At 39.5% G+C, this 139,421-nt stretch overlaps 3 protein-coding genes and 1 long non-coding RNA gene across 6 annotated transcripts; 2 read left to right on the forward strand and 2 right to left on the reverse strand.

The window, feature by feature from the left end:
* Window positions 1-22,137: 22,137 nt before the first annotated feature.
* errfi1a (ERBB receptor feedback inhibitor 1a) lies at window positions 22,138-28,986 on the forward strand. Its single transcript, XM_044123343.1, has 4 exons — window positions 22,138-22,331; window positions 25,361-25,571; window positions 25,733-25,809; window positions 25,924-28,986. Exons 2-4 carry the CDS (start codon window positions 25,417-25,419, stop codon window positions 26,943-26,945), a joined length of 1,254 nt encoding a protein of 417 aa, XP_043979278.1. The 5' UTR covers window positions 22,138-22,331; window positions 25,361-25,416; the 3' UTR covers window positions 26,946-28,986.
* A 7,393-nt stretch (window positions 28,987-36,379) lies between these two features.
* On the reverse strand, window positions 36,380-38,709 carry mrps16 (mitochondrial ribosomal protein S16). The gene is made up of 4 exons (XM_044121705.1): window positions 38,501-38,709; window positions 38,311-38,334; window positions 37,484-37,750; window positions 36,380-36,746 (listed from the first exon to the last, which is right to left on the reverse strand). Exons 2-4 carry the CDS (start codon window positions 38,321-38,323, stop codon window positions 36,613-36,615), a joined length of 414 nt encoding a protein of 137 aa, XP_043977640.1. The 5' UTR covers window positions 38,324-38,334; window positions 38,501-38,709; the 3' UTR covers window positions 36,380-36,612.
* A 19,733-nt stretch (window positions 38,710-58,442) lies between these two features.
* On the forward strand, window positions 58,443-116,500 carry pax7a (paired box 7a). Of its 3 annotated transcripts, none has more exons than XM_044122055.1 (9): window positions 58,443-59,007; window positions 60,098-60,333; window positions 61,429-61,573; window positions 61,960-62,088; window positions 84,505-84,704; window positions 94,574-94,739; window positions 96,278-96,474; window positions 111,627-111,876; window positions 113,834-116,500. In XM_044122055.1, the coding sequence occupies exons 1-9, from the start codon at window positions 58,923-58,925 to the stop codon at window positions 113,947-113,949; spliced, it is 1,524 nt and encodes a 507-aa protein (XP_043977990.1). In that variant the 5' UTR covers window positions 58,443-58,922; the 3' UTR covers window positions 113,950-116,500. The 3 variants fall into 3 exon arrangements, with proteins under 3 accessions (XP_043977990.1, XP_043977991.1, XP_043977992.1); XM_044122056.1 differs by having other exon boundaries at window positions 61,429-61,558; XM_044122057.1 differs by lacking the exon at window positions 61,960-62,088 and having other exon boundaries at window positions 58,444-59,007; window positions 61,429-61,558.
* Window positions 61,584-68,241, reverse strand: LOC122834011. Its single transcript, XR_006371106.1, has 3 exons — window positions 67,971-68,241; window positions 61,943-62,017; window positions 61,584-61,841 (listed from the first exon to the last, which is right to left on the reverse strand). It is a non-coding gene; the product is annotated as an uncharacterized LOC122834011 (long non-coding RNA).
* Window positions 116,501-139,421: the final 22,921 nt, after the last annotated feature.

A 139,421-nucleotide genomic window follows, 5' to 3' on the forward strand; every position in this document is an offset into this window, starting at 1 on the left:
CAAAAGATTCTTGAAAAGCAGCAAAGGTTCCTTAATGTGCTGCTTTCACAGAGGGCAAATTGTATTGTATTTTATTTGGATAGATGAGTCAGTTTGTACTCTTGAGACGCTGGGTTTGCGTCACTCTGGTGACCTTACAGGAAAGTCTGCATTGTATTACTCCAGGCAAGTGACAATACCAGTCATCACCATTATCAAGCATTTGCAACAACTGTGCCGATGACAAGCTGGTGCTCAGATTCAGAGGTGGGCTCTGGGTGGTCTCTGGTCAAAATGGGGAAAATATCAAGTATACCTTCAGGAAAAATGTTACTGTCTTCTGTGGTTGCATATCTTATCTAAAGACCCAGGTTTAGCTCCTTGTCTCTAAGTTATGGACCTTAATTTCACTTTTATCAGTAACTCTTATCCATAATTTAGAGTAAGTGCAAACTCTACCTGTGCTGGCAGCTAGTTTAGTCAGATCCGGTCTAAATCTGTCTGGATGTGAACGCCAGGAGGTCCAGCCGCAGACCCTCTGACTCGCTGAGGTGTGATGACTGACACCCTGTGTGACTGACAGCAAGCTTGCGTGTAAAGAGCTTGCTGAAGGGGGTGGTGGTGTTCTTTAGGCTGCTCTTCAATTGCAAAACACCTGAATCTGACTCACGCAGAGGTAATTACACACATTTACTGCTCAGCAGCCCTGCACTGCTTGTTGGATGCTGAAAGACGACAAAGAAAGAAGTGGGAGATTGACAGCAACTTATGTTATTTATTTACTTTCACCACAGATTTATTTACATACGTTCAGGTAATTGCTTTATTTATTATACAAATAAATGTTTCCTCTGCCATTTGAAGGATATAAAAACAAACTACTCAAGTTATATCTGTACTGGTGTTACAGTACTACCACTGACATAAAGAAAAATCAAGTTTCAACACATTATAGAACAGTTCACAATCATCTCATATCTTCGGTAATTTCTACTGATCCCTCAAATTTTTTGCGGTATTTTCCTTCCACTTAACTTCCCATTGATATTCTAGGGTTCAGTACTATGACCTTTGACCTTCTGTAGCAGTGATCTACAAGGCTGAAGTCTTGGAGGCTGGAAGTTGTGAAAACACTACCTTGGTTTAGTCTTGAAGAGAGCTTAAGAGATTTACTACAATTTATGCCTTATTGTCTTCTAAACTCTTAATTTGAATATATGTCATCCACATAGGATGGGATGCCATGCTTTGTGAACAAACCCACATCCAGGAATGAATCTCTGGGGGATACCACAAAAGAGATGACCCATTCTAACTGTACAAGTTTTGTCACTCAAATATGATTTGCAAAAAAAGCAGCACTGCGGTCTAGAAGCACCAATATATCATAATTCTCTGTGTGGATAAGAGATAAAAAGACATGTAAAACCTTCTTTTATAGAAACTGTTCATTTAGATCATTCTGAACCAATAAGTGACTTGATCTCAACCATTCATTTGGAATTAAAAGCTTTTAGTTTGATTTTATTTTCTAATTAATTACGCCCAGTCGGTCCTGGTAGATGCCAGCTCACACTAACTCTGGTTCTGCTAGAAATTTCTTCTTGTGAAAAGGGAGATTTTTCTTTCCAGTGTTGCCACATGCATGTTCAGAATGAGGGACGAATTTAAAGTTATTGACTAGATGGAATCAGCTTTCCATTTTCACATGGATTCATATACATTCAATCTTTTTCTGTTTTGAAACAATATTTGTTAAATACTAAATTGAATAGACAAAAAATTAAAGATCTTCTGTGGTTGAGATGAAATATGAGTGCACTTCTAGAAAAGAAGTGCACAACTTGATAATCTAAACTAATGAGATACTTTGATAGCAGATATCACTGTAATGGGAAACATTTCCATCAAAAACAAAGGATACATCTTTTGCATTTTCTTCCAGCTGCTGATTGTTTGCGATGTGAGGGCACATGGAGACATAAACTCTACCTGCCTGTGGGAACTTTCCCGTATTTTTTGCTCTCCATTAGGTGAAGAAGCAGGAGAGTGAACTGACTTTATTCAAAAGGACACACAGCTTACGTATTAGCATTAAGCTGTTGTGAAACTACACGAGTCATACAGCCATGTTGTTCAGAGGAGATATTATGTCAGGGTGAACTGGTTAATCTAAAACTGATGTACCTGTGCAGTTTCTGAGTATCTGTTTGATTAGGAGATAAAGAGACTATTGAGGTGATGTGTGCGTGTATTGTGGGGTGCGTGTGTTGAGGGTGAAGTGGTTGGTTGACTCCATTGGAATGTGGCGCTGGCTCAGTCTGTCTGTCAGCCGTGGCCTTGTTCCCTCTGTGAACTTATTCACACACTGCGACCGTGTCCGGGCTGCAGAGGGGGGCTCGGCCTGTTGCCTCATGCTGGATTTCCGGCAGGACTCTTGGAATATCAGGAAACAGAACTCCAGGAACTCCAGGGAAAATACTGGCTCTGGGTGTGAGTTTCTTCATGCAATTTTCAGTAAAATGTATACGGCTCCCTTTTAATGTTCAGTAAATGTGCAAAGAAAAGGAGCAAAAAGCATATTTTTAACTTTAGACTTATATTTTATCAATACCTCTTGAGAATCAAGATGTTTTTACATTTGGCTACAAAACAACCAAACTGTGTTTTATTGAAATATTTTTATGATAATTCATCACATTACAAAATCAAAGAAATAACTGGTGAACAACTCTCACATAGTAGAGTAGAAGTACTTTATTCATCCCAGCAGGGAAATTACTTTGCAGTTGCAGACAAGACACAGTAACAACTAGTTGTAGATAAAATAAAATAAAATATAAAATATAAAATGCTCTAAATTGTGAAATTGTAAAGTGCTGTAAAAAATAAAATGCAACTTAAGAGCAGTCCTTGCAGAGATAAAAAAAAAAATGCAGATATGTATATGTAAATATATGTACAGCAAGTGTGCCACAGTGCACATGTCTCCTTCTGACATTTTTCTACGTGCAAGTGCAACAAATTGAATACATCACTCAAGAGATATCAGGCATTCAAGGTCCAGATGCAGCAAAACAAGCCAAGACCATAATAGCAGCTTCCCTGGTTTTCTCAGATGAGTGACATTTGATGTGTTTCTTTCTTCGTTGAACAATTTGCTTTGTCATTCTGCCAACAGGAAACCAACAATGTTCCTTTTAGAGAAAATAATGTTTCTCTCCCCAGATTATGACATTGCTTGTTTAATATGTCAAGTCTGTTTTGCAAGCGTTCTTCCATTAAAACATATTTTTTACACGTAGCCACTAATGCCCAGGAATGTTGTCCATCCATTTTCTTTACTCACTCATCCTTGCAGGGTCATAAGAGACTGGTAGTGAGATGACTGGTTGTCATTCAATCACAGACAAGAAATGGTTTGTTAGACATTTTTATTACAATTTAGTTGTGTAAAAATATTATGTTTGTAGCTAACTTTTGCTTTCACAAGTAGTTGAGCCATTTGCAGTTTTTCCTGATTTTAAAATAACTAACCAAGCATCCAACAAGAACATCTTCACAAAAGCGAAAGTGAAAACGATAAATTTTTTTAAAGTGACCTTGAAATGGGATCTTTTACTTTGTTGTTGTCATCGTTGTAAGAGAAGAGGGAACATAAATGTTTTTTTGTTACATGTTTCCAATAGATTTCACCGACAACCAGCAGCTGAGAAAATGCACTGTTACTTTAAGATGTTACTTTAAGTCATCCTGTGACTAATCTGAGATGCTGATCATGAGATTAGACAAAAATCTATTTGTCAGCTGACCCAGATGACACTTTGGTGGGGCAGAATTTTTTAAGGTGAGTAGTAAAGCATGAGCAGATGTCAAAGGCAACCAGTTGAAGTCTTGATGGTTTATTTGAGCTTGCCAAGAACGAGTAGGGATTTTCAAGCAGTTTATTTCCTGCTACAAATCTACACGGACAGACTTCAGGATGGACAGATTGTTGCAGTCACTCAGTTTTCTGTTTTGGTCATCAATTTTATTTTTCTCTTTGTGACTCAATGAACTCAATGATTTAAAGAAAAGCAGCAAATTTGAAAAGCAGAGAGATACTTAACAAATCCTCTAAGATGATTAGGAAAACCTGATTCAAATACGTTGGTTGTTAGTTACAGCATTTCTAACTAAAAACATTGAACTTATTGTTTATTTTTTGTTTATTTAAATATCTCCATTAGTCCCTAGCACAATAGAGACTATTCTTCCTGGAGTGCACATCACAAAAAGGCATGATGAATTGTTATTTGTAGGCCAGGCTTTTTGAAACACGGCTGCATGGCGCTACCAACTGTGCGTGGCACCGCCACGCCCTCACTTGTGCTTTTCCACTAAAAGCAGTGAGTTTTCCAACCAGAAGCCGAATCTGTGAGCAGCAATCAGGCTGATGTTATAGACTGACAATGTGCTTGTACAACCATCCCTGATTACAGAGAAAAGATTAGACTCCCTTTTTTCTGAAATCTGTTGTATGTTTCTTCCTTTGTAGCCCTGAGATTTATCTGTCCTCTTTAGATGTTGCAGATGCTGACATAACAAGAAGATAAGAGCAGGAAACAGTTTTATGTCAAGATCACTTGAGCTTTTTTTCCCCCTCAGTTTTAAGATTAGAGCAAGTAAGTGATGTTCAAAAGGATTGAGGACAGGAGTGAAAAAATAGGGCAAGTTTTGCTCTGCAATATGCTTTAAAAGCACTTGTTAAAGACGAGTTTCTCGTTGCAGATACTGACTGCCTCTTCCTCTAACGGTGTCTTCAGGTATCAAACACATAGGGACTAAGTCAACCAGATTGAAAATGCGTCTATCTGCAACTGATCCTTCAGAATCACAGTGCACCCCAAGGCAAATAGCAGATTCTCATTGCAGCTGCAGTCAAGCACGGCTTTTAATTGCTTGCATTGATCACATTCCTGTATAGCACATCCTATTGCATCTCTTGTGTATTTTATTTCTACAGACAGTGGAGCTCTTCTTTATCCTTCCCTGTTCAGCCTGACCTGCAACCTGCTTCCAGTTGGTGCAAAGCTAAGCAACTATAGTTCCAATAGATGAATGCAGTTTGTGGCATGAAAAGCAAACAGCTCATTGCACACACTAACTCCACACAAACATACCCCCTTCCACAGCACTTGAACCCTGAGGCAGGATGCCAAAGAGCTGGAGGAATGTGACCTGTTGACCTTGGCTTGCAGACTTCCACAATGAGACCGGACACCCGGATGGCGTGCAACAGAAGAGGAGGCCAGAATAGCTCCGGTGTCCGGTAACGGGAGACAGACTGTTTGTAAACTGCTGCCAAATGACACACGCACTCAGTCTGCAGGATTTGCACAGGTAATGGAAACACATGCACTCGGGTCCAGAGGTTAGACGAAAGATCATGATGGATGAAATGGTGGAGGAGACTTTTTGGGTGGTGTTGGTTCAGGACCAGTTTATGTGTTTCCTTCTGTGTAACACCAAGTTAACCTCGCAGCAACAGTTTTTTTTTTTTTTTTTTTTTTGCTGTCATAAATCCTGACTTTCCTGTTTGACGTTTTGAGTTGGCCTATAAATCCGTTTGCAGAAAAAGCCAAGTTCAATTTGTCAAACATGCTGATACTTCTAAAACGCTTTAAACTGAAACACGTTACATATAGCTCTACATGCTTGTGAGCTTGCATGTCTAATAAAGTAAAACATAACTGTTTTGGCATTGAGGAAACCTTTTGCAAACACTTGCTTACATGATTTGGCACACGCTGCAAACTTAGTGCCAAGTCTCTTTCTGCAGAAAGTGCATGCAGGATCCAAGTGAAGCCTTGAAGGTGGTGAGGATAAGGTTTACCACAACGCAACAAATTGCACTTTTTATAAACCGTTCTTTAAGCCTTTATTATCTGAGAATGAAAACACTACCATTTCCAGAGAAACCTAACCAACACACAATAAGAGGCAGTACGTAATATGATTGTGAGATTCTTTAAGGTGTCATTATGGAATTAGAAGTAAGATAAATTACCTCTTTTAATTTTGACGTTTGGACAAAAATAAAAGGGAGATGTTCAATCCTTTTTTTAAACTCCTTCTGTTTCGACAGGCCAGGGGTAAACCCCACCCTCTGTGCTCAACAAGAGGACAGAGATACATCTGACAGATCAGGTCTAACCAGTCCCAGATGACAAACCCTCAGCGTTTCTTCACGATTATCTGACAGGTGGTTGACTCCTCTGCAGGAGCTGCTCTTTCAAACATTTTAATTTCTTAAATGTTTAGATATATCCTTGTTTGAAGGCCTTCCATTGAGCAGTGTTTTTATTGCAACAGTCACATGTAATTTTATGCTTTATGCCCGTTCCACATTTACTCAGAAAGCACCTGGCTGTCTCTTCAGACCACTGTAGTTTGTCTTTGAGCCATTTAAAACGTGCTAAGCGCACACACAGAGGTCATACCTGAGGCAGACCGTCTGGTGCCAACGAGTTGTAAAACAATCAAAAGGCAGTAACATGTCCCTCTGCCTATCGTATAGTTAACAGAGTTGGAAAGAAACACCCTGCTGATCCAGGAACAAACAGCATTCAGCTCTGGGGCCTTTACCGTCCGACTCGGGATGATCCGTTTTGGTAGCGTTCCCTCTCCGACCTTCACCCTAATTTTGACCCTAATTATGGGAGTAACGCGGCCGACGGCTCGTCTTTGCACAGCTGGCACAGTAGATCAAAAACACCCCATATACTTTATTTGCCAGAGCAAATTTCCACTCTACAAGACAGCGATATTTCTAATCCCTTCTAATCTCCAGAGGTAAGGCACATTAAGCTTTGCCCGGCACTGCCCCCATAGCATCTATTCAGGTCAAGCTTTGAGAGATGCCACGATCACCCGGGCAACCAGTAAAACAAACAATGTGTGGGTTTTGTATGTGCATGAAACGCTAGACTGGAACCAGTCAGCCACATGGAATGGAGCTGGTGGGAAGAGAAGAAGGACCTGCAACCCGCTTCCAGTTGTGTTTTTCAACCGCATCCTGCCTTTGTGAGACAGTGTGGGTGGTGGGAGTTTAAACGTTGTCAGACTTTTTTTTTTACTTGATCCATGTTTACCACAATGGGCAAGTTATGTAAACACACAGACTTGCCACAGTGTTATCCCAACAAGCCCCATATTTAAAAAAAAGAATAAAAAAAAAACTATAGCTGAGTGTGATGTTTTTCCATCTAAGAGGTGATTTATCTGGAGTGAGCTGGCACTGAGATGTTTAACTTTTCCCAGGCTTTTTGGTGACTGTGGCACGGCACAGTGATGATGCATGATGGTTTAACGATGATAGTGCTGCAATATTTTTATTTTATGTGCACCATGGCCTTAGCCTATTTGTTTCATTAGTTTCCTAGTTGCTATTTGATGCAGTGATGACACACAGTATTCCCCTGGCAGTTGAGTAACCAGCTTATGTGGTGCACTCCAGGAACATTTTTATATTTTGTCACTGTTTAACCGTTTCGCTGTGAAAAATAAAGGAATCTACCAAACGCCTTCAGAGCTTAATTCATTTTAGATATAAGACTTTTCTTTGCAAAGCTGGATGTGCATTTAAAGCGTGAGTGTCAGGAAGAGGAAAGTTGTGTGTGCACACCACCTGGGCTCTGAGCCGGTTTTAGTGTGCACACACTCTTTTCTACCCGTCGTAATCAGCAGTTCTTATCTGAGCTTCCATGGGAGGGTTTTATCAGCTTGGAAATACAACCCACAGAGAGACAGAACGTACGCTGACTGATCTGACAGGCATACTGAGAGAGGAAAACAGGAAAAGAAATCCAGGTGTTTCAAAAACAACATCACATGTAACATATGAGCACACCAGCCTGAGTTACTGTAAAGAAACTGTAAAGTCTCTAAGAAACTGACTTTTCCTCCACAAAGACAATGCTTCTTCTTTTAGCTTGTGAGAAGAAATTTTTTAACAATCTTTGTTGTTTTATCCAATCCCTAACTTCAGTTAGAGATTGGAAGATTAAGAGAAGAAAAGAAGATTAACGAGGACATGCCATGCAAAACTGACGCAATAACAAGACTCATGTTACTATCTCAGTTAAGTAACTGTAATGATGAAACTTTTTAAATGAGATTATATAATTTTTGTTTTCTTAAACAGAAAGAGTAAAAACATGCTTTTAGGTGCTTTTGGTGGATCAACAATTCTTGTTTTTCATCCAGTGAGACTTCACTATTAGTGAACATGTAATCTAAATTAAATCATTTACATTGATATGTGAGACTAATAAATTAACGTGCGTCATATTTTTGAGAGTCTGAGAACACGCATGAAAACATGCAGAGAGGGCTTGGTCAGGGTGTCTGGAAATAAAAACACTCAGTCAAAGTTCAGACCTTAATCTGATTTAAATTATTCTTGCAAACCTCAAAAACCAACGCTTCAACGCTTTTAACCAGCTTAGTCCAAATGTGGAAAATCTGACAGAGGCAACAAGAAATGACAACTTCAAGTTCTGCAGGTGGTTCTACAAAGCTTTGTTTTCTTCCCGTGACTGTAACTGATGTAAGAGTCACATTCACAATAACCTACTTGACGTTTGTCTTACAGCTGAGATTTCACAGTGTTCTCTCTGTAGGCTTGTACAGTATGTTATGATTGAGACTGTTGTTTTATGAGCTTACAGTCACTGTAACTACATTCGTGAGATCTGCTGTCAAAACTTTGGGCGCTCCCAGCTCAATGACTCCGGCCAAATTCAGGGTCAGCCAGCAGATTGTGGAGGAGTCCCAGAGTGATGTCCTCGACTCCCCACCATGTGCCAACCAAACCGCATGACTCAGGCTGCGGCTAGAGTGGGTGGCTTCCCTCCTGTGACTACTCCCTGACCCATCCAGCTCCAAATCCCTCGAACTTGCTTCCTGTCTCACTCCCTCCTGTGAATCAGCCATAATATTTGGGATGAAAATGAATGTGAAGTCCCTGAAAGATTCAATTCAAATCCTGGCCATAATTTTAACTGCAAGCATAAATGTTACTAATACATCGCCAGCCTTGGAACAACATGACAGTCTCTGTTTGCTTAACTGAGGCTGTGTCACATGAGACGTGTGCATTACGTCAGATGGAGCCGTGCAAACTGAAAGGCCGCTGGGCAGCATGGTGCGCTCATGTTTTTGCAAGTTCTGCTCTTTGCAAAAGTGTTTGCACCCCTTGAATGTTTCCACATGTTGTCAGGCTGAAACCACAAACATCAAGCAACAGAGCAGGATTTCCTGAGTAATACAAACACAATTTAACAAATAATAAAGAGGAAAAAAGTGACAGTTTTAATTTCTTCTTTTCTTTTTTGTAACAAAACAAAATCTGAAAAGTGTGGCGTGTAAAAGTGCTCGGCTGCTTTTTGCTTCTCTCCAAGATATCTTGACAAACTAATTGCAAGTCAAATTGGATTTAGAGAGTCTGTGAACAGAAATTTTCAAGAGATGCCAAAACTTCTCGATTGCTTTCAGGTCTGAACTTTGACTGGGCCGATCCCACACATGAATCTGCTTTGACATTAACCCTCGATTGCAGCTCTGGCTGCATAATCTGGGCTCTTGCACTCCATCCTAGTCTCAAGTGTTTCCCACTTTCTCACATTTGTTCCAGTATTAAATTCATATGTTTTACCTTCAACCCTTAAATCCTCTTTTTCCCTGCTGAAGAAAAACATCCCAAAAGCATGATGATGTTCCTGGGGGAGTTAATTTAGGATGATGCACATTGTTAGTTTCTCTATCACAGCAACCATTTTGCATTGATTCCAAAATATTCAGATTTGGTCTCATTTGCCCAGACCTTCTTACACTATGTCCTGTGGCAAGCTGCATACCACTCTTCCACAAAAGGACATATTTATGGAGTGCATGACTAATTAATGTTCTGTTGGGAAGTTGCCACATTTCCTGTGCCCCCTCCTCTAGTGGTGGGAAATTTTAGGATGTGGTTTTCTTTGCCACTGGACTTTACCAAAGTCCAGATTTGGGACTGGTAACTGGTTTTCCTGTGGAGCTGCAGACATCATCCATCTGATCTCTGCAGCCCCTATAGAGTTACTGTGGGCCCGTTTAGGTGGAGTTTGCTGTTGTGTTACTTTTTGCTGTTTTATTTTGGTTATCGATTGAACAGAGCTCTGTTAAATGTCTAAAACTTGGAATATAGTTTTATATTATCTCCTATAATATCCCTGTTTAGTGGTCTTAATGATGACTGGTTCGTTAATGTTCTCTAAAAATCCTCTGAAACTTCTGGAGTATGAGATTTAACAAAGTTGAATGCTTGCAATACTTTTGAGATTTATAGTCATAAAAGCTTAAACGTATAATTTTTCCTCCACTTCACAACTTATTACTATTTTGTGTTTTAAGATGACAAATTGTGACAGAGAATGTATTAATACTGTTGCAAGATACTATAGGGTGTCCATTTTAAGTTTTCGCTGTTACTAAAACCATTTTTGCTCTTTGTGGATCTGAGGAACATGCAGCAGAGACTGGGAAAACACATCTAGTGTCACATCTGCTTCTTCTCACCACGGGTGCCAACGACATGCTGACACTCCCCCATGAAGTCCTCCCACTGCTTGGAGCTCTGCTTTTTGTCCGCAGACATTATTTACCTGCTCCTCTGCATCCAGTGACTGTATCACATAAGTGCACACACACATACTGAGCCTTCGTGTGAACGCTCAGTCTCACAAACTTAACATATTTCCATTTCCAAGATGCGTAATCCACTTCCTATTTGGTGATTTTCCCACCGCAGGGAGAAGCTGGTGGAAGCGGCGCTGTTCTTGTCTCTCTTTGCTGGGTGCTTCCTGTGTTGATAGGAGGCCAACTAGAGATATCCCTGAAAGGAGCTATTGGTGCAGGCGAGGAAGAGCCGGGTGTTTTGGACCTCTTTCAATGACTCACAATCTTATCTGGCCTGAGTTTGGTATGCATCCACTACAGTAGCTCTGTGCTGGGAAGAGTTTAGCTTCCTTCTCTGGTGCAAACAGTAAATACTTTGCACAGCTGCAGATAGCTGAAAATCACTGCAGCGCCTTTCATGCAAAAACATCCTGAGATATCGAATTAATCCAGCAATCTCTGTGCATTGTAGGTCCTCATTAGTTGCTCAGTTCTTAACCTGAAAAGACTCGGATTGAAAAGACTTATTGAGGATTTGTTTGGGGTTGTTTTTGTTGTTGTTGCATTTCAGACGGTCTTGAATTTAGCATTTTAATGAGCATAAACCTAATTAGTGGGTTTTTATGGTGGGAACACTTTGTGAGCTCCAAAAGCTGCAGCTATGCGGGATAAATACAAACAGTCGCCATACAACAGCACATTGTTTAACAGGAACAATACGAGTCTGTGATATTGCACAATCATCACAAATGCAAAATCTGCTTCAATGGCTTACAGAAAAATACAATCATTCATCAATCCTTATGGTGTCAGGAACCTTTCCACCCCCAACTTTGCATAAGATTTAATTAGATGGAGAAAATCATAAGACTATCCAGATTTGCGAAATGAACAAAAACTATATTTTCCCAGTAAAAATAATTAAGCTTATCCTTGTAAAAGAAAATACAATCGACAATTAGATGACCAGCTGTTGTTGCCCACAAATGCAAGGCAGAAATGTTTATGTTAGATGCATGAGCTCAAGCTTCTGTTTTTGCACTTTAAATCTTTGTGTTCAGGTAAATAAGGTGTATTATTTTGGCTCCCCACTGTATGTTTATTAACTAAAAAGCAGACTTTTAAACCCCATGATAGAGTTGCTTTAAAATCCATCCTTATGGAAAATGACATTTTAGACTTTAATTCAGGCCAATTAGTTCAAGTCTCTTCAACTCATACAAAGGTATTTGCAACTTTGAGCACTTTTTCACATTTTGTCCTCCTGTCATAGCATTAAACTTTATTCAATAAACTGCCACAGTCTCTTTGTCATTGCTGAAAGGAAAGTGTGCCCATAGCATGATGTTGCCACCACTTTACTGTGGAGATAGTTTATTCAGAACCAGGTTCAGTATACGTCCCAAAACTGTGGATGAATATAAAAATTAGTTTAATCTGACCAGAGCACCTTCTTCCATGTGCTTACTCTGTCCTCTACACTACTTATGGAAAACTTTAAATTTGATTTCTTCAATTTCTCCTTCCTTTGGAGTTATGGGTTCATTTCTGTTATTCTGCCATGTTAAATCTCAATAAAATATGCATAAATCTGTGGCTGTGACATGAAAACGTGAAAAGTTCAAGAAGTATAAAAATCTATGCAAGATTTCTGCTTGTGTCATAGAAGTTCTTCAACAAAGTCAGTTTAAGGTGGAAAACCCCCACATGTAAGTGTGATATATGGTAAATATGTGCAAAATGAGACATTTTTGGCTTTGAAAAGGCTCCAAATGACAGAATAATTTTGCAAGCTTGAGTAAATAAATATCCGTGACAACTTATATGGTAACTTAAGCTCAGACCTGTGAAAGCTTGTTTATTAAAATATGAAAATGCTTCAGTTAAATCACCAAATAACTATGCATGAGTGAGTGTGAGTTAGGGCGCACATCTGTTTGTTGAGCAAAGTGTCTGCTTTCTTACTTGACCAGGAAGTAACAAGCAGACTGTGGCCCGTGAGTTTAGCGTACACCTCCCACACGCCTTCAGGCTCCAGAGGTCCGCGCTGTGTTTGGTCTCAGGCGGCTCCTTGGCTGATTTACTTCCTGCCAGGGACCACAGCGCTGCACGAAGGACATTGTCTCTTGAGTTTACAGAAGACAGACAGATGGAGGATTCACAAAGTTTATTTTACAAGGAATAAGTGTTTACGTCCTTATGATTCCTCTTTTCAACATATTCGTTATTTCAAAGAGTTTAGCTTCACATGTTACATGATTTAAAAATAGAGTGCAGAGGAGGGACGGCTCATTATTTTCCTTGAGTTAAGAATAATCTGCTGGCTCCTAGATAATTACAGTTCTTATATTCAAGATGATGTTTAATGTTCTTTCCACTCTGTGCTAAATATACATGACAGAATCTGGTGCCTCGAATGCGTCCTTACTTTCTACATCTTAGCTATAATCTGAAAATACATCATTGTAAGTATTTTTTAAAATATTACAGGAGACAAACAGTTTTTATTCAATTAGGAAATCTTATGACATTTCCTTACAGACCATGATTGAACTTAATTACATTAACCTGGGAGAAATCATCTCCTTGTTCTATGCTTTGGATCCTTGTCTGTTGAGAAGTGATTGCTTGCTCAACCTGATTTTATCCATCCATGCATCCATCCATGCATCCATCCATCCATCCATCCATCCATCCATCCATCCATCCATGCATCCATCTTCTTCCACTTTACTGGGGTCAGGTCGCGGGGGTAGCAGCTTCAGAAGGGAGGCCCAGACTTCCCTCTCCCCAGCCACTTCTTCCAGTGGCTCTCGGATTCCCAAGGCATTCCCAGGCCAGCCGAGAGACATAGTCCCTCCAGCGTGTCCTGGGTCTTCCCCGGGGTCTCCTCCCGGTGGGACGTGTCTGGAACACCTCACCAGGGAGGCGTCCAGGAGGCATCCTGACCAGATGCCCGAGCCACCTCAACTGGCTCCTCTCGACGTGAAGGAGCAGTGGCTCTAATCTGAGACTCTCCTGGATGACTGAGCTTCTCACTCTATCTCCAGGGGAGAGCCCAGACACCCTATGGAGAAAACCCATTTCGGCTGCTTATATCCGCGATCTCGTTCTTTCGGTCATGACCCAAAGCTCATGTCCATAGATGAGGACATGAGCTCCTTTCTTCCCTCATTCATGAATAAGATCCCAAGATACTTGAACTCCTCCAATTGGAGCAGGAGGTGAGTTTATGAATAACCAGAAAGATTTTAGTTTACAAAGGGAGGCTAAGCAGTCCTTAGAGGTTAACAGTAAAGATTCGAAGAATCACATCTTGGTGATACAAAATTTACGCAACTTTAATTACTTGTTTTGTTTGTTTGTTTTTTTTTATCTTTAGCAAAAGTTTCTGTAGTATTTAAAATCATGTATACAATATCTTTTACTTTAATTAGGACAGTTCTCATTAATCAACATTACCATAATTCATGGCAGTGTAAATATGCAGGAATTAGCACAACAGCTAAATATCATCCTTATGCTGATGAGCAGAGTCAAACTATAAATGTATTTAAATCTATTTTTGAGAATTCCTGGATTGTATGTAAAGACAAAGCATCAGTAGCCTCATTCCCTGGAAGAGTGAGAATGGAAACTGTAACCTACACAGCTGAGAAACAGCATCAGGTAGAAAAATACTAATAAGGATGATAAAAAGCCTCTCAAACTGTGTAGGTTGCTGGTGTCAGGCCATGCTGTGACTTTGCATTTTAAAGGAACAAACGGTATTAAACCACAGTGCAGATGGAAGTTTAGTTATTCATCCTGCTCGCTTTTCAACATGCAGCCTCTAGGCCATTATTACACCCTTCCAATTGGATGAACCTGTGCATTCCAACCCACGCGAGGTTCTCCCCCTGGAGCAGCACATTTTACCCCTTACATATGCATCTGCACAGCCAACCTGTTTGCAGGAGATGGAAAACAGGCGCTGGACCTCAGCTCCAGTCTCCTGAAGCAGCTGATTAAGAAGTTTGTGCGAGCAGTCACCCAGAGAGCTGGTACTGTGAGGAATTAATGAGCCTGCAGCTCAGCGGCGGATCAACCCGGCTGCTTGATTTAATCAGGCACCCTAAAATCCATCCATGAATGGAACAAAAAGAAGCCCTGACAAAGCTCATGCTCTGCCCCAAAGTGAGTCAGTGTCTGTTATCAGGCACACTCAGAGACTCACAAAAATGGGAAAACAGGACCTGTTCAGCTCTCTGGCTTTCCCTCATCTGTGGATTGCATCTGTCCTTGCGCATGTGTTTTCTGTCCTCTCAGTGTGCCAAGAGAGCAATCCCTTCTTGACCCTGCAGCTTTTGATTTATATCTCCTCCATCATCAACTCCCTCTTTTCCTTTTGATGGCAAACATAATGATCTCCTTGGTGGAGAACATCTGAAATCTTTATCACAGGAGCTGTGGGCTCTGGGTTGCACCACAGGCTAAATGCCTCCCAGGAGTGAAGCCTAACCAGGAAATCTGGGAAAAAGAAACGTCTCCCACTGATCAGATGTTACCTAAGATTAATAGATTGCTACTTTCAGAGGAGCCTGGTTCCTCGTCTCCACAGACTAACACCAGCAACACCGGAAACCTTGAATGCCTGACAGCTTAATGCCAGAAACACCTGTGTGCTGTTTGAAAGACAATACTTACGTTACATTGAAGGATATATGTAATGTATTGTTTTACTAAGACCATCTATGACCATCAAACAAGAGCAGAAAACTGATATGAAAACTGCTGAGCCAAAGTATTGAGTCATCCCTCATTTACCATTATTTTCCAATCGGAGCAAAACGTGCGATTTTTTAAAGTCGTCTTGGTTAATAGGTCTTCAGTTTCAGAAGGTCGATCAAAGTTTTGGTGAGTAACAGCTTTCACTTGAATCCTTGGGGAGCCCCTTTTTCTGGTTTCCCACCAACAAATATTAAAATCATCCTTTCTCTCCCATTCAAAGCATTTAAGCTAGTTCTCTTCTCGCCTGCAAGACTCCTTATTAACATCTAATACATAAAAGATAAACAATAGAAATCTTTTTCAGAGCGCCACATCAAACACAGTCACTGACAAATATTTTTCTGACACAAAGAACCACTAAGTTCAGTGGCGAAACCAGTTTTAAGTCAAAACCGAACAGGTAAAATAGAAAATAACCAAATCAAATACTTTGTTACAGTAGTAATTTCATAATAATAATTTAAAAAAACTAAACTTTTAGATCAAGTTACACTTGTTTATACTTGAAGTGAGTTTTGGCCTCACTTCAAGTGCAGAGCAGGTCACATGACACAGGAAGCTGCAGCAGCTTCACATGTTTTTCAGACCTCCATCATCTGAAAGGCCCTGACAATGAATGGGGGCCTGAAATAAAAAAATGATACCTTTAACTCCCTAATGGGAGGCAGTTACCTCCCCCATAACCACTGTCAACTTTGAAGGGTAATACGTGAATGTGGAACAACTTTAAAGTTTGAAAGGTTGTAAAAAAACAAAAACAACTGCAAATCAGGAAATGACCTCAATTCCAGCAGTTTTGGTCAGCTAGTTACTAAATGAGGAAACAGCGAGACATAAAAATTGTTAAAAGTATAACAAATATCTTGGAATTTAGTCAGGAACTCTTGACATCAGGCGTCTAAAAACCCCGTGATGGGACATCTACAAATTAAAAATGATAAAAACACTCAAGAATTATTGACCTAGGCCACTGTTAATCAAGACTTCTTATAGCTAAAATATGATGAAATTTGGGTTGGTTTAGACAATTTTAAACCCTGACTTAAACTTTAAAAAACTGTTGTGAGAACATATTTGGAAACGTTTATCATCTCCTTTTGCAGCTGGAAAGAAAACCCAAGCTGCATGACGCCCTCGGCAGCTGTCGTTTTCACAGCTTCACCCAAAAAGGCAGGCACAAATACAATGTTTATGAGCGTGTCTGCGTGAGGAATTATGCATGACGGTATAAGTAATCAAAGAAGTATGTTCCTTCTCTTTTTTTAATGGGAGTCTTTTAGAAGCCATGCTTATAATTATTAGAGCCAGTTCTTCTGAATCTGACTCAGGATCAGACGTGCGATGAGCTCAGCAATGACTCCCCCACTCTCCGTCTGAAGTGATCCTCCGGTCCTGGAGACTAAACAAACCCTGTCATCAGAAGGGGGTGGATGGGTTAGCTCCTCCCATTACTGACAGCAAACTCCTGGCTGCACTTGAACTGCTCAACGTAACAATGCTGAGGAGTGATGCAATAATGACTCCGTGTTGCTGCTATTGATCACACAGCTCTCCAAAAGAAAAACAGTAAAAGGAAATACCTGCGCATGATCAGGTTTTCTCTAAAATCCCTCGACTTCCCAGAAGTCGAACAGGAAGTGATTAATGACTCAAGCAGCCAGTAGGACTTTAGCAGTCAGGCATTGTTATGATGTGGAAGTGCTTTAATACGGCCTTATTTACATATGGTGGTGAGAAATGACACACTGTTGCCTAGGGTTTTATATTTTGTTTCCATGACTGGAACCAAGAGTGTGTCTACCAGAATAAGACAGGCTGAAAAAAAAATCCGGGGCTGTGGAGCGCAATGTGTGTCATTTTGAAATTTAGTGCTCACAGCTGCACAAACTGGATTCCCAGCTCATTCCCACCAGTAAGGAATTAGGACTTCTTGGGCCACTCTTTTAGGGAAAAGTGTAGATAAACCTTTAAATCCAAAATTAAAATATACACATTTTAAATGAGGCTGCATGGATTAAGTCTTACTGAAAAGAACAAGATAGAAGATAACTGGTCCGTTTTAGGCTCTTAAAAACTTGGAACAAAATTCTATTTAGTTTCTAATTGGATGTTGCAAGTTCAGAAACACCAGCAAGGATCATCAGGACGTGACGTGTTTGTCACTTGTATACCAGCCAATAGCATGGGCTGCTTTGGTTGTGTCAAGTGGATTGTTTACCTTCTGACATGTGAGGTGTTTTGATCACATGTTTCAAAAGGTGAATGGTTGTGAAATTCTTCATGGCAGACTCCATGCACATTGTAGGTAGTAAAGAGATGAAACCTGAGGCCACTTCTTCTTTTGAGAGGTGGTTTTTCATGTTTTACATAGATGCCTTCTGTAGTTACCTGGTTAGATAATCTCTGCCCAGGATGTGTAAATCCTGAAAAAAGTGACTAGTACCTTTGCAATGCTGTAAGTCAGACAACTGAGTCTAGAGCTTTTTATCGCTTGTAATGTCTTGGGTTCTTTCATGCCTTTCTCAAGGGCCTGTTCGGTTTTTCTAAAATGTCTGAGCGCTCCTTATTACACAAGGCTGCATATATCAAAATATGTTATGTCAGCTTTAAGGTGCAACACTTATGCCACAGAATATTTTGAAGTGCACGTAAAAATCTCTAAGCCTGATTTAACAATTAATGCTAGAGGTTTGGGAGCTAAACTGCCAAAAGATTATTTACTTACAGTTGCAAATACTATTCTGTTTATTAGTGAAGCTGGTAAAACACATAAAAAGTTATGCAACAGTTTGTTTGCAGTATATGTGTGACATGTAATTGTGACATGTTCATTTACTTTTGAACATGTCAAATGTAAATGTTGTTTCTCAGCACATCTAGTGAAGCAAACAAAACCTGTGGTGATCATAGATTTGATATAATTTTATGGCTAGCAGCTGGTTAGCCAGACATAACATTTACTTTTGAACATGGAACAAATAACAGGGCCTTATATTTACCTTGGAAGTTGTATCTCTGAATTATGTCCTGCAAATTGATCTACAGGTAGGAAAAACAGCAAACTTGTTTTTAGGCAGTCAAACACCAAAACAATGTATTTCCAATATTTACAAACTATTTGTGGGACACAAAATGCAAGGTAAATGTTTTAATTTCTCAAACTTTTATACATCGTGGCCATATTGGATCATGATGACAAAGAACCTTCCAGCTTTAATCTCCAGGAGTTGTTCTTGCTTTTCAGAAGAAATGGAGAACATCTCAACTGATTTTGTGAATATCTTTACAACAAGAAGACATTAATGACCAAAACTTATGACTTCAGGCTTTTAAAACCAAAATATTAGTTAAAGTTAACCATTTTGAACTCCCTCCAGGCTATTTCTCTACTTAATTGTGGTAAAACTTTTTTGTGCCACACATCTTAAATATTCAAATGAAAACACAACGTGCAAAGCTAAAATACTGAGGCACCAATACTGTTATTGTCTGCTGTTGCAAGGCAACCAATCCAGGAGCATCATTCACTTTCCTTCGCGCTGATTGGCTGAACCCCCAAGAGCAGCGATAAGGAAGACTGTGGAGGTTTTTATGAGGTCTTGACGCTCTGAAGGACCAGATACATAAAACTTTCAAGACAACAGTTGTGTGCTTGAAATTTATTTTATCAATAAAATCAAAGCCGTTTTTTACATTTGCAAATTACATTGTTATGAAAAGGTAGTCAGTGTTGTTTAATTTCAAGGAGCAGTCATTGAATCCAGTGTTTGACACCCCTGCTGTAGAGACCCGACAAGCATTTTGTGCAAAGATTCAAATGACAGATAGGCAGACAAAAGGGGAAACAAAATGTACTTTTTCACTCAAGCTTACCTGGAAAAACTCTTCACCACCATAATTGTTGTTATGTAACTGTAAGGCAGCTTCATTGATAAGTGTGCAAATAAATACAAACTGTACAAAACCCGGCAGCACAATTTGCTTAAAAACATGGCGCGAGTGTTCTGATTTAATCTGCATACACAGAACCTGGGAAAAGCTTTTTGCCCTCACTTGTGCTCCATCAAGTGAACTTTAGCAGGATTTACAGTCTAGTGCGTCATCTCACTGTAACACCAAACGTTTTGCTGCTGTGTGAATATCAGGGTGAACTTTGGAAGCAGACTGAATATACACGTAATCTGATTACCTCAGCAAGCAGAGAAGATCAATGGTCTGATCTCCACCGAGCATAAATCATTTACAAAAATACTATGCTTTTTTTGTGCCCTAAGTATGACTGACCTCCGCTCTTTTGTTGCTGGTGAAGGACTGAGAGTGATCAGCATAAAGACAGGAATACAGTTTCATAGCCTTGCATATACTGGAATGCGACCCATGAAGGGCACTTTCTTTGTATTTTCACACCAGCTGACAGGAAATGAGCCAAAGGTGTTACTTCTTTGAGAAGAGCTCGTCTGACAAAGCCCAAGTATGAGTCATGAAGCAAAGAAACCAAAGAAAAGACAGAATTTTTTTTTTCATGAGAAGGGTATATCCTCTCTGACACAAGATCTGCCATCTCAACCTCTCATCGGGACTGCCTCTGGCTGCGCTGGCTTACCTTACACCCTGACTTAGTTTTTTTCCTCTAATGACTACCTTTAAAAGGCACTTCCTGTGAGCAGTGACATCACAGTGTGGTTCACAGGCAGGGAGGGGAGCGGGGAAGTGAAGGGAGGAGAGATCACTTGGACATGAAGCCTATTTATGTTTTTAGCGGCACATGGAAACCAGCTCACTTGGAGATTCACTGAGTAATTCAAAATAAAAAACAGTCTCAGTTTTATTACACTAACCATCCACTTTTTTAAAACTTTCTCCTACCCAACCAGGCAACCTGAATCCTGTCATTGGTGCTCAAATACGCTGCAGGTTCCACCTCTTTTCACTTCGTTGGTCACAACTTGTCCGGAGGAATTTGAAAAATGTGGCTGAAATTATAAAAGGGGATTAGTGAGCGTCTGGTCCGTGCGAGGGCCAAACACGCAATGATAAACAGTTTTGGGTTTGGAAGCAGGAGAAGCAAGCTGCAAAGGATTCCCAAACTCAGGAAGAGGAACAGTCTGTTCTTTCTCTTTCTGCACAAACACACCTCTGCTTTTCTGCCTTTATTGATTCCACTTGTTTGTAGCCATTGTGTCACTGTGTTTGCTTAGTGTGCATGTCACTGTTGGGTTTGTTTAGCCCAGTTAGATTACAGAGTTAATACAACACCACTTATGGCCTAGCAGGGCCAAGTGGCAGGAAATGCTAGGTGGGACAGACAGGGCATTTAAAATTGAGCATATTATAATTAATGAGACTAAACTCTCTGTGCTGCTGTGTTCAGGGGTCATCATGTCTGGCGAATGGAAAACAGGTCTGGCTGAAAGAAAATACAGAGGGAGAAGGAGAAAAAGAACTGCTTAGCTCTGTTAAGCTGTCAGAAATGTTCTGTGCAGATGAAGGTGTTTCTTTCTGCCTGCAGTCTGCGCTATCTTGCCTGGAGCCATCGCCATTATCACATCTGTCTGCCTGCGGACCTGTGCTCCTGCCTCTGCAACCTCTTGCTCATGATTTTTTTTATTTAGGTAAAACAGAGCTTGTATACAAGAAGGTTCGAGAGGTCTAGCCCAGCACTGCCCAAACGTTGCATGAGGATTTTAGGGGCACAATTGCATTAGGGACTTCTTGCAATCACACCTTGTTGCTATCATTTGTCACAAACTCAGATCTGGGAGCACTTGACTCAAAAGTATTCTAGTTGCAAGCTTGCAATGGTTTAATGTGACCAGAGCAGAAGGAAATATTAAAATATGGCTCATTTGGTTCATCTCTAAAGTTGGAACTGTGACCCAGGAAGAAGACCCACCCAAAGTAATCGAGTTCTGTTTGCAGGTCAGAAAATTTGCGGGATTTGCTAATTTTTTCTGTGCTAACTACTAATAGCAATTCAAGTAGATAATGTATATCTTTTCCTTTTAAAATTCCAACACTAACATGCCTATAAGGTACTATGTGCACCTCTTATTTAATAAGAAATCTATTAGAAGTGCCAACTTTCACTATGTTTCACACACATGAATACTGAACTGCTTTAGTTTTCTCAGTAGTAAGTCCTACTTCAAGGAGTGTTTTTATTGTAATTCCTGCTTAAATCAAAATCAGACTTGCAGATACAAAGTGAATGCATCATTTGTAGTAAAATGAGACTCTGTTTCCAAGTTAGATGTTTTTTTTTCTGATGTGTTTTTAAACCTACCATATTTAAGCGCTCTTCCGGTGAGCAGGAGGCCCTCACCAGCCACAAAGTTTGCATATTCAACAGGCTGGTTCCGATCTAATCAGTTTGAGCATGAAACAGCCAGATTCTTCACAATGGCTATTGTTCTGAGATATAGCCTCTCAGTTTATTGCATGCAGGTAAAATGCACTTCTAAAGAATTACCTTCTAACTAACTAGGCTATGCCTCATTTATTGTGCGCTAACTAAATATCTAAGTGCACACCAAAATGTTGCCCCATGCGTGGGTTCAAGGACGATTCTTCAATCAATATGCAAGTGACGTGTGGTCAGATAATTCTGGTTAAAAAGAGGGACTGCGCCTTTAAGAGAGGGGAGAGGCGGAGCCTGCGTGTCTCTATGGTGTGGAGCTTATAAAACATTTCTCAATACAACACTGGAGAGGTCTAGAAGTGTCACAGTGTAGTCGTAGCTCCGCCAACTTGCAGGCGTCTTGTTCTTAATCTGAAGACTTTACACATTCAAGCTAAAACAAGAGAAAAGCAGCGGATCGTTATTTATAAGGACAAAAGGACTGTTTGTGAGCCAGTCAGCGAGGGAGATCAGAGGAGTTATTTAGGTGAGTGCATAATGAGATATTAAAATGTTTTTGCTTAGGGCAGACTTGATGCAACTTCAGATCACACTTCTTTTATTATTACTATTGTTTGCTTTATTTTTCTTGCCCATCTATTTTATTTATTTATTTTTACATTTTTAATAAAATAAATAATCTAATCCAAATTGGAGTTTCTGATTCTGACGGATAAGCTAGAAATTCTAAGCAGATTCATAATCATGTACAACAATTAAACAGTGAATAATCATATTAATGTTGCTTAAATTGCGCGTTTAATTGAGGGGCTGCAATATCAATTCTTGACATATATCCCACCTACACATGAAAAGGAAATCATTCATTGTGTATCATCACTGTGCTTGCCAAATATCTGTCCTCTGTGTTGTGGCGTGAGTCACTTGGCTGCTACAGGGCTTTTAACCATTATTATCTCAATCCGGTAAAGTGAGGGGGTGTGCGCGCTGTTTGCTTGCCGCACAGGTAGAGCGGGTATGGTTGCTCGGAAACCGCTGCAGGGGTGTCATGAGCGGGGTGTGAACCGCTGCTTTCAAGCTCTGACTCCGACTTCTAGTACCAACTTTTAAAACCAAAGGGAAATGCCCTAATGCACCACAGTGTCAATTAATCATTATTATTATTATTACTACCCTTTTAAGCAAGAGTTTGTCCAACTGTACCACCATGAAAAGTCCACACTGTCTGGCCAGAAGGTCAGAATTAATTGACTGAAAGAATTTCTCTTGAGGAGACGGGGTACATCATTTGTTTAATCCTGTTGCCTGTAAATGCGCCTGTGGTTAGCTGCCAGAATGGACTGCCTTTGCACCTGTTGCAAGAGGAAGCGCAAGCCTCAGGGGCTTCATTAACGAGGATCATGTTGCTTCCCGTCTCCGCCGAACCGAATCGGCAGCCCAGGACATGAGGAGGTGGGAGAAGTGGAGCGGTGGGGGGGCAGGCTGGGGCTCCTGCATGCCTTGTTGGGCAGTTTGGCTGGTCTCGATGGTCCTCGTGCTTCCTGTTGTTTTAGAGCTTTGTTTCTCAGCAGCTGTCAGGTCAGCACATAAATACATGGCTCAGGAGACCAGAGGCCATCACAGCAAGCCTGCAGCCCAGGCAAACCTTGCAACTGCTTTGCACCCAAACGAGCACTTCCGGAAGGACAAGCCTTCAAAATGCAGCAGTTGAAAACAAACTACTAGAAAATTTTTTACAACTTGAAACTATGCTAACAGAGCCATAAACGGTGCAAATTAAATCGCTTTTTGCTGCGTGTTTGTGTGCTGGCGTCACTTGCATACAGAAACGAACAGGTTTTTCTGGCAGACACCCAGTTCTGGTTTTGTTTGAGTTTGGCCAATTTCAGTTTGTTTTACATGATCAAAACAAATACAAATAAGTACAACCATGAATTCGATGAACTAGGAAATTAAATAAGTTATAATTTACCATTGATCAGAGCTAATCAAATCAAAACTGACGATTCAGATCTCCAGTCGATTTAATGTTGCCTCTCTGTTCCTTAAACAGATAAAGAGTCAACTTCCATATCTACAGTTTACATTTTATTAAAGTCGCGGCTATAAACTTTTTAGTAGCCCTTTAGACAATGCTAACAGTAATTAGCACAGCTATAACTGACAAATTTGACTGATTCTCCAACTTGAGTCAACCTGCTCAAGTCATTTTCATATCTGAGTTTTAATGCACCATAACTATATAGGCACTATATCTGCTTCTTTGGTCCAGGCTGAGGTTGCATGCTCATTGTAGCTGTTAGGAGGGACATAAACAAAAATTAGGACATTTTTTTTAATGATTATTTGTGGACAAAACTTTAACCTATTTGCGATTCCTGTGGAAAATTCAACAAGAATCCTCCTTAAAGTCAGAATTGTAACAATCCAATATGGCTGTCAGGCATCAAAAACTCTACAAGTTGTAGGTGTAAACTATTTGTTTGGTTTTCTTGTGGTTATTTTCCCATTAAGCAGGTGACAAAATAGTTGAGCTCTTTCTGCATTAATTAATACGCATGAAATCAGATAAAATGAAGAGAAATGCAACATTATTGTCTTGCATCGCTGCTGGTAGGCAGATCTAAAATGATTTAAACAGGAACCCATTCAAGCTTCAACATCCAAAGCAAATTTAAACTCTGCTTGGTTCTGATAGTCCCAAGTCAGATTCTGCTCAGGACGTCATACAACCTGAGAGTGTTTCTCCAGAGCACAGGAGGTTCTGCTGTTCCTGTGAAAAATGGAAAAAAACTGGATTTATCTATGATGACTTGCCAGATTTTTACAACAAACTATAAACTCTCCGCAGCAGTCTCCAAGCACAGCTCTGCTTAGACAGCAACACATGTAAATGTAAATTCAGTGTCACACAAAAGCCAGATCAGATTTTGCTCCCAGCGCTCACAGCTGACCCCAGAAATATCAATACGCTGCGAGGTTTCCACCCCTCTGAATATTGTATTCATTGTTTACTCAGGCCTGACACGTACTTGTCGTGACACAAGCATTCAGGTCACTTGACATTCGGAGTTCTTGCAACATCCAGTCTATCTGCGGTAACAGGAGGAGCCCCTTATAGTTTCCTATTCAGGAGGAGCAAGATTGCGGCACTGGAGCGTGGCACAGTCGAGTTTTAAATAAACTCGAACCATTGTGAAGTGCAGAAAAGAAAATTGAAAATTGGCTCTGGCTCTCTGGCTTGTGTATGCACCAACAGTCTGTAAAACATACAGATCGGACTTAAAAACTGTTTCATTTGTATCTTAGTTTCTTTCGGAGTAAAGCTACAATACCTGAGATAAGTAGTTCCATGTTTATTCTTTTAAAAAACAGAACAATATTAAAATTGTGCCACTTAAGCAACAAAGAGGAGAATATTTCCTAGAGAAGGATCTTGTCAGTCACGAACTGCTTGATGTTTTGTGTTGGGGTTTCCTCTCTGTCTTCTTTTGCTTTCAGTCTTCATTTCACCATCATCCTCCTCAATCCTGCCTTTTGTGTGTTTTTTTTTAGACAGAGGAGAGAAGCAGGGGGAGTCGGCCGGGTGATCTGAGTGTTTCCTTGCTTTGATGCGATCCGACTGTGCCTGGAGCATGTCCACAGTGGGCCTGACTGCCCAGGAGATCTCTCTTCCCATAGAAAACCCCTTCCTCCGGGGCAGCTACTGTCACAGCATGGCTGGATCCAAACCGATCTGGAGCTACCGCCAGGAAGACATACACAAGTAAGTGTTTGGGTCTCGAAGTTCATCAGGGCTCAGGCACATGTGACATGTTGAGGAGAAGCAGTTCAGATTCGTCTTGGAAGTGTTGCAAACGGAAAGAAAATATGCTTATGTGTGATTTGACATTCTGAAAATCTAAAATATATTGTTTTAATTTACAGTTTCTACTTTACAATGGACAGCCACAGAGAATCGAGCCACCGAACGCAGCAGAAAGTGCTGCCCCAAAACCATGAGAGTAAGTCTGAGTTGGATTATGTTTTTTTTTTTTTTTGAAAGATGGAGTTGTAACCTATCTTAAAGCCTTGTTTCACTGATTCAGTGATTGTTGTACTGTGTTTTTCATCAACAGAGCTGAAATACAGTCCCAAGTCTCAGAGGTTAGCTCAGAAGAAATCCCTACCCTCCCATCTGTCCCTGACCCACGCCATGGAACCAGCAACCCCGAGTCCTGCAGATGACATGCAGAGGCTTTCTGTCAACGAGAACAGTCCACCTGTAACGCCAGTTAGATGTTCAAAGCCCCTGCCACCCATCCCACCACAAACGGACATCTCCACTGAGCAGGCTATGGATGATGAGGTGGAATTTTTCACCGGTTCAGATGAAAGCCGCCGCCTTGTCTCCACTGATGACCAGTCTTCCAAATCATCTCCTTTTCGACGTGGACTCTCCCACAGGAGGAGCTTAAGAAATGATGGGAAGATAAACCCTGCTTATTACGATGGCCCTTTAAGGCCGCATACCCAGCACCAATCCCAACCCCAACACCAACACCAACACCATAACCATCATGCGTGTCATCAGCAGGAAGTGCGACAACAGCATGAACAGCAGCGACAGGAACCACCAGAGCATGCGGCCTGTCCGCGACCACAGGACAAAGCTCAAAGGAAGCTACGACGTTCTCACTCTGGCCCTGCGGGCAAACCTTCATTCATGCGTCTCTGTCCAAAACGTTACACCAATGGTTCAGACAAACCAGAGGTGCCACCCCCAATCCCTCCTCGCATGGTCAAGACTACAGAATCGTTCCGCTGGTCAGCAGAGGTCTCCTCAGGGGCTTATAGCGACGATGATAAACCACCCAAGTTGCCCCCAAGGGACCATTTTCCCAGAAGCATCTCCCGCACCCCAAGTCCAAAGAGCCTCCCCACATATGAAAACGGAGTCATGCCCCCAACCCAGAGTTTTGCACCGGACCCCAAGTACTGTCGGTCTTTTCATAGACAGTACAGTGAGGGCTCTACATGCACTGTTCCTATCATCGTGAAAGGCGACAGCAACACACATTACTACATTGTGTCTCAGGGGGCTCCGTTTGCAGATTCGTCCTGTGAATGCCACACCAAGAGGAAAGTAGATCTAGTTTAGTTTGAGAGGTTCTAGTGGAAGGAGAAGGACTGTACATGAGCAAAAAAATACAAAATGATAAAAAAAAAAAACACTTGACAAAATAGTGAAACCAGACGCTAACAACTGTCAAACTGCTGCTTTTTACAGTTTTTTTTCTTAATACCCCACGTATTTTTAACTCACAGGGTATGTGTGCACTGTATACAGTTACTGGTAATGTTGAACAGCTATCGCAACTAAGATACTTCGTCAGACTAAAGATTGTGATCAACATTCAACTTTGTAGAGCTTATTTTTGATATGATTTTATTTCATGACATTCATTACTGTATTGTTTTTTTATTTTATTTTAGTTGTCATTGATGATGTGGTACAAGAAAGGGCAAGCGGGCCTTGCACCCTATGTGCTCAGTGTTTTGTGTCTGGAATGGTGGGGATGTTTTCTTTTGTAATGCACATGGGGTTTTCTGTGATGCTGCTTTTGTATCTTACAAGGGACAAAAGGTCAGTAAATGTAAACCATGTAACACTTAATATATGAAGTCTAAAACCCATCCCAGTGAACCTTTTGATGAAATGAAGGATCCTAGATATCAGTGTGATGTTTTATGCCAACATTGACATGATGTAGTTCAAGTTCTACTCGTTCTGTGTTTTCCCCACATGGCACGTTGTTTCTGGTAGCTATGCTTGTTTCCAAAGAAATCTTTGGTGCAGCTTATATGGAGAAGTTGTCTGTTGATGAGAGTATTTGTGTTTGTGCATGTGATTCACGATTGTTTAGTGGTGGACTTTCTGCAATATGTAGAGAATTGTCAACACAACCTGTTACTGTGTGCTGTTTCTTTTTTTTATGCACACATTCATTTATTTCCAGTCGGTGTCCAGGTTGCAAAGTAATGGTGTTCATGCATCCTTGTTGAAGTTTCCTCAAACTGTTAGAGGAAGCAATAGTTATTCTTGTTTGTGCTCAAAAGTTGGACTATCCGAGATCTCAATCAGAAAGGGAACAGAAATGCCTCAAACCTATATCCAATATGGCTGTCGCACATGTAACACATAGTGGAAAGTGTGGTTATAAGCTATTTATTAGCACTTCTGATAGTGTGTGTTGTATTAAACCACTGACATACATGCTTATTTTTATGAACATGTTAATTTTAGAGTTTACTTAAAAAGGAAAGGAATATATTATTAGTTGTACTGTTCAATCCCGCAAGCTTTTCCGACCTTTTGAATCCGCTCAACACGTCATTCTCCAAATCTGAATTCCAAGTCAAACTTACTTTTGCTCACATTCTGAAAAAAGTATTATGACATTTTTCAACTCATTCAATATTTCCTTTAAATTGTCCAAAACGGTTTTAAAATATTAAAAGATTAGGCCCTAACCTCAATATGTGACCTAACTTTTGACCTAATATTCATAAATAGATTTGAAATCAGGCAGATCTGCAATAAGGGATGTCAGTCCAACCAGTTAATACAGCGACGGTGCAGGATTCAACCTCCCGCCTGCCTGAGACCGACTTTCCTGTTCTGCACACGCATTCCTTGCTTTACGTGATTGCAGTGGGTGTGGCCTGAAAGACTTTGGCTGCTGGCAGCCAGGAAGAACGTATGAGTTTTATTGTTGTAGATTATTCACCAAGCACGGATGTTGTGAAAATTGTAGCACATGTATTGAAGTAACCCCTTCGGTATCAAACACGGTGTTCAGTTTTTGGGAAACATAACCTTTGAGGTCAGTCGGTCATTGAAGAGTACTCCCTCTATCCTCCTCTTCCTCACCATCTACAATGTTGCTTTTTGACCTAAATGTTTGAAATGTTTACATCACACACTATTTAATCTTAAGGTATTCGTATGTCTTATGAAAAATAATGAAACTAAATGAAGACTAGTGTATCAAGAAATAACTTCTCTGCTGTGGTTGAAACAAAATGCACTGAGAGAGTTCAGTATACTTTGTACAGTATTTAACAATTCCATTTGTTATTATGAATAGCTGAGACTTTTGAAAGAAAGGCAAAAATAAAATGACTTATTTATGAGCTTGCTTCAGTCTTGTTTCTTGAATCCGTCATTGTGAACTCAGTTCCTTTCAGCTGTTTGGCCTGTTTTATCACCCACACGCCCTCATGCTGTGCTTTATTGTGACTGGCCTCCATCCAGAGAAAGAAGAGTGACAAGTGTAAAATCTTCCTCTTCCTGGTTAAAAAGATATTTCTTCCTGTCATGACTGCTCTCCTGTTCCCTGTCAACCAACTAAGGTTTTTTTATACACTTTAACAGTAATTATTAATTTTTACTCTTTTGTTGAGTCCAGGTGGGAAACACCTGCTGCAGACCAGCTTATTTAGGTTTTACTCAGTTAAACCTTTCAGACAAGCACAATAATTTGTGATTCTCTAGATTAGGTGTTGTTTTTTTGTTGTTGTTTTTTTATTATTATTTTTGCAACAAAGGGTGTCAGCTTGATCTGCTCAGGCCACGTACAAACCTTTTCACTTGCTTCACTCAGGCAAGCTTGAGCACTGAGAAAGGCAGATTGCTTGTTTTAAACATCTGCTGAACTGGGAATTAACAAGCAATGTTTGTGACAAGCATCTGAATACACCAAGTGGCATCATTTATAGTAAGAAGGAAGTGTTTGTTTTGTCGGCTTTATCTTTTGGTAGATATTTTTAAAACTTTACCCACGGGATATTTTTAAAGGTAAATCATTCGGCATGTCAATCTATTTCTGTCCTCTTTCTGTTTCCTTATTTTATGTTCCAAAATTGGTCACAACTTCCTGTCTTTCCTTACTAAGCTGTTTTCAGAGTAATTAACTTCCTGTGAATGAATTGAATTCAAGCTTAAGACTTTTATTCTGACCTCAAAGTTCTCGCTAATTGTTTGTCTTGAGGAGCTTGTTCTTTGGATGGAAACTATTATGATGATTCCAGTCACAGATTCAGCTATTGTTACACTCCCTCTGCTGGCTGTCTTGAGCAAGGCATGCCAGTGTTTTCTGTGTTAAAAAAGATAATTACCTTATGTTAGATTTAATAATTTTAGAGATTTAAAATGAATACATTTCATTTATTCAATTAAAAATGTAAAATATATAGATTTATTTAACAAAGATGAATTTATTTACAGCGTTTATTATCATTTGGATTCTTATGGCTCACAGCATGCCAGACCTTATTCTGCTCAGCCCAGGTAAGACACTCCTGACATTGTCTCTTGTTCAGGAGTGGCTTAACATGAGGATTACAACAGTTGCAGCCCATGTTTGTATGTGGTATCCACTTTTTATGTGCACCACAGTTTTTTCTTCCACACAACTTTCCATTTAATTTTTCTGTAACTAACATATTTAATAAGGACCATTTGGATATGATATCTCTGATTTTTTTTAGTCATTCTGATTAAAAAAAAAAAAAATCAATTTAGGGTTACTTCGTTGCTCTAAGTCGACTGGATTCAAACCCAGGCATGGACTCTGCGAAGTGGATTCTCCCCCAGTACCCTCCGACTCCAAATGGATGATGGATAATAGGTTATTCAGCCATACTAAAACAGCCAATAAATCCCAGTGTATACTTAAATCAGTGTGTGTCTCTGTGTTGCCTGCATAAACAGGTGACCTGTCCAGGGCTTAACCTGCTTCTTGCCCAATGACGGCTGTACATACAGTAGATGTGACTAACTGACCCTACAAATAGAAGAGGGTGTGTGCAATAGATGGATTAACCAGCTAAAATCCATTAAAATGTACTGAAGTTAAGGCTAAAGCTGTTTTTAATAAATGCACAGTACACCTTTCACTTTCAAACTGAGTTGATGCAAAAAAGACAACAACAAAAAAAAAAAAAACCTTTTTGCATACAATTGAAATTTAGCAATACTACTTATAAATGAAATACATACAGAACCAATGATGTTCCAGCATTCCCCCAATTTATTTTGGGAATTTGATAATAATCCTGGCAAATTGCATAAAAAATTGCAATAACAAAAAGCTAGTTAATGAGAAATAATGATCTATAGGGAATTGAAATGTATGTGAAATAACCCTATATACATATATATATATATATATATATATATATATATATATATATATATATATATATATATATATATATATATATATATATATATATATATATAATTTAATTCCCACAACAAAAACAAGAACGTAGAGTCTGTTTACACTCTTGTAGGTAACATTTAACTTGCACCATGTGCATAAATCAGAAATCCAAATCAATACCTCTTATGTTTGCTTGTATCTTTCTTATCATTTGCTATGACAGACAGAGTGTTTAATATTTAACCCAATGTGAAGTGCTGCTGGTTAAAATTTATTCAAGTCAGGGCCTCATATGAAAAAAGACTGAAGGTAAATAAATTAGTCAATATGTTTCCAGTGTTTGAACACTGGATGGAGACAAAGCTCATTTAATGTTTTATAAACCAGAACTCTCTAGTCAAGCTTAAATGGGTCTTTCTAAGATAAAGTTCTGCTCAGTTAGTTCAATTTATTTATTTTTAAAACGACAATAGATGGTTTGGAAATTTTGCATGCACAAACGTGAAATTATTGTCCAGGGTTTAATTTCCATATCTAGTCCCACTGACAGGTTGATCTTAAAATACAAATTCTAATAATAAAAAAAGAGAAAACAAGTCTGTAAAAAACTAAACAAACAATGCAATTTCCTCCTCAAAAACAAAAACATAACACTGAGGTGTAACTAGCTAAATGGCAAAATGTTTTTTCTGAAAAAAGTAAAGAGCACAGATCGACTGATTGCTGCTTCAAACTTGGAGCGCTTTCAGATTCCTGGTTTACATTAAATCCTATTTAAAATAAATGTTGTCAGTCACTCTCCCCCTTAATGTCTCCCTGTACTCATTTTCCATAGTAAAATACATTTCTGGCCATTTGGGAACTCCAGAGAAATGTTCTGTGGATTTAAAATATAAATACAAATATATCAGCCCCAGATCTTAAAACAGTAAAAATACATGTTCAGCACCAAAAAGCAGGCATTTCCTTTAAAATCTTTTCCAAAAGAAGAGGACACATTTCTACTGGATACTGGATAGGTTATAGGGAAAATGCTACTATTAAATTTTTCTGGATGGCAGTACCTTCACCTCCAGTGTTACTAAACCAGAGATATATTTGAACAGATTATGTCCCTGGGCTCAAGCATTGAGCAGGGTATATTGGATTAAATCTGCCTTTAATTATCTAAATCATCATTTAAAAACTGTTCATTCTGACTCTTTATAAGACTACACCAAAAGTGATCTCAGATCACCTGTCAAGCTCTAAAACCGGTCATATCTTAAAGACCCAACAGCTCCATAACCTTCAGTTTGAGCATTGGACTCACAGACTGCAGCCTTACCTCTGGATTAGAGATTATCTGAAAGAAGAATGGGAGCAGAGGATTTACTTATCGGGCTCCTCTCTTGTTGAACCGCCTGCCAGCAACGGGTTCAGGAAGCGGACGCGCTCTCCAGTTTTGGAACTGAGGTTTGCTGCGGTGAACTCAATCTCTTCATTTAGTTATGAACTATGGCAGCTGACGTCACTGTCAGTAACTCCTTACAGCTTCATTCTTAGCAGGTATTCATCCCTCAACACATCAACGCATTCCCGTTTTGCTGGAGGTTAAAAGAAAGGTGGACCAAGGGACAATTTAAAGCAAATGATGTAAAATAGAAGACTAAACAAATGGTGAGGACCACATGTATTATAAGTGTAGGCTTAAATTAACATTTAGACTCGAGAGAGAGTTCTTCATTTTTCCACACACTTTACACAGAGCACCAGGCCTAGAGTATATTCAGTTGTGCACAAAGTGTGGGCCATTTGTGACCCCAGGGGTGATTTTGTACTCCCCTAGTCCACAATACATAAATGGCAACAGCTTTTTTTTTTCCAGCTCAAGGATGATGCGGCAAAAATAAAAAAAAAGAAAAAATCCATTAAAAAAAACAAACCATTTTGATGTATTCTAAGTATGGAAAGTACAACACAAAGTATTAATCTATTTTTTTTTAAACTTTAATTAAATTTGATAGTATTTCATTAGCATCCAGTTATTGCAGTGACCAAGACTTCAAGTTTATTATTGCTCTTATCAATCAATAGTGATTTATGTATAAATGGAAATTACACATATAAAGTAAAGTAAAAGAAAGCCAGTGTTTTTTTTCTACGTTAAAAAAAATAGGAGACAATAAAAAGCAAACAAAGAAGTGATTAGCTAAGCAAGACCAAACATCAAAGAAAAAACAACAAAGCTCAAAATAACATCAAATAAAAGATGGAAAAGTACTAAAGAGTGCAGAGATGATTGAAGGTCTCACATCTCTGTATGATGATGATACTATAAATTACTAAATATCTAAAATCTTGTTTCTGAAAAGTCCTAAAACAAAAAATCACAAATAGAAAGAAAAATATAAGTAAATTCACAAATAACAAATTAAAAAATAACCCAAGTAGAATAAAAATCAACATAGCTCAAAATAAAAAATGAAGTAAAGTATTAAAGTATTAATTAGAATTTAATAATCAAAATTTGGAATACATTATATTAATTAAATAAAATATCTCCTCAGTTTTTCTTCAAAAACGTCAATAGTCTTTTTTGCTCTTTGCGGAAACACTGATCCAGAAAAGAGGAATAATAATATCATAATATCTTAATTATGGTAAAGATTATTACAATACTTCATAAAGGTACACCAGTATTCTAAATACTGATTTATTTAGAATACTGTTAATATTAATTTTAAAAATAATATTAATATCAATCAAAGTTACTTGAGTTAATAATAAACCTCAGTTTCTCTCAAATATTTTCTAAAAATCCATTATCATGTCGACACCTTGAAATCCAAAGTTACGATTCCCTGGAAACAAAAGCATGAAATAATTATTACAGTTCTCTCACCTATACAATATTATGTGTTTTGTCAGTTTTTGTTTGGTTCCCCATGTGTTTATTTGACCCTCTTGATTTTAATTAGAAGTATATCAGAAAGCATCATTTTACATATTTACTCTTTCTTCCATCCAGATTTATGTTGCACCTCTTGAGGTTTGATTCACTATTTACAGATCAGTCTTTACTACTATAGATTTTCATTGGTAACAAGGAGAAAATGATGGCATTATAAGTTATTGGACCTAAAAAATAACTGCTTTTTCTTTGAGTGTAAATTTAATCTCTGCATTTCTTACGTTCTGATAATATACACTATATGTACAGTTTAAAGAGGGTAGTAAATAATCTCTTCTACTTCACTTTGTCTTCTTTCATTCTGGGTCCCATATTAGTATGCATGTGAATGTGTGTACATCTATACATGTGAAAGTTTTTTTAACATGCCCCTGCTGCTCAGGCTTTTGCACCTCGACTTGTTTGCGACCATGTAGTTATATATTTTGTTACTCATTCACTCTTGAGGGGATTATGCTTATTTTCTCACTCTCCATTTCAGCTGCAACTTGGGGGCAGATAGGTCCAATCCCATTTACATGCAAATGTTGAGGTTCTTTTACTTGCTGGATTTTTCTAAAGGGGGATCCTTCCTATAGAATTTGACTAGAATGTCTCCAGAAACTTCCACTTTGATTTTAATATCATCTTTGATGCCAGGGAACAGCTCAAGATTTCAGAGTTGTCACCAGGTCAGTGTACCAGTGGGTCCAGCTGATAGGAGCCCCTTTATATAACATCAAAAAGGATGGATGGATGAAAAGCTATCCATCCATGAAAGGTGCAAGTTGAAAGATTATTATTATTTTTTTTTTTTGCGATGCTGCATCATCATTTACATATTGACAACTGAGTTGTTGTCCTGTAAGGACGTGTTGCTGCACGAGCCCAATAAATAACATTGAACAGCAAAAGTTCACTGAGACGTTACAGTGCTTTCATCACCGTCTATAATCTATCATATCTGTCAGCTGGTCCAAACAAGGACCAGAACCAAACAGAAAAAGCGTGAGATCAAAACTTTTTAATTCAATTGTTTGGGTATTTTACAACCATTTAACTCCACCATTTATGAAAACACTTGATTTAAAAGAAATGTCATGTAGGAGATGGATTAAAGAAATGGGTACAAAATGAAAGGAGGATGGGATGAAATGGCTACGTTAGTACAGAATAGGGTTACAAATTGGAAGAGGTCAAGTGACAGAGCCAGAGGTGATGTTTGCTCTGACAACTGTATTGCTATTTTCTGAAAAGCTCAGGAGTTCTGGTTACTTTGTTGGGTATCAATTATCTGCTGTCCATGTTCCTCCCTACAAGGTGCAGAGAGAAACATTCCCACAAATCTGTATGTATGAGTCACTAAATAGAGACAAACCTCAATTTGTATTTTGGCTTTTGAGGGACTCTGTAGATAAAAAGAAACAAATTATTTGTGATGTTTGGTAACCTCTGTGTGCTGCTGCCTGTCTTGGCCAGGATTCTCTTGCAAAAGAGCTTTTTATCTAGGTGGGATTGAAACAAAATTTAAAAAATTGATTGCATAAACAGCAGCCAGTATTTGTTTCTTCATCTTTGTAGATTATGTCTTCGTAATCTGTACAGTGTCGATTTCTACTAACTTGGATATTATTGCACAGATGTTCTTAGAAACTAATAGCTAGTGTTGGTTTGAAACTTTTATGCTGAACTTGTGTAAAAATGATAACAAAAACAGGTAGATAATAAAATAGATTTTAAAATATTGAAACAAAGCTTTAGCTTATGCTGCAAACATTTTCTTTCTCTCAAATATATAGATTAAATTTATTTTTACAATCGTTTTGTTCTTTAATTTCAATACAGAAACAAGAGGGAATGTTTTATGACTTTTATTGAAATAATATTTTACTCAACATATTAGCTCTACAAGCTATAAATGTATGCAGAATTAAATTTTCTTTACATGTTGTTTCCAGGTTTTGGCTTTGTTCTTAATTTTTAAATAAATACATTGTAATAAATTAGTTTTCTGCTCAGTAGGAGGAAACATTTACCTTCTACTCATTTATTTAGTCTTTGCCAGACGCAATTTAAGTTAAACCTTTTATGTAAACATTTAAAGTTCATAGCAGGTGAATCAACATTTTAATGTCACTGCAAACTGACTTCAGCAGCCACTTCTGTCAGTGATCTCAGTCTAGTTTCATGTTGTCTCATTTCTCAGAAAAGCAGTGAAGGGTGGAGTTTTTATTATTACAAAGATTTAGTGATTCTTAAAATGATTTGTGTGTTTGCCATCAACCCCATATACAAACACAAACTCCTTGCACCTTTGTTTCTTTGATATGGCTCCAATGTATAAACCAAAAGACATAAAATGAGACAGAGGGATTTTGAGTGAATTTCAAAAGGGGCAAAAAGTTTTTAATAAAAACATGCGTAGCCTTGCAGTTATGACACATTTTTTTAATAATAAAAAATAACCAAACGATACAGCCTTTGTCAATCCATAATCAACTCAAATCTGTTGATTTTCTTTTCGAACATTATGAGTTGTTCACATTTTTGAAGAAGTTTGTTCTTCAAGACGTTAGATCAGTTGCTTTGAGCAGTCCACCAAGAAAGAGAAAAACGTGTATTTATAAGTTTTCTTTCAAGGCAACAGCAGCTTCCCTTTGATCCGATCACATGTCAGCCTGTTTCTCCTGCTGCTGAGGGTCCTCTGTTCCTGTGGCAGCTTCTGCCAGCTGCGCCTGAGCTCTTCGACGCTCTGCCTCCGTTACCATCATGGGATGGAGGGGGAAAAACCCAGACAACCCTGTGGATGTAAGAAAGAAAAGTTGTTTTTAACCTTCAGAAGCAGATACAGCCTGGCTCATTCACAGTGCCTTGCAAAAATATTAAGGCTACTAAACTTTCTGTTCCAGAAAACAACCGCAAAGTATTTTAGGGGTGCTTCATAGACCAACCTCAAAGTAGTGAAAGGGAAATTATGCATTGCTTTATTTTATTTTTATTTTACAAAAAAAATCCCTAAAGTATGGAGTACATTTGTATTTGGCAGTAACACCAAGGAACTCTAATCTTTGGTTCATGTCCATCAGTTTGAATTAACATTTAACACGTCATAAAATGTGTCATAAGGGGGAATAAAAAACACTTATAAGTTGCATAATCAGCCAAAGTATGAAAAGTATGATTTATAGTCATGAAAATTCAGTACTTAATTTTATCCACTGACAGTTTCAGGAACTTGTGTTTCTCCCTTGACCTTCAACAAACCTTTAATCAAAGAATATTATAAAGGTGCTTCAGGTAATGTTGAATGCACATAAACATTTGAGAGGTAAATATGAAAAGAAATGTAAAAAAAACTCGGAGAAGAAGAAGAAAATAAAGTAAAAATCTTCACAGCAGTTTCTAAGGTGCATAAAAAGTTACGTAAGGACCTCCTTGATTAAACAATTCCTCATGAAGTAACTGAATTGTCCAACAACAAATTTGTGTAATCCTGTCACAGGCAACCATTCATGTCAAAAGAAAGTGAGCACACACCTAGAAGTTTGGCCACCGGTTTGGACGGGTGAGCACCACAGCCGATCCAGTACTTGATCCGGTCGAAGTTGAAACTGACAATCTTCTCGTTATAGATGTTAGGGAGCGGGTCGAAGCTGCCCAGCTGCTCGATGTATTTACCATCCCTTGATCTCTTGTTGTAAGCTGCCACGATGCGATAAAAGGGTCGGTTGGCTTGTTTGTGGCCTGCGAGGGCGAGCCGGATGACGACGTAGCCGGCGTGGTATTTCTTCAAAAGGAGGGACGCTGCAGGAGGGCATCAGGACAAAAAGGACCATCAGAGGAAAACATGCTTCTTCTTCTTCTTCTTCTGAAATGAACTCATTACATCAGTGAGAGATGGAAAACTTCCATTGATAAAAACTTACTTTCATACAAACAAATTATAGCTTAGATTCTATTTAAAATCATTTTTTGTAGAAAATGTATTTGGATCAGCGTAAATTAAATAATGCACATCTTTTTTGCCAACAGCTACAACTTCTGATGACAAATATCCTCCAACAAGATGATGAAAAACTGCTTTTTCTGTCTTACTGAATGTTAGTTTCTCATATTAATGATGAATTCCCAGAGTTATCTTATGAATTTATTTGATAAGGAGATTACCGGCTCACTGTTTAAAGCTGTAAGGTGAAATGTAGTACTCATTTTATCTAAAATTATGTAAATATGATGACAGGTACCTAATGAAAAACTAGCAAAGGTCAAAATAAAGACTATGTTTTCGGTGGTTTATATATTTTTGCACAGTACCTTCGTAACCGTCTTCAATATTAAAAAAGGAAATTAAATTTTATACTCACATAAATGCACCATGATGAAACACCCTGCAGAAAATAAGACACGCTTAAACTGACATAAATGTTGAGATAACTAGATTAGTAGGCAGTTTAAGCTCGGCTTAAGCTGAAAGAAAATTGCATTGTAAATAGCAAAACTGCGGTCCAGTCGATGCTAAGCTATTTTGAAGTGTAAGATAAAGAAATGAGAAACCTCTCAGGACGGAGAATGACGCACAGATGATAGTCACAGCCTTCTCCTTTCGATGTTTCGCTCCACTGTTGATCGACCTGCAAATATTACCAAAATGTTTTCTGCCCAGCAAGAGAGAGTGACATTTGTCAGGGCGCAGCCATGTTTAAACCGGATGTTACGCAGCAGCGTCGTTGTTCCCCATTCTGGACGCCAGATGGCGCGATGGGACCGTTGACCACTGAAAGCTTCAACTTTGTAGATTGATGTAGAAATTCAAGATTTTGTAACGTCGCTGCTCATTTTTCTAGCTGAAAAACCCAACTTTACGTTTCTCTGTGACATTCATTAGAGTTTTCTTTTTTCAATTTTAGTTAAAGAAAAAAAAGAAAAAAACTAAATCAATATATATTTAAAAGAAGGACAATAATGAAATTTGGAAGTGGAAATTCTAACAGTTGAAACAAGAATTTAAAAAATAGGAAAGTTTTTTTATAATAACGAAAACCTACTACAATACTATTCAAATTTTTACATTATGATATGGCCCAAACATTTGATGATTTCCCCAGGAACAGGTGAATTGAAAGTTATTTGTCATTACAAACATAATTTTGTAAGCCTTGGGCTATTGTAAAATCTGGGTACATAGTTTTTACTAATTTTGTATATTACAATTAATTTTTAGGCAATCAATTATATTGTAGATTATTTTTCAATTCATTTTGGATTATGTGTGCACCAGTCTATAACATAACTTTACAAAAAAAAGTTTTTCTATCTTTTGCTTGATAATCTGAATCAATCAAATTTGTCCCATTTGTATACCAAAATATGTATTTTATAAACAAGGATGATTTCAGTTAGTAATCAAGTTAAAACTTCACATAGCTTGTAAAATCATTTCCCTTTTGCGTTGAAATAGTTTTGTTTGTGTGATAAAAAGGAATATTTACTTAATTTATATGTGTTTTATTTGTAATGCAGTGTCCTCAAAGTTACTGAAGACAAACGTCTACAATCTGTAAAAACATATACATGTCGGTAGAAGATCAAATATATATATGAACTCAAAAGCTTTTAGCTATATCCTATCACAGATAATGTGATCTACATATTTTATTAATGCCAAAATTACAAATAATGTTATTGTTGCTGTTTTAACTTTATTTAGAGACATTCAGGTTTTTTCAGTTTAAGGATAGTTACTGTTTAGTATAAATTATATATCTAATAACATTAGTGTCAAAGGAACAAATGTGTTCCAATAAAATCACATAATTTCATTGTTACCTAACAGTTTGTTGTGTCTGTAGTTGAACAGTACATTGAGTTTGAAATGCCACCTCCTGGAGAGATGAGAACAAAGTTACCTGAGTCTGCTCATTAATTCAGGAGCCTTTGTTTGTGCCTCATCTTGTCCAAGAGCACAGATATTTTTTTTTCTTTTAGTCCGCTGAGAGCCCAACCACCCCGCCACCACTCCCAGTCTTGGAACATGGTGATTTCACACTCCTGTTGTGCAAAGCTTGTTTTCCAGTGTGTGTGACAAACACATGGTTTTCAGTGAGGAGAGGTCACACAAAAGAGATGGGCCCTTGTTTGTAATTCTGAAAATATCCTCCTGTCCCAGAGTGACTCTGTGTGCACAAGGCCAGAAATGAGTTCTGAATCGTTTCAAGCAGACAAAAGGAACAATGCAGCTTCGTGCTTTTAATGTACTTATTTGATGAAGACAAACAAGAAGGTAAATTTAACTTTGAGCTGTAGAAATTAGGAGTGAATGAGGATGAAACTGCATGAAACATCATTTGTTCAAGTTGTTCAGGAAGATTAGAAGATGCTGGGGAATTGATTAAATATAAGATGAATAGTAAATGAAGGATGACTTTTTACATTCTTTTAGAACTGAACTAGAGGTCTAAATCAGTGTTTTCCAACCCTCGTTCTTGAGCAGGGCTGGACTGGCATACAGGCATCATTTTCCTGGTGGCTGATGAGTTAGTGGGTTGGTGGTTTCGCCCATGGAAAACCTGACATACTCGCTTCATAGTCACACTGCACGCTTTGCAGCGCCATTATTCCTCAAACTGTACCTTCACATTTGTCCTCTTCGCCTCTCCTCCACTTGAGCCAGTGAGCCAGATCTTCTCAGAGCGAATTCATCCTTAACCAGTCCACTGGCCTACTTGGTCTTTTTGATGCTGTTTGTTCACCAATAATCTCCGGCCATATCTGGCCGGCAAGATATATATTTTTTGTGGTCATCTAAGCTGCAAATAGAACCTTCAAGATGAGAGTTGTGTGCTTAAAAAATGTGTCAACCAAACGACATCAGTTTTGTTTTTATAGTACCATATTATATCAATGTGAATATTTCATTTCAAATGCAGAAAAGCCATTTATTAATATTTTGACATTTTGTCTGTAGGTAGCTTTATCATCACATTCTGCCACTATGTGATGACATCTGAGGACATTCTTGATCTTGATTTGGCCCAAAATGAAAAGACATTTAACACCAATGCTCAATTCACAGAACAGACAGATTTATAGATGAAATTACACAACCATATGCATGATGTAACCCACTTCTTCTTCTATGATTTTATTTACGTCACCATTTCTCAACAAAAGAAATTTTTACAGGGCTTTCAAATTGCTACATCTAATCCAACTGCTCAATTTAATGTTATCTGTGTATAAACAACTCAGTCTGATTAACAAGGTGGTACAATGGCGCCTGCAAAAACGATTTGCGTTTAACAGGAAGAAACCTCCAGCAGAACCAATGTCTGGATCTGCTTTGAGCAGTTGTGATTTCAAGAAACAGGAAAGAGACACAAACACCGACACACTGGGCTATGATACATTGTATAAAGAGAACATCAATTTTATACAGCCAACATTTTTCAAAAATACAGAACGCATGAAGAGTTCTGTATTTAGTGACACTTTGGGTCACTAAATAACCCAAAGTGAGGTTATTTAGTGACTTTGTATGATATATATATATATATTGAACCTCCTGGTTTTTCATTATTCCTTTGCTGGATTGGTACAAAATCTTATTTGTACAAAAAGTTGTACAAACAAGGATGTACACAAATGTACATCCTTGACTTTAATCTAAGAAAAATAAATTTGAATTTCAACAAAATGCAAGAATATATTGAGAAACTAAAAATAAATGTAATAACTAAAGTGACAGTAATAAGCACAGAGAACTGAACTAAATGTGGCAAGATCTGTATATTGTATCATAAATTAACGAGGAAATGATCAAAACATAAACACAAAATATAAACAAATAGACCCAAAACCCAAAGGATTGTGAAACACCAAAGTTCTGTTCATGCCACTGTATCATCGACACTCAACAAATAAATTAATGATGTTCTGCACGGTTCTGAACTTGAACCAATTCTTCTCTAATACTTATCAACAGAAGTATGAAACCAAACAAGAAAATTGAATGGAAATCCAATTTATCAATAATGTTTCACATGTAAATTCAAAAATAGTCATTCTTGGTTTTAGTCATTAAAGCTCCAGAAATTTAGACGGGGCTCAAAGTAATTTCCTAAATATTTTGTAGCAAATAAATACAATTTTAAATATAAAAGTTTCTGCTATCAGCAAGAAAAATCATATTTCCCTTGCATTAGAGCATTTTCACATAAATTTGTGTACATTATGTTATACAAAGTGTGATCTTAAGTTTTAAAACAGAAGTTTATAAAGTTTTTCCTGTTTCTATTCAAGAAGGTTATTAATCACTGAATAAATAGTTTCTATTTAAATTTTTCAAATCCGTCTTATCCGTCTGCAGGACTGACTTTTGCAGGATAAAGTTTAGTTACACACTCCACAGTTCTGGCCTTTGGTGAAAAGTGGAAAGAAGAAGCCCATTAAAATGTTCATTTTAAGTTTTCAACAAGCCATTAGGAGACGCAGCAAACATTTATATACATATCTATAGTTTCATGATTTTCACCTGGTATGAGAGATAATACCAAGTATATGCATTTACATTTTGTCACAAGTATCTCTAGCTGGTTAATAACATTGTATAAGAAGTTAATGAAGAAGTTGAATTTCCCCTTGGGGATTAATAAAGTATTCATCATCATCATCATCATCATCATCATCATCATCATCATCATCATCATCATCATCATCATCATCATCATCATCATCATCATCATCATCAATACAAAGTGGTGGATAATTGTGCATTTGTATTCATATTCCATAAATAAAAGGCAGAGCAGCCCACTGCCCTCCAAAGTTATGTAATTACTAAATAGTCAACATGTTGGTAATGAAATCTCAGGTATTTTTTCTCTGAAGGCCTCAGAGTTTTGATAGAGAACATCAGTGAATAATTGTGAAGATCAAGGAGCGCAGCAGACGGTGGAGGAGTTTGTTTGTTCATCTTTTAGTTTGTTGAACAGAGATCATGTACAGTAACATTAATCTGACAGAAAATATACCTCACCCTCAAGCACAAGGCATTACACAAAGAACAGTACAGAAACAGTACAGAGTACATACATGCATTAAATCTTTAAAATGTGCACTGTCTGATTGAAATTTACATTGAAAAATCAGCAGTGCTGTTAAATCTGTTAAAGCAAACTAAAGTTATAAAACAGTATCTCAAGTTTTTAACATCTGTCAGAGCAACACTTCATCTACCAACCAAAATGAAAAGAGTATCAAACAGCTGCAAACCTACGAATACGTGATCTTCCACCTAAACTGGGAGGATGGAAGAGCAAAGATCAGCCAAGAGGAGCGTGGTGACTCTGGAGGAGCTGCACAGATCTACAGGAAAGTCTGTTGACAAGACGACCACAAATCCAGCATTTCATAAATCTGTCCTGGGAAGAAGAAGGTCATAGAAAGTGTCAGTATGTAAGGAACACAAGGAGATCCTCTGGTCAAATGAGACTGAAGTTTACTTCTGGGCGTACATGTAAAGGACAATGCACACTCTGCTACAAAACCTGGTGTTGACAGCATCATGCTGTGGGGAGGCTTCTTTTCATAAGGGAAAAGATGAAATGAGCAAAACGAAATATTTGAAGAAAGCTCATAAGAGGATCTCTGCCCTCCTTTCTCTCCCCCTCTGTCTCTTTCTATCTGGGTTTAACCGGTTCTCACTAAAGTTATTAATTAACTAATGAATGTATTAGCAGGTATTATTTCTTACATTTCTTGTTTAGTTGCTGTTAAAACTTTTTATCCCTCTTTGGGAAACTTTACCACATATTTTCTTTGGATAATGGGCAAGACTGCAACTTATGCAGCACAACCTTTTCTCTTGATAGCCTAACCATCTTGACAAATCTGTGAATCAATAATGCAGCATTGCAGATGTGCATTTTGGAAATTGTTTTAACAATTTACTCTGGAAACATGCAAAACTGTAAGGACTAAATGGCTCAATTTCAAGTATGAGAAATGCTTAATGGTTTTCCAAACAAATCTAATTGGCTCTCACACGTCTTTAATTGGAAAGAATAACAAGATTACAGGCGTATTAGTTTAAAAAGATTTGAGAATTTTGTCCGTCTGGTTTGTCACAAGAATAATTTAAGCAACCAGACTGAAAACCCTGTAACGAACGCTCTCTCCCCAACAAGAGGCCTGGAAATTCAAGAAAGAAGGATCATTACTGCACTGACCACGTTTTTTTTTTCCTTCTTTCTGTGGAAAATTCAGAAAATGAATAGAGGCTTTACACAGTCAGGCAGCAAACAAAATGCATCTTACATGGTGAATCGGCGATGCATGATTATCTGAACGGTGACATTGATTCTGGTTGTGGCTCACCCTCTCTCGTGAGGACCTCATGCTCTTTGGGATACCAAGACAAGTTGTTCCTCCTCTAATCATCTGTGACAGTTCAGTTAGCGCCGCTCAGATGACCAGATATTTTACTCAGAAAAAAAAAGGCGAGACTGCTCTAAATGACGAATGTTGCTCCAGACTATTCAGGCAAATACGTTTGAATTTAATGTGATTATGTGGAACATGTTTCTCCTACCTTCTACACATTGAACTTCCTCAGACATTGAGGGCATGTGGGTGCTGAATTACAGCAACCCTCTTAATAATTGCAATTCTTTATGAAAGTACTTCAGTGGCTTCCTTTGGTTTTGAAAGTAAATAAATTATTAAACCGGCGTAATCAAGAAAGTGCTGTGTTTTGAGTCAGTTTGGTTTGGTTGATTAAAATACGGACAGAAATAAAATTTAATGCTGTTTTGACCACGCTAAGCAATGACAAATCACCAGAATTAGAATGAGTCAATTAGGAGCTGTGAGTCATTCAAATGTCTGCATGGATTATTTTGGGATTGTGCTTTAGGGAATCCTGTTTGAATCCTTGCAACATAAATACGTCTGCTGCTGCTGCTGCAGTCCGATCTTTACCTCAGTGTTAATGCTGGAATCTGTTTTCAATTTTCCCAAACGTCCCTCTAATCAGCACAGCCTGTGTCACTTTAGCAACACAGAAACACATTGAGGTGACAGTAGATTAATACGTCCATCTGGGTCAAGGCTGGGTCCACCTTGGACAGGTTGCTGCTCAATCAGCAGCACAGAGACGTTCAAACTTTGAATATTTTTGAGGTGAGGCAGCAGCGTTAAGAACTGCTCCACCGTGCAACCCTTGGCAGATAAAGGAAAATGTTTTATGGTTCTTTTAATTCATCAGTAGAAATCATTCAGATTCATTTTTATTGGTTCTTAATACATGTTTTTGAACTGTCAACATTCAAACTCTGCACACAATCTGGATTCAAATCAAAGACTTTTTGTTATGTGACAGCAGTGATAACTGTGCCACCAAAAGGCCCCGTTTAACCATCCAAATGCACTATAGGTAGTTTCAGACTAGTTCACCTGTTTATAATGTTGTTGGATGGGCTTTTTTTGTCATTTTAAATGAGGCAAAAATCATAAATCTTCTTGTTAATCATTTCAAAGTTGTCTGTGCTTTTGTGTTATGTTTTAAGCCAGTTGATTTTTACCCTAATGTGATGATTCATGGTGATTTATTCACAAAGGAAAATGATTCCATTCATAGTTTCTCTCTGTACATGGATAGAGTATTTGGTGAGAATATTAATAATCGGATTAGATCACAGGTGTCAAACTCCAGTCCTCAAGGGCCGCTGCAGTTTTTAGATGTGCCACAAGTACAAAACACTGGAATGAAATGGCTTAATTGCCTCCTCCTTCTGTAGATCAGTTCTCCAGAGCCTTGCTAATGACCTTATTATTTTATTCAGGTGTGATGCAGCAGAGGCACATCTAAAAGTTGCAGGACAGCGGCCCTTGAGGACTGGAGTTTGACACCCCTGGATTAGATCTTACTCAGCTGGACATCTTGGACTAGTTGAGAAGACTCTGAATGTGGCTGCAGCAGATTGTGTTGTAGAAGCATCTCTGGGGGTCTGGTTGTTGTTTGTGATGAACCAAAAGGCAGACAAAGAAGTAAAAGTGACAGTGAGTGACTTGACAAAGTATGTGGGAAGGACAGATGTGGAGACATTTTTTCTGATGGGGAAGGCAAACAGTTGGAGATTAAGGTCTTGTGTGGAACTTCAGCACATTTACCTCAACAAAAGGCAAAGAAAATCAGCTGAGCAGCTTCTCCTAATGAGCCAGCCTGATGAGATGATCAGACTCAGGTGTGGAGCTGCAGACTGGGAAGCTCCACAATCCCAGAGTGGATGAACACGGAGGAACTGGGAGAGATGAACACAAATTGTTCATTAAGATGAGGTGAGGAGACTTTGACAACATGGAAATTCTGGACAGAAGTGTAAGAATAAACCCATGAGCTTCTCATCACCCCTCACTGTCCTCTACAGTGTGCAAATTCAAAATGGATTCATGCTTCGGGTTGAGCTACTTTAGAAATGTTCTTGTTTTAGTAGCTTTTGATAACCTGACCATAACTATTGAGCCACTTTGAGTATTTGAAATTTTGCACTGTTCTGGAAAACCTTGTAAGACTCTGTTGTTACATGATTGACCTACTGTTCATTTTAAACCTATGGTGCAGAAGCAAAATAAAGTCGTGCACATCCTAATTATGTTGTTTTTAATTTTCTACTTTGTGAGAACGATGAAGGAAGATTCATCAAGAGGAGGAAGGTAAATTTCCACCTGGAGGAGAGTCTACCAGAGAGAAGATGCTGTCCATCTTTATGCCTTTCTACAGTTGAACCAGTGTTGTCTTTTCAATTCGGTTTTATTTCTTTAAAGTGCGGAGTGCAGTCATATGAGTATTCTTAAGAAACCCACATGCTTACTGGGAGAGGATTCAAATCCTGACATGCAATCCTGGAAATAATTCTTGGAAATATGTGGACCCTGTGATGAGCTGGCAACAGACGCCGCAAGACAATGTTTATGCACGCAAAAGAAAATGATTATTACTCATTTCCAATACGATCAGATAATTATTTCAGAAAATCCCAAAGGATGTTGGACTGATTGGTAAATGCACCTTCCAATTGTCAAGCTTTCTACAGAATCAAACAAACACCTCACCTCCATGTTTTTGCTTTCTCTATAAAATAAATGCATTTTATTAGAACAAAGAAAATTATGATTACTTTCTTGCCGGAAGCTTTAGATCTCATGATATACACTAAGAGAGGATGCCTTTAACTTCACATCAAGGATGGCATTTTAAACTCGAGAATATCCCAACCATATAGCAGTTTTATGTTGTTTTAAGTTTGTTTTTGAAAGCACCAAGAAATTCATAAGATTCTTGGGCTTGGTTAGTCTGAATAATGGACCTTTTCAATCACAGGCGCCGTGTGACTTCGACACTGTCAGCTCTTTGTGATGCCCTCTTCTTTTTTAAGCATCTGTGTCCAGCATGAGGAGAGATAGATGTTATGGTTGCAGAGAGCACCTAATGGGGCGATGGGATTCAGTCACAGATGGGGGGTCAAGTGATCTGCCTTTTCTGGAAGGATCTTTCAGATGGTTGTGGTGAGACTAATTGTGATAGCATGCAAAATGGAGCCATTACTTTTATCTTCATTAACAAAGAGTCTTTTTCTTTTTCTGTTTTTCTTCTATTTCTTTTCTGAGATTTGTCAACTCTTGCAGCCACTGATTGAGCCAATGATGCTCTGTGTTCTCTGTCAATGGGAGGCATGTGTTTAATTGCCAAAGCCAAAAATATGTAAAAATACTGAATGATGTGAAAAATAATTTGCTTTTTGAATTTATTTCTGTTTATAATGAACTTAGCAAAATTGTAGGATATAAATGTCTTCCATCATTTCTAAACCAAACAAGACTGTCACACTGACTGCATTAACTATGATTAAATACTTCAAGTTGGACTTAAAGGCACAAAAACCCAAAATTAGACTTCATAAAGCAACGTCTGTTGGGAGGTTGCATATGTCTTCATGGACAAATTGCCATAACAAGGTTGTAAACTAAGCTTTCCATTCACTTTCTATGGACATCTTGATCTCCAGCGACTCTGAAAATAGGAACCTACGCAAAAAGACCAATAAACTGTCTCATGATTTTGTAAAAAATAAAAATAAAAAAAGAGCTTGAAAACTACAAAAAAAAGATAATTGCTATTTTTGAGTAAATAAGAAGTCGTTTGGATAATTTTAAAAATGAACACGGTATCTTGTCTCTTATAATTGTGAAATGATATAAAGTGTAATAAAAAATTTGCACACTCATCTGCTATATTTTTCCTTAACTAGATTTTTTGAACGTGCATATTTCCACTAATAATTAAATCAGAAACTATAAGTTTAGCAGCAAATGTTTTTGCCTTTTAAAGTTTTACTTATATCTTGATAAAAGATATGTCGTTAACATGAAACCTTCCTAGATACTTATGTTTCATTTTTATTTCCATCAGTTGCTTAATCAATGTCACTAGTACTTTTTCACCAAAACAAAAAAATAAAAAATAAAGCTATTTTACTAAGTTGATAGAAAAAGCATGGACAAATCCGCAAAAAGGAAATCTTCTCTGGTAATTACTTGAAACCAAATTGCAGAAATCCTAGAATGAAATGTTAGGATTCCTCTGATGTTTAATCAAATATGTTATTTCTCTAAAGAACATTTACTAATGCATACTTTACATTTGTTTCAAATGTTGAGTTAAATCTGCGAGTAATCATTTTGTTTTGAAATTGTGAAACTGCTCAATTACGATCCCCTAGCATTTAAATGAGATTTTAATGGGGCTGCCTCCTCCAGCCCAACCACAGCTGCAGTTTTGAGAGAAGGTGATTCAAAATCTTCACTGAAATCTGCTGCTTATTTTTCATGGCGTTTCATGTAAAAGTATTCACAACCCATTAACATTTTGCACCATATAACAACCACAAACCCTGATGGTTGCTTTTTATTACAAATGACAGAGCAACATAAGTTAATATTAATTTGAAGAGGACAGAAAAGGATTTATAGTCTTCAAATATTTTCACCAGTAAAATTCTGAAAAGTACAACTAATTAAGTTCAATGCTTCATAAAACCAGCTTTTATTGTTTGTTACAGCTGCAGGTTTTCTGGGATACTTCTCTAAAAGCTTTCCAGACATTGATTTTGAAGTGTTACCAGATGCAATCTGACTTTATGACTTTGGCTTTCTGAATTTTCAGGGTTGTCCAGCCAGAAGCTGCAGCATTTAATTTAATATTTTGTTTTTGAAATTATGTCCTTCTTTGTGTTTGTCTACAACAGAAAGAGCCTAAAACATACACTTGAGTTTGCAACTGTAGAGCAGTTCAAGGGGTTTGATTAGATTTTCAAGGCAAGACATGTTAATTAAAATAAACAAAATACATAGCTACATAAATCAAATCAAACTTTATTGAAAGAGAACTTTTATTCTACTTCCTTCCAACAGAAGGAATTAATTTGCTAGTTACACATCATACTTACACTTTCTAAATTATCCTTCAGAAAAACAAAAACTGTGTCAAAACGACAGCTCTGCTGACATTCACTGTTCAGCAGAGATTATAAACCAATTATCAGCAAGCAAAAATGTGCTGGTACCTCAGCCAGTCGTAGGTCACGTTTGGTGATATTGGAGCAGCACACTGCTGTGTGATTTCTGCTATGAGAGGTTGTGACCTGCCTCCTACGCCGCCGCTCTCCCCAGACCTCCACTGGCAGAGCTGAAGCGGCGGAGCCACACTGGTAGGTTGTGTGAGAGGACAAGCGGATTTGGCATGCACATCAGAGCGTGATACCCAAGCATTTTGGTCCTATCACATGCCACACACACCGACTCTCACACACACTAAGAGAGCATTTCTGGTCGCGTAAAATGGATTGTAACACTGGCCACTGTTATGAAATGATGCCAGCAACTCATAGTAACCCTTTACAGCCAAGTCAACCAAAGGTCTGAGTGTATTTGTGCCATGTTGTTGCTGAAAGAAGTGGTTTTACAGGTGCAGTTATCTTTACAGTTCAAAGCTTCCGCTTGCTTGAGACGTTACACAGTCACTTTTGGTCAAATCCGGCTGAAATACAATAGTTGCATACACTGTGGAAGGATAACAATATAGAGAGCTTTTTAGATCTTTTTATTTTTTATTTTTTTAAATTTAAGGTCAACGTTTCAATAAACAAGATTATTTTTACAACGTTCAAGTTGATTGGAGGCACACCTCAAACACATGACTTCTTTGTGATGACATAGAAAAATTAACTATCCTGTAGTCTAAGCATGACGCTCAGGAGGAGCACAGTAAATGTCAACGTCGGACAGTGGGGCAAGTGGGAGTGTTGTTCCTTCAAACCCTCAAATGCCCAAACCACACACACAAAAATACATATTTTTAAACAATTATTTTGATGTATAAACATCATATAAATGACAAGTCAACATGCAGTTCAGGTAGGCAACAGGATTCTGCCTGTCAGATTTCAACATGTTTTGGTGCAAAATGTTTGCATCAATCCCAGAAGAAACAGCAAAGCACTTTGCAAAGATGCAGCATGAAGCTGGTAATGAATCCTGTAAACTTGTGGACGAAAAGGCCTCTCTGAAAGGACGACGTTATCATCCCAAAATCGACAAAAAAGAAATGCAGAACACAGCGTGGCAATGCACACTATCACAAAGACCTTCATTTTTTGAGTTATTCTGTGTTCTGAAAAAGCAAAAATAACATTTTCTGACTATAATGACCATTCACACATTTGGAGGAAAAGGAGGTCGGTTGCAGACCATTGTAAATGTGAAGTAGGAAAGCGGCAGCATCATGCCGTGTGACTATTGTGCTCCAGGAAGATAAAATGAGATAAAATCACAGGAATAGACATTTTGTGGAAATATTGTAGCAACATGTTAACATGTTGTTGAAAGAAGTGGTTTGACAGGTGCAGTTATCTTTACAGTTTAAAGCTTCCGCTTGCTTAAGACGTTAAACGGTCACTTTTGGTCAAATCCAGCCAAAATACAATAGCTGCATACACAGTTTTTACATCAAAGCTTGGACAGAAGAGTCTTCTAAATGAACATTTACTTAAAGCACAGTACTAAATTATTTAGAAAGTGGAGCTGTAATGATTTTTGCAAGCCAGACGGCCGACAAACCGGATTTTGCACCAATTCCATCCCAGCAAACTATTGTCAGGAGCTCCAGTAAGGAAAACAATTTAGACGGCAAAAACTGGGAAAATTTATGTTAACTACAGAGCTTGAAGAAACCTTATAAAAACCTTTCACAAAAAAATTTATTTCAGTCATCCTTTAGGCGTTTAGCCAACAGAAATAATTTAGCTAATCCAGACTGACCTAAAAGAGGAAAAGTTTATTTTGATTTAATGTCTATTTTTTACAATTTCAGTAAATATCTGGTTTCATCTGGAAGCTTCAATTTGACAGATACTTTTAGTTTAATTAGATCAGCAAACATTGTAATCACTAGAAAAACCCTTCTGGTTGTGTTCTAGTCAAACCTTTGAAGGGATTTTGAGGCTAGTGAAGGATATCATCGAGGATACATTTTTCCAAAATGCTAGTTGACTGATTTAGTCTCACAGATGCTTCAGGGAAATCTGCTCATCTGTGATCTTAAGGTGTTCGTGCAACCTGTTTGTTCAACACCCAGTAGCAACATGCAGATTGTTTTTTTTTTAAGTGTGTAACTGTAAAAAATGCCCGTCTCTGAGGATACTGACACTAAACCCAGAACAGCCATATCTTAGGGACATTGTAGGCGGCCATGACAAGTTATGCCCCATTTAAGATGTTGCATTATCTCAACGTGTTTGAGCTGCTCTGAAGCAAATCATCAAAGACATAAAATCAGCAGTTGGCTATGATATGGTACCTTGTTTACGTGCAACACAGATGAGCAGGCTTCGCATTAAAACTCTAACATCATCCCCATATAAACAAGTGAGAAATAAAGTGGTGTTTTTGGAGTGTAAGTGTGATTTCACATGACAGAGGAGCAGAAAGGAGAGCTCTTTCGGCGTTAAACGGAAGAGGGCAGGTGAGCCCTGCTGCGGGGCGATAAGAGCCTCTGGGAACATTCAGACAACACATAGTCCCTCCGTTTTGCTTCAGTGAAATAAAGAAGAGACTGTTGCACTTCCTGAAACACTCACCATCATGTGCTTTGTGTTTTTCGCTCATTTAATCTCTGCCACTTCAAAGTGTGGGACTGCCCTCGTTTGGAGACTTAAGATGGTTTGTCTCCGCTCAGTGGACGGTCCGCTGTCTCCTCCCCATTGGTTCGTCGTCAGACTAGGTTTGACTTTTCTATCTTCTTCTCTCAGGCCTCAATCTGCAGCGTCAAGTCACAAGTTTGTGCTGTCGGCTGCCTGGAGAAGGTGTTACTCAGGATAAACAGAATTCACACTATAATGAGCGACGACAGGATGTCACCCCGTCTGACACAAATCAAACTCCAGCCACCGTGCTTCCACCTCTGTACCCACCTGCACCCATCCAGCTGAGACGTCCCCCGCTCCCACCCTCCTCTGGTTTTGTGATGCCATCCGCAAAACTTATTGTGGCAGATGCTGTTGCAACAAAGGAGCAATATTTACAATCACATCTTCAAAGCTTGGCCAAATATAATGCTTTTTGGTTTGGTTCTCACCAAAGTTTTGCTACCTGTTGTGTCTCACACATTTGTGTCCATCCTTACGGGCCGAGAGCTTACCTTGGCTAAGTCTGATCGCTTTTTGAGTTTATATTTACGTGCCAAATTAATATTTTTCCAATACATTGTGTACCGGTGTTGTACATATATTTTGGCTTACATTGCCTTTCAAAACTACTTGTACCCTCCTGACTCATATTGTCACATGACACCGTTTCATAAATAAAGTCCGAATTTAATTTCTGTCTTAATCCAGCAGTTTGGTGAAGGCCTCAGAGGTTTGACCGTTTTCTGGTCAGACGATGCTTTTATTCAGCATCCATGGGGAAGCTGGCCACAGCTGATTGAAAGGTTGAGGAGCTGAGCACAGAGCAATCCTGGAAGGGAATATGTTAGAGGCTGCAACAAACTCTGAGATTCACCATCCAGCAGGGAAACGTTACGGAACGCTCACCCAGAGCTCTGATGGAGGGGTTCAGATGAAAGGATCTCCTTAAACTAGAATGGTCCAGTCAAAACCCAGTCTGGATTCCACTTCATAATCAGTAATGAGACTTACAAATTACCTTGCATCCAATTTGACTGAGCTTTGGGTGGAAGTTTCACAGGAAGGAAATTCAGAAAAGTTGCAGCTGTCTGATTCTGAACTCAGAGGTTGGAGGGCTGAATGTGAATGTAGAGTTTTTACATCACATTGTGTCATCGTCTTTCCACCTCACAGGCACACACAATACTTTATACTGTTCCACCATGTAAGAAAAATGAAAGACAGCAACATGAAGTTTGTAGTTGTAATGTGACAATATATGAAAACGTTCAGGACTTTGTGAGGCACTAAAGGGTTATAGATTGAATTCTCGGGGCGAGTCGAGTGTCCGGCCCGGTCCAGAAAACCGGTTCTCCCTGGTCCTGCCTCTCTAATGCCTCATTCTAAGGGGCTACCTTATCCTGAACTATCTTTGCAGCTATGCTGCTTGAGAATAAACTGACCACTTCTCCTTACTTTTCTCTTCTACTGCTGTCCACTTGACCTTCATTTCAACTGTTAAGTTTGTTTTCTTGTAGTTTGCTTGCATTCTGTTTGCCTGCGTTGCCTTCCTGGACGAGGACATCGGCTGAGATAATGGTGCCAAATTTAAACGTTCTCCCTCTCCTGACATGAACTTTGCACTTATCATTAACATACAAAGCACTCCTGGGTCAGTTCTACTGTTTCTTTTTGTGTATCTGCTCTGTCACCTCATGGCAGACGGTTGCTTCCTTGCACTGAACCAGGTCCTGCTAGCAATTTCTTCCTGTTACAAGGGAGTTTTTCCTCTCCACTGTCGCTACGTGCATGCTCTGTATGAGGGATTGCTGGAAAGTCAACAACACAATACAAGCAATTGTCTACAGTACTTGTCCAGGAGGAGTGAATGCAGCAAGTCAGTGACTCCATGCAATCTGCTGAGTTTCCTTAGACCTTAGTTAGTTTTCTGCAACACAAAACATTTTGTAAGTATTTCAAAAGTCAAACTCAAATTCATCTTAATTTCCTCTCATTTTCACAATCCCTCTGGAAAGAGCAGACCAAGAAATGCTCTTGGAAATTCTTAAAACTGACCATTTCACCACATCTCAGAAATCCCATTTGTCTGTTTTTCTTAGTGTTGGGTCCACATCAATCTGTTCTCAATACAAATATGGTGCAGGCCCCGAAGAAACCCCGCTCAGTACCTGAAGGTCATAAAATATATGCGCATTTTGTTTCCATCTGCACAAATACACCAATTCTTTTTCATGCTTGTTTCACGATTTACCTTGGGACCATGTAAACTGGATTATAGTCCAGTCAGTTGTGGTTTCTTGATGAAAAAAAGCTGTGTTGTTCTCTTGTAGCTGACTTGTTTTCCTTTGTCTGTACTTCAGGACCTTTCTGCAGGCCTGAAGAGGTGAAAGGGTTTTTTTCTTTCAGAAAAATATGCATTTTTCCAGTTGTTGTTTTTTTTTCGCTTAAGTCTCAGAAATCTCAGTGAGAGTTTCTTCTTCTTGTCTCTCAAGACTTACCTTATAACTTTCAGTATTTCTGGTTGTAGACCTAGTGATACATTTTAGATTTTCCAAACCAATAACAATTACCTTTTTCTTCACTTTGAGGTCATGTTTCCTTAAAATGCACGGGGTGAAATGAGATGGAGGAAAAGCAGTGAAATGTTAGTCAAGTTTTACGTGTCAGCTAATTTGTTCCAAATGAGTTTTTGAGGAATTCCTGAATCTCTGCTCTCCTTATTAACCAAACATCACCTTGTTAGACCCTGCATGTGTAATCAGAGCTCCTCCCTGTGCCACACATAATGTGATGAATATCTCAAATCAGCTTTCTTTAATTACACTTACAACACATAGTAGGGCTTTACACTAGTCTCCTCCTAAGAGGCCATTTTATACGCTTGCTGTGCGCCATGATAAAAGAAAAATAATTCCCTTTAAGGAGGTGATTACACATTCGGATAATTCTGAGCAGATGTGAAAATGTCTCAACAAGTTAACAAGTCTTTGGCAGAAGTGCAGACTTTGTCACCACTGAAACAGCTTGAAGGATCCTTCAAAGTTGCGATCTTTGCTTTGAATAGATGCAGGATGACGGTAAAAATATGGCCGCTGTTTTTGGTGTTCAGGGTCTCGAAAATGTTGGGGAGCAATTTATCATGGTTGCATCTGTTTTAAATGAGTTTCTGAGAACAACCAACGCTGGTGAGGAAGGCAGCTGACTGATGCACCAACTACTTTTGCAGAGTAATGGTTTGTTTTTGGAAGTATTTGTTGTTTTCAACAAAGGAAAAAATGAACATAATATGGAAAAGAAATCTTCAGATTAATAAGTTTCTCTCTCCTTACCCAACAACGTGGCGTAGATGTAGAATTATTTTTTGCCTTGATAAAGATCAGAACAATACATGTAACAAGCTTAAATGTCCAATTGCTCTTTAGAATGTAAGACAATTTATCCTCAATTCTCTTCTTTGAAAAGTAACTTTAAACTGCTAAAGGATTATCTATCAGGAAGTGTTTTATTCTGTGCAAAAACAAACTAAAAACTTTTGAACACATAAACTTTTATACATTTAACTTGCTGTGGTTCTTCTCAGAAAAAGATAAAAGCTCAAATTGGCTATGCCTCTCATCAAAGGTGCTTTCTCTCTTCTGAACAACTAAAACTACACATTAAGAAAAATCCATAGTGAAATAAGAATGAGTGGAGGAGGAGGGGTGTTCACCTACAAGCAAGAAAGAAACTTTGGGTAATTGCCATAACACAAATAATGAGAGGCTAAAGCAGGGAAGTGTTTGAAGAGCGGTCCTGATCGAGATAAGATTGGAGACATTATCATGTTGGAGAGGAAGCTTTTGTTTTATTTTTTTTCTGTCTGCTGTAGCTGAGAGGAAACTTTAGTGACGGAGTTGCTCATGTGAGCCAGACGTCGAGGTGAACCACGCAGAAAAAATGCTTTAAAAAAAAAAGCACTGCAACAAGGATGAATCTTTGGGAGCAGAAATACCAGTAGAAGCAAAAAAAAGTGACTTTTAATCATTTTTTAAATGTCGTTTATGGACATCACTCGCCCACTGGTGAACACACACTCTTTTTGGATCTAAAAACAGCTCCCTCAGTAGCAAATAAGAATGTTCTTTAATAAGAGCAGATTTGGAAAAAAAATGCACATTAGTTTCTGCGGGCTATTTTGTTTCCAAATATCCAAAAATTCCCTTAACAGTTTTATCACATGACTCTGAGTTTTGCAATCTGAAATGTTCAGAAAGCAACTCTTTAATGTAAAATTAATTCAACTTTTCTTCCATAGCACCAGTTCACAGCACATGTATTCTCAAATCACTTTACAAGGCAAACTTATCAGATTATTTAGGAACATATAATAGAATCAACTAAAGACAACACAATTATAAAGACAAAATAAAATGCAGTTACATACAGACCAGTTTAACCCTAATTATTATAAAGTAAAAATCCAGTTCATAATTTAAGATGGTAAAAGACTTTGCAGCGATCCCAGTGCTACCAGTGAAAGAGTTTGTTTTAACATGTCACACTATCAAGTGAAATGTTATATATCCTGCATGTTCTGCATTTTAAGCTCAGCAGCATTTATTGCTTTTGTTTTAGCGTGCAAACATTTTAAAAGAGGTGCTGAGCAATTGCATTGCTTGTGTTAAATGATTCAAACAGCCTCTGACAAACCTATACATTTAGTTTACTTGAGACTGGAAAAAGAAACAGGCTACAAATGCTTGCAAATACATACAAATATATATAAAGCCCTTCCACAGCCTGGTTCTTAAATTCACCACAATCTAAAAATTTTCTGCACACTGCTAATGCCTTTCTTTTTGGTGTAATTATAAACAGATGCATAGCAAATGAATATCAGGCTTGTAATGATTAGGATAACAGAGGCAAGACCTTACGGTGCTGAACCAATGGTGTTTTCAGGGAACACGGAGCCTCATTTCAAAGGCAAACCTGTTGTAGCTCCAAAGAGGTATTTGTACTTTTTTAATTTTATTTTTACTTTCTCCTTGAAGTGAAATGCAGCTTGTGTCTCCAGATGATTTATGCTCGACTTAATCCAGCACTCTTTGCGCCTTCCCCAGGAGGCTGAGGCGGTCTCTTTGTGCCCCCTCTGTCCCATGCGAAGCAGACCAAAAGCGGGGAGAGCGAGGGTCAGAGATCCGTTCGGCGGGGTGGCTCCTTCCCACCGGCGCATCTGCATGTGAAATCGCCATTTCACCCCTCCACACTCCCTAATTGTTGCTAAAATTATTTGTGAAATTGCCTTCCACCAGGAGTGTTTTCCACGGCAATTGTCACACGATTTTATATGCACGGTGGGCCCACAGAGCCAGCACACACGCACACATCCTCTCCTCCTCCTCTCTCTCCATATGCGCTCGTTCGGTTTTACTTTAATTGTGACGCATTATTATTATTATTATTATTATTATTATTATTATTATTATTATTATTATTATTATTATTATTATTATTATTATTATTAAAGGTTGCTCTCTGTACCCGACCTGTTGTCATCAATATCGGGTCGATCCAAATGTTGTAGTCAATTACAACAAAAGCAGGAGGAGCGGACTGGGCTGCTCCGGCAGCGCAGCAGTTTGACTAATTGAAAGGTTAACAAGCGAAGGGCCGCAGTTCTTCTAACCTCGTCTGGTCTGACAGGGCGGCTTCTGGTTGCAGTGAAGAAAAAAAAATACTGCAACTTTGAACAGAAATAATAAATAAAAGGCTCTAACTTTATTTTATTATTTTCCCCCTTTTTTTATTTAATTTTTTTTGTTTTTGTTTTTGTTGTTGCTGTTATTGAATAATTCAGGATTTGATTAGTGGACTGACTTACACTGTTTTCTAAAGTAATGCATATATTTGTAAAAGTTAAATAAGTAAGTAAATAAATTAATATTTTTAAAATGTATATTTTATTCAGTAGTTTTTAGGATAGGGAGTAATTGTGAGTAAAATAAGAGTAAATGTATAAAACTATACATATATGAAAAACTTCAGATGTTTAATGTTCTGCTAATTTTTCCACAGCAGTTCTTCTTATAGAATATCTTCTATGTGGTCCTCTAAGAGAGGCAGCGGTGAATTAAAAAAGTAAAAATGTGACGATCTGATTGGTCGCCGGGCTCTTGGCTAAACCCACTCCCTTTCATCCATAAAAGAAAGGGCAGCGAGCCTATGGGAGCGCTCCGCTGTCTCCTCCTACGATATGCACGAAAGTTGGCCACTTAAACTACTTCCAGCCAGCCGGCAGACATTATACCGAACCCAAACTACACCAGGGGGAAAAGAATAACACCGCGTTTCCCACAACGCGCCACCATTTAGCTGCTTGCGCCTCCATTTTTTATTTTTATTCTGTGCAAACTTACCTCTGTGGAGGTTTTCGTTTCAGCTGTTGCAGCGTTTTGTCGTTGCATTTTTGGCCGATTTATCAAGCAAGAGGAGAGCATCCCCCCCTTTTCTATTTTTTTATTTTTTTTTTTATTTTCCCCCGGTGGAAGAAGGGTCTGTCCAGATTTACTCCGTTTGGGATTTGGGATTTGACAGCGCCTGTTCTCTGATCTTTCCAAACACATCCCGTTTTCTTTTTTTTTTCTTTTTCTTTTTTGTTTTTTAACTTGGAATTTCAGAGTGAAACACGTTCTTTAGCGCAGTGATTTTATTTTTATTTATTTATTTATTTATTTTGTTGCCTCAGTAGCTACAGGATGGCTACTTTACCTGGAACAGTGCCTCGGATGGTGCGCCCTGCGCCAGGCCAGAACTACCCTCGAACCGGCTTCCCCCTGGAAGGTGAGGACAAGGACAGCCATGGGTGCCTGAAACTTGAACTTCTGCTGGTTTAAGAGCAAAACTGTCCGCTCTGTGAGCTCGTGTACGGCGCGGCGGTGGGCACAGTTTGTCATCGGCGACATGCTGGGAAATAAAAAGATGGGTGAACAAAACGCGCCGCAGTCAGGGCTGATTAAAGTTAACCTCACGTCACGGTCAGGGGAGAATTATAGCTGCAGAAAATACAATCTGATGTCTTAAAAATGCTCCAAAATCTCAAAAGTGTATAATCCACGTGGATTCTGGCTGCTTTATGTCCATTTCAGGCAGCATTTAAAACAATATTCTCCAATTTTTTTTTTGTTGTTTCAGGGAAGGATTATTTTAATGCAACATTTATTCTCTATTTTGTATGCACTATTTGTTTTAAGTTATTTAAAAATATATGTTTAAATCTTTCTTTACATCACTGCAAGTATATTATTTTGGCCCTAAAAGTCTAATTTGGAATTTAATATATTTTTGTTCTTTCTTAGACGCACACATTGAAATCGTCCGTATTTGTGGTGGAGGGAAGGAGAGGGAGGGTAAAAAAACAAAAAAAAAGATCGTTGTATTTGCATGTATTTGCGGGAAACTGCTTCTTCCCCATTTTACTCCCGCTTCGTGCTCAAGTGCCCTGGACTGAAATGTGCAAAAACCACGTAGCTTGCAAGTGACTCGAGCTGCGGGATTTGTTCGAGTGGCCCCGCAGCTGGAAATGGCAATAATACACACAGCAAAGAGCTGGCTCAAAGGATCACATCAATATTTGTACAGCATGACTAGGAATAATCAAGGTGGGGAGTGCCATCCTCTCTAGTGTCTCTCGGATATGAAATTGCATCCCGGAGTGGATCCTTCGATGCATCCTGTCAGGATGAATTTGGCACGAATCTCCCCTGGAAAATGGTTAATATGATAATGTGCGCAAACTGCGACCGAATGGAGATAAAAGCAGCAAATGTGGCATAATCTAATCAAATTAAAATCTCATCTGTATTGCAGGATACCTTAAATTGAATAAAGTCTCGTTGAATGTGAATGTTTTTGTTTTCTTTTTGCGGCGCAGTTTCCACCCCTCTGGGCCAGGGCAGAGTGAACCAGCTTGGTGGAGTCTTCATCAACGGGAGGCCGCTGCCGAACCACATCCGACACAAGATAGTGGAGATGGCCCACCACGGCATCCGGCCCTGCGTGATCTCGCGACAATTGCGAGTTTCTCACGGCTGCGTCTCCAAGATCCTGTGCCGGTACCAGGAGACCGGCTCGATCCGTCCAGGGGCCATAGGGGGCAGCAAGCCCAGGGTGAGTGGTGGTCTGTGGTCATGGGAGAAGATGATAGGCATGCAACACCTGATTCTATTTACACATGGGTGTATAACATATAATAATAATAATGATGATGATGATGATGATGATAATAATAATAATAATATCAATAATAATATGCAATTCTGTTTCTCTTGAAATTGAATTGCAATCCACTTGTAACATTCTATTTAAAAATGTGATCCAATTAAAACTCAAATGTGATGTGGAAATTTTTCTCACGATTTAAATCATTTTTTGCATTACAGAAAAACCAACAAACATATTAAAAATAAATTGTTTAAAAATGGTGCAACAAAATATGTAGCTTCCTGGACTTATGGTCAGTATTCAAAAATATACGGAACAATCTAAATATAGATTTTTTTAATTATTATTATTTCAGCATGCTTAATAATATTAATTAGTAATTACAAATGGAAAAAACAACACACAAAGAATTACAAAAACAATCACAAATTCATGTAATTTTCACACTTCTAAATACTCAATAAACCCTTCAAGGAGGAAAACAATTTTTAAGATTTAAGTGTAACGTCAGAAGGAGCTGCACATTTCTGTACCTTAAACGTGAACATAACTCCTTTTACAAAGACATCCAAAGATAACATTTTATTGCTGTATTTTTGTTAATATTGTATATTTTGATAGTTGATCTAGCAAGATGTGAATTTGTTTTCAAATTTAGGTTTCATTTTTAAGCCGTTTGTTTATGATTTGTGTCCAAATCGATCCAAATCTCATGTTTTATGAATTAATAAAAGAGAAATAAATCTGTCCATTTAAAATTAGAACCACTTCAAATGTATATTTGTTTGTGCTATTAAGCTCAGTGTAGCGAAATGTATGGCACTAATGATGCATTTTACCTAAATATGTTTTTAATATTTTACATGGTAAATTGTTTGATTATAGAAATGTTTGTTTTCCTTTTGCATTCATTCAAATTAATTCTAAATTATATTTTCCTAACTAAACATTCTGTGTTTATTGGCTGAGATTAGTGTTTCCTTTAAACTAAAATTCCTCCTCTTTGCTTGTTCACTTGCCATCAACCTTTCAAACCTAAAGCAGGTGGCAACTCCCGACGTGGAGAAGAGGATCGAAGAGTACAAGAGGGAAAACCCGGGTATGTTCAGCTGGGAGATCCGGGATAAGCTGCTGAAGGACGGCGTGTGCGACAGAAGCACAGTTCCTTCAGGTGAGGCTTCATCTGGTAAGCTGCACTTTTTTTTCCCTTACTACCAGCGAACACCGCAGCATCACCTCTCAATGAACGTCACTTTGAATTCAACATGTTACTGATAATAAAGCGTCTCTGTAAGCAAACCCACAGAGACATAACTATATTACATGTACATGTCCTGTTGAAATGTGGCTTCAGTGCTCCGTCAGTTCATAACATTTGCTCCCTGTGATGAATATTTTTCTCCAAACGCTGCTGCTTCATGTGAAAACTTTTCCTGTGCCATTTTTGTATCCTTCTGAGAGAAAAAGAGAGCAGAAGGAGAGAGAGAGAGAGAGAAAATGTTTGATAGGATTATTATGGTTCTGTTATGGCTTTTAGGCCTAATCACCCATTTACCTTTTTGTTGCCATTAGTGAGTTCCATCAGCCGCGTTTTGAGGGCCCGATTTGGCAAAAAAGATGACGAGGATGACTGTGATAAGAAGGATGAAGATGGAGAAAAGAAAACAAAGCATAGCATCGATGGCATCCTCGGTGATAAATGTAAGTTAACAACAAACAAAAAGTGTATGTATTATTATTATTATTATTATTATTATTATTATTATTATTATTATTATTATTATTATTATTATTATTATTATTATTATTATTATTATTAGAGTAAATTTGCAGCCTTGCAAACTGGAAGCAAATGTTTTTAAATTGACTTCCTACTTGAACGTCCTCTGGGGAAATCGTCCCACATCCGAGCTGCGGCTCTAAGCGCAGACAATTTATTCCCGCTTTAAACTCCGAGCCAGCACTTGTTCACTGCCTTCAATTATTTATGAGAGCCTTGGCAGAAGGTATTTAGCTGCTGAGAATTAATTTGCGTGGCGCATTCTTGCTCATTTCACTCACTCATTCAGGGGGACATCTAAAACGACAGCTGACAGTTGACCCACTTCAAGCTCCCTGACGTCTCGCCGCCTGTCAGTTAAAGCGGAAATGGATGCGCATGTTTTTGTTTTCTGCTGTTAGCAATGTGTGAGACAGAGGTGCAGGTATTTTGTTCCTGAATAGCCCTGAAAGATGATCATTTCCCCTGTGGTCCCCGTCTTTTAAGCATTTTGTAAAGCATTTGAATTCTTAAAATCAAGCGAGGCCTAATGAGGGATTCAGTTTTATCCTGAAAAGATTGGAATTTAAAATACAAAAATGCGCGGAATGAGCGCTTTTAAACGCCCTGCTGCGAACAATGTACACTGCAAAAATGAATTTTAAAGGGAGTTAAATTTTAGCAAATAAAAATCTATTTAAGCATATTATTTGTAAAGACAATGTTCACTAAAACCTGCATTCTAATGTCTTTATATTAAACAGGAATGTAAGAAAAGATGTTTGTTCTGCCAAAACTTATTCTAATTTGGTGTGTGCATGTCATGTAGAGGAGCGTGATAGGTCTATATTTTAAAATAAGTTGTGTTATGAATATACATGTCAACTCAATAAAAGTTAACAGTGTCAATAGGCTTGTTGCAAGAATTTAAGAATGTAGTTTATTTATGCTTATCTACTTTAGCAATAGCGCTAATGCTAGAACTTGCTAGCACGTTTAGGTTCTTAAGCTTGAGGCTGAACTCAACTGCACATGTACTAAACTTCACATTTTAGCTAACAAAAATACAATTTTCAAGATACCCAGGACAATAAGTTGCTTAAAAATGACTTTTTTTGTGGGTAAACCCCCTTCCCCCAAAAAAACATTATGATTGCACAAGGCAAGTTGCACAAAATGGCTATACAGGTGTGGCTGTGCGTACACTAATCACTTGTAAACATTGCCTAAAGAGAACCTCCTATAAATTTCCAAACCATCCCCATTTGAATTACACTGTTTAACATCTAAGAGATTCAGTTATTGATGTGCTACAACATTATATTTTCAAACTTACCCCTGTGTGGCAGATGTCTTTTTATTGAGCTAACATCTGATTGAACATAGCAAAATGTTTTACATCTGTGCCAATTGCTTTGGTTGTAGGAGAGTTATCCATGCAGCCAACATAAGTCAAGTCTCATTGGTTCAAACATAGCTCAGCATTAAAAAAGTAATTTTGCTAACACTCTTTGCAGCAGAATAAACTATTCGTTGTTAAGTTTTTTTTTGTTTTTTTTTTTTCAATGGCAAATGCAAAAAGCATTCAGTAGAGTGAGTATGTGAAAGAGCAAATAAAGAAATAACCAATATGAACAAAAATAAATTATAAAAAGTAAATAGAAAAGACAATTTTTAAAAAATTTTTCAAAATGAATTATAGATTCAAGAGTTTTGATTTAAAATTTAAACTATAAAAATGTGATCACGACTTGTTACCATCAATGGATGCCTATAGCTAATACCCATCTGTGTATTGCACATACATGATATATAGCCAAAAAAAAACACAAAAAAACCAGACTACAATAGTATTTATAATGTTGGATTTGTGTTGAATAGATTCAGATTCAATCTTTTAGTACGTTTTACAACTTGAATTTTAACATGTTAAAATGTATCTAATCTTTGGGAAAAGTTATAACAGTCAAATGTTGCCACTTTCCATAAGATTGTTGTGTCTTTGTAGCAAACGTAAAAAAAAAAAAATGTTTTAGAAAATTGTAGTCTATAGTTTTTTTCAATTACTTCCTGAAATATGACCCACTCTAGCCTACTATTTCAGCAACATATTTAATCTTAATTACAAGATAAACGAGTTTAGTAATGTAAATATTTTTAATTGACTAAGTACACTTTAATTAGTAGAATTATGAAATAAATAAAATTATGGATGTGATTCCAGCAGTTTTATTGCTTTTACTCTAACAGTTATTTTTATCAGTGCAAGTCCCGCTTCCTATGATAAAACGAGAAAATAGAGATAGTTTTTTTTTATTCACAATAGCTATTTTTATTATTAAAAAGGAAGACTGCCAAACAGTTTTTTTTTTTTTTTCAAACTTGAAGATGAACTTCATGAGCAAAACCTCCCCTCTATTGAAGCTTTTCTAAAGCGAGGAGTCGCGGCACAAAAGCAAATCCTGGAAAGCACGGCGGCGTAAAGCGGAGTGTATGGGCCTGCGCCCATTCACATTCAAAGAGCTGCTAAAAGAGAGAGAAAAGTTTGGACAAAGGGCAAGGAGCGGCATAAAAGGAGATGAATTATTCAGTACGCCCCGCTGCTAGATAGTTTTGTAATTTAGTATATAATGGCCCCGTTGGAGAAGAATCGGTATGTGGCGTGAAAACGGTCTCTTTTTTCGGTCACAGCGCAGATTAATGTTAGGAGAAAAATGTCACTATTTTCTTGCAAATATCTCCGGTGTCTTGTAAACCCTGCTGGCTGCAAATGACCGGCGTGCAGAGCTGGAGTCTGGTCATTTACGCACAATGCGCCTGATTGATAGTTTGCGCTTCAACTGCATCTTCGGAGCTTTGCTGTTGACTTTCGTGTTTTTGTAGCAGAATTTCCACATGATGTCACTTTCGTTCTTTTAAACACTGCTTGTTGTTTCAAATTGGGATCGAATTACGCTGCTATAAAAAGAGACTCTCACCCAGTGCGTAAAACAGTTTAGACAAGCTGCATCCGGATGGTGTTTAATAATGTTAATACTTATTAGAGTAAAAGCGCTGGAAACGATGCTCTCTTGAATAGGTGGCTGTGTTCGTGCCGGGTGTAATAGCTCGAAGGCATGGTAAGAAATGTATTTATCCCCAATCAGCCCCTCACTCTGCGAATTTGAAGCACAACCCTTATGTGGAGAGGGGTTTTTAAAGCAGATTAAATAGAGCCTTTTATTTCTTTTCACTTTCATCTCAGAGCGAAGCTCACTGTGGCTCGCCCTGGGCACAAAATTCATAGATTTTTTTTCTGGCTTACTTATCCAGATTTTAAGACTTTATTTATTTATCTATCAGTTTGTTTATTAGGTATTCGTATTAGGGTTTTTTTTTTAGACGTTACATCGCGGATTTATCTTGGTACTAATCTAGCTGTAATAAAAAGTATATTTAAAATCCTAAACAAATTAATGCACGTTTGATTTTCCTGCAAACAGGGCTTCTTGCAAAACAAGCCATGCTGAGATCATGTATATGGGAACCCGGGTGGGAATATTCTGGTGCCTGTACTATTAACGAAAAATTACGCAAATGCTGCTCTACACCAAGCGCACACGCTTGCATGGTTTTGTTTTGCGTCACGGGGACATGTATCAGATGTCAGGCGTCGATTTGCCACACATCCTGTCCGACCGTCAGATGAGGTGGAGACAGGCGATGGACACTTCAACAAATCGCAGGATTACCTGCAGGTCGGTCTAATTAAACAGATGCCAGGTGGGATTATTTCTGAGGAAAGGAAAACTGAGGAAAACTGACAGAGCTGCGCAAAGGCGTGAGAAAGGGAGATAGGCCTTGTTTGTTTAGATTTGCAAAATGGAGTAAATCGGTGAAATGTCTATTTTATTGCAGAAAAGACGCATTATTTTCCAACTTTATTTTGTTTCAGAAATAGAACAAAAATATTTCTTTATATTTTGCACTTATTTTACCTTGAAATGCAAAATCTCAAACTCAAATATTCCACCTGCTAAACCAAGTAACACAATGGACAGAATTTAGTTTAAATGGGATAAAACTGAAATAAATGCCCCCGCACCCCCACTTCCACGCACATATTCGTGTTTGCTCGGACGCGCGCTCCAGTGCCACGCACAGCCCCAGTCTCTCTAAGTGTATGGTAATATAATGTAGCCATATTTCGGGTCTAAAGCCGCGCTGAATGAGAAGGACAGGGGGAATGAAGCGAGAGACCACTTCAAACAAATCCATCTGGAACAGTGTGTGAGAGAGATTCAGTGAAAGTATGGGGAAGTTATTTAGCTATTAATAACGTTTTTTCCTCAGGCATTCAGAGTGACTCCATCTGCACTTTCTCGCAGCTATTTGGCTGGGTGGAAATTGAGGGAGACCCAAATGTTGGGCAGAGATAACATACCCATCATAGCCTAGACCCTGCGCTGTGCTTCACTGCATTAAACTCGGATTAACCTCCCCTGTCCCCGCAGCCACTCAAGCCACATTTCACTGGAATTTACATCGGAAGGCCTGCATTTCCTATAGAGGGGGCATGGAGCTAAAAAGACACGACACGATAGATATTATTATTATTATTATTATTATTATTATTATTATTATTATTATTATTATTATTATTATTATTATTATTATTATTATTATTATTATTATTATTATGTCCTGTGTTATATTGAAAAACCAAAATGTAGCCCTAAATTATTATTATTATTATTATTATTATTATTATTATTATTATTATTATTATTATTATTATTATTATTATTATTATTATGAAGAAAACTATTATAATATATTTATAACCCAATTTATTTATGGTGTCTAAATTGATAAAAAGCAGATTGTGTTTTTTTTTTTTTCTATATTTATCTTGCAAGAAAACAAAAATAGGCTTAAGATTTTTCTTTTTAATTTCTTTAAATAGCTAAAGCTACAATTTGGCTAGTATGCGTATAAGCTAGCAGACGGCAAGCTGCCTGTATTTTTTTCCTTTTTTCCCATGATAAACCAGCAGTGGCAGGCAAACAGTAGCAGGTGAGACAGATACCCACTTAACCTCAACAACTGCTAGATAAAATATGAAAAATAAATCCGGGGCGCATCAAATGGATTCACCATTAATGTATTTATCCACTCTAGTTGGATAATATTGCTGTTAGCTTAGCGTAGTTCGACAGATGCTTGGTCAAATGTTGCCTAGCAACCTGGACAGATTTCTGACCCTCTTTATAACCAGGTGGGATCGATTAAAATATTACTGACTACTTGGTAGTATGTCAAAGAGTAGAAGTAGAATTTTATTTCACCAACCACTATGCAAAATACAGAAATGAAAGACATATCAAAGGGGTATTTAAAAAAAAATATTTATCCCTTGTAGCTTGCTAATATTCTTTAGCTGCTGCTAAGATGTTGCCCAGAAACATTGATAGCATTTTAATATTCTTAAAACTAATAGGAAAATGGATCACTTTTGCCCACATTTCTAACAATATGCAGATGAATAATACAACTGATTAGCATTTAATTTCTAAATAATATTAAAACATCATCATTAGCAAATTATATGGATTTCAAATGAACATTTTACTTTTCAGCAAGGTAATATTTCTTTTAACTTAGCTTGTTTCTTTGGTTTATAGGTGAGATGTCCAGAAAGCAGGACTGATAAAAGCACAAACTGATTTCTTATCTATTTTTAGTAATTTGCCAAAGAGTAGATTTAGCTATATCACTTATAAATTGACCTCAAGAACTACTAAATAATAAAAATAATAATTATTGATATATTAAACATATTTACCACATGCATGTAGCTGGATAACATTGCTGCCTAGCCTTATAGTTACTGGTGAAATGCTGCTTCCCAACCTCAACAGCCCTCTGGTTAGAATATGACGACTCATTATAGTTCAACCTAAAAATATACACAGCAAATAATCAGTGATATGTCAAATGGATTCATCAGAAACATATTTATCCATTGTTGCTTGCTTGTTGCAGTCCCATTATCTTAGCCTTGATCTTGAAATGGTAAGGTAAGATCAACCCTAGCAACCAGGATAGCATTTTGAATTTCCTTTTCCTTCTGAAAATACTGACTATTTTTGCATGTCCTTTCATGCTTAAAAGAAGATTTAGAAAAGGGATGACTGATTAGCATTTAACCTCAACAGCCGCTAAATTTTATATAAAAAAATAATCAGGGACACGTCAAATGGATTTCATTCCTATTAGCTTAGCTTAGTTCTTTGGTTGCTAGGAAAGATGTTACCTAGCAACCCCATTGGCATTTTGATGTTCTTTAGGGGATTAATAAAACACTGACTAATTTTGCTTGTACTGCTAGTGAAGAGAAGATTTAAAACAGAAAATGCAGTGTATAATGGGTTAGCATAGGTTCTCATTGATTGTAATTGAACATATCGTGAGACCTGATGACAGAATCAAATACAAGTAATTGCTTTCCGGTTCCAGCAAGGTAAGGCGAACAAATCATCCTACACAATAACGCGACATCTCCTGCTTATTAGTAATGAGCATACATTTTTTAAAAGAGCACAGTTTAAGCTTGTAGACCTACCAACCCGGCGAGACATTTCAGTGTCAGGAGCTTTAAGTGTCAACAGCACGAAGAAAAAAAAAAATGAAGTAGGCTTAAATTCACTCTGTGCTGGCATTTGACTTTGATCACATGAGAAATATTCATGGAAGCACAAACACTAGCTCTGTCACCATTATCCAGGCTGACAGTGATACCTCTCAAGGCTGTCTATTAATTAAAGTTGCGCTTACCATGTGGGACGACTTCCTATCTGGGCACAAAAATGGTTTTTCCATCTCTTGTGGGGGGCTCTTGAAAAGGGGCAATCTCTCCTCTCCTGCTTCTTGTGGGAAATTTAAAAGTGTACAGAGAAAGACATGGGGATTTCTAGCTCATTTATAAAGACGAGTTTATAATCCTTTCCTGCTTAATAACTTAAAAGGATTCAATTTCTCCCCTCATTTATGGGGTTATGATCGCACATTGTTAGGCACAGATAGCACCATTTCAAGGTTAATGTTTCTTGCTCAAAAATATCAGAATATAAGCTGTAAGCCCATAGGTGCCTCCTTTGTTTAGCCCGCAATTTCTCCCACACACAAATGCAGATAGACCCATTTTTAGATGTTGTTACTTTTAATGTGATAACAATGAGGAAGTCGATAAGATGCCTCCATGCACTGAACATTTTTCCCCATCTTATTTCAAATGATGTGATATTTAATTATAGCATATAATTTCACCATCGAGAATTAAATTCGGTAGGCTTACGGAGGCTCTGAGGATTGAATGACTGGTTGGGGGTCTCAAACCATACGAGACAAATTAAAGAGGAAGCGCTGCCCTCCAGGTATCCTGTCACAACAGTAGGGTGCTTCAATGCGGCTCTCATTTCTGTCTGTGTTTTATTCCGCCAATTTTCACTATGGGGCTGCGCTGAGGCCGCGGGGCTGCAGGACCGAAAGTAATAGAGGAAAAATCTCAATTTTTTAAAATTTTTTTTTAATCTGTTTCCATATTCATGCTGGAGTTTGATTTCTCTCTCGCTTTGCTCAGACTTCCTTTAGTCAGATGCTGTTCATTTCAAATTTGAGTAAACAGGTTTAAATTAAAGGCAGCCTGCTGTAGTTGAATTGATAGATTTTATATTTTTATTACTTTATTATAAAAAAATAAATAAATAATATTTTTTTTAAAGTACTAAAACAATTTGCATTTATGGGGAGCATAGAGATTTCATTAATGGAAATGTAGATTACGTTTTTTATATCTCATTTTATTTTATCAAATGTAACAAATTCCTAGTATTGTAGTTTGATTATTATTTTTGCCGCTGTTGTTGTTGGTATTTTTCCTACCAGTCATTTACATTTCCACTTGGGTCCTTTCATGTCCCCCCCTCCCCAAACTGCCATCGCTTTGTTAGCATTAATGTTTAATTGGCTGGAAGAAGATGAATGAGGCTGACAGGAATCAGCTGTCCAGAGATTCCCCCTGTGAGTCTGACTCGGAAATCATAACCTGACCAGCTTTTCCTCCTCTGAAACCGGCTCGTTGAACTTGTCACATCTAATTAGGGTGTTAAAACGCACCCAGTGCATCTGTGGGAAACAGTAGGTGGTTAGTCCGGGGCAGCCAATAACGCCCTTTTTTTGGGTCAGATGGTGGAGGAGGGAGCAGGTTTGGGGGGATCAGCGTGGTTGGGTGGCGTTGTTGTTGAATTGGACTGCTGTGGGCTTTTATTTCTAAGCAGCCCTCCTTTTTTTCCGCTATTACTTCAATTATGACCATCCAGCGGGCTAAACAAGCGAGCATGCACGGACTGTGGCCTTGTTTTAATTAGGTATGAAATTAATTACACTAGACATCTATTAGAGACTTTTAAGTTTGGCTAATTTTTTTTTCTTGACAGAGTTTAAAGGTATAACAGTGGATTAATGGCTTACATCCAAAATTACATTTTATTGCATCCCATCATTTCAGTGCCGCCTGTCTCAGCAGGAGTCAGTAAATAACTAGATACCAAATAAAACAAAAATACATATCTTTAATTCAAACTTTTAAGTCAAAATTCCTAATAACTAAGTTGAGTTTTTACTCATTTTTATTTAGCAATTTTCCAAACATATTTTACAGCTTGAACGCCTTTTAGATCTGAGAAAATCTGCAAGTACAGCAGCGTTTTGAGAGGTTTTCTTTCCTTTTTCGAAAGCTTTTTTGTGTTGCTACAAAAAGGCCCTGTGATGTCTGACAGCCTGCTCTCACTATTGTTAGACAAACAGCCACTAGAAAAGGAAGAGAAAAAGAAGAGGGGAGGAGAAAGGACCCCTCTGTTATTTTCTGTCTAGAGACTTGCTTCATCGGCTATTCAGGCAAGTTGATGAACTCCTCCAAAAAGTTTATTAAGGGGGGAGAAAACAATAAGAACTAAAGCCCATGGGTGCCTGGGCAGACAGTTTATAAACTAGCTGCTATTGTGCCTCAAAGGCAGATGCTTGAATACTCCTGAATAGGGGCCTTCAAACTGACACGATCAGGCTGGACAGCAGCAGTTTTAAAGAGGGGAGACAGGGCTCTTCTTCTGCTGCTGCTACTCAGATCTCTGCCTCTCCTTTTTTTCGCATTAATGTACATCTGCAGAAAGAAAAGCCGAGGAGGAGCTGGGCATTGTTTGCTATGGACACTTGGGTTTCTGTGTTTTTATGAACATGTGTTTACAAAAAATGCAAATATGTGCCAATCAAGAACATAATCATATCAAAAAACAAATATTTTTCGAGAGACGATATAAAAAAAAGCTAATGTTTTTTTATCTGTTTTTTTTTTTTTTTAGTATTAATTTTTATGTTATCAAGCAAGAATATATTGTCAGTGTTAAGTTTTAAAAACAAATATCTGATCATTTTTTGAGGCCCAAAAGTCTGTGAAACACACCCACCGTTGATGTTTTTCATTCTTTTATTTTCTTTTTTCTGAATGGGACACTCTGGCTATGTGCACTCAAGAAGATACATTATTCTTCTCCTTTTCAGGAAACAATAGACTGTCACTCTTTATCCCTCTTCCCTCCGCTGACCTCCCTCTCCAGCTTTCCTCTTTTTTTTTTTCTTAGGCCTCTTAGTCTCTGGCTCTGTGCCTCACAACATCAGAGGGAGTCCAGTGATTTGTGACCCCCAGAAACCCACACTTAATCTCGCTAAAGAGTGGAGGAGGAGGGGAGCATCCAGTTTACAGCTTTAGTGGGCCCCAAATAGGGCCAAGCCTGCTCTGGCAGGTGTCAACATTAGCAAACAATTGGTCCCCAGGCCCATGCCTCGTACCCTGGTGCGACACTGAACCTAAACTATTTGAGACTCGCTAAAAGGAGCCACATAATAGATAATATGGAAGGGGGGAGGAGGAGGAGTGGACAAGGGAGAGATTACATTCTCAGACAGCTATTAGCCTGGATGAGGCTTTTCTAAACAAACAAAAAGAGAAGAAGAAGATCAATATTGTTTTAGTTCACCAAGTGGACTCATCATTGAGCCTTTGGAGTATTTATTTTCTGCTCCATTGTTTGTCTCAGCTCCTCAGACGTCTGTGGGCCGTATTGGCAATCCAATTAAATTTCAGGGGGTCCAGCGGAGGCCCATTTCTTCTCCCGGACAGTTGTGTGTTTTGCGCTTGCAGTCGGCAGTTCACTCACAGATTCGCCACTGTAATGAACCCTGATTGGTGACTATTGCCTTTCGACGGCGGACAATGAACAAGAGGGGAAAACAACACTCAGGGATGACAGAGCTCCACTCGGCCCTGTGGGACGGCAATCCTTCTAATTCATTAGACAGAAGTGTCTCAGCGCACAGAGCTGAGGAAACAGGCAGAGAGTGAGTTGACATGAGTGGACTGGAGCTGCTCTCGAGAGGGTATGTGTCTTGACAAGAGGGACAATGTTTGTATTTTCTTTAAAGGCTATTTATTTATCTCTCAGTGTTGATTCAGAGCCATGCCACAAGGAGAGACAAGTGTTCCCAGCAGGGGAGATTAGTTTCAAACGTTTTTAATGGGAAAGCGTGAGGTATTTGTTGTCATTTAATTGCTTTGAGTTGGTCTTTTGCTGCATTTATTCCTCATACTGAAGAAAAACTGGCAAAAGAAACTTTGTGTTGCAGTTCTTCAAGTCACTGTGAAATTATTGCAATGTGACAAACTGGCATCCATTCGTCTTGTAACATTGTCAAAATTCAGAAATTCGACCATCAAAACATTATATAGCAAACAGAAAAACCTCCCATAACATAGACAGCTTGTAAAATATCATTAAATTAATTTGTGTGTAGCCATTACTGCACATACAAGACTGTTTATAGACAGTTTATATTAATTCTGGCTCTAAGTAGTATGAAATTAGGCATGTAATTTCATAAATTGAAGTCGTTTGCCTCCTAAGTTATCTACAAGACAAAATGAAAGTTGTTGCCAGCTCATAGATAATCTTACATAATGACAAAGGCTTGCAAAGCAAATATGGGCACTTTAAGTATATAATATGGAAGGCTTGAGTCGGCTTCATTAAAGGCAGCTTTCCATCAGTGACCGTGTGTGATATGGGCCAAATGGGCAGTGGCCCACGGCGTTGTTAGAAAAGAGGCATGCAGAAGCACCAGATAAAGAATGTAACTCCTCTGTCAATTACTCCATTAACAAGTTTTCTGTTGCTTTTATGCATGTGCATTCAGTGGGGAGTTGAATGCTGCGGCTGCAGATAGGAAGACGGAGCTTTTTGTGGCTTTGTGCTCTGTTTTCTGTCTGTTATGTATTAGTTTTGTTTGAACTTATGAGGACTTCCTGTTGGTTTTAGAATCTGAAAGGACAAAAAACCCATAAGGCATCTGCATTTAAAGCATATTAATATGGCCTGGTTACCAGTAATAACTTATATGAAGATTTGAGAAAAAGCTATTCATACAATTTAAAATCATTTTAATAAGAATGCAGAGTAAGAGCAGAAACAAAAAATATGGCCCCTTCCATCACTTGTTGCTTTGCACTGCTGATTAACAGGCTGAAATAAGTTTTTTTTCTTTTTTCAATGAAATAAAAAATACAAACAGTAAGTCATGGTATAACAAGCCCCCACTATTCAGTCTTAAAACAAAACTGCTTTAAAAATTACTGCTGGCAATCTGTTTGGCAACCAACTGGAACAGGTAGCCTGACAGAAAAACCAGCTAACATTAGTGTGTTACAGCTGTTGCTCTGTAAACAGAAAACACAATAAATGTGTTTTATTTTGTGCAATAGCTACTTAAAAGGTACTTAAAAGTACAAAAAGAATATGGTAGAAGTTTATACTATAGTTCTCCATAAATATATTGACTGTGGGTGACTGTGGCTCTATGGTAGAGTAGTTGTCTTGCAATCGAAAGGTTGTAGGTTCGATTCCAGCTTCCTCCTGCCACATGTCAATGTGCCTCTGGGGCACTTAACCCCAAATTGCCTACTGCTCTGCATATCAGTGTGTGTTTAACCCTAATTGTGACTGTATGCTACTAGTGTTATTTTATAAGTTTGATAGTTTAACGTCATATTCATCGTCTTTTTGCAGACATTTTGTCTTCTACGTTATCTACCAAACAAAATAAAAGCATGTAATCACATGTAGACAAAAACCTTCTGAATCAGTGACATTTTTATAATTGTAGACGGTTGCTTTGATGTGAATTCTGATAAAAAGGCAAATAAAATTTCTGCTCTTGTATTTATTGGCTTAATAGATTAGGAGTAACTCAACATTTGGAAGCTAGATTGCAATCATAATGTAGAGTGGGCTTTAAAAATTGTGTGTATTTAAAGAAACTCTTAGTCCAGTTTCAGTTTGTTCTCTGCTGAGATTTAAAAAAACAACTAAAACTGAAGTGAACAGTTCATCACAATACTGAATATTCAGGAAAAAAAAAGTATTTATCTGGATAAATAGGCCGTTGTTATGATGTAAAATAATAAAGCATGCCAAAACAGAGAGCGGGGTACATCGGGACATCTTAGGTTTTAATATCATTATTATGTCCGTGTGAAATTGTGTGACAGATGAGCAGGTCAGAGCCGCATCATTTGCTGAAAGAAATGTAGTTTCCTCCAATTTGCCTTGCCAGCTAAGGTTGTCAAACTCTGACAGCTGGCACAGATCGGGACAGTGTGCTGCATTACAACCATCCGTTGGTTACCGTGGAGCTGCATTAGGAAAGACAAAAAAACCAAAACATTTCTGGCTAATTTTATTACAATACAGGAATAGGCCACATAATGTGCAACAGTAATTATGTTTAGCACAGTGCTCCCTCAGTGATGAATAAGGAACATTGACCATGGTCTGCTGGTTTAAAAAATCTCCATTAGTCTATGCTACTTAGGGCCAGAACATTTCACATTTTATGGTCTTGATAGGGCCGCACCACTGAAATATTCATTTGTTTTTTAATTGTGCGTGTTTTTCCACAGCCACAAAGACAATAAACATGTTCCCTGAGTGTTGCAAATCAGAAATGTGTTTTTCTTCTACCGAGTTAAAATGTGAAAAGCGCTTGTCCAAACAGTGGGGTGGAGCTCCTGTCCTCGCCGACAAAATAACAACTTCAAATGTTGTCCCCTCTTTTCAACTAATGGGCTTATTTCTGCATCGTCAGTCATTCTCTCCTTGGGGAATATGTAGTCGCAGTATAAAAAGCTTTTCTGCTGTGCACATTACACCCCTCAATATGGAGAGCTCTCACAAATTAATGCTTGACTGTGCTAAATAAAAGCTCTTATTAGATTGTTATATATGGAGGAGGTTTTACAGTTTTACTCTTTTATAGGAATATTAATTGAAGTTTTATTAAGGAAATACCGCAAGATTTCACACATTTTTCGAACTTTAAATTTCTTTTTTCTTTTATTTGGATTTATGGGAGCAACAAGAAGTAAAGTGAACAGTTAATGTTAAAATGTGAGCTTCTTGTTTGTTCATTTTATGCTTTGAGCTTTTTTTTATTGCCATTTTTACATTTAGTTGAAGTTTCCCTCATTTTCCCCTTCTAGTGTCCTCACTATCCCCAACTTTTCAAAATTATTTGCCGGCCGTCCTTGCTGGCCGTCCAGAAAATTAGAAAACTTCCCTTAGGCACAAAAAAATGTCCGCTGTGCATTCCTGTACGCTGCCCAGTAATCTCTCTTTGGCTTTGTTGGGGAAAAAAAAAAAAGATTTGTTCCTCCAGGAGACCTCGGCTCACAGCCCTGAGACGTAGCTGTTTGATTTTCTTCTTTTTCGTGCCTCTTTTTTGTTGGGGGACCGGGACTTTGGCTGTATTTCCATTTGGCAGAAAGACCCCCGTGGGCTCTTCTTTAACTTTCTTGCATTCTCTTAATTTCATTACACTCGTTGTGACCTCAATTAGCAAAGAGTTTAGTTTAGGCAGTGACATTCTGCTTAAAAGCTCAGACTTGGTGAAGAAGTAAAACCGTGGCAGCAGCAGCTAAAACAGGTCTGCATCTTGTGAAGTCTGAAAACAACCGCGTTCTTTTCCTCTCTAATCGCGTTTTGTTCTTCACAATTAAAAGAAAGAAATGTCATTTCTAAATAACTTCCCACATTGCATCATGTAAAGGAAGAAAAGTGACATCCATCGTTTGAAGCAAGAAATACCGCCGCCAAAATAAGAGTTTATATTTTCATTGCTAACAGTGCTGTAAAGACAGCCATGCAGAAACAAAGCATGACTTAGAGTCAAAAGCAAACATTTATATTGTCACTAATATCCCACTTTTAGCCAGTAGTGCATTAAAGAAAAAGAATCCCACCCTTCAAGCCCTTCACGCTTTCAAAACTCAGGCAGCACAGAGGCATGGGGAGTCAATATGTCAGCGTTTATGGATGCCCTGCAGAGCTGCACAGGGCTGTCAGTCCCCCATTCATGCTCTAATGGCCCCCTGAGGTGCTCGTCTCTAGGGGCTGAAAGGGGCCGGGAGGCCCAGTGGACGCCCTGTTGTTGAAGGTGAGCGTGCGCTCACATGGACGCGCTGCGCCTTCATCCATATGACAAGAGCAATAAAAGAGCATCGCTCTCCCTCTCCTCTGTCTCTTCTGCTTTCTTTCGAGTTCTCCCCCCTCCACTCTCCACCTCAAACAGTGAGAAGGGGCCTAATTGTTTGTTGTGAGAGCCAAAGATTATAGAGCCTCGCTCCCATCTTTCTTCCTCCCTTGCCTTTTCCTCCGTTTTTTTTCAAGCCCGCTACTTTTTTCTGTGATTCTGTAAGAGAGACAAGGGGAAGAAAAGTACTGGAATTTTCCTGAGGAATGTGGATGCTAGATTCCCACTTTGACTGTCAAACATTGCACATTTGCTTTAAAAACAACAAAGTTTTACGATTTTCTCAGATAGACGAAGCTTGCATGAAGAAAAAGAGTGTCAATTTTGCGTTCAAAAGTTTAATGCATTCAAGCATTCACATGAAATGCATTCTGGCAGGAGCGCCCTTGGCCGTCTGCTACCTGCTATAAACCAGTAATTGATATGATAAACAGGAGTTAAAACTGAAACCAGTGACATCTGTGAGCAGACTGATTTTATTTTATTTTTGATAGATAGATGGCCGAGTTTTAACGTATGGACACACATCACACCCAAATTCAATTTCAGCTAAATGTCAAATTATGACCGAGAGAAGGTCAAAGATATCAAGCTTGTAACCGGACCGAGTAAACACCTAACTTGATTTATAACCATTTGAACATTTTAATCGAATATTTCTAAATAAGCTCCATCCGAGCTGCCACTATGATTACTTTTAGAGTTTTTGTCATTCTTTGTTCTTTTTTCTTTCTCTTGTGTGGAGATATCCACAGGAAAAGATTATTCCAAAAACAATCTGTCCTTAAACCATTTTATTTATCGCTGGCGTCTATCTTGTTTTCATACAAGGGTCCTATCTCATACATCCCTCGGTGAATGCCTTGAATCTCATGGCTTCTTTAACTTGGCAACCCCTTCAGGATGAACAGGCAAGTGCATTAAAGAGAGATGCCGCGCCATTCTCAGAAAAATGCAAATTGAGAAGTTGTTAGTTATTTGATGTTGCTGTGCGAACCTCCACCCCCCTCCTCCCGCCTCCGATGCATCCCTCCAACTCCAGTGTTGGTGGTTGAATCGCATGCAGTCCTGGGGACAGGCAGGCCTGTTTAAATGCAGGCCTGGAGCAGAGAAGACAGCGCAGAGACAGATGCATGTCAGAGATAGCAGATCCCATCTGAGGCAGATGCCTCTTATCGCGGGCCTGTTTGCATAATTAGGCCTTTTGATATTCACCCCCTCTGACTGACAAAAAGTATAATTGCAGGCATCAAGTACGACAAAAGGTGGGCACAAAATAAACAAGTCAACACAAACAGGGAGAAAAGACATGGTGTTATTTTTGTCCTGTGGGAAAAAAAGAGGGAGGAAAAAACAGCATTTTTAACCAAATCTGCTGTCAGTCACAGTCAACTGGTGTGACTCGGTGCTCAGCAGCCTGTCCTGTGAATGCCTGCAAAACACAGAGCGTGAGGCCCGATTGTAATTATGCTGGAACTAATATGCTTTTCAAAATGAGCCATTATGAGCTAATGCTGTACTGCCAAAGCCCTGTCTGTTTTTGTCCCTCTGTCTTGGAGAGTTTGCAAAGGTATGGCTGATATTGAGGCCATGCGTTGTGATATCACAGAGAGACTATGGGGCGGTTAAAGAGGGCGCCACTTTACCTTAGGGTTTGGCTGCACAGGTGAGGCAGAGACGAGGGATTTGGAGAACCTTTGCTGCTAAAATGGGAGCTTCTCTTTGTCACTTTTAGAGCAGTTTAAATGTTTTTGTGCAACGATTGTTTTTCCTATTCTTATTTTTTTCAATATTTAAGAGCTTAATAATTTACTGTACTTTTTAATGACAATGTTTACAACAGGCATTTAAAGAATTTATTTACTTTTTAATCTTTGCATTAGTGCTTTTTGAAATAAAAAAATTAAATATAAAGAAGTAATGCTTTAACTGGTTTATGCACACATTAGTCATCTCCCACATGCCCCTGACAAAGATATGTAAAAAGCCATAACATAAATGCATATTTTATTGCAGTAGCACAATTTCTCACTGAAAAATTGACCTTTAATTTTAGCACATTTATTCATGCGAAGCTAATAAATAATTGTTTTCCATGAGATCGCCGATTGTTGTTTCTCTCCCATCGATGCCTTGTATAACACCCCGTTTCCAAAAAAGAACGCTCATTTGTTTCATTTAACATAGACTCTCCATTTTGTCTCAGGTGAATAATTTCTATGTATATCTGACTTTTTTGTCAATATACTGTTGAATGAGGCAAAGATGAGCCATTTTCAGTCTTACAGCAGATTTCTGTTTAAGAGAAAGTTTAAAGATTTCATATGCTCTAATAAAATTCAAAGAGTCCCACAGCATCACAGGTCCTCCACCATATTTAGCAGTGGGCATGAGGTGCTTTTCCATATATTCATTTTGTGTTACAGGCTAGTCTAACAGTTGTTGTGGTGACAGAAAGACGCTACTCTTTGCTGTACATCTTGACATGTATATCATCCTTTACATTGTGAATTATATCACAATAACTCAGAGATGAAGCCTTGAGTTGTTATATTTATACACCGGCGAAACGGAGAGTTCAGAAAGTTAAATATAAATTAAGTAAATTAAGGAAATTCCTTTAGTCATGGTATTTCTAGGCCGTCTGTGATTTTGTGAAAATAAATAAATAAATAAATAAATAAATAAATAAATAATAATAATAATAAATATGTATATATAACATTTTTAGGCCATTTCCAAACCAGGTGCTAGCCTGGGGGACATTATGTTTATTACTGTTGTTGCCCATCATAAACTTGTAACTTAACAAATCGCTCGGTTAATTGCCACATTAAATAGACAGCTGGCTATTTAATTAGCATTAGATCACAAACCTGGAGGATAGAGGTGAGGTAGAGAAGTCTGAGGGTTTGGAGGGAGGTGGTGGATGATGCACACGTTGACTGGTTTTGAGAAAAAGTGTGATGAGGATCCCATCTGTCTGGGGTCTGTCTGAAAGGTCAGGAGAGGAGCAAGAGGGGCAGGAAAAGCCTTTAAACCTCGCTGCAACCTCCAAACTATTAACTAGCAGTTCAAGTATTTCAAGAGGAAGAGCTGTGTTTTATCTGAAAGGTCTGTTCTGAATTAAAGCTCATTAAAGCACAGCCACAGCAGGGTGAAGCGATCTAATGTGCTTCTTCACGTCGACAGAGTTCATTTGGAGTATTCAGTACTTTCACACTAATTAAACACGGTTCACTACGTATTCCTGTTGGTACATGAAAATTAAAATTTTTTTCACCTTGCATTCAAGCAGCTTATGTAAAAATACCTTTATTCTCGCTGATTTTTATTAATATTGCAATACCCTTATAAAACACCTAGCAGAATAATCTATGCTTACTGTGTTTACTATTGTGACTCTGACCAGGCGAGTTGTTTTCCTAAATTTTAATGCACAAAGGAAATGAAGGAGAGAAAGAAAAGCTTATCCCATCTGGAAGATATTTCAAACCAACTGTAAAAGGCTGTGAAACATCTCCAGAAGCTAAACAAAGTGCTTTCTGTCCTTTTCTGATTTCTTTGTTGTGGTTGTTGTTGTTTTTTCAGCATAAAACATTTTTTATGACGATGTTGCATGATACGACTGTCAAGCGTTGATTTGTACGTATACCGAGTATCTTGCATAGATCAATGATTGTGATATGTGCTACTTTTTGTTGTGGTCAATGTGTCACCCTGCCTTCTGCTGCAGGTTGTAAAAAAGGAAGTTACCTGTCAGTCAAACAATCGTTTTATTACCTCTTTGCCTGCCCATTGAATGTAAGCAACTTTTATAATAATTACAAGAGAAATATTTTCTTTCTTTTCTTGAATTCTTAAGAATCCCAATCAAAAAAAGAGAAATTAGTTGAGATAAAGAAATAGAAATTAGTTAAGTCATATGGGGAAATTAAGTTTGAGTCGTGTAACTTAACAAGTCTAGTTTACAGTTTATAGAGGTGTGCAATACTACATATTTTGTTATCAGTTTGGTATTAAGTAAAGCATCACTGGTACTAATACCAGTATTATATCAAACTTACTATTGAAGTTACACTGACTTGGTATTGATATGATTGGTATTTTGGATTGATTCACACACCAGTTTATTCCCAGCTATAATTTATAAATGCCTGAAGGTTCTACCATCTTGTGTTCCAGAGATTAATGTTTATTGGTGCAAAACATGTATAATAACCCCAAAACAACAGAAAAAAACTTGTGAAGATGCTCAGTGAAGCTTGGAAGAGGATATGTATATATTTATATATATTTGGTCAGTTCAAACTTTCGTGTTACAATTATGTTTTTTGGAAAATCCATGAAATGTATTGTAATGTGGGAATGTGGGCTTGCAGCTTTCACTGCCCCCGGAGTTCTTTCTGTAGCCTAATCAGGCTTTTACCTTGACAAAGCAGAGTGTAAACCTGATTAATTCCTATTCATGATGGCCACAATTTTAAATCAATATTGAGGTAAAACCTTGCAGGGCCCCTGGAGCAGAGTACACGGCACTAATCGTGCCCACTGGATGCAGCATAATGAGATTCTAATTGGACAATAAGTAATGAGACAAGGCATGAGTGGTTTACCAATATCGCATGAACCTTTGAATGGAAATTACAGCAGTGGTATTATGCAAAGGTCTAATTAGAGTTTACCTTTTTGCACTGTTAAAGAATTGACCTGATCAGTCCTGCAGGGCCTTATTTTGGCTATTTATTTGGCTCTTACTTTGCATAAAGCAGCCTGAAAGGCGGTGATTTCCTCTCTCTTTTCTTGCCTGTCTGTGTGTCTCAGGTCGTTTCTTAGATCAGCGGAGAGAGCAGCCATGTGTTTCGGAGTACTTTCTGTCGTCAGTTTTAGTTGGCATACAGATGAGTTTTACCTCATGTCCAGGTCCCATTTGGCCTCCAACAACATGTGCCGTGTTCCATTTTCCTTCACTCATTACAGGCAGCGCTGCTGACCTTGTGCTTCTGGTTCATGTACAACAGCAGATGTGTTGGCTCTGCAGGTTTCATGAGGAACAGCAGTACAAGCCATACGCTGCTGAGGTCTATCAGGATGCTGTTGAAACCACAAATTTACATATACTGTATTAAAAAGCCAGGTAACCATTGTCTTTTTTTAGACCATTGGGTATTGGCAAAATTATTTCTATTTGACAAATGCCAGAATAATGAGAAAATTTCTTTGGAGAGTCTTTTTTCTTTACGGTACTTTTTTTTATTGTTCTGACATTTGCAGGAATGACTCCAGTATTTAGTAGAACTGTGTCTTAAACTGTGTGACTTTGGAAAGACATTTTGTGGATTCTCACAATAGGTGGAACATTCCTCCTGTAGTACTGGCGCAGCTGAGCCAGGTTTCTACGCTACCTCACGAAATCCTTTTTAGCTACAAGGTGCTAAAAATGAGCTCCTTACAGCTTCGTTTAGCTGTAAAAAGGAGTTAAATTTACTAACATCAAGGCTTTATGATGGCCACTCTCATACACTGACTTTCTTGTACTTAATTCACTTTGTAACTAATTTTGCTCTGTTCTCAGGCTCATTGTCCATTTGTTGGACTCAGTTGCACTCCAGTTTTAATTTCCTTGCTTTTTTCACATGTGATTTCAATACTTTTCACATAACTTTCTTTTCTCAAGATCTTTTTAGTGAAGTGCACCAATCCCACACAGCATAATACTGCAGCTGGGATCGTGTCCTCAGGCTTGCAAGCTTTCCCATTTTTCTTCCAAAATTAAGGTAGTTGTCCAAATTGTATTCTTTCTTTTGGAGGAATGGCTGCTTCTTATCTGAGTGGCCTTCAGTCCATATTGGTGGGACTGGTTTCAGTGGGAAAGAATCTTAAAAATCCTTGATCTCAACATTAGCTGGACTTTGCCAAAATGACAATACTCTGACTAATAACAAAAGAATCTCTGAATACATTTTTATCTCATTATTTTTTGCACTTAGATAAATAGAAATGGAAATGCTTACTCTGATTCAATGTCAGATTGTTAGAAAAAAAAGATTGAGTCTAATTGTCAAATGTAATACGTGTTTTCAACTGTACAGTGAGAAACTGTGAGGTCGGTTTAGCTAAAGTTTGTGAGAACATCTCCAACAAAGAAAAAGGCAAAGAAAAGAGATAATTTGAGGAGGAGAGGACGGTGGCGTCTTGCTCAGAACCCACTGAGCATGTGTCGACTCTGACCCCGGCGTCTCCCCCGCGGGGACGCGGAGGTGACTTTGCAAAGTGATCCGCAGACCGCTGCGCTGCTCTCAAGTGTCGTCATGGCGAGTTACAGAGCAAATGGATACTCGCATCTTCATGAAAACCAACAAAGGGATATGTGCTGTATGTACATATTCAACTTTGTATGTTCAAGGGTGTTCTACAGCCCGAGCGAGCTTGTGCTTCAAGAATCAATCTTTATTAAAAAGGATAAGACTGAAGAATTGATTTAATGAATGCGGCCTCATGTCCTGCGGCCACATGTAATCCGCACGGAATCGTCGAGCACGAGCTCAGGGGGACAAAAAATGTTCGCAGAAGACTGGTGGAGTGGCCTGTAATGATAGTCTCCATATAATCCCATAATTCCTTGTTTAATTAAACTCTGGAGCTGGCCTTGAGTCTCCGCCAGCTCTGTTGCTCTTTTGTTCTCACAGTTGTTATTTGGAGACAAGGTCTGAGTGTTCTTTTGTCCACTGATAGATTTGACTGGAGTGAGCTGAAACAAAGAGCCAGAGTCAGGTGCGCATTTCCACCGGAGCCGGATGGCAAAGGGCCTCTGTCAGAACCCGAAATCTCTTCACGCGCCCTCTTCTTCAGCATCTCCCTTTATTTTCCCTTCTCCCACACTTTCTGGACTGAGCATGATGCAATCCAACTAGGCCTGGAGCAACACTGGCACATCACTCTGCCTTGTCAATGTCTCAATGAGGAAATTATGAAAATAAGAATTTTATGACATGAAATGAAAAGGGCCATGTAGTTTGAATAGACATGCAGAGGAGGTGAAAATGATGCAATTTTCTAAATTCAGTTATAATGGTAATGCGTATTTACTGTCAAAAATTTCCCTGTCGGCCTGGATTGTACAGCTTTGTGCTGTATCTGTGTTCCTCGAGCAAAAATTCAGCTTAGTTGAATGCCGAAAAAGTAATGTAAAATATGCTTTAATTCATTCGGTGACAGCAGGTGGAAACACATGGGACTGAATGGTTTTGGTGCGATATTGTGCTCTTTTTTATGCACTTTGGCTGAGCTGTGTATGAGCAGTATGCCCTGGGCCAATGACAGAGAAAAACAGGGTGAGGAGCAGCAAGGTGGCCTCTGCAGATTAACCCCTCTACCCACTGGCAGCCCACTCCCCCTCAGCTCCCTGCCTCCACAGCCTCTGGGCCCCCTCTCACAGGCAGGATTGCATATCAGGGCCTCTTCTATATTAAATAAATATCCACAGATTAAGATAATATTCTCCCAGTTGTGTACGGAGAGAAAAGTAGCTGTCATTTGAATCCTCTCCGATGCAAACCCTGCATCACGAACAACAAAAGAGCCCCTTTTAGAATGCAGATAACGCCGTAACTTTTCCACAAACAGCTAATTCTCCCAAAGTCCTCTCGACTAGATTCTCATTACGTTTCTCTTCACCTCAGGTAACCGCACAGACGACGGATCGGATGTTGATTCGGAGCCAGATTTGCCCCTGAAGAGGAAGCAGAGGCGCAGCCGCACCACCTTCACAGCGGAGCAGCTGGAGGAGCTGGAGAAAGCTTTTGAGAGAACGCATTACCCCGACATCTACACCCGAGAAGAGCTGGCTCAGAGGACAAAACTCACAGAAGCCAGAGTACAGGTAGGTCCAACAGAGCTGTATGCAATTTAACCTTAACTGAATCAAAAATGAAGCAAAGATTGGCCATTCTTTGATTTTTACAGGGACTATGTCTTTGTGAGTAGGATGCATTATCTTTCAATGCCTCTTTAGGGCTACATGCCGCAGAAACACTGAATGTCACCAAGGAAAAAGCCTTGCCTTTCTCTATAATTTGAGTCTGCACATTGCTTTAACATAATGTTCTTACACCTTAAATTTTTACACACTTAGTTCAAATTAGAGCCACAAATTTCAACTTACTGGTAATTAACCTGGATTTAATGTCAGCAACCAACAAAGTAGCGCATTGTGAGGTGGAACGGATTCAGTTATTTTTTTTTTTTACAAAGTTCTGATATTTAGGTTGTGACCAGCCACTCCTTCTGCAGGGGAAAATAATCCCTCAGGGTGATGCTGCCACCACCGTGTTTCACCATTGCAATAGTTTGCTCAGTAAGATGGTGCAGTATTTTAAACGAACACTTTGTCTCCTGCATTGCTTTTAGCAAATTGCATGTGGGACTTCTTGCAAATTTTATGAGTAACTTTCTTCTTCCTACTTCTTCATGAAGGTTATTTTTCCTGTCAGCCTCCAAACGGAGCAGTTGGAGCTCTGCAGCTTCTTCACAGTTACATGGAGCCTATTGGCTGATTCGTTGATTATTGCTCTCCATGCCTGGCCTGTCAGTTTTGGGACACTTGGAGATGTCCTACACTCTTTCTATTTTAATATCACGGATTGCTCTGTGCTCTATAATATGTTTAAAGCTTGAGACTTACAACTTAACCGTACATTAAATCTTTCCACATATTTATCCCTGGCCTATCTACTGTATTACTCAGTCTTATCATTATTTTTATTCATTAATGTTCTCTAAAAAAAAGCTCTGAGACTTTCATAGCACAGCTCTACTCATATTGAGTTTAAAAGACACACTGATTCCTCAGGTAATTGGCTACTCAGGATTATAAACCTTAAGGGGTATGAATACTTCTCCAGTGTAATACATTCATTCATCATGGACACGTTTTCCTTCTTATCATGCTACTATCCTTAATGGTGAAGCAGTTTGACAGAAACGCTTCCTTATTTCACACCCTAAACTAAGGAGGCCACTCTGACAGCCTGAACTCCCCACAATGTAGTGCAAGATTGAAGGAAGATGTGTACAGTAGAGTTACAGCAACAGCTGTTGTTCTAAAGATGGGAAGGGAGCATAAACTAGGAGAAGAGTGAAAGGGAATGCATTCCTGATGGATTTCTCATTTCGGCCTTTGGCCAGGATCTCATCCTACCACTTTCAAGCTCGCCGCTGCTTGTAAAATCCTCCACATATCACACAGAGTTCTTCATCCTCTCTGGGGACCCCATGCCCCGACAACAACATTAATCAATCAACTGCTGGAGAAAAAAAAAAGTCTGGGGCACCCCTCTCCTCTTACCCCAGTGGTTCACACTCACTCTGAAACGGCCCAAACTCCTCACCGCATGCTAACTGTTCATCACACCACAAACACGCAGAGTTGGTAACTGATTCCACACATGTCACTGTCCATCTTCAAACCCCCCCAACATGCAGGGGTATTCAGTATGTCTGAGTAAAGAAAGAGTGCAGAATGTCCAGTGGCGGAGAACTAAGAGCTTCTGCTGAGAGTTTAATGTAAATATTACCCTACATTGTCTTAAAAAGTTCATTTCAATTTTGCATTTCATCTTCAGGGATTAAAGCATCATGATATGTCTACAGTAGAATCAGACTTAGTCAATTTGTTTCTTGTTTTCTATATTATCATATATTTAACAAATGTACTCAATTGTTATTCTTCAGTAGAGCCGGCACAAGAAAACTAAGCAAAAGCTTATAGGACCCTCAGAAGACAAGTTATCAAATGTAAATATTATATGTACAAGTGACAAATCAATGGAGAAAACAGAAGTTGAAGCTCTACATTCAAAATAAATATGATTTAATTTATTCAGAATGTAAAGAGCTTCCTAAGAGAAATGGCATAAAACTGGGTCAACATTAGAAAAAATGGCTGGCTTTGATTTTGGTTGATCTGGATTCAGGTTTTTGAAAAGAATAAGAAGGAGATCCATGATCATTCAATCTTTTAAAAGCCACAAAAACAAAGAACAACATAAGAAATGAATGTGAGTCAAGCAATACACATCTAGCTATTATGTGACTAACTTTCCCTCTAGTTAAAACTGTAACATTAAATGTGTATAATGAATAATCGTTGGTAAACAAGGATTAATTAACAGGAATAAGAGTTGAGGGGTTTGTTGTTGGATGGATGGCCTCCAAAATAGACTCAGGGTCCCAAACAACATAAAGTTAAACATTTTTGGGTGGTTTTAACATTTTTACTAATAAAAATGTAAAGTGCAGCATAAACTGCTTGTCTGTCACCATGACATGATGCAGCCAACACCATGTTTTACTATGAGGAGGTATGATTAGAGTGTGCAATGCTTGTTTTCTGACAAACAGTGTTGATCATAAAACATTTGTATTTTTTTTTATTGTTTTCTGTTTTTTTAATTATGGTACATATAAGGTTCACAAATCAAATTTTATTTAGAGCCATATATATCCTAGGGCTGGTTCTGTTCTTCAGTCATCATTGAGGACTGTGACACGTCATTTAAAAGATTTATTTCTTCCGTTAACGCCGGAGTGTTTATGGAGCCGCAAATAACCGTGGTGCAAAATGTGAGAAGTACGGGAGAAGAATGCCACCGGAGTTACTTCTGTCTCTTTACATTTGGATAATCGACTTAAATGATGTCATGTGAAAACCTGAGGAATTTGAGCCGCGGCTGTAATTTGTTAATGCTGTTTTCCTCATAATCTAATTCTTTGAGGCTTTGAAAGTCTCAAAAGGTCAACTCAAACTTAATTTTCTGAGAAGGTTATGGAGAAAAGGGTACTGATGGCTAAAATAAATAATGCCAACAGTGGTGCCGCAGTCTGCATGCTTCAAAGAACACATTGTCAAATCACTTTGTGAAAAGCCTAATAGTTTTTTCTAGCTTTTGCTCCAGAAGGATCATCGCTTTTAAAAACTGATTCGGAATTACACACATGCATATTCATCTCCTTTTACCACTTTGGACAGCTGATAGTGTGAAAGATTGTTACTGAAATGTGAGTGTACATGAGAAGATGTCCACCAGCTGGGCTGCTACATTGGTGCCTGAATGGCCTGTCATAGGCCAGGAGACGAGACCCTTTGGCCAGAGTGCAAAGCTCCTCCAGCACAGCTGCAATGACGCATCTTCCAGATGTCATCCAGAAACTTGCAGCAGTTTGAGGCTGAGAGAGAAATTACGGGCCGAGGTCCGTGCCGGGGTCCCACACGCTCATATTTTATCCGCAAATTTGTGTGAGCTGTCATGGTTCACTGTTATCTGTCTGTCTTTTAAGATGGCGATAATGTGGAAAGCAGTTTTTGGGTTGAGAGCAGAGGTAAACTATGAGGCTAACACCTCTGTAAACAAGGCCGCCAGTCAACGCAGAGCTGTAAAATTAAAAGCTGGATCATCATATGAGTGATGAGTGTTTGGCTTAGCGCTGACTCACAACGTAAACTCATAAACAGAGCTAACTGCCTGGCATCTGCCCTCGTCTGCCATTTTAAGACCCTCTGAGCATCTATCTTGATCAGCCCCGCTGCCCCCTTTCAGAGAACTTGCCGGTGCTCCTTTACCACCACAAACCGTGCAATGGTTTTATCACCCCGGCTGACAAATTGTGGGATGTGATCCATATCTCTCAGCAATTAGTTCCAGACTGTCTCTGTAGGAGGGGACGCTGCCAAGTCTACCTTCTCTGTATCCGCCACGGATGCAGTGTGCTCTGCTACTTCCATCTGATAACCCCTCAGTTTTAACAAGAGCAGGCAACAAAGCCATTTCACAAGAGTGCTGCTGAGTGGTGGATCAGGTGGGGAAGCATCGCGCAGGGGGAGAGATGTGCAGGCAATGGACAGCAGGTCGCTGTAAATCAGCTCTTACACATGAAGCAAATTGCATTTCCCTCCTATTTAGGCTGAAGTTTTTAAGAGACAGACTCCTGCGTCTCAACCGGAGCTCATCATCTCAGCATGCCGCTGCCGGCTCGCTTTACCAAATCTGTCACATAGGTCCTCTTTCATTACCAATAAACATCCTCCGTGTAGCTATTATAGTTAGTGGAATCTAATAAGGCATAAGCACTGCTTTTTATGAAGCATGCAAATCAATTTGGTAAAAAGTTTCTTTCTTTATCTGTGGCTTGCGCTGCTCTGAATGAGAGCACACAGAAAAGACCTATAAGTGGCTGTGTGCTAGCATCTTTAGCTGGGTGTAAAATACATTTAAAGCTGAGTTTAGCCTCATGCAGGTGGTTTTAAGCAGGTTAGTGGAAATGTAAGGTATTCCATGTTTATATTTCCTCATGGTTGTGCTATCAGTCAAGTTTCAGTACTGTGAAGAAAAAAAATCCCAATAGCGCCGAGTGGTAGCAACCAAACCCAACAGGCAACTGTATTCCCGCCAGTGCGGGTTTACTACTCATAAAGGAATAAATAGGATTTGTGTAGATTGTCGGGATGAAATTGTTGCAATGCATCAGAGTGAATGTTCTAACACTTTCTTATTATTAGAATTTAAATGACTTTGGTACAGTGCTTCTGTACTCCTGATACTTATCAAGCTAATCCCACTCTCCTCACAAATTCACACTCCTAGCTACTTTAATTAGCATAGTGCCAGTCTGGAAGGCAAGCAGGGAGGGAATCAGAGGGGAAGAAAGAGGAAAGGGAAAGAGGAGGAGGACGTGTGAGGCATGGGTAAGGGGGGGGGTGTTGCGTGGTATGAGGCAGAAGAGGATTTGGTGTGTTGTTGAAGCCAGTTGCATCACCTCTTCTGCGTTTTTATGGGTATGAAGTCAGCAGCACATTTTGTTTTGTCATTATCTGTCGGCTCCTGGTATTCATCTACCGAATGTTGCAAATTGGCTCTTGAAAGGCGTCACATATTCAAGACTTGTCTTTGGGAAAAGAATTCATGGAGGATTGTGTAAACAGGCAATTCTCAAATGTAAATGATCCTGTTTAAGAGAAGCAACACATAGTGGATTTTTTATTTTTCGGTCTCTGTGGTGCACTGTCATGGCTTTACAATGTTGGCATGAGTGCCCACTATCATTGATCAGCCAGGATAAAAAGGAATTTAATCGCTCAAAATCAGTTCTTTTGACTAACACTGAAAGGAAGATTAACAGAGATGAAGCAATGTGGAGTGAACCATAAACCACAGACTCAGATTTCATCACTGCATTTAGTATTTTACATTCTATCAGATTGCAGGCTTAAAGTCATCCTGCCTTGCAAAATTATTCATATCTCTTGAACTTCAGGTTAAAACCACAAAACTCCAAGAATTTTATGTGACAGACCGACACGAACAAGTTCATATTTGTGAAGTGAAACTAAACTGTGAAACTGGAAGGAGTCCAACTAAACCAGAGAGCTCCAACACTCAGCATGTGAGCCACATGTTGTGGCTCTTTGGCCGTCCACAGTGGCTTTTGACCTGTAAGAAATGACAAAGACAAAATAATAGTGCTTGTTGCACCGTTTCTAAAAAGAGATGCTATTTAATAAATCTGTTAATAGTTTTTTTGTGTGTTGTTTTTCTATATTTTTCATTTTATAGTGACAACATTGGTGAAAAAAATATTTGAAATATATTTGTTTAATTGAATTGGGGCTGCGCAGTGGTGCAGTTGGTAGCACTGTTGCCTTGCAGCAAGAAGGTCCTGGGTTCGATTCCCAGCCCAGGTTCCTCCCACAGTTGATGACTGTCAGGTTAATTGGTCTCTCTAAATTCTCTTTAGGTGTGAGTGTGTGTGTTCATGGTTGTTTGTCCTGTCGGTCTCTGTGTTGCCCTGTGACAGACTGAAGACCTGTCCGGGGTGACCCCGCCTCTCGCCTGGAACGTTTGCACCAGCAACCCTCCTAACCCCACTAGGGACAAGGGTGATAGCAAATGGATGGATGATTAGATGGATGGCAGTCATGAAATCAACAAGCTCTCTGTTTTTGATGGGTCATGTTGTGCCTGTAAATGTTACGTAGAGGAAAAACTGGCTCTCTGGCTTTTAAACATTGCTTGCCCCTGACAAGCCTGGGAAGCAAAGAGTATTAATCAGGGAAGAAACCATGAGAGCCATAATATCTTTGGAGAAGAAACACTTTGGCACACACTTTCCCTGATGCACAACCGCAGCTCAATTGTTCTGCTTTATTCTTTGTTCTTCCTTCCCGGGTTAGACTTGACTCTTGATGATGTCTCTTTAACCTAAATGGGTCTAAATAACGTTCTCCACCACAATCCAGCAATACAGACCAGTCCACATGTCGTATTTACTGGGAGAAAATGAGACAGAAGTGTATTCCTCGTGAATTCAGGCCACGCACTCATAGGTAAAAGAGGGTAACAATGAAGAAGCTCTGCAGCTGTCTATGTCTCTGCAGAGAATTAAACCGGATTGGGGAGAGTCGAGGAGAATTTCTGTTCCAAGGTGACTTTGTGATCAGGTTCCAGAGCACACAGCCTCAAATCCTCAGCTTCGGGCTGTGTGTCGTAGTCTGTGCTAGAGTCGATGTGTGCACGTACAAGAAGACTGGGCTGGTAATATATGCATGCTGGTGATAGGGTATGGGCACATGTGCAGCCCCACTCAAGTGCTTGTTTATCCCTGTCTGTGCTAAGACTCTGATGACTGTTGGAGAAAGCCACTTTGTGTGTTATGATTCCCTCTTTTCCTCCTTATATTAGACTGGATGCACTGCATGTCCTGTCTGTGCATCCTTACTCAACAGAGGTGTTAGACGAGGTCTTTTTTCAAAGTAATGTTGCAATTCTATCTCTTCCTACTTCACTTTTGCACCCTAAGACAAACCATTTGCAGTAATGGATCATGTTTTTATTGAGCTATCTGTATGTATAAAATTATTAGCAGCCTGAAGAAATGTTAAAAGGAAATGCTAAGGTGTGAATATTTTTCTTCATTAGGAACCATCTTATTGCCAAATTTCATCCGGACATAAATGAGATTGAAATATTTCATGGGGAAAAAAAGTTTCTAAATTACAGTATAAACTAAACATAAAACACCCAGAAATGTTAAATCTGGTGACTACTTAAAGAGAAGGTCAAATGAATCATTCAAGAATGAGTATTCAGAGTAATAACAGCTCATAAAGTCTAAATATATAAAAACTTTATCACTTTTCCTCTTCAAAAATTAAACATAAAGGTTCTCTGCATAACTGGAGTTATTTAACAAAATCTAAGGGAGAAATTAAACAAAGAAAAAAAGAGGTCTTAACTCCAGAGGAGTTGACGTGTTGTCCATCAGCTTGACGAGCACCAACCCTAAAAAAAATAATAGCAGGGAAGACTCCTTCTAAGGCTGTTTTCCAACTTCTGTCTGGGTTCCTTACTTTGACTCAGAACTGAGATGTAACGAGCACATGATGTAATCTTGTGAGATAAGCTGACTTGTGTTTCTACCTTTTGATTCTGATCAGTGTCTTTCCTCTTATTCAGCTTTAAACAGCTCTCTAGTTGAAGCTAGATCACACACAGAGGAAAGGTTTGAAAATTCATCAGGACAAATTAGTTTCTACTTAAAACAAATCATATTGGTTAAGCTTCAAAGAAGAAACAAGTCCAGACAATAGATATTATATTTCAGTATGGACACAGGCATCTAGTTCAAGGTCTAAGAGAGAATATGAGTTTGCATTCAAAATGTAAAATCTACATGTTGTGCCTGATCATGAATTTGCTATATATCATTTCAAAAGCTTACTGAGCTCTAAGCTGTAACATAATTCACTCCAATGACTATTTTGAAATCTCTTGACATGCATCTAAATGAACATCTCCTTCATCAGATAACGTCATGAACAATGCATGTCTTGATGTTCCCAAAATCTTCTGTGGATTAAAAATGATCTACTAATTTAAAGTCATAGATTAGGCACATTCTTCTAGTCTTCATCAGAGAGTGAAATGTGTGCATATATTTGTTTTTACTAAACAAATATATTGTTTTTGTGGAAACAAAAGACCCAAGCCAAATATAGATGCAGAAGAAGGAAGTAAAAGTACAATTTGCAGGATATCAATACAAACACAACACATGGCTGAATTAATCTTTTAAGGTGAAGCCGAAACTGAAAATGGAAACACTGAGTTAAGGAAAGTAGTGAAAGAGAAAAGTAACTTTAACATTCAGGTGTTTTTGTGTCCGCCATGATGAAGCACCGGCTTCCTGAGCTTGGATGACAAAAGAAGGAAGGAAGTTAAAGTGAGCATGCAAGAAGGAGTGTTGTGAGTGGATGAGGTCGAAGGTGAAGTGGCACTGCCGGGTGGGGTGATTGGGAGTGTGTGGAGGGAAGGGGGTGCACCTCCCACTACCCCTACCCCCAACCGTGCGCCCCCTCCCTCCCTTGAGCCAGGCAGCTGTTTGTCTGGCCCAGTCGGTGCTCAGTTCAAACCTCAGAGCACGCTCCACTACATCCCAATAGGAAAAATTTCCCCAAGCTACACCTCGCGTTTGTTTTGTAATAGCCGACTGAAGAGATTCAGACTCGGCCTTTAGAAGCAGTCGTGCTTTGGTTAAAGATTTCCTGTTGGTTTTTCGCTTGTACAGCCCAAGATTTGTCCTTTTCTGAAAAGCTGACACAGTCGCTGCCTGTTGTATCTTATTTCCTCCCTTGCAAACTGAGTTAAAAGCAAAAAAGTCTTTGTGGAAGAAACAACTGCGTAGAAAAAAACCACATTCGAATTAAGATCTCTGCAAGGCTGAGATCCCTTGTAGGCCCGTACGAGTTTATATGTATGTTTGTGCACACAAAAAAGAGGCGGGCCCTCAAAATGCAGAGTACGTCTCTGTGTAAGTCGCCTTGAAAGTGTCCCTCTTTAAGACCTGTTTAAAAGGGACGCCCCCTCTTTGTGTCCACTGTTCTCGCTGGCGTACGGAGGGCCTTTTGTCCCCCTCTTTCATGTGCTCTCACAATAGCGCTGGCCGTTTGAAACACAACAGTAGATGAACTGCGCTGACAGTGTATTAAACTCTGATGAATTGCCTGTGCGAGGCATAGATCAATGTCCTTCAACCCCAAGCACACAGCGAAGCCCGGGCCTTGTCTCGGCTAAATGGAACAGGTTGCTGGCTCTTTTCAAAAGGCGCCTGATTATATTCATGTTTTGTTGAAGCAGAAGCCTTTTTAAAATGTGTAAATCTTTGCCATTCTAAAGACTCCCTATTTTCTTCCCCTTTCATTCAGAGAAGTGACATGGTAATGCTGCTCATTTTGTTACCGTACTACTTGAATTTTTTTTTGTTTTTTATTTTTACTCCTAAAACATACCTTGCAACTTAATAAACAACAAAAAATTCACCTTACAGTTATATCTTGGAAAACATCATCATTTACCAAAATGTCTTTTAGCTTTTCAAGCTTACTAGAGGGGTGTGATGCAGACTAATGGCCTGCCTCTGACCTTTCAGTGACTTCTTCCCTCTGAAGGAAGCTTAGAGCTGCCTGTTTACACAGATCACAACCACTTAAGAACAACACATACAGGCCACTGAGCTCCCAATAAGGGCTGCAGACAGTCAGCTAACAGCTGCAGTGCTACTGTTCTCACCAGATTAATCACAGGTGGCAGAACTCCCTCTTAGAGTTCAAGCTAACACACACTATTAAAGAAGAAGGACTCCAGCTAAAGAGAAACTGAAGCTACTTTTTGAAGTTACGTGTTTTTATCCAACTTGCAGGTGTGGTTTAGCAACAGACGGGCTCGGTGGCGCAAGCAGGCCGGCGCCAATCAGCTAGCAGCCTTCAACCACCTGCTTCCCGGCGGATTCCCACCCACGGGGATGCCAACTTTACCCACCTACCAGCTGCCGGAGACCAGCTACCCCAGCACCACGCTATCACAGGGTAAATCTGACGCAGCCCAACATCCAAAACATACAGAATGCTCTGTCCGCTGGTTTTAACTCAATTTTGTTAAATATTGCATTAGTCCTATTTATTTGTGGTATGCCATCCATTTTTCATGTACATGTTAATACAGTTGCATGAATCATGTGCTGCATATAAGAAGCATGCAGCAGCTTGTTATCTTTCTAATCACATCTTTGTCACAGTGAGAAAAAGACAAGTCTTACATTACAAGCAAGGGTCACATGGGAGCTTTACACTTTTTACTAAGAAATTTGCTTTCTAAAGATGATTCAGGAAACGCCTGGCAGAAGCTTTCAACGATCACAGGATTTAGTGTATTTTATTAGGATTTTATGCGATTTACCAACACAAATTAAATGGAAATAGCCTGTATTTGTGTAGCACTTTAGTGGACTACAAAGCGCTTCACACACATTCATACGCTGATGGTGCGAAGCTACATTATCGCTGCCCTGGAAAAAATGACCATCAGCACCACCAAACCTTCTGACCGCCGCTGCCAAACCACCAAAGTAGCTGATAATTGTGAAGAAGAAGGAAACTGATATGTCGTTTTTAAAATATTTTGCAAATAGAAAAATGAAATGTATTTTTATTTAGCCTTTGTGGGTTCTCTTCCTAGAACCATCTTTAGCTGCAGTTAAAGCTGGAGGTTTTGTCACTGCTAAATAACAGCAGCTCAAGTCAGTCAGACGGGATAGAGTGTCTGTAAGCAGCACTTTTCAAGTCTTGCCACAGTTTCTCAATTGTATTCATGTCTGGACTTTGACTAGGACTTCCTAGCATTTCATATAAACTGTTCCTATAGTAGCTCATCATTCTGGTCAGTGTCCTGCATAAGCAGCATCAAAGAGGTTTACTTCCAGAGTCGTCCTGTGTTAAGCTACATTCACCATGTTATCCACCTCAAAACATTCCCCATCACGTTTCAGGGTGGAGATAGTTTTTGTTTTGGTTCCACCTGACCAGATAACCTTCTTCTAGACGTTTGCTGTGTATCCTGCATGACTTGTGGCACACTTTAAGCATCGCCTGTAAGAGCTTTGTTTCAACAATGACTATTTTTACTACTGGTCTATGAATGCCAGTTTTTGGAAACCAAGAACATTTGTTACCCTGCCAGCAGGTTGCCTATTTGATAAATGCTCTTCTTACCCATAATATCTTATCCAAATCTTAGTGGACACCAGTTTCTTGGTAGGCTTAAGATAAATATGTATGACTTAACTTCTCAATAACTTTCTCCCTCCCTGACCTGTAAGTTGTTTTGGTCCTCAGCTGTGTTCACTAATGATCTCCAACAACTCCTGAGGCCATTAGAACAGTTGTTCTTATGTCAATATCAGATTCAAGCTGCTTTTAATTGAAATATTGAAATTTAATCAGAGGTATCAGAGTATAGGAGGGTCAATAAAATCCACTCTGCACTTCAATTGGAGCCTTTTGTCGCAAAGATTTCTGTTGTTGCGGTGCAGAACATTAATGTTGTGTGTATTCTTTGTTTATGTCAGAGGGCAGCAGCACATTGCACAGACCACAGCCTCTGCCGCCGTCTTCCATGCATCAGGGTGGTCTGAGCGCCGACAGCAGCTCTGCGTACGGCCTGTCGTCCAATCGACACAGCTTCTCCAGCTACTCCGATACGTTCATGAGCCCCTCCGCCTCCAGCAACCACATGAACCCTGTTGGCAACGGGCTCTCCCCACAGGTCAGATCCAGCAGCCCTATAAGGCCTCATGCCTCGTCTTCTTCTCTCATAGGTGTTGATATCGTTCTTTATTCCACAGCTTTCCTCCTCCTCTCTCAGCTAAGGATATGTAATTGCATTTTTTATATTTTTTTTTCCACTGAAATTAAGATTCAGAAACAGCATGTTCAGCTAAAATAACTGCCAGTGTGGGCTTTTATGTTCGCCTTTCCAAAGCCCTGGATTTATTTTAGCTACTCCAAATTGCTACATTTGTAAAACAATTGGATTAACATCAACAAATTAAAATTCATCTTGATAGCAACCAGTAGTGCTCAAGCTGCTCCAAACAGCGGTTTTCTACTTTCCTGGGACATCTAAATCCTGCACCGCGCAGAGAGAGCACATGCAGATGAAATAATTAGCTAAAGCTTATAAATGTGGACCCATAATCTTCTCCACGTAATTGTCTGCAGCTCGAAGACTCCAGTGCCTTGTGTGATTTTTTTTTTTTTTTTTCCGCTTGTGTCTTGTGCTGCATGATTTTCAGGCATCTTTATATGCAGAGTGAACCTAAATTTAACTCTGTCCACTCCTTGGACCTTAAAGTAAAGATTTATGTGTGTTGTTTTCTGAAAAGCATTTGGCTTTAGTTGTTAACATCTTTTAGACACTTCCATTAATGAGCGTTTAAATGCGACTGCCTCTTGTAAGGGTTGAGCTTTAAGTAGCACAGAATGAAAAATGATTTGTATTGATGCAAATCGTGTGTACGGAGTGAATTATGCACAATTACCCATCAATACTGGCCAGTCTTGCCCACCCTCACCAACAAGATGTGGTTAACAGGCAGAAAATAAGATTGAAATGGTGTGTAAAGAGTTGAAAATGAATTTCAATGCTGCATTTGTCCACAATTACCCCGTCGTTCACACATGTTTTATTGGAGAGTTTTTTTTTCTCCTTCCTTCAAATATTTCTCAAAGCAGATTGGAAACATTCTTGGTATTACCCTCTTTCTTCAGAGAAGAAAGAATTAAGGATTTTGTGACAAAAAAGAGATTTTCTCTCCTGCTGGAGCGACGGAGGATAACATGGAGGCTCACAGCGTGTTTGATTGTTAATCGTGGCACAGGGGTTTTAACTGCTAATGCTCTCACTGCAAACCTGCAGAAAAACACCAGGAACATGGAGCCCTTTTTTTATTATTATTATTAATGGGTCTCTCTAATGCTGGCATGGGGTGCACTGTCGCTTTCCTCTCCCTCCCGTCAGAGCGGTTGAAGAATGTGTTGGGATATTAAACATTTCCTGTCACAGTGGGGATTAGGACGTGAGCATTTGGGCAGCTGTAGAGTGCGGATTTTTCGTTTTCAATTACTCAATCAGAAGTGATTGATAGAGACGCCAACTGACATGCTCTTTATTTGTGTGGGGGTTTTTTTCTGGAAGTTTATTTAAATATCTCAAAGTTAAAGTTTTTTTTCCCACATTTTCCTGCATGATGTTTGTGCTGCACTGAGGTGAAATGATTTGAATGCATCCAGATTGCTGTGTGGCATTCCTATCAGTGTCCCAGCATGGAGATGGATCCTCCTGCTGATAGCAAAATCAGAGTTCGCTCACTGGTGCAGCTTCCTGCTGTGCTGGGCAGACCTCGTCTCTCCACAAAGCAAAACACTGAAAACCCAAACAATAAACCCAGTGAAAAGGTTGACTGTATGCCCTTTTTTCTCTTGCATGTAACCTAATGTCAATCATAAAGCAGAAGTAGCTAAATTTTTATTGTAAACCCATTTATTTTTTTCTCCCTTTGTGCATTGGCGGGGGGGGGGGATGGAAATGAGAAACCGATATTGTAAGTTGCAGACGAAGTCTGTTTGCAGGAGATATTCTTGTGCATTGGTATGTGCAGGCCATTCCTTCAAGTGTCTGGCACTGATGGCCTTGCAGGTGCTGTAAAGATTGACAAAAATTCTGTGATTCGAAGTAAATGGGCTGCGGTCGCGAGGTGCCAAATCTGTAATGGAATCCTGCAGCGTTCGGCAGTCCCGACAGGAGCCCGCGTCCATCCCAATTCCATGACCCTTCCCGACAGCACACATTTTTGCCCATTACAGGCGGTGGGAGAAAAGCTATACACACTCCATACCGGCCACTGTCATTGTGGGGTATACAACATGTTTGGCTGGTTGAGGGCGGGGCAGGGGGTCGTGGGTGGGGGTCGGGTGGTGGTAGTATATTAAAGGATCGTGAGAGCAAAGCTGTGCCTGGCTGGGCGAAAGGTATGAAACCAGAAGTGTGTTTTGTTGTTGGTCTTGTTTCATTTAGCGGCTCAGCAGGTGTTGGAAAAAGGAGAAAGCAGGGGCATGAAGGACGGGCATCCCTGTATTTTTCAGCCATGCTCAGCTGAATACAAAGGTCAGAGACTGTGGGCCCTCTGTGATTGACACTATGAAGCTTTGAGTTATTTAAAAAAGAGGGAAAGAAATCTGAAATTGAACAGGCTTTACTCATTTTGCTAGAAAACTGTGTTTTCCAACAATTGTAATTAAGACGCTTGTCAAATTGTTGTTGCTTTAGCATCTATTCTAAACATAAATTACTGCATGATGGGAACACATAATAAAAGAGGAAAAAAACCTAGAAACATACAGAGAAACTGGTGGGTGTTTGGAATTGGACAATTTTCATCTTGACCAACTCAGATCAGTCATAGATTTGTTAGAAACTGAAAATCAAGTCTCAGTGAGCACACCTTTCCTCCACTTTACTGACTTACTGACGACAATAACTTTCAAACCAAGAAGAAGACTCAAATCCTTCTACAATGGAAATATTATTTTGCTGCTTATAATCTTAAAAAGTCCAATACTTTCTGTGGCTAGAAAGAATTTTTTAGGTTAGAAAACGTTGGCAATCTTTTGGAAATCTCACTGACTTACTACAGGGGACACAAACAATTTACATATTGTGATGCTAATAATGCTAATCATGCTAAGCACTAATACAGGATGTAAAGGACAGTTTCAGATGTGTATCCTGTTATCCTTTTATTGTCCAGTGAAGTTGTGGTGGTATTTGTATATTTTCAAGTGCGTAAAATATTTATAGGCAAAAACACTCATTTACCTCACTACCAAAACTGCAGAAGTACAAAGTGACCAGTAGACAGCCTATAATTCACTTAAGCTGAGTTTTATTTCTACAGATCTCTCCCTCTCAGAATCTGGTGGATTTTTTTTTTTTGGCATTTTGTTGTTAAGATTATTAGGGCTTCAATTAATGCTGAAATAATAACTGATAAAAACGTTCAGACACAATCGGTGATTAGAAATTGGCCACAAAATCTCTAATCTGTTCACCTCTAAAGAAAAACAACTGCTAGAAGAGCTGGTAGCACCACTCCAAGACATGTGTACAACATGCAGGAGCCACAGTAACCAGACATCAGCAGCAGAATGAAAAGTGCATGCCATGGAGGGGTGTTCACAGCTATCCTCTGTCCCTGTAAAGAGGCATGATGGAGCAAGAGAGAAGCTGCTAACTCGATAGGTACGGTGGATATTCCGATAAAGGAAGTTCACAAAGTTTTATCAGAAACTTTTCTTTCCTGTTTCGCAGTTTTGTGAAACTGTTGTGTGTTTTGGAATGACAAGGATGTGTATGTGTGTGAGGAGGGCCTTTGGGCTGTGTGAGTGGGCCGGGCCTAAACACACACACACACACACACGCGCACGCACACGTACACGGGATCAGAGGCAGAGCGGCTCTCACCCCTGCCTCCCTTTGATCTGTGTCCCCAGGCCTGCCTGCCCGCGCGGCGCTGCACCGTACCACGCACGCTGACACCATGCTCACCAGCGACTCCCCACAACTGTCTGAGCGAGATAAGCCAGGGGAGACTCCAAACTGTGCTGCAGCTCTTCCATTAGCTAGTGCAGGCGCTTCTTTTAAAAATGGGATGAATTATTTTTAAGAAGCTAGCTCTGCTGTTGCCAAAAAAAAAAAGAAAAAAAAAGGAGAGTGGGGTGGGGGGAGTGAATGTACAGAACAATCCGGGGCTCTGGCTTCATTCCGCCTCCCTCCCTGACTTCTAACAAGACATCCTGCACCTGAATACCAATGAGAGGGGGAGATTCGTGTAGTCCCCCACATTATTAAAACTTGGGCATTAAGCCTCTCACCGGGCACTGTGTCAGCTGGCAGCCTCCACTGACAACAAATCAAAGGGGATGAGCACATAGCCTGCATTCACAGCTCAGCCACTCGCGGAGCAAGTGGGGGAATACATACTGGTTAATTAGAACTCCCATTAAAACAAATACTGTTTCAATTTGGCAAGTATAAAAAAAGATGTAAGAGGCTTTAAAAAAACAGACCTGCTGTCGGCAGTTGCCAAGAAAATCCAGGGGCTGCAAATCATATCCACTGGCTATACTGTTTCTGAACAGATTATTAGTGTTTTTTAGCTGCTGTTTCGCAACACTTTCGAACTCTGGGGAAATATTTCCACCAGATGTTCCTTTTTCATGAAGCGCAGCTCTGTTGAACGACTGGTTCGCATTTGCCACTTGCAAGTTGTTGATTGATAATCTCGCTTCTCACTATTAAAGCTTTCATTGTGGTGCTTCTGTAGCAGCGCTGCTGCACCTGAGCCATTTGTTGCTCCGTCTTTTGAGTCTCGGGAGCAGCCCGAGCGCTGCCATTTTCATGTTCATTCCAAAATATTTCTACTTGGCGCTTGGTGCATTCATAATCTATTTTTCTCACCTACCAACCTTGCTTCCCCTCCACTTGGCATTCTGTCATCCAGCTATGCCTTCCTTGCCAATGGTGCTCTGCGTTCCCTCTCCTCTCCCCGCCTTCCTCTCCTTGCTCTCCAGCTCTCTCCCCTGGAGAGGCAGCTCTTCTCCCCGCGCCCAGATGAAAGGCTACGGCGGACAATAAAAATGCTATTTAAATGCAAGGGTGTTTGTGTGCGGGTGAGAGATATTTCCCGCTGAAAGTGAGCTGCTGCATCCAGATAAATAGTAAATATAAGGGAATGTGATTTACATTTATCTTGCAGAGGCAGCCAATATGAATTTCAGTAAATCCTGGAAGATGGGGATTTAAGGAGGAAAATGACTGAGGCTGATTCACATGCGGTGTGTCCCACGCAGCTGAAATGCCTATGAGGTGGAGAGTGCAACTGCTTTTATTAAAGTAGAGACGCACACAGACGCCGATCGTATCTAAAAACACTTATTACACACAGGGATACATAGTGGAGATATCCAGCCCTTACACACTCTGCATAATAATAGTAAGAAGAGATGCACCGATCAGACTTCTCGTGGCCGATATCTATTCCCATTTTTCTCTGAGGCCTGTCTTCCCATTTAAACCCATTCAGATTTTTTTCTTCTAAGAATATCACATAAAAGAAAAACTGTGTTACATGTTCTTTAATATATAGCTCATAGTTTTGAATCCAATAGAAAATTAGGGATTTATGATATAATACAAAATGTATGTAGCAAAGCATTTGCCCCTGAACTTTCTCTGATTTAAAGAGAAATAAATGTGAAATAAATGTTGCTGGTGAATGCATTTAAGAAGAAAAATAGAAATAGTTCTTAGTTTTAATGCATTTATTGAATAGGAAAAATAATTAGAGGCATAAGTAAAGCTTTTGCTTTTCATATTTCCAGCTTTCTTTTGACTGTGATCTGCCGTGTTTGATTTTAACTTATTTTCTTTTTTCTTTTTCATAGATCGTCACCCCTATTAAAAGAGAAAAATAATATCCGTTATCGTTTTGATGCAAAAAACAGTTCTAAATGCACCCACAAACCTTTTCTGGCTGTAAATCGTTTCCGGTTTTCTCTATTCTGTGATCTGCCGATTCTCATTTCAACCGACTTTAGGTTGTTATTCTCAGCAATATGATGGACAGAAGAAAAAAAAAAGTGCTGCACGTTCTTTATCAGAGATTGTAATTTGACTCAAAAAGACTATTAAGATTAGTACCATATATGGCTCCCTAAATGTGAACTGATGTTTATTAAATTACATTAAAAATGCTTCAGTGTGCAAACTGTTGGTTGATGTGTTCTTGGCTTTGAAGCTTTTTATTAGTAAGAAATAAAAATGCACCAATCAGGCGTTTCCTGACCAATACCAGTTTCTGCTGCACTTTGAAGCCAGACATTTCCATCCATTTTCATTCCGAAGGACCAAAACACATAAAAGAGAAAACATATATATATGACAGGTTCTTGGATATAGGCAGTATTTGAGTCCAACAAAAAAATGAAGGAACTACAGCATTATCATATATTACCTGAAACATCTGCTGTAACCATTTTATAATGTTAGAAACTTAAAAAAAGCTATTTCTGGTGGACAGAAATTGGTGGGAGTTCTTACTTTTGATCAAAAAACAGATTTTTTGATTACTCTTTCTAGTCGATTGATTTATGCATCTCTAATAATAATGATAATAATGGTGATGATGATGGAGGGAAACTATTGAGTGATTGGGGTCGGGGTTCAGGGGGTCTGGGGCAGCTGGGTAGGAACCTGCACTGAACAGCCAACGTTTGGGATGTTGTCCGGCTGCATGTGGTTCCTGTTAGTTCCAGATGCCACTCTGACAGGTGCATAGCTGTGATTAATAGTCTCCCACTTCTTCTCTCAGCCATTCTGTCGCTTCTCCCCTTCTGTCTCTGTCCCTCATCGGTTCATCTCTGCGTTTTCAGCACAGGAATAAGAAATAAAAACGAAACAAGCCCAGGAGCGTCATTATTGACATTGAGCTTCATTTGAATTGTCTCTCTTCGTCTCCCCTTCCTGACAATAAGATGAGAAAACATGGAGGTTGGAGGGTCCTCAGCTGGTTGTCTCATGCAGCAGCTTTCCCCTCTCAGTCTCCAGCTGAGAGCTATTTCACTATTTATTTACATGTAATTATGGCTATGAGGTGCTGATATTAACACTGTCAAGAACAATTTGACCTGACATTTTTCACTAGACCTGGCCCCTGCTGTTTTCAGCAAACAACCTCCTCTGCTCCTGCTCCTCCTCCCTCACTCCTCAGTCCGCCTCGCCTTCCTGCTGGAGCTCCCATCTCGCTCTCTCTCGTTCTCTCTCGTTCTCTCTCTCTCTGTCTCTTTCTCTTTTTCTCTGCGCACACACACTGGCCTCGCTTCGCTGAAACCACTCTCCTGGAATCAGAAAATTTGCCGTTTAATTTAGAAAGAGGCGTCGGCGCGAGGTGCTGAAGAGTCGGAGTCTGCATGTGTGTGCAGAGAGAGGGAGAGGGAGAGAGAGAGGAGGAGGGAAGAGGGAGGAGGGGTGTCTCTTGTTCCCAATGGCTGAATCCATCCCATAGTTACTCAAGCATATCACTAGCAGAGAATAGAGGATTGCTCCCCACACGTTCTCCAATTGCAGCCCAATAGACGGCATATTAACCTCTGGTTAGCGCGGGGCCGGGTTTATAGCTCAGACTGGGGGACGTTTAGGAGGGGGGGGGGGCGTCCTGCGGCTCCAACAGCTGGGCTTTCTTCAACAATGAGGCGAACATGACCAAACGTGGACTCGAGCGGATTCAGCTTGATAGTAATTTGCAAAGAAACGAGAGGAAGTGTGGACAGGCCTAACATAAATATAAATTATGTTTCATTTCCACTCGTTTAGGCGTCTTTTGTGTTGCATAAACAGCTCAGATAGAGGAGACAGAGGCGCGGAGTGGATAACACGTTGTGAGGAGTGACAGCTTGTTTCAGTGCCCGCTAATCGTCCTCATCTGTGCCTGACTTGTCAATGCCCAGATTCTGTCACTGCCAATCAGCCACTTAATTGAACACAATTAGCACCCCTCCCCTCCAGTCTTTACCCCCCTCCCTCCATATGCAATACTTTCTTCAGAGCCCTATTTCTCTCCCTCCAGCACCACATCCTCCACCCTTCCTACCGCTCTACCTCTTCGTCCTGCGCTGCAGCCGTTTGAGGACACTTTTCAGTTTTTATTAATGTGTCGCGGCCAATTAACGCAGTGGCACGCAGGCCGGGGCCCGTCATCTGCTGCCTGCCACCGGCCCGGCTATCTGCGGCAGCCCCCTTTAGCCGCCCCCTCGCACCACCTCCAACCGTGACCAAAACGCTTTAATTCAATTTATGCAATCACTGTTATTTTTAAATAGTCATTTTGTCTGCTCAGATGAGGGGCCTTACTGCCCGCTGGGCCGGCCCTCTCATGTGAGGGATGAAGTGGGGGAAGGGCGGTTTGTGCCAGAGACTTACTAACTTTTAGGGAGAAACATAAGAAGGGAACTGAAGGAATATTTCGATATTTTTGACAAAGTTGATAAACGTTGGTCCTGGAGGCTGGCAGAGGACCAAAAAACACTTCTCCTTAAAAACCGTAGAGCGATTTATCCCAATGTTGACCTCAGCAACTTCATTTCTTACCATCTTCTTCCTCTGCCTGCTTCCCATCTACTGCAATTTCTATCCATCTATCTCCATCCATCCATCTATCTATCCATCTATCTATCCATCCATCTATCTATCATCCATCTATCCATCCATCTATCCATCCATCTATCTATCCATCTATCTATCCATCTATCCATCTATCTATCCATCTATCTATCCATCCATCAATCTATCTATCTATCTATCTATCCATCTATCTATCTATCTATCTATCTATCTATCTATCTATCTATCTATCTATCTATCTATCCATCTATCTATCTATCTATCTATCTATCTATCTATCTATCTATCTATCTATCTATCTATCTATCTATCTATCTATCTATCTATCTATCTATCTATCTATCTATCTATCTATCTATCTATCTATCTATCTATCTATCTATCTATCTATCTATCTATCTATCTATCTATCTATCTATCTATCTATCTATCTATCTATCTATCTATCTATCTATCTATCTATCTATCTATCTATCTATCTATCTATCTATCTATCTATCTATCTATCTATCTATCTATCTATCTATCTATCTATCTATCTATCTATCTATCTTTAAATACACCTTCTTGCTGTAATATTTTAAACAAACAATTGTTATAGCAACGAAAAATACCAAAGTGTATTTATAGTATCTTTAGTTTGTAATCTCTGAGAACAGTTGTCTATTATGATTTATGAACAGCTATCAGCTCTCCAGAGAACGTCGACTCCAGTGAGGCTCCATCCAGTTGACTGAACGTCTCATTGGCAGGCAGGCAGTGTTCTGTCCTGACAACTGCAAGAAGAAAAATCTAAACAAATGTACTCCTTCAGCGTACACGATATTATTAACACATATGCTGATATTCTGATGATGATACACGGTGAAACTCTTATTTAGAGGTCCACGGTTTCTGAAGAATGTAGAGTTATGAAGACCTAAGAAAAACGGGGACCCTGAAAATGAAAAATGTTGTATAGTTCTATGATATGTTTAACAAATGTTTTTTTATTAGAGACTAGATTAGATGTCAGTTTACTGACTTTTAACTGAAACCTCTTCTAGTCCTATAGAGTCATTTTTCTTTGGCAGTCATGTTTGTTACTGAAACAACTTTGGGAATTTTATGATTTTTCTCACCAATTAGAGTAGCTCCACTAAACATTCTGCATACCATTGATCCTGCACTGACTAACTGAGCATCAGCCGATGTATTAAATTGATTGATTTTTGGTATGGGCTGCACAGTGGTGCAGTTGGTAGAGCTGTTGCCTTGCAGCAAGAAGGTCCTGGGTTTGATTCCCGGCCCGGGGTCTTTCTGTTCCGTTAGCATGTTCTCCCTGTGCATGGTGGGTTCTCTCTGGGTTCTCCGGCTTCCTCCCACAGTCCTAAAACATGACTGTCAGGTAAATTGGTCTCTCTAAATTCTCCCTAGGTGTGCGTGGGTGTGTGTGTGTGCATGGTTGTTTGTCCTGTCTGGCGACCTGTCCAGGGTGACCCCCGCCTCTTGCCCGGAACGTTAGCTGGAGATAAGCACCAGAACCGCTCTGACCCACTAGGGACAGAGGTGTTAGAAAATGGATGGATGGTTGGATTTTTGGTATTTGTACAGTATTGTACAGACCAAAAGTTTGGATACACTATCTCATTGAATTCAATGAGAAGGTGTGTCCAAACTTTTGGTCTGTACTGTATGCCTGAAAACATGAACTAACAGTACTTTATTAGTCTGTAAAAAAATTCTTCAGTTCATTCAAGCTTGGTTTTGGTCTACAACTTCAACAGAGTGTGCTGGATTTGCTGTTAAAATATATGAAGAAAAATTGAGAATTACTGATATCCAAGATGTATCTAGTTTCAAAAACTGCAACTCATCCCAAATATATACTTATTATAAATATATGTATTTAAATATATTGCATGAACAATTCTGAAGTGTCCCAATAATTTGAAATAGCGAGAAAGAAAAAAAATTCTTTATTATAATGTGTGCATTTTGGCTTTTTCCAAAGTCATCCACTTCCCAGGAAGTGTAAGTGCCTCTGTGTCACTTCTGGGTCACAGAATTAAACACTTTTCTCTTCCTGTAATCACACCCTCAGGACTGGCCTTCAAATATTGATCTCAAATTCAGTGTCATCCGTGTGGATCTTTAATCGTTCCCCGCTGCTGAGCGGGTATCAGCCGGGCAGATCTGCTAAGGTGCACAATGCTGTTCTGCAGCACTCAGATAACTTGCAGACATTTGGAGTGCTCGTTTTTTTTCCAGCCCGTCTGCCCCGGTGACCTGCTCCTAACTTAAAGGTACATCTCGGGGGCATTTTGATTTGGGCAGAGCGCGGAGGTATCGGTGACAGAGGAACTAATCCAGTATTGCACAGATTAAGAGTATTTGTGGAAGTGGGGTGTGTTGGCGCTGGGGATGGAACAGAAGGGGTTCCTATCAGCTCTCCAGGCAGGCTGGCCCTCAGGCCAACACAGTCCTACAGGAGTCTTTGTACTTCCCAAAGCCTCCACTTTCCTCTCACTCACTTTCTCTTCTGTCTTCTCTCTATATTTGGCTATCAGGTTCTCAGCTTTTCTATTTATGTATTGGTGAATTCATGCTGTTTTAATCCAGGTTAAAACCGCCTTCTTATTAAGACCAGGTGCATGTGTGGAAGTTCTGATATGCGTTCCTGACAGTTTTAGAAGCATTCAATCAAATTATTATTTTCTATACTACAACTCCTTTGAAAAAAACTTTTAAAGTGAAATAACACCAACAAAAAATCCATAATGGTATGTATTCCAAAAACAGGAAATCTTGTCTAGCAGCTGTTTTAATTTTTTGTGTGTAGCCACTTTGCTCTGTCTGTATCACATTGTTTTCTTCTTGCATAAACACCAACAAAGAAAAACTAATCAAACATTCATGCAAACAACAAAAAAAAATGTAATTTGACTGCTAAAGAAATTAGCTAGCTGTGAAAAGGGCCCCTTTTTGTCTCAAGTCTGCTATTTATTTATCTGAAAGGATGCACATTGTATCAATTTACACTTCCCCATTTAGTTTGCCACAGGCCGCAGGGCTCAGAAGTTGAGAGAATTAATTACTTTTTTATTATTATTTATAAAGTAATCTATCTGTAGAGAGTGAGAGGGGAAAAAAAGAAAAGAGAAACGGGGTGGGTGAGGAGGGTAGGGGCTGCGTGTCTTTGTGAGTGTGATTGTGTGCGAGAGAGACAGGGAACGCCCTGGAGCATTGTCCTTTAAACTGGGTCCTGGCTCACATTATCTCCCAAACCAGCACTCACACAACGTCACACAACAAACGAACTGCAGGCTGCTGAGGACGCTGCATATGCAGGCAGTGGGTGGAGGGAGGGAGGAGGAGGAGGAGGAAGGAGGGAGACATGAAGGAAGAAAACTCTGCTATGTAAGAGTGTTAGGTTTCTTACGAACATGTGCATCACTCAGCATTTATAGCATAAAAATTAAAAAGTCTAGTAAAGTGTTAAATTTGATTTTATCAACATCCAAGCCTGAAAAAAACCTATATTTTATATATATATTTTACATGCATAACTTTTGAAAATCATACATTTATAACATTTCCCATATCTAAAATATAGTTTAAAATATATTAAAATTTGCTTGATTTATTTTGATATCATTCATTCATCTTTGATTTGATATATTAGTAAGGTTCTAAATGATTATGCAGCTAAATGCATAACTATTTAAAAAAAACAAAACAAGCAGTCTCAGTGCTGCTTGGTCAGGTGGTTAGGTTTAGATACCAGACAGAGCTTGTGAGCTCAGATGTGTCCTCTACTTGTACTCAGAAGTTCTCCAAAGTTCCCATTTGGAAACACTATGAGAACGTCCCCTGAACCTGTGAAATTCAAACTAAAAGAGTTGGAGCCTCTCTGAGTTCAACATAAACATTTAAAACAGCGTGATATTCATAATTTAAACTGTTTACCCGCACTCCTGACGCTTTGTATCTAATTAAACCAGAGGTGACAATGCTTCTGAATAACCTCTGTTTGTGGACATGTTTATTTTGTGCTGTAACACAAAAATGGAGAAAAATACGTTGCTACTGTCCTGCGTTGCAGTAACCAGCAGAGCAAATACAAGCGGCTCTACGACTTGCAAACTCATCCCGACCTCAGACAGTAAGACAGGAAACACATCAGCATAATAATATGTTTTTTATTTAAAACGAAAGACAAATAAAATAAAAAAAACAGTGTTTTAAAAAAAATCTGCATTTCCATTCTCACCTGTTGCTCATGCTGAAAGAAAGCTCCTTAATTTTTCCCTATTCTTAGTTTGGAAAAAAGTGGTAATCCCAATAAACTCACGCAGTACAACCCATCACTCATATTAAGGCTGTTTTAAACAGCGACTGCAGACCACTTTAAAAATGTATCAGCAGATGATTAGATCCCCTGTGTAGCTTCAAAGAGCACACAAAAGTGAAAAGGTGCAATACATAGTAGCAAGGAATGAACATTTTCATCCAGATTTTGCATTTTAATAGTTATTACACTGTGGTGTTTACCCAAGGTTATCAGCTGAGACAATGTCAAACTGACCTTTGTTTCTTCAGAAACTTTTAAAAACTGTTGGAAAATCTTAAAATTTGAATCAGGAAAAAATATGAAATGTTGAAAACTCATTGGAGTCTTATTCACTAAGATTTAACATCAGTGCTCTAAGCACTAATGGAAATATGTTCACCATCATTTAGTACCTGTACAGTTCTGGTAAAAGTAAAAATGCATCAAGATGCAAACGTTTTTATGAGCTGAAGGCCTTTGTGACTAAACTTGTACATTTCAAAGACGAGTGCAGATGTAATTAAAGACGACAGCTGTAGGTCAGACTGCAGCCTGAATCCTGACAGTCAGATTCACCCTCTATCTGATCCTTCATCAGGCTTAAAGTATTGTGCTGAAACTGTATTGATTTTTATTTACCAGTGTGAACACAAACCAAATGAGAATCCCTCCTTTCCAATGACATGTACTCTTTCCCCTCAAGGAAAACTTGAATTATTAACCAAGAATCTTCCTTTTTTTTTCTTCATGAGGACGTCTGAAGGATACTGTCACATGCGCCAGCTCTTGTCACACTCTGCAGCTAGCTCCGTCCCAATTTGCTAAAATAGCAAAACTGCATCCCGCCAATGATAAGAAGTCATCTTCTCTTGAAGAACTTTTATGAGCATGAATAATGATTGGGCCAATTGTTGGCTATTCTGTTTAATAAGGAAGCGATATAATCGAGCTTTAATTAGCCAGAAACTGAAATGGACTCATGCCCTCCAGCTGCCTCTCTCAGGACACTTCCCTCCTTCCCATTTCACTTTCAGCAAACCACCCTCCTCTTCCAGCTCGGCATGTTCAGCTCCATATGTGAGGAAGCAAAACATGTGTCCGACACGAAGAGGGCCATGAATCTATCTCTTATAGATAAATGTCACATGCTTTGTCCGCAGATGTGGAGGGGAGGTGGTGGGGGTTTCCTTACTGATAGAATTAACATGTGGAAGTGACTAACCAGCCTTTGTGTTTCTGATGTGCTTTGGGTGCTCCATATTTCCAGGGAGGCCCTTAGAAATGATTAATTTGCAGAATGTGGTTAATTTCCCCTCTCAGCGGGATAACTCCTGGCCTGTGCACATCCAACCGTTTTCCTCACCCCTTGTTTTGCTGCATGCTGGAGCGTATGAGCATGTGCCGGTTTGTGCATGCATGCTTGCAAACATATGTGTGGGAGTGTATCAGCCCCTGTTTAACTACCTCCATGATGGGCTAATTGGTTTAGCAGCAAAGGGGCCAAAGGCCAGTGCAGCATAGCGAAGCTCAACATGAACCTGATGTTGAAAGGAAGAGAGAAGCATGTGTGGGACAGTTCCTATCTGTTTTTTTTTTTTCAAACAAAACCTTTTCTCTCCCCCAAACCCAGAAAGAAACTTGCAGCATGAGGAAAGCTATATTTTTCCCTTCATATGAGAAAAGACGTAATCTCTTCCATTTCAACATAATTTGAGACCTTCTTCTGACGAATGTCACTAGCTATTACATTAATCTACTACATTGAAATGGGAGCTTTTATGCATTATCAATAATATACACGCTGTAATGTTCAAGGCGAACTCAAACTTGCAGGATCAGTGGCCCCCTTCACTTGGGTTTGTGGTGCCTACTTTGTGCAGGGATCTGAGGGGATCATTTACCAGTTCCAACTCCATTATTATTCATGAGATGGGTAGGCCAGGGGCGAGGGATTAGGGACTCCCTTGGTGCTTGTTGTGCCACAGGCTTGGGCTCAGGCCTCAGGCTCTGGGACACAAGCTGTCTGGCAAGGATGGTGGGTCTATTATCATACTGGGACCCTTCTGTCCCACCGTAGAACAGTTACTGTCAGGACCAGCTAATGGAAACAGAGTCTCCTGTTCCTTTTCTCTGTTTTCCTTAACCTCAACAACCCCCTTGTTCTCTTTCACTTGCTCCAAAAAGAGATGGAGAAGTTTCTTTCCTCATTTTAAAGTTTGAAACGATGGACTTCTATTGACTTTCTTCGCCACGAAGTGCAAAAATTGGTGTTACACTCGCAGGGAGGAAAGAAACAAAATATTTCTGAACCTTGTCACGCCTTTGGTCTCAGATGGTCTAACATTCAAACATCTTCCTCTCCCTCCAGGTGATGAGCATCCTGAGTAACCCCAGCGCTGTACCCTCGCAGCCGCAGCACGACTTCTCCATCTCCCCCCTTCACAGCAGTCTGGAGAGCTCCAACCCCATCTCGGCCAGCTGCAGCCAGCGCTCCGACACCATCAAGAGCGTGGACAGCCTGGCTTCCTCCCAGTCCTACTGCCCGCCGACCTACAGCGCCACCAGCTACAGCGTGGACCCCGTCACCGCGGGATACCAGTACAGCCAGTACGGCCAGAGTAAGCAAACCTTTCTTCGCTCTGCTTCTGTCTTTAAAGAGCTTCACTTTAGCATTCATCGCTGTATTTTTCATTTTTATTTCATTGGGATTTTAAGTGATTGACCAACAAAAAGCAGTTCTTTACATGTGAATTAAGTTCCAACTGTTTCCACAAGCACAAATCTAAAAAGTGTGGCATGCATTTATTTCCCACTCCACTGTGAATAGCTCTTAGGAATCCCCTTTTATCGCAATTATATCTGTAGTTCCTCTAGGTCTTTATCAGTTTTACTAATTAATTTTTGCCTAGTAACTCATATTTAGCCATGTTGAACGGAGCAGTTAGGAAAGGGGCCCCACAGCATAATGCTGCCTCCACCATGTGTGGTGGGGATGGTTGGTAATAGGCAGAATGAAGAGCACATTTTGTGAACATAGATCTTCAAGTACTGCAGTAGATTCTCAATTAGATCAAGGTCCAGACTTTGACTGGGACATTTTCATGTCATTCTTTTCCATTATAACTCTATCTACATATTTGGTCTTCCTGAAGACTGCCCCAGTTTCTAGAGCTTTGCAGTTACCAGGAAGTTTTCTCTTTGCATTGCTCTGAGTTTAACTTCCTTTGAAAAAGTCATTGTTACTCCAGAGCAACAATGGGACTCAGGGCTTCTTCTGTGATCGATGTTTTCCTTGCCCAGCCTGTTGGTTTAGGTAGGCGACTATGTCTTATTATGTTCAGAATAGTGCCATATTTCTGAAAACAGAGTTTATTGAGAGGTACCAGAGTAAAAGGGTGCTGAATCTAAAAACATGCCACAATTTTCAGAATGTTACAACCCATCCGTATGTTTCTGACAGTCTCATTGTTTGTTGGTTTATCACACACAATTCCAGGAAAATATCTTGAAGTTAGTGGTTTGTAATGTGAGAATATATGTAAAAAAAAATGTGGAAAAATATGAATCCTTGTTCAGTGCATGGTGAAGAGGTGATTCCTCCTGACCTTTCCAACCCTGGGTTGTGAAGGCATACACGTGCTCTTGATAAAACCCACCCTGCCCCCCCTTCTCGTGCTTCCACCTCCATCCTGGTGCAGAGCTACCTCAGTCACACCCCACTCCACTTGGATGGGAAAGGGAAGAGGGCCACTTCAAAGGACGGCACGCCCTCGGGGCCCGCAGTGTCCTCTTGCCCACCTCTCGTTCTCTCGTCTGCATCACGCACACACATGCGTGTCCCCCTCAGGACAGGAAAAGAGTTTGCTTTATTAGATTAGCATAATTGACTGATGCTGTCACAGCCATTCATGAGAGCTAAAATGAAGCACACTTCCCCAAACAAGGCAGCCAGCAGCAGCTATCTGACATTTGTTTGTTATTTACGTGGAGGATCCAGCGTTGACGGGGCGCTTTGTGCATTGAGGATCTGCACAAGCGAACCCGTAACAGTCTGTCACGTTTCGGGGTGTGTGTGTTTGTGTGTGTGTGCTCAGTGGAGGAAACTGATGGCAGCGCGGATGTGATCTGATGTGAGGTTAATTAAGATGGTGATTGAGCACAGTGGATGGGTAATGAATGGAGGGGAGAGGAAAGAGCTGCTGTCTGACGATGAAAATGATCGGCCATGTGGAGTGTGGAGGGCATGAAATCGGAGATGCCAGTAGTAATGAAGACTGGCACACAGAACACACACGGGGCCCGCAGTGACTGACAGCATGGAGACTCCACCAGGATGCACATGCTCCGTGCCAGCAGCGTGCCAACCTCAGACAAGTGACAAGGGAGGGGTTTTTATCTTTCACTCTAGCTGTCTGAATTGTTTTTTATTTGACTCAGTCTTTTCTGCCACAACTTGTTTCAGACCTAATCAGAGGGATGAGATGAGAGCGAGTGGGATGTGGGCCGCTGAGGTCCACCACCTGTCTCATGCGTGTGTGTGTGTTTTTCCCCCTCTTCTGACTGTTTTCTGTGCAGCCGCCGTGGACTACCTGGCTAAGAACGTGAGCTTGTCCACCCAGAGGAGGATGAAACTCGGGGACCACTCGGCGGTGCTGGGGCTGCTGCAAGTGGAGACGGGACAGGCCTACTAAAGAGGCCCCAGACGCATCCTCCACTTCCTGTCTCTCTGTTTCGCCCGCCTCTGCCTCAACTCGCTCCACGCTCTTCATCAAGCCTGGACTTCAGGTCGCCTCTCTCCTGCCCCGCCATGATATTGGAGAAAGTGATGCTTTTGGGGAATTCAATCGCTTCTTCAGGCAGTCTCCAATCCTTAAAGCCTTTTCAGCTCCGAGGGCCCAAACAGGACCCCTAGGATGAGGGATCCGCGTCGGCTTGGACTCCTTTTTTGTCATGGCTGCAGTCCAGTACACATTTAGAGCCATCAACAACATGTACTTTGACCTTGCTGTTCATAGTAGTTAACACAGCCAACATCATTTGAGTAACTCTTATTCCTTGTTCCTTTTTTGATATTGTTAAGCTTATTGTTGCTGTTTTATGATTATGGTTAATGTGATTTTTGTTGTTCGAATCCATTCGTATCTCTTTTATCTGTTTGATGTCGGAGCGTTAAAAGACACACACAAAAAAACACACAGAGGATGACTGAGACGACACGGAAGCGAGTGTCTGTAGTGTGTGCGTGTACGTTCGCGTGTCGGCACATTCACACTAGAGGAGATGATTGTTTTCCAAGCTGCTGCTCCCTGAGCTCCAATGCTCATGAGCGATTTGACCTTCCCACTTTCATATTCCTCTTGACATTCCTAAAGAACTTGGCCACTCGGTGGGAAGTCTGGCTGGATGGATTCAGCAGGGAATTTAAGCAGCATATTGGCGGCCAATAGCTCCCCCCTTTCCTCCTCATAACCTCCATCCCATCCTTAGCCGCGGCCCACAGGGAAAGGGGGACATTGTTTGCAAAAACAGGATTGGGGAAATTAATGTGTTTTGAAATATGGACCTTGCCAAGGAGGGCTAACTCACTTAAACCACCAGCTTCCTTCCTTCCCCCACTCCCTGGAAAGACCATCTTCCGGGGAATCCTGTGTTTGGCTTTAACACTGTAAAGCTGATTAAAATCACACAAATATAATGTCAAAGCTAATTCACAGTGACCCTTTTCCATTAATAGCGCAGCTTTTCGGTTCCTTTTCCCATTTTGTAAAAATGCACCTTCAGTTCATTTCCACTTCCTGAATTTTCCCAAGCATTCCTTCGAAGCATTCCTCACGATCCGTCTATAAAAAAATATAGAAGAGCATTCCAACGTTTTCTGGTTCTGTTGTGAGATTAGAGAGAAGACAAGCTGTGCCATTCACATGCGCTCTGGAAAATCACATAATCCAGTCAGCTGTGAAAGGGCACAGGTAACGCCGCTGATTGGCCCCCCACTTCGGTTTGGACCGGAGCCTCGGTCTGTAATCCTCCAGTTTTGACGAACTTACCACAATGTAAAAAAAGAAAAGGAGTAAAAAAATGAAATAGTTCATATGAGACATTGGAGTAGCACTCATAGTTGACTTTTGAGATGACGGAGGATCAGATGTTCCTTGTAGGTGTTAATATTTTTACTGACATCACTGTCTGCAGGGGATTCGGTCCTCTGTCGCCTTTAAAAACAGTGAAAAAAATAATAATTACATTTCCAGGAACAGATTGTGTATTGTTTGGTTATAAAGAGTATGTTTTATACTGAAATAATGAGTGGGAGGTCAGGGAGGAAACTCTGATACTAAATGTTTTATTTGAGTTTCTTTAACCGGCCTTTTTTTCTGTTTCTGTTGGGGGTTTTTTGTATTTAATTGGTTAAGTTGTTTGAGCCAAAAAAAAAAGCTTTGGTTACTGTTTTTGACCCACATGAGAATGAATTTGTATAAATTAGTAAAGTATAAATTGCATTGAAAAAGTGTAAAGGTAAACCGTGTTAAGAAGGATCAAATTGAGCTCAGATTAAAAAAAAAAAGGCAAAGCTTGGTTTCTCAGATGGACTCCCGCCTGGACCACAATGTAAATTTAAAGAGTGGCAGAAGGAGACGGCTTCACCTGCCGGAGAGTTTCTACCAGAAGGTTTCACAAACTGATCATGAATGGACCACGGACCTAACCCCACCCGCACCCAGAGCCATTTTGGTTGTGGCTCTTGTTGACGGATGTGAGTGACAGTAAAGCCCCTCCCGAGGGTGAGGGGTGAAACTGAACAGTCAGGTTTTCATTGGTGGACCAATAAGACTTCAGGAGAACAACGCGACGCTGACTCCGCACTGAACGGCAGCTACTGCTGCTGCTCCACTTAGACACCTCACTCTTGTACATTTTAAACCTGAAGAATTTTAGAATTGTCTTTAGTGTAATGAGCCCATTTCTAACACTTGGATATTTAAGGCATACAGCTCCTTATTCTTCTTCCACTTCCTCCTGTCTCTTTGAGCCCTAACCTGTTTTAGTTGCTTTCTGACATCTGTGCTTTGCTTTACTCCTCTTTCCGTTCCGCATGTGTGTATATTATCATGGTATAATTTATTCTGCTGTATGAAGTATTAGCGTAGTGGGAAACTTGTATTGGTATTTACTACCTTCAGCCTGTTGGTGTGTTTAATGTAACACTGGCGTAACTGTTATCAATTAAAGATCCAAAACTGATTTCCTGTGTGTTTGATTGCTCAGCAAATCCTGTCATATAATTGATTAATAGCAACAAAAAAAAACAAAGACAAAAAAGTGATGCCTTTTAGTGTATAAATAATCTGGTCTTTACCAAGTCCTAAAGTTATTTAAATTGAAAAACAACAACAAAAAAAGAATCAAGTTGAAAGCTTAAGGAAAAATCACAAAGAAAAACCAAAATCTTGGATAATCACAATGTTTGCAAATTCCTGAAGTTGTATTTATAGGGTGCACTTTCTTTTTCAGAGATATCAGAGATGCAAAAATATAGTAAAATACTGACTTTTTTGTCTTGAAATTGTTTTAGGTTTTTTGTAAATTAAATGTTTCTAAAAAAAATGCTGTGTTGGACAGGCTTTTAATCAAACAGAAAATTAATTGATTAAAACATTTTTCTAATTCATGCATCAAAGCACGTGTTTCTAAATGTGATCAGATTTTATTTTTTTTACACTTAAAAAAGGTTTTATGTGGGGAGTTAAGGTTTTGATGCATTTACGTAACAAAAAACTAAGATTTTGATCTTGGAAAATTGGCAACTAATTATTGTGTCACCTTTCAATTGCATTAGAAGGTTAGTACTTATGTGTCATTAAGGCAAACATGGTGAAGAGTCTTTTTTTTATTGTTATTTAAATCCTTGAAACATGATGATCCTGGCAGAAAACCTGCAAGTACTTTATCTAAAGTAGTTCACCAAAGCGAAAGCAGCATTTGAAGGAATTGTTACATTAAGGAGTAATTTTTCCCCTCTTGAGAATTATGCAACAAGTCTGACAAATCATCTATCCATCCACAAAGCTCACACACGTGTGAGTGTAAGTCCTCTTTGTGCGTTCAACTGCATTCGTGGGGGTCACTGGGCCACCATTGACTTTTTTGAGTGCTGTTGATGTGATTAGCGAGTGATGAGAGCTCAGACGTCTGAGAGGGAGAGACACAGATAGCGTGTGCGTCTCACCGCAGCTGTAGGAAGTAATTCATTCTGCCCGCTGACCAGCAACGCTCGTCTCAGCCCGCTGTCGGCCAGGGAATGCAGCCTGCAAATCTCTGTGGTATGGTGTGAATGTAGGGGAACTAACCGGTACGGTATGGCAGCATCCGCTGTGTTTTATATTACACGACCGAACACAGGAGCACATTTAGTCTTTTACCAACAGCACTGCTGGAGACGTGTCAAACACGCCTTAGGTATGTTCTTTTAGTCCTGGCTTACTTTTAGGAACATTTCATCATGCTGGATGTGACAGCAGGCGTTACATAGTGTAAAACAGCGTTTTTTGCAAATAAAAATCTGCGTACATTTAGTTTCATCCCCTTTACTTATGATGCCACTAAATAAAATGCAGTGCAAACAATTGTCTTCATCTCATTAGTAAACTGTGTTGGTCCATCATCTAAAGTCCCAATAAAACACATTAAAGTTTGTCGTTGTCCCAGTGAAGACAAGCATCCCAAAAGCATTATGCTGCCACCACCATGTTTCACAGTGAGGATTGGGAAGTGGAGGGGATTTACAGTGTTATTTTTTCTGCCCCACGTTGCCCTGGACTCAGGTAATTTGGTTGCAATAGATCTTATTGAGAGGCATCAGTGTAAATGTTTCTGTAGACAAATACATTTATAAGTTAATATTTACATCCACCTCATAATTACACACTACTTTATCTTCACCTGATGTATTTTATTTACTTATTGTACTTATTACAATAAGGTTTTTGATGGAGAAGTGGTAAAATATAAAACTTTTAAAGAAGAATACTAATGTAACTGGTTAAATTCATTAAAAAAAAATCAATTCTAACTGTTAAGAATTAGCAGGATGGGCCAGCTTTATGAGAAAAGACAAACTCAAGCCATTGTTGATCTAACTAAACTTTATTTATTTGAACATGGACAGAATAATATTCCTTTTAGACTGTAATGTAAACTGTGGTGGTTTAATTTAGATTTGAGTGTTAATTAAAAACACTCAAATTAAGAATTTAAAAAGCAAGCCACGTTCCAAGCCAGGTTTCATCTGTCAGTGAGTTCAGAAGGCGAAAACAGATCTCAGCATTTTAAATGTGTATTGTTAGGCGTCTCTGTGTCATCTCTCATATATTTCTCTAAAAGTTTGTGTTCTGGTTGTCCAGATTAGACCTTGGCATGTGCTATGGTTGTCCCCTTTGCTCCTGCTCGTCTCCTGGGGAATTTCGTCTCCCTCCGGTGTGCTGTCACTCGGACCGGGCGAGGTGGAGGCTCAGGCGGTGGGGTTTTTTGTGGGAGAGCTTTGTGACACTTCCCTCATCTCCTCCTTTGATCCCCTAATTGATTGACTACAGGAGCAGGGGATAAACAGAGCCCACAAGAGCCCATTCCACTCGCCTCTCTGGAGTGCTTTAGATAAAACGGAGAAGGCCCGAGCTCTCCGTTCCCCCCCCTTTTTTTTCTCCCATCTCTATACGGACACATGGCCATTGAAGGTGGCTCGGTGTCATGGTGGCTTAGCTGTGGGCTGCGTCCTCAGGCCCGGAAGCTTGCGTCCTTCCCCCTGAGCATAAATAGCCTGCGGTAATGGGTTTGTTTAGATCACAGGGATGGAAATGAAGCTCGGAGCCTCGTGGTAGAGACCAGGAAGCCCTATCTCTCAGGAGAGGAGTCTCCACAACTTCAGCTCGGTCATACTCACTCTCACAAATGGAGTGGAGGTTCTGATTCTGATCTGATTTAGGACCAGGCTCAGGAACCTGGAGAATCAGGACAGCCAGGAGACGGTAGAACACCAACAGAAAGGCTCAAAAACATATTCATTTTCAAGAGAAAGCAGTGTTTGAAAATGCAACTTTAACACCATTTCCTGCAGATATGATAATTATATTCTAATTTTACAAATTTGTCTTCAGAAAGAGTTCAGAGCCGTGTGCAGGTATGCTAAGAAATGATTAAGAGATGCTCCGGGGGTCTTGGTTTTATTCTTTGAGATTATGTGTCACAGGGAGTAAAAAGCTCCCAGCTGTCGCCATGAAAGTACTTACAGTATAATAATCCCCCAAATCCTGTAATTATGCCAGCATACGCTGTGTACCTGAGCCTCAGCTTTGTGCTCGTCACCTCGAGGATCCCCCTGACACAGGCACAGACGCGCAGCCTGCCGTGCATACATCTCCTTCCCGACGACGGCGCTTGTGCTGGGAGGGAATCGTATTTTCAGAATATTTCAGGTATTTTGAATTTCATGGTTGCCCCTCTCAGGTATTATAGACAGATAATCTGTCGCACAGAAGTAAAAAAGAAGGAGCTCAAACAAAGATTGTTCCATACCATAGTCATCTGATTGGATGATGAGATTTATTTTACCTTCATTACATCCAATCTACTGACTAATACTCTATAATATCAGTCCAGACTCCTTTCAAAGCCTTGCAAAAGTATTCATACCCATTGAACTTTTACACAACCACAAGCATCTATGTGTTTTATTGGGATTTTTTGTGACACCGTAGTGTTTGAGGTTATTTTATTTCCTAATATTTTACCTTCATTTATTCAGGAAGCATCATAAAGAGATCCAAAATGTGTTTTATAAAGAAAACCTGGTCAAAGTTACCCAAATCAAAACCATACAACTAAATAAAGCAACTCTTCACTGCATTTTCTCATACTCTAGAAATAATTAATGGATGTAAGTGTTTTTAGGTTTTGAATCTTTAATAGTATTTCTGGACACTGGTGAATGGTGGGGAAAAAAACCAGATGACCAGTCCATAGAAACCAGTTGGAGGTATCTGGCTAATAACAGGAAAGGTAACGAGGCCTGAAGGTCAGATGGAGGAAGGTGCCTTGGTTCCATGAAAAAAAAAAAAAACTTTTCACTTATACATCATGCAAGAGATGCAAAGATAGTAGAGAGAAACCCCAACAGCTGTAATTCTACCAGAGGCCATTCTACAAAACCTGGAGTCAGGTGGCTGAATACTATTGCAGGCAGCACTATTCAGCAGTTTCAAGTACTGTGAAAGCCAGGTATCATTTTTCCTTCTTGATTTATTATTTTTATTATCTTTTTTTTATTGCTTTTAAGCATTCTTCTCTTATCTTTTAAATGTGTTGGTGGTGTTGGTCCTGATCTGCTTCAGTTTTATGTTTCACCACAGGCTAGATCAGCTGAGCAGATGCTGTTGGTTGTTTCGAAAACCACAAGAAGACCCAAAACTATGGAACAAGTAGCCATGAAATAATAGACAGGATTCCTCTTCTCTTTTAAAAACACACTTGCTTTTAGTGGCTCCAATCAATTCCTTGCTGATTCTTTGCTACCATCTCTGTTGTACATTTTATTCTTCTTTTATTTTTGTTTTTTTTTTATTATTATTAATTTTAGCATTATCTTCATTTGTGCCTTGGTTTGATTTGCTTTGTTGTGGTTCGGTACTTTGATTAGACACTTTTTTTTTCTTTAAATGTGCTTTATAAATCAAACCGGATTTTACTCATTTCCATACATGGTTTTGGTTCTATCACATAAAATCCCACTAAATACAAGAAAATCTTTGGCTGGATCATGACAATTTGTGGAAAAGTTCAAGGGGTATAAATACTTTTGCAAAGTCCTATATGAATACGGCAGCAAACACCTCCCTCAGCGCTGCTTTTCTATAAAACAAAAGGAGCAGGAATAAAGTCAGAGTAAAGTTATGAATCTGAGATAAGAATCGCTGTGAAGCTGAGCTCAATTTAAAAATCTGAGCTGCATTCTCAAACCAATTAATATTAATAACAAAAATGGAAATGAGTGCAGAGGCAGCCCTAAGTAAAGAACAAGCTGGGTGCATTCAGTCAAGAGATTCATATACAAGCCCTTTTCTCAGGAGAAGTGGGCTCCAAACAGGCGTGACGGCAGGGCATAGACCGCCATACACAGAGACAATTTTTCTAGATAATAGCCTATCACGCAGGATACAATTTAAATTAAAAAATGCAATTTTCACCTTGAAATGAACAAATGATTACAATTTCTATACAAATTAAGGCATCCAGGCTGCGCCTCAGTACTGTGCCAAGGCCATGAAACCTGACATAATTACCATGAAATACATTTTCAAATATTTGTATTTTGTCCATCGCTTTAAAACATGCCACTCTGCCTTCTGCGGGTTTGTGATCTCACCTTCTGGGGGAAATACATAAAAAAAGGAGAGAAAATCATCAGAGATGAAAAGCTCTTCAACAGGAGAGATAAAAATGTAGAGAGAAGAAGAAAAAAAAAAAACAACCTCCCATACACAGGGTAAATCGGCGCAGCTCAGCACAGCGGCCCCCAGAGCTATCTCTAAAAGCCAAATTACTGCTCCTTATCTAAGGAATCATATCTAGCAGTTATCTGCTCCTGAGATAGGCTCCCTCTCTCTCTCCTGTGCCTCGCGCTCATAGCCAGAAAAGCTATTTATTCGTGATTACAGACACCCTTTGAATAAAAGATGTTTGTGTTTGAGATCCAAAGTTTTGCCGGATTCTGAACTCTTCAGATTCTTCAGAGAGACGAGGATTGAAGGCAGAACACCTTATTTGGGCGAGGTTGCTGGGAGGTGGTCTTCGGCTGGGGGAGAGAGAGAGAGGGATGAAAGTGTAGCCGATGGGAAACACGAGACAAGACCTAAAACTTCTCTGACGCTTCGTATCACACGCGCTTTCAGAGGGGATTCACACTGAGGCGAGGTGTCGAATTGACTTTAAATGCTGAACTTTGTGTTTGAGGGACACAGAGGCAGGAAGTTCCTGCAAGTGTTCTTTTAAAAGGAGGCATCAAAAGTTTGGAGTTTGCTATTGATAAGTAAAGGTGGAGAAAAATTTACAAGTGAAGAAATGAAGCTCTGACAAATATTTAAATCTGGTTCCTACATGTTTTACTTCTGCATCCTCAGATTTCCAGATGTTAGCATCCATTTTTTATTCTGGATATTGGAGTAGAAAACACTCAAATTACCTTGCAAGGTCACCGTTTGCTGCAACTCTTTGGAGGTATGTCTTAATGCAAAAATGCTAATAATTTTGCATTATTTCTTTCTTCAAGATCACTCAGGTGAAGCAGAGATAATCAAAGAAGAGCAATTTCAAAATCTCACTAAAGATTTTCTATGAAGTTCAAATCTGGACTTTGACTAGGTAATTTAAACATATAAATCCAAGTCTCACCAGCTTTTCAACAGAATACAAAACCTCCCCACTACATAATGCCTTCATCGCCGTGCTTCAAAGTGATAAAGCACTTTGAAGTGCTTTTGTTTTGTGGTTGTAATGTGAACTTTTGGGGTTTTATTACTTTTATGTTCCATAAACTATAGACCAACACAGTTCTGACATATGCATGTTTTATAGTGGGAGTGATCAGAGCAATAAGAACAATTTTAGAGATTTTTACTAATATTTTTCTTGATTAGACTGGACTAATTCCAACCATCTTCAACATTACAACAGCAGGGCTTCACAAATCTGGGTTAGATTAGCCTTCACTGAATAAAGATTAATTATTTCCTTTGATACTTTTAATTTGTAAAAATTAAATTGTTAAATCAAAAATAAAATCTCCTTTAAGTAGAAGTTAGAGTATAAAGGTCATTTTTTGGACATATTTCTTTTCCCATAGTTTGCTTCCTTTATTTTATAGTTATCCAGTTTTAAAAGTAATCATGGCTTTTACTTTAAAAACAAACGCTGAAAATCAGAAAGATCTCCATCTGACTCACAGATAACACACCAAGTCCATTTCTCAAAAAGCACCCACCAGGAACAACTTGTTAATCTTACAGCGCCTCCTTTCTCCCTCCTGTTCGCCTCCTTTTTCTTCCCCTTCCATCTGTTGAAGTCTCTCAGCCAGAGAGGCGCACATCAGATTTCAATAGTTGACCTCTTAATGCTGAGGTCAGTGCTGCACCGGCAGCGATTTCACACTCAAGATGAAAGGGAAATGAACACTGAGGACGCTGGGGGGTGACATGGGGCCCTGACCACACCGGCCATGCCACTCGAACCGCTTCACTGCACCAGGCTGGGATCTGCAGGGCAGCCATGGAGGAGGTGCTGATATTGAGGTTTGGATAAAGTCACTGACCTACAACAGATACACACTGACTGGCAAATTAGTTTAGAGATAAAGCAGAGGCCCAGCCGGACAGGTAAGTATACAAGCTTACAGGTTTTAATATTTCCTTGGCAGCTCTGGTTTGAAAAAAGAAAAAATTAATATATATATTTTACTGTAAAGTTGGGACTTTTTCCAAAATCAGAAATAGTTTCCAGCATTGAAAGAGGCTCTTATTCTTCTCCAATGACATGGCCATGTGGAGAGTTGGATGGAGGAGCAGAATTTTTCATTTCAAAGTTGAAGAGGCTCACAAAGGGTCAGGGACACTCATGTATTACACAAAGGGGGGTAAAAGCACAACCATGTCCTTTTCAGGGAATGCAAGGTCATAAAACATTTCATACAACAAGAAGTAAAAGACATTTTTCTTATTCTGCAAACAATAATAACACCAAAAAAATATTAATATTAAAATATTTATTTGTCAGAAACTGCGGGCAAGAGACTTACATAAATTTGAGAAGAAAAATTACGGCAAATAATAGTTAATGTTATTCGTATTTCAGGGCTATGCTAGCAGAACCACCAATTGTAAAATGTGTTTTATTGTTTCTTTTTGACATAGTAACACAAAGTAGTGAATAATTGTGAGAAGTGGTGCTTTTCCTTCCACTTAGCAATAACTCACAAGATTTAAATGTTTAATTTTAATAAAGACAAATATGAAAAGTATGTATATTTTCTTTGCGGAATAGCTCAAGCTCAGTCAGAGCAGCTGGAGAGCATCGGTAATGATCAATGTCTTGAGGCAGGATGTCAGCTGTATTTAGGTCTTTACTTTAATTCTGATCATTTAATGCAGGGGTGTCAAAGTCAAATGGACGGAGGGCCAAATAAAAAATTTAGCTACAAGCCGAGGGCCGGACTGATCGAATGTTCATTGAGATTTTTTTAAATGACGCATTTGGTGCAGCGGACCGGCCCAAGCCTTCGTAAATTTCCTGCGGACCGGGGGGGGGGGGTGCGCGCGTGTTGTGAGGATCGAACGGGGGGGGGGTGCGCGCGTTGTGAGGATCGAACGGTGCATCTCGCATTTTTTCAGGGTGCCGGCTTGCTGCGGGCCGGTTCTAATAATAAATCAAGATCATCCCAGGGGCCGTAGAAAATCTTCTCGCGGGCCGTATGTGGCCCGCGGGCCTTGACTCTGACATATGTGATTTAATGCATTAGTCTGCTTTAATCTAAACTTTTCCACTGTTCCTCTGGCTGCATGTTGAGCCAGAGACTGGAAACTCCAGTCTCCAGTCTGTTGCACCTTCTACAGGTTTTTGTTCTTTCATCCCTGTTCTGTTTTGTTTCTCCTGACCAGCTTTTATTTTCTGTTAAGGAAAACTAGTCCCACAGCATGATGCTCCCACCACCATATTTCTCCCAGGGAAGTTATATGAACTGTTGCAGTATTTTACACGTATTAGCCTCGTCTACCCAGAGAATCTTTCTCTACATGTTTCCGCTTTTCGCCACATAACTTCTTGCAAACTTTAAAGAACATTTCTGACAGCTTTCGTTCACAGCTTTCTTCTTGAGATGCTTTCATAAAGGCCATGTTTATTGTGTACATGAATTGTAGTTTTCCTGTCCTCAGATTCTCCAACCTGAGCTGCGGCTCTCCACAGCTCCTCCAGAGTCACCAGAGGCCTGCCTTGTCAGATTAAATGGAGGCTAAAAGTGAAAAAGGTTCAAAACTTTTTAAGGCACTATGATCTGTAAACAAATCCAATTATACATCAATACATAACTCTATAATATTTTTCTATAATATTAAGTATTACTTTTTATCTCTTTTATACAGGTTGTTACATATTACATTTTGTCTCTGTATTGCTCCAAAATTAAAACTTGTACATCTTGTTACTTTAAACTACAAACTCTGGGCTTCACTTGAAATTGAAGTTTCATGTCCATCCAGTCCAGAGTGAAGCAGTGCTGTTATTATTCAGGAGATGTGTCACCGCAGCCAGTCTATATCCATACATTAAACCAGGGGAGGCTCCAGCAGAGGCAGACTCAGGGGAAGGAAGGATTTTATTTGGCACATACAAGGCAGGACTCTTTTAAACAAGATTAATGTTTCTTTATGTAAATGCTATTAAAAAAAAATCTTGACGTAGAAATGTACAATTTGCTTTTTGTTGATTATAGTAACAAGCAAACCATCAGAAGAAGTTTAACGATTAACTCTTAATCACAGGCAGATTTGTTCTCTGTCTTTGCAACTCTTTGAATTTCATTAAATTACATCACTCCATAAAGTGAGTTACGATAAAACTCAAACAAACTTTAACGCGCTGTTGATTTCTGATGCAGGATGTGGAGAAAAAGAGCAAGCTGAAAGTTGAAGCAGATAGGCATCAAGCTCTTCTTCTTCTTCATGTTGAGCCACCGAACCCTGACAGGCTGCGTCTTTTCACCAAGTATTCAGGGCCATTTTAAAGGTGTCTTGATCCCCGGCGCCTGCCTGCCCACTTTCCCGGGAACAAGCTGCTCATTCCTTGTGCATTTCCCAAAGACCATTATTGAATGAACAGTGAGACAAGGCCCGCAGTGAATGGACAGTTTGGTTACACCGCCATGAGGCTCGAGCTCCTCGGAGTAATGTAGCGCTTAAGTACCTGTCAGCTTCATAAAGGAGGGAGTAGACGGAGTAAATGTGTGTGTAAATAGAGTGTCAGATCAGGACCCCAGGGAGTGGAGGTGGGGGAGCGTGTGTGTGTTGGTGTGTTTGTGCACCCCATTTGTTCCCCGATGCATACGTGAAGCATGTGTGTGTCAGCGCGTCCGTGCCTGTGAGTGTCACCGTAATGATCATTTAACCCTGCTCAGCATTCCCCAGGGCTCCTCGTCCCTCCTTTTCGACTTCACAGTGCTGCAGGCTCTCTGACTCTTCTGTCTGCTTCTCACGGCTGGGCACAGTCGGGGAGCGCCTCCTTATTCATTCATGAGAGAGGCACCGGATAAATAAAAAGGTTCATTACTGTGCTAAAGTGTTACTAATGACATGTACCTGCCACTGAGCACCTCCGAAAATCTAATGTGACACACCAGAATGGAAAATCTATTCTTCTGCACCGAGGCCTCCAATGGCGCCTGCACATATACTCTATGGAAATTTCCCTCCGCTTGCCCTCCAATTGTATCTCTCTAAAACCAATATTTACAATCCCATAGCCATTATGTCCTACTACGCCCTCTGCTCCTGCTGTTGCGACCTTCGCATTAGCTGAAAATTGGACTTTGGCGAACTTAGCGAGGGGAGAGGAGGCTCTTCTTGTGGAAACCAGGGGGCGCAGCATGATGAAACATAGGGTGTCTGTCCTTCAGGTCCCTGCTGCTCCAAACTCAAACTGACAACAAAGTCAGAAAGGCTTCGCCGTGCTGCATACCATTATCCAGCGTCCCCAAGTGAAAGTCACATGGAACTAAATGCCAATGAGCCATTAGCCGATTCTATGACTGTCTCTGTTTATGTCATGGATGCACTGATAGTCTGAGGCTTTGTGCTTCAAAACTTGACTGGAGGAAAAAGAAGCCTCTTAAGCTGAAACAGCATTATGTATTTGATACACAATTTAATGCTGCAAATGTTAACGTAATCTCAATAATTTAATCTGAAATTTTTAGCTGTTTCACAAAGTTCACTTACTAAATTCAGATCATGCTAAATAAGTCACAGACCAACATTTGAATTGTTGAAAATAAGAATAAGGAGTAAAATGGCAAAATATAAATGAATGCTTTTAAAATGGTTGTTAACATTTTTAGAAGTTATGAGTAGTTAATATATCACCTGTAGACAACTCTCTTGTTGTCTTCATTTGGTTCTAATCCAGCCTGGTTGGTCATCAAGGCTACAGCAAACAGCTAATCCAAATAGCTCTAATTTAACCAACATCATTGTATATGAAGTTAAAACTATGTCAAAGCCTTTTAATTGCCCTCACATTTGCACAGAAAGGAAACAGTGGAAATAGAGGTAGGAGACTGGAACTGATTCATAATGCCACTTCATAATATCTGAAGCGAAAATGCATAAAGTGCTAATTTCACACAAAAATCGAAATATACCGCTTTTACTTTGAAAGACCAGCTTTTACTTTGAAGATGATTATTTTCCTTCCTGTGTTTTGACATCTTCCTGTTTGTTCCAGTGTTGGCTTATTCTCAAAAGGCAGACTGATACAAAACCTAGAGGCACAGGTTCAACAAGGTAAGACTCCCAAATATTAGCACAATATTGGTGAATGTATAATGCTGTCATTGATGAACATCTGACATATTCTTTTTCACATTTTGATATGTTTTTCTAATATTTTTGGATCTACAGTACAAACCATTGATTAATCTTTGATCTATAGAAAGTCACTGGTGGTGCACCATCTCCTTACCGTCTTTGTAAATAACTACACAATGCAAACAAGATGACTATTTAAAAAACTTACCACTACAGAAACACAGTTTTTATTTACAGCCTTCAAACAAAATAAAATAAAACAAGATTTAATAAACTTTTCAAAAATAACAACACAACAATCAGACTAAAGATTGCAGCTCAAACCAGCACTTTATACAGAAACCTGAAATTTCACATTTAAATTACTACACATATATCTATAGATAGATAGATATTCATTAAAGATGCATTCATATTCTGTCCAAATTAAGTCACTTTACATGTGAATTCAGACTTGCGACTTTACTTGTGTAAAAGTAAATGAAGGTGCCAAAGCCTTGGATTAACATCAGTATTATCATGAATGACAGTCTGTAGCTGCGTTTTATCCTGATGAATGATCATCTTCTATTCCACTGAGTTGCTAAGATGAACATTTTTTTTTCATATCAACATATTTTTGTTCCTGAAAGCACCTGAGTGACTGTCAGTCAGCTGTGTTTTGTCGTTCCCTGTCCCGTGCAGAAAAAACTTGTTGCGTCTTTAGAAGCTTGACATCTAATTGAATCTCAGCTTCCATCAGCGTCTCAGCAGCATCTTCACATGACTGTTTGCTCAACGTGTCTGCCCATTTCCACTGATTAATTCATACGAAGCCAAACCAAATGTTCTGCCTTGTTTGTCACGTCACACTCAGACCCTGCAGTCATCGGGTCACAATTAGAACAAATGTCTGCAGATTTTGGATAATCACAGTTTTAAAGAGAACAGCTAATACTTAGCTGGGGAGTACTGATTGGAAAAAGCATGAAAGAAAGTTACTTAAGGTGAAAAATATGACAAAACTTCTGAATTATTTTTAAAAATTAACTCAGTTTGTTTTCTTTCAGACACTGCTTGTAATGTTTCCCTTTTGTTTGTGAGTTTAGTTTTTATGTTGTTTTGAGAACGTATGATATTCTGTCATTTTTACATAAAAAGTTAAATGTTAGCTTTGTTTTTTTATTCGCTCTGCTTAGTGAAATAATCACTATTTCTAATAAATGATATAAATAATATCCTTTAAATAGCATATTTTACAGCAGACTCCTTGAAGCTCAGAGAATAGACTTTAAAATACTTTTACTCGTCTGTAAATCACTGAATGAATCAGGATTCAAGGTTGATTCTGTGGTTCTTTGTATCAACCTTCCAGATTTCTTAGCTCTTCTGGCTAAAGTCTTTTCTGCCTCCCCAAGACCAGAACCACACATGGAGAACATGGATTAGTGGAGCAGCTTCTGTGCTCCACTAATCTGGAAAAAACTTCCAGAAAACTGAAAAACCGCTGAAACACTGAGTACCTTTTAATCAAGGTTAAGAACCAATTTATTTAGAGTTGAATTAAATTCATTTTAACTGAAGAGTTGTTAATATTGGTCTGAATTCCAGCTTTTACTTGCTCTTCTTTATTATCCCTCTGTACTACAATAGTTGTTTTTTTGTTTGGTGTTTTATGTTTTCATCATGTAATGAACTTTGAATTAACGTTTTCTGAAATGAGCTACACAAACAGGCTTGCCTTGCCTTGGCTTTTCACAATGAAAACAGAATCAGGCTTTCAGACGGACATCTGCAAGTCAAATGTTTGCAACATCCCAACTTTTTATGTCTTACTATGAAGCATGAAAAGTTGCCTTATAGTAAAAAGTTGCCTTCATTCAAATTTCCCATTTGAATGAAGAAATTTAACAGTAAGAGAGTGAGAGTAGATGGTTGATTTTTGCTTTGTTTTTATTTTGTCTGAAATAAATGTAAAATAATTTTGAGGTTCAAATGAAAAAATAAAGAATGTTCCATTAATATTCTTTAAAAAACACACACACACGAAAGAAAACAGTTTATTGCTGAGACATGTAGAGAACGGAAAAAATCTAACTGAGATGGATTCCCCAACTAGTTATCAGCCTCCAACATATTCTTCAAGAATCATTCCTTAAAAGTCACAAAACAAACTGAGCACTAAGTCACAGATCATTAGCCTCGTGATGGATAATTGTAAAGGTCTAGTAGTGTTGTTATATTGCAGACCTTGTGACAACCCCTGTAATTATCCCTCCTCCCAACGCTTCCCAAGGGTCCCATAAAACACATTAGCACTCGGCCTGCACAGATCATTCAGACTCCTGTGCAGTCTTCTTCCTTTCAGCATCACCTCCCAAAGCAACAACAGTCACCTACTTACATATTGAGTATGAGTATGCTCATTTCATTATGATTTGCCACTAGGGTGTAAAATGTGTCGGCCCTGGTTGTTTTATTTTCAAATGGGAAAGCCAGGTTCGCTGTTTATGTCTTTTACATTTAAAGAATCTAAAATCAGGGCTCCACTGAGCATACATTTGTCGCACTGTGTGCTTGAAAAGCTGGCTCAGTTCCTTATTCAGCAGCCTCTTCAGTCCGTGATTGACTCCTTCCCTCAGCACCCTGCAGCAGATGAAGGAACCCAGAGCTTAAACCTGTTACTGTCAGCCTCTCACCTGGATCATAAGAACTCCTGCTCGGAGCATGCAAACCAATATCCTCCTATTCTCCGCACAGCCGCCAAGGATTCACAGCGGTGGCTCTTCACAAAGAGCAGGGCCGAGCGCGCTCAGTGTTATCTTATTGAGTTACCTGTAGCTAAGCTCTGAGCGGGCGCACACAATGGCAGGCGGTTAATGACAGTGCAGGCCCTAACCCCTTGTCCCCGGCCTTTCCCTGAGCCTCATTTCCGCGCGGCGGCTGCCATTTCACAGCTGTTAGCCACAGACTCTCTTTGTCATGATTAAGGACAAATTAATAGATGCCTCCTGGTAATCAGCTTTCATTAGGGCTGTCAAACCGTCAGTGGCGTTCGCTCAGTGCGCTGGACACAGGATGATCACATCCCAGTCAAGAGGCGCTGCAGCTGCCTGTGTGCTGCCTCTCTGCTCCTGTGTCTGTGCTCTTGGTGTGGCTAAAGTGTGGGTAACCAGTGCATTAGCACGCTCCTGCGTGGCACAAGTGCTTGTAGTTGGTGCATTAACTGTGCTCCGTGTGGAGCTGCAAGATGGAGGTCATCGTTGGAATGACATAAAGAGTAGTCTTTCTGCTGAGTGTAATTGGCCCCAGCATGCTGAAAATGGACTGTGAAATGTAAGGGGGGGGTCAAATAATTGATTTTTCCCCCGAATGCAGAATCCAGGGCAGGGCTGTTTAGAGAGTAATTTACAAGAGCAGTTCAGCTCAGGCTGACTGGCATATCTGCTGAAAGTTCCCAGAGGCAGAGGAAGAGATAAGACACACCTGAGACCCCGGAGCAGACGGACAGCAGTCACAGAGCTACTCAGAGGGCAAAGAGGAGCCACATCAACCTCACTCACACATCATCTGTGTATGTATGCAGTGTAGGGGACAGCTATATACACACACTCACATGCTCCAAGGATGATGGACACAGGCTATTGTATGTAGAAATAGACTCCCGTCTCTCCCTCTGTCGGTCTCCGGTTCTCTGTCTGTCCGCCTCCCGCCCTCCTTCTGGAATTGATGAAATAAACTCATCAGACTTCCAGCAAGTTTGGCATTGTGCTGGAGAGCTGAAGTCATTTCAGTATGTAGATTTCAGACTTAAACCCATAACCGTGTTGCGTGGTGCATGACCACCCCCACCTGCTGGAGAGAGAAGGCTTGGTTGTGCATGATGGGATAGGAGCGTCTGCGAGGCTGGATACAGCCTGGCCCCGTGTATGTTCAGTGATTTCCCAACACTGCTGCCTAGGGGAATTAAGACAATGGCCTTAATGCAAATGCTTTAATCTAGTGACAAAATGGCATTTTATTTGCTCTGCCAAAACTGAGCTGAAATACATATGTAAGCTAATTGAGGAGAACCGGCTGCTTTGCAATCTGCTTGGCCCCAAAAATGGTTTCATCTTCAATTTGGAGAATATCTCGTTAAAGACAGCGATGAGTGACATCCGTCAAGATCCACAATCTATGTCATCTGGGTCTATGGAAAGCACAATGGCTGGCTGATTGAGAGTCATTGCTGTCAAAAATGTAGAGCTGTCACACTGAGCGCGTCTCATGGAGACGTTTGTATGGAGCGGCGTCAGTTCCCTTCAGTTTTCTTAAGCTTCTTGTTAAATTACACCAAACAATTTTCAAGATCAATTCCAGCGTCCAAAAACAATGCACACAAATCCCATTTATTCAACACATATTGTGTTTGGAGAGGGCCCCTGTGTTTGCATGAAGGTAATTACAGTGGGATTTGATGTTGTGGTGTGCCCAGAATTCTCTAGCTTTAGATCAGGCTCGGGGTGCTCCACCCCATTAATGCTCCATATGGGGAACCCAGCTGTGATCAGAATTGGACGAGCGGGAGGGGAAATCGATTTCATTTGCAGGATTATTGATGTAACCGAGATGCCGTTTGTATGAAACATAAAGTCCTATTTCAGAGGTTATGGATGAAGCTGGATGGAGGGGCCGGCTGTTTGTTTTGCTCAGTGAAACATTACAGAAACAGAAAAGTCAGCGCACATGACGCTGTATGGTCTGCACCCGCATTGCACCACATTAAAGGGATAGTTCAGGATTTCTGAAGTGAGATTCTGCTGAAGGGTTAAAAATGGTTAATATCTTACCTTCCTTCTGCCCTTTTATAAAAATACTTTAGTAGTTTATATGAATGTTTTTTTATGGACCTTTAAAGCAGATGTGGCCAAAGTGTGGCCTGGGGCCATTTGTGGTTCTAGGACTGATTTTTAGTGGCCCACAACTGCAGTTCAAGAATGATACTATTTATTTATCAAGCTTTTCATTTGTGATCAGGGTAACATTTTTTACCACCATTATTATCTTCCAGTGGAAAATGAAATGAAATTTAGAATAGGTAGAACCACATCTATTTAGAGACTTTTACTGAAAAGTCAACTTTGCTTTTTTATTTATTAAATGTGGCTGAAAATCATGAAAAACATGTTCAAGATCAAATAAAAAAATTATTTTTACTGGAACTAAAACATTTACATTTCTGAAAACGATGATCATTTTGGTCACTGTTTGCTTCAGCTTTAGCCTCCACATTAGCATCCATTATGGCCTATAGATCATTCAGTCATATTCTGGCTCAAACACATAAAGCTGGACCAGATGCTGAAGATGCAACGCTCCTTCTGTTGGACCTCTGTTTGGTTAAAGTCCATCTGAGTTGTGTTCCTCAGCTGAAAACTGAATGAATTCATTTCATGCTTCATCTTTATGTATCACATGAAAACAAATGTTTGTCTCCCGTTTAATATGCAGTGCTTAACTTTAAACAGGTGTCAGCAGGGGATCCAACAGATGCCGCCACCATGTTTGCGGTAAGTCAGCCTGGAAAATGTTGTAAAAGCTAGAGCATTTTTAGCTTCCAGAAGCTAATTATGCTAAATGAAGACGCCAAAAGAAAAACTGACTTCATGTAAACTTCTGAAAGCCTAAATGATTCATTTTACTGTTTACTGTTCTTCTGTCTATAATAGTGTGATCTGCAACATACCAAAAACTGGCAGCAAAAAAGTTATATTTCTGAAAAAAGATTTTAAAATCATGCTGTGGGAAAATTAATGACATAAAAATAATTTTTTTTCTGTGGCAGGAGGCCAAAAAAGGAAGAAAAAAAAAGCGCAGTGTTCAAAGTACAGCATGTTGTTGGCAGCAATAAGTGACCTGGCATTCAGCCTTTTTTCACCCTTTGCCAAACTTTCTCTCCACCTGTTCCCCACATTCTTCTGGAGGCTTTATAAGTCAGAGCGATGTGCTGGCGAGGTGATCACACATCCATTAAAACAGTATCAGAGTTTCCCAGGGTTCACATGGCCTAACAGCTGGATCTTTCAACTGAATCCATCCTTCTGCACAATTATTCCCCCCCTCCTTGCCGAGTCTCAGTGCCCAGTCGGGTCGGCTGTGGTTCCCACTCGTTTAACTGCAGCAGTGGGAGCAATGGCGAACCAGCTGGTGAAAGTTTTTCTTTTTTTTTTTTTTATTCTGGGTTGATGACAGAAATGAGTTGAGATGAGGTAAGGTTAAAGAAGGGTTTCCCCATGCATTTTATTTTAGCATTTCATCTGCAGAAAACACATCAACTTACAGTGATTTGATAAATTGTTCATGTCTTGAACTTTAAATTTTGTCATATTACAACCTCCAACTTCAAACACATCTTAGTGGGATTTTTATGTTAAGCCTTCACACAGAAGTGCAGAGCTGCGAGGCGAATGATGTACCTGATTGAATCCGTTTGCAAATGAAAATCTAAAAAGTGTTTCATACATGTGCATCCAGGCCCTTTTAAATAAAACTGTTTAAATAAAACCAAGCGCAGCTAGATGAGAATTTCTGTAATTATTCAAAATAGTTTCTAGTAAGTAATATAAAGGATTAGTTCTGATTTTTAGGGTTGATGTTGTGTAAAGATCTTGTCGGTAATAGTTACACTTGTAGAATGATGTTTGGTCACTGTGAGATAGTTGGAAATAAGCAAGTTTGCTGCGTTGTGGAAGCTAAATGCTAATCATACATACACCATTTGTTTCAACTGACATTTATTTAAATCAAATTGCAATATGTTAGCAGATATTGACAATCTAAACCTCCACGGGAGACCTCTGATAATTTTGCTGCTGTTCTCTCAGCCCAACAATGACTGGGTTTCTCTCTGGACATTTGCTGTTTGAGCTTTCTCAGCTGCACCAGTTCATCCAATCAGCTGCAAAACGTTTGGACCAACTCTTCCAAGAACGCAGTAGATTTTTTGATAGCTGCTTTTGTGCTTTCCAAGTCTTAGAATTGTTTAAAATTTATACTGATTGACTCAGAATCAGCTGATTTGTGTCTCCGTGTGCTTAGCTAGGTAGCTGCCATCACTACATTTTCATCAAGCTTAAAGGACCTTTTTCAGCTGACGGTAAATTAAATGTTATTGACAAAAAATTTTAAAAATCTCACTTCAAATACTATTAAATTATTCAAACGATCCTGTTAATCATAATATAAGGAGAGAACATAACTCAGACAGGTCAGAGGTACATTTGTATAGAAGTTTAAAGCTGATTTAAAGTCATAGAAAGAAAATTATATGAAGCAAGACATTAGAAAACCTATCTGCAGTTTGCCAAGAGCTATGTAAGAGACACAGAAAACAAGTGGAAGAAAGTGACTTTATATGCAAAATGTCATTTATGGTGGAAAACACTGAGGCACACTGGGAAGTCCTGTGGTGGAAACCGGTTGAAGTATGTTGGTGTGAACAAGATTTTCTTCAGCAAGAACAGGAATGACTGTCAGAGTATATGGAGACGTGTGAAGAAGCATTATCAAAGAATATGGCAAGTTTTGGACATCTTGTGCAGATGACAAGCAGAGAACCTGTTCGCTGGACGACTATTATTTGTAAATTTGGGTTTCCGCTGAATAACAGAAAGAAGAAAGACATTGTGGAAATAAACAAGTACTGTTGATGTGGAAGCAGGTGCTTTAGTTGGCTGGAATCAATTTAGAAACCTTTGAAAATGTTTCTTTGTATGAACTAAACATTCTCACAGTGAAAGATGCTGTGGGGATGCTTAACTTTAACACCTCCAGGAGAGTTTGTAGTTGATATTAAGATATATGAATCTAAATGCAATGCAATTCTAGAGCAAAACCTGCAAAAACACTGAAACTGGAGCAGAGTTTCACCTATCAGCAGAACATGCAGTCAGAGCCACAATGGATGGTTTTGGATCTTCAATGGTCCAGTCAAAGTCCAGGCCTCAATCCAATGGCAAGACTTGAAAACTGACGTTCAGAGATGTTTTCCTATTGAACTATTCTGAAAAGAAGAATGGAGAAGAAAATTTTGTATCTGCATAATTGCACTATACTTTTGTAGGTGAATCACATGAAAACCAAGTAAAATACATTGAAATTTGCGGTTGTGAAAAAAAGAGCGCATTTTGTTGTAGCTTCTTTCAACGTTGTTTTGTCTTCTCATCAGAATTTGACTTTTTCTACCAACTGGTCTTGGTTGTCAGTTATCACAGGAGGGGCCTCAGAGGGCGGTCTCCTCCCCCCCAGCTTACTGTCCTTGTTGGTAGCAGATGTTTGTGGTGTTTGAGTGTCAGTGATGGGCAGTGTAAAAGCAGGCTTACACATGTTCATGTCACCCAATCGTCGCAACTGCAGGAGGAAGTTATGTCATGAAGCCAGCTGGCTCTAATATGCAGCATTGTGTAAAAAAAAAAACTGCGGAGCAGAGGTGGAGCTAGACGCAAACTTGGCCAAGGCGCTCGCAATTTTTCTTGCTTTGCCTTCGGGGGTGCAGACAGACAAAAGGCATCCGCAGCAGAGTTTGTGCAACTTATCAAAGTATGTCATTAATTTTACAGCAAGTTCATGCGCAAGCGAGCAAACTGCGCCACATTGTTTCCAGCAATAACAATTGAGCATTTATTGGCTGAGAATTGGTTATTAAAGAAAACTGCAGCGTAATTGTGTTTTGACAGAGAGAAATCTGAGCCAAGCGGGGGGGGAAAAAAAAAACGAAACAAAAAAAAACAGAAAAAAGACTATGGCATGTCTGTGAGGGGCCGTTGTTTTGATTTGTGCCTGTTTAGAGAGAAAAGAGGGGAAAAGGGCCCCTGTCTGGGAGATGGGGCTGAAGCTCTGTTACGGAGTTTAGGTCTCCATCTAGTCTAATAAAAAACACTTAAGCTAAACAACCCCCCTCTCGCTCTGCCTGTGTCTGGTCCTGGGAGCTACCTGGAGGCCCTCCACAGAGCACATTTAATAATAATGGTGCTCCTCTGCTCCCTCCCTGCTTCTCCCTGAGTGACAGCAAGTCCATCCAGCACCGGGACTGGCTGGCAGGACAGCATGAAGGGTGTGGTCATGGTCCCTGCGGCTTCTGTTACACAAATCTAACCTGAATAGAGTTTTTATTTCTGGCCTCAACTTTGTTTTTATGTTTTCTTTTTTTTTTTTCTTCAAGCTCCTTAAAGGTGATTTTGCTTCATTATAATTCCTTGTTTTAGTTCCACGCAGGCCTCGGTGTGAATGAGCGGGATCGCACACATATGAAAAAATAAAAGACTTGTGCTCTTTCATGGCGTGGAAGCTGAATAAAAAGTGGCATTTCTTTTATTTGTTTTGCTTCATGTTTGATTCTCGGTAACGCAGACAATCAACAGGGTAGGGGAGTTAAGTGCATTATAAATTACCAAGAGGGAGCCACCTCGCTCTTGGAGCTCTTCCTGGTTGCTGCTGCTGCCACTTTGGGTTATGTGAGGAGTAAAGTACTTTAGCAAAGACCGTGGAGCCGCTCCACGGTGCTCCTTTGCATATCAAATAAACAGCGGAGCAGGCGATGGCAGTGCCAACACAGACGGCTATGTTGCATGTGCACGCTGATGCACATGCATTTGAAGCCTTTTGAATATCTCCCATGGTGCAGGTCATGGTGACGCCATCTGGTGTGTGGAGGAACCTAAGGAGATGTCTTGAACGGTGAGCTTCACCTGCAGGATGTGACACTTTTGATTTAAAGCATCACAGGTGAGTATAGCAATTAAAGGCAAGCCATTCACTCAGAATATAATTAGGAATTTTCCACAAGAGAGATTTCATATTACCCCTAACTGGGTTTATGATTTTAAATTGGTAAATAGGTGGGTTTTTTTTGCATCCTGCAACGCTTTTATTGGCTATAAAAATAAATGTTTCCAGATTTTCACACTCAAATCTCATGTTTATAGCCCCCATTTTCTGTGTCCCCAATCCACAAGGTAAAGACGCACGGCTCGTATTTTCATAACAAAGCTTTTCTGGGGTCCAGCAAACAAACTGTTGTATGGATGTACCATTGATTTCACATTCACACGTCCAGACTTAAAGGGACTATGGGATTGCCAGTGAATCCTGAAATCTGTGTGCTGCTCACAGAGTGTCAAGTTGACATCCACTCCACTTCTGTAAACTGGCGAGATTATTCACTCAACAGGATCTCTTCCTGCCTTTCATCCTGCGAACTACAGGCCAATCCGGCCGCTGACAGCCAAGCGATAGCATACAGATGGAAATGAAGGTGGAAGAGGAAGAGAGAGAGGGGGAGAGGGGAGGAATGGTGCTGCTTCTCAAACACAAGGGGAAGCCTCTGGGTTCAGGGTTTAGCCTGATGCTCAAGACTGGATCTACTGACTTCAATTAGAGAGGGTGGTCAGTGGTCAATCTTCCACACCTGGGTAGTTTTTCTCATGGGCACTACGGCTCACAGCACAGGGAGGCATGGACTCAGGGGGCACCACAAGTACATCACAGTTAGCAAGTGAAGTTAAGCAGTCTTTCTATTGTCTTTAACAGTAAATTATCATGTTGTTAGTGTAACCAAAATGGATGTAAAAATAGATCTTGTGAATATTTTCCATTTCAAAATTCCAAATTGCTTCAGATTTGAATTGAAAAACAAAACTTCTGCAGTTCTTTTAACATCCAGGAGAAATAACATGGAACATTTATCTTAAAAGTGCCCAATGGAAATCTTATTTATTATTTATATTTATTAATATTTGAGTCACAAAACCACTTAGTGACATTCTTTTCAATTCAGCAGCAAAAGACTGTTTGACTATTGTTGTGGGCTTTGGGCTAACTTAAGTTAGTTCTACTTCAAAATATACAAAACTAAGACTTACAACAAACTAAACTAAAATATTCTGGACATTTATGAAACATTTCACTAGTTGTCATTTTTTGTGAATCCCACACAAATTGTGAAACAACACAAATGCAATGTTGTCTTCTGACAGTTTGGGTTCATCACCTTTTTGATGGTTTACATCACAACAAGTAACACAATGGTTACATTCTCACAAAAATATAGGAGATTCTTTGGGATCCAATTTCTCTATTTTTGTTCAAATTAAATTTAAAGAGGCAACATATCAAACATTTGTAAAATACATTTAGATCTGCATCCATTAGAGCAAGAAACAAAAACAAAGATCTGGAAAATTGAAGTTTCAACATTCACTTTCAACTCTCAGCAGCATCCTTGTCTATGCAGCATAAAACATCCCCACAGCATGATGCCGCCGCCACCACCATTCTTCACTGTGTGTTTGAAGGGTGATGTGCAGTGTGACTTTTCTCATTTTCTTGCATCTATGCATATTGGGAAACATGGAACTTACATATTTGCTAGAAATTGCAAACTTCTCTTATTTTTGTCTTTATCTATGGTTTCTAACTATGCTCTGTAAATTAAAAACCTGTTACAGGTTTCTCTGTAAGTTAGGTCAATTGAATTCAATTTTGTTGAATTTTGAATTCAACAAAATTCAAAATGTTGAATTTTT

This window comes from Gambusia affinis, linkage group LG07 (assembly GCF_019740435.1).
Source record: "Gambusia affinis linkage group LG07, SWU_Gaff_1.0, whole genome shotgun sequence".
NCBI lineage: Eukaryota > Metazoa > Chordata > Actinopteri > Cyprinodontiformes > Poeciliidae > Gambusia > Gambusia affinis.

Bases quoted from the DNA above. Each gene is read 5' to 3' on its own strand.
- mrps16 (XM_044121705.1), bottom strand. The intron at 36,747-37,483 runs GTGTGTGCTCAC...TTACATCCACAG, and splicing joins ACCGGTGGCCAAACTTCTAG to GGTTGTCTGGGTTTTTCCCC.
- pax7a (XM_044122055.1), top strand. From the start codon at position 58,923: ATGGCTACTTTACCTGGAACAGTGCCTCGGATGGTGCGCCCTGCGCCA. The intron at 94,740-96,277 runs GTAAATCTGACG...TGTTTATGTCAG, and splicing joins CAGCACCACGCTATCACAGG to AGGGCAGCAGCACATTGCAC. The intron at 96,475-111,626 runs GTCAGATCCAGC...CTCTCCCTCCAG, and splicing joins GCAACGGGCTCTCCCCACAG to GTGATGAGCATCCTGAGTAA.
- errfi1a (XM_044123343.1), top strand. From the start codon at position 25,417: ATGCGATCCGACTGTGCCTGGAGCATGTCCACAGTGGGCCTGACTGCC. The intron at 25,572-25,732 runs GTAAGTGTTTGG...TTTAATTTACAG, and splicing joins CGCCAGGAAGACATACACAA to TTTCTACTTTACAATGGACA. The intron at 25,810-25,923 runs GTAAGTCTGAGT...TTTCATCAACAG, and splicing joins GCTGCCCCAAAACCATGAGA to AGCTGAAATACAGTCCCAAG.